Source organism: Leucopleurus acutus (genome assembly GCF_964270905.1).
Source record: "Leucopleurus acutus genome assembly, chromosome: 2".
NCBI classification, from domain to species: domain Eukaryota; kingdom Metazoa; phylum Chordata; class Mammalia; order Artiodactyla; family Delphinidae; genus Leucopleurus; species Leucopleurus acutus.
Genome location: NC_139143.1, coordinates 78,707,094 through 78,849,628, shown reverse-complemented (window position 1 = coordinate 78,849,628; position 142,535 = coordinate 78,707,094). Strand labels below are relative to the sequence as shown.

The following is a 142,535-nucleotide window of genomic DNA, read 5'->3' as shown; positions in this document are numbered from 1 at the left end:
TAAACAGAAAAACGACTGCCCTGGCAGCTGGAGTGGCTGGTGGCTCCGGCCAGCAGATGGCAGCACTGCACCACAGAATCTGATGTGACCCTGCTAAAGGGACACCAAAGTGTCCCGAACAAGAAGACTGGGAGGAACAACAGGAAACGTGGGATGGGTTTGGAGTAGGGAGCAGAGAGAAGAGGCAGAAGCTGTGACCAGAACCCACAGCGGGAGGGTAGTAGGGAGACTGCTAGATGCTGAGCCTCTGCTCCGGAGTTTCACTCCCAGGATGGAGTCAGCAGGATCTGGTACATCCAGTGGGACCCCGTCCTAATTTTAAGACCTCACTCTGTCATCGACCCTTTGGGTGACTTTAGGCAAAGTCATTTCACTTCTCTCAACCTGTAAAAGGAAGCTGTCATAGTCCACTCAGGCAGCCATAACAATATACCACAAACTGGGCGGCTGAAACAGCAGACATTTATTCTCTCACAGTCCCGAAGGCTGGATAATCCACGACGGAGGTGCCCTCAGAGTTAGTTTCTGATGAGACCTCTTTTCCTGGCGTTTTGCTTTGTCCTCACGTGTCCTCTGGGATGGGGGGTGGGGGGACTCGCTGGAGAAGGAGAGGAAATCCCTCTCATGTCTCTTGCACTTACAAGGACACCAGTCTTATCAGATTAGGACCTCATCCTTGCGAATTCATTTAACCTTACTTACTTCGTTATAGGCCCTATCTCCAAATACAGTCACGTTGGGCAGTTAGAGTTCCAACATACAGATCTGGGAAGAACACAGTTCGGTCCGCAACAGAAGCTAACAAGAATACCTATTTGACATGGATGTTATGGGAATCCATCAAAATAAATACATAACAAACCGTATGATTCTGTCCACTCTAGGCAGTGACTAGAGACCTGTTTAAAATTCCCTAAGGAAGGAAGGAGAATGATGGTGTCCTTTCTTTTCTCCTACCTCATCTCAGGCAAGTCCAGGCTTTCCCTCCCTGAAAGATGAGCTGTTTAATATCCTACACTTTCTTCTTGAACGTCATAGCAAGACTGCCTAAGACTAAACTTTAGAAAGGACTTGCTGGTGGGCAAGAGGCATTAGGCAGAAGGTGAGAGAGGGTAAATTATCTCCTTTCTCTTCCCATTGGAGATCTATAAATAGGGAAAACTGAAGTCTTTGTCGTCTATCCAGGCAAGATGGTATTGATACAGAGGGAAGAGACCTCATTCAGGTGGCCTCAACCTCGGGGAAACAGCTAACCCCCTCAAGGTCAGGACACTGGGAAGCACATTTGGAATCTGTAGGGTTTTGCTGGAAGGTTATGGGTGGGATAGGTGTGGCTTGGAAAGGATCTTCGATAAAAGTGTAGAGCACTTGCACTTGGATCTGCGTCCACTTGCTTCCTTTCCAGTGACTCCACCCAAACACGCTTCTCCATCCCAACAGGGGCTCCTCTCTCCATTTATGGTGCCAGTTAGAAACTCAAAGAACCTTAAAGATTGGCCATGTGCTTCCACTGCCTTTGGGGACTGGGGAAGATATGAGAGAGAGAAGGCGAGCAGAGGTGGGAGGCTGAGGAGGTCAACATCACAATTGTTTTTATTATCATCCTCATTAGTAGCATCATCAACAACAGCCCACATTTTTTAACTCCTGGGCGGGGCAGGCTCTGGGCTAGCTAGAGCAGGGGTCATGTTCAGTTAATGCTGAGTCACCTTGTTTAAGGAGACACCTAGTATAGCCGGGGAGACAGGCCAATCAATGGCATGTTAATGTATTTAATGTATGCCTGGCACTTCGTGGGTTTTCAAGAACTTCACGGAGGCAGTAAGCCTAGTTCAGGTAGCCCGGGAAGACTTCATGCAGGAGGTGGCTTTGAGCAGTAAGCCTAGTTCAGGTAGCCTGGGAAGACTTCATGCAGGAGGTGGCTTTGAGCTGAAGACTAAACAAAAAAGTAGCAGTTAGACAAGAGAATAGAAGGGCAATGCAAGCAGGAGGGATGCTGCAAGCCAATGTGTAGAGAAAGGACAAGACACACCTTGTTTGGGGGCTCCAATGGCTAGTGCAGGGATAAGAAGAGGAGGAACGATAAGACTGGGAACAAACTGGGGACAGTTCTTGGAGGGTCTTGAATGTCAGGTGGGCATTTAGATTTCCACATGAGGCCCTGGAGAGGTCCTGAAGCTGGGGTGTGTCTCCCCTCCATCTAGAGGTAAGACCTAACATTTTTAGACCAGTCTCTACACATTTATTTCCTCCCTTCACTGTCTCCCCAAAGATTAGACTAGGGACTCACATCCTTCTCCCCGTAATGTCAATTTGACTTAGAGCAAATCACTGGGGCCTGCACGTCTTCCTCCTGGATCCAGAAGGCTCAGCATAGATCTGGGGGGAGGACCCTCAGCTCCCCTTCCCTTCCCTGGCCTTCCCGTTCCAGTTCCCCTGGCTGTGTACTTGTGTGAGATCATAAGTCACAGTACCATAAACCACTCCAGAGTGTGTAATAAGTGAATTATTTACTAGTGACCCTGGCTAAATGTTCAGAGGGATAAATGATTAAGCCACAGATCTGTCAAAAAGTTCTCATAAATAAGTAGTTCTGTGCTGCCTTAATGGGCTTTGTAAATTACTCATTCGTGCCATTGCTGAATCACTCTCTGGGGTAAATTCCTCACACCTGCTGATTTACCGCTGCAGTCTGGACAAGACGGGACAAATTCTGCTAGCCAGCTGGGTAGATTTCCAGGTGCTAGGCCACCTGGCAGAGTCCCCAGGGATGAGGACATCTTCCCGTGTCACCTCACAAGAATGTGAGGCCAGAGGTAGACTGGCCTTCTTGGCCACCTGGAGGTTCATCATATGCAGGGTAACTGCAGTGCCCAGGGTTCTTTTCCTACAGACATTCACCCAGTGAGCACGCTCTTAACACCTCCCATGTTCCAGGCTCTGTGCCAGTGAACAAAAACACAGAAGTGTGCCCTGCAAGTTCAGTCTAATGATGGAGACAAGAATGGACATACAATGTGATCAAAGCCACGCTAGAGTGCTACTCGAGCCCATTGGGGAAATAGCTAACTCAGCTGGAGAAATTGGGGAAGACACCTGCGTGTGGGATTGAAGAGTGTTCACTGTCTAGAGAGGCCTGGTTCCAACTCAATCGAGATGGGCTGCACTATGCCGCTGTATAACAAACAGCCCTACAATCTCAGTGTCGTACAACCACAAAGACTTACTGCAGCTCAGCTGAGGGCTCTACTCCACCCCACCACCATCCTCCCACCAGGACCCAGGCTGATGGTACAGCACCACCTGGGACACTGCCAGTCGTTGCAGCCGAGGAAAAAGAGAGTGTGGCAAAGCACACCCCAGATCCTAGAGCTGCTGTCCGGAAGGGTCCCTTCTACTCCCATTTCACTGGCCAGAGGAGTCATATAGCTGTGCTCCAGTTCAACGGAGACAACCTGGAGAAAGAAAGACAGAAAGGGACAGGGACGGGGACAGAGACAGATTGAGAGGGAGAAATATTTGTGAACAGCCCGAAGGCTTACCCCAAGTGCAAATTCTGACTCTATGAATGTGTTAGCTATACAGCTGTCAGCAAACTCCTGAACTTCTTTATCTTTTCATTTCTTCAGCTGTGAAATAGGGGTAATAATAATAAGTACTATTTTTTAGAGCATTAAGTGAGATCACCCATGTTATACACTTAGCACTGTGCCTGGTACACGGTAAGTGCTCAGTAGCTTGGTTGGCTATTGTTATTACAGTTCTCATTATCAGTAGGAGTAGTAGTCGTAGTAGTCGTCGCAGTAGTAGTATCCTAGCAGAAGCTGAACATTGAAGAGTGAATGGGTCACACCCACAAACACACATATGCACAAACACGTATATGCACACTGACTTTCACTGGTGAACTTATTCTTGGGTGAACCATCCTCCCAGCATCTGCTCTCCATCACCACCAGCACCATCTTCAATCAGAAGCAGATGGCAGTGACGGCAGGGCAGCAGGCCTGAGCAGCTGCGCCACCATCTTCCATCTTCTTTGCACACACGCTAAGCATTTGCCTCGTACAGGTCACTCCCCCACGCCAGGCCTCAGGTACCTACTTCACTGCAAATCCAGAGCAACAATATCACCTAAAGACCTGAGAGCTGGACCAGATGATCTCTTGAATTCCCCTTGCATTCCCAGGCCTTTGATTCTCCCTTCCAACTGTCATCACCCTCAAGCCTTGCCGCTCTCTGGCCCACCTCCCTGCACTGGTCCTGCATGACTCAGGCCTAAGTTCCCAGTGGCCTGGGAAGAAGAGGAGAAACATCAGATGTGGCATGGGCTTCCTCTGCCTTCCCAGAGGCCAGAGAGGCATCTGTTCCTGTGGCTCTCATGGCAGCCTAAACCGTGTGCCAAGGGAACAGGAGGAAAAGATCTTGTAAATCAGCTTGTTTAGCTGAGTGTTTCAAGCTGACTGGTAGAGACCCAAACCCATTGCTGGGAGGAGGGCCCTGAACTGTCGTTGACCATCAAGGCTCCGTGCCTTCTTCAACTTTCATGGGGAACCACAAGGCTTAATGAGCTGCCTGTTGCTTAGCTTATCAAAGGTACCATTCTGGGCCCACAGGTCCTAGCCCTGCCCACTCTGTCTAAGTAGGCCTGGGGCGGCTGCGAGGTTTTATTTCCACTCTAAAACTGAAGACATGCTTTCCCATCTTTCACAATCCAACCAACTCACACTTACTCACAGCCTGGCAGGCTATCGGTGCTGCAGGAGCATCAGTCAACTCTTTATTCAGTTCATTCCACACCAAGTCCCTACCCTGAGCGAGGTGCTGTGCTGGGAGAAGTGGGGCCTCAGGCATCTCTACGGTGCCGTCTGGGCCTCCTGGACATGTGCCGGCTACTGGGGAGAATGACACATGTGTGTTGGGAAATGACTTAAAGCAAAAGGTGTTACAGGTGTAAAGGGTCAGTGGAAGAACAAGAGCCCTCTGATAACAAGCAGCTGGTAAAGGAAAGGCTGTGACCTCAGAAGCTCTCCTTACCCGCTTTCCAGTCCTGTGGACATGGTCCTGACCTTGGAGAAGGCAGGCACATTAGGGCTATCAGGGTCTGACCACTGAGCGGAGGGAACCAGACAGCTACAGAGGTGAGAAAAGTGGGACAGGAGAAAGCGAGAATGATGCTGCGTAGGTCGGGGGCCCCTCTCTTGTTTCCAGAAGCAAGGGAGATCTGGGCCTGGTGGGATGGGGCATAAAGATGGGGAAACTGGGACTTCCCTGGCGGTCCGGTGCTTAAGATAAGACTCCGCGCTTCCAGTGGAGGGGACGAGGGTTCGATCCCTGGTCAGGGAATTAAGATCCCACCTGCTGCATGGTGCGGCCAAAAAGGAGGAAAAAAAGACGGGGAAACTTACAAATTTTTGCTCCTCACATGTAATGCTTCTCATAATAAAATCAAAACAAATGTTTAGGACTTCCCTGGTGGCGCAGTGGTTAAGAATCCACCTGCCATGCAGGGGACGCGGGTTCGAGCCCTAGTCCGGGAAGAGCCCACATGTCGTGGAGCAACTAAGCCCGAGCGCCACAACTACTGAGCCTGTGCACTCTAGAGCCCATGAGCCACAACTACTGAGCCCGCGTGTCACAGCTACTGAAGCCCGCGGCCTAGAGCCTGTGCTCCGCAACAAGAGAAGCCACCGCAATGAGAAGCCTGTGCACCACAACGAAGAGTAGCCTCTGCTCGCTGCAACTTAGGGAAAAGCCCACACGCAGCAGCAAAGACCCAATGCAATAAAAAATTAATTAGTTAATTAATTAATTAAAAAACAAATATTTGTTGCATATCTACTATGTTTCATAAACTGGGTTAGACACTTTCATTCTATGATTTAATTTACTCCTCACAGCAGCCCTTTGCTTGCGTTTTGTACACCCTGCTTCCCAACAAAACGAGGCTCCAGGAAAGAACCGGCTCACACATTGATGAATGTGATGAGCCAGGACAGACAATCAGGTCTTTGGAATCCTGCTTCCAGGATTTTGCGATCCCCCTTACAACCATCCTATAGGCGGCCACAGTGACCCTCTTAAAACACTCATCAAATCGTGTTGTTCCTCAGCCTAAAACCCTTCAACGGCTCCCATCCCCAGAATGAAGTCAAAACCCTTAGTATGACATACAAGTCCCTCTATGTCTGGCTAGCGATGTCTTCAATCTTACATCCTATCAATCCCTGTATCATTGTCTGCGCCCAGTAATTGGAAGAACTAGTATTTATGGAGCATCTACTATGTACCAGACACTGTTATAAGCATTTCACATGTATTGTTTGTTTCTTCCTCATGACAACCCTATGAGACAGATACTACTGTATCCCCACTTTATGGGTAAGGAAACAGATTCACAGCATGGGTTAGTAATTTGCCCAAGGTCACATTATCTTGCAGAGTCTGGGAGTCACACCCAGGAAGTCGACTTCTAGAACAGAAATGCTGATCTCTTTGGGATCCCCACACCCAACCAGCTGCTTCAGGCTTCCATGATTTGACTTATATTCTTCCTTTTATCTAAAATATCATTTCCTTCTTTCTTCCCCGGGATAAAGATCACTTATCTTTTAGGTCCTGGTGTAGGATTTCTTTTCAAAGTGTCTTTTTTCCCCTAAATTAGGTTAGAGTTTTTAGATTTTTCTAGAGTGTGTTGCTTTGGAACCAGGTGAGTATCTCTATGTGATGACTTCTGCTGATGTGTCTGTCTCTCCTTTTAGAATGAAAGGAACTTGAGGACAGACTCTACCATATTCACTTTTATTTCTCCAAACTGAAGGAAAAAGCTTGACCCTACTTCCCCCTCCAGATACCACCGTATTTTCCCTTCTCTTTACAACATAACTTCTCAAACAGTTGTCTGTACTCACTGTTTCTAACGTCTCTCCTCACATTCTTTCTGGAACCCCCTTCAGCCAGGCCTCAGCCCTCATCACTCCACCAAGAAGGTTTACGTCAAGGTCACCCAGGACTTCCTTATTTTCATTGTTATCTTGACCTACCAGCAGCCTTTGACACAGCTGACCGCTCGTTCCTGCTAGAAATTCCCTCTTCCCTTGCTTCCAGGACACCACACGCACTTCCTTGTGTTTCTTTTCACTTACCTTCCAAGTCTCCTTTGCTGGTTCCCTCTCATCTCCCTGACCTCTACACATTGGAGTGTCCCCAAGTTCCATGCTTGGACCTTTTCTCTTTTCTTATCTACACTCACATCTTAGGTGATCTCATCCTGTCTCGTAGCTTTAAATACCATCTATATGCTAACAACTCCCCAATTTATATTACCTGCTCAGAATATCCTCTTCTGAATTCTAGATTCCATTACCTAACTATTTACTGGCTAGCTCTACTTTCATGTCTGATACACACCTCAATCTTAGCATATTTAACACCAAGCTCCTGACCTTCCCTTGTGCCCTCCAGCCTCTCCCATCAAGACCTGCACCTTCTGCGTTCTTCCCTGTCTCAGGAAATGACCGTGGCTCCTCCTTGCACTCAGACCCTGAGAGTCATTCTTGACTCTGCCTCACATCTTGACTGCCTCACATCTTGACTGACACCTTGACTGACACCTCACATCTAATCTGTCAATGAATCATGTCCATTCCACCTTCAAAGCAAAACCAGACTCCATCCCCTTCTCACCCCTCTCACAGCTCTCACCCTGGTCCAAGTCACTCTTACATGATGGTTGAGCCACGCCTCCCCACCCCCTCACCCCCAACCCAGCCCGTCTGCTTCTGCCTGTTTCCCATGGCTGCCAAAACGTTCCTGTGAAAACATGTCAGGCTGTATCATTATCATTCCTCTGCTCTAAACCTTCCACTGGCAGCACAGCACATCATACCGATATTAGAAGTCAGAGTCTTTGCAATGATCTCGAAGGCCTTTCTGACCTCTCCCTTTCTGTCCCTTTATTGTTCTCCTCACCCTCTGTGCTCAAGTTACACTCTCCCCTCTTTGCTGTTTCTCAGACACATTAGATGTGCTCCCCGCTTATGGCCTTTGCATTTGCTGTGCCCTCTCTGGAATGCTCTCCCCAGATTTCTGCATGTCTAACTCCCTCACCTCCTACGGTTCTTCATTATATGTCACCTTTTCCATGAACCTTTCCCTGGCAACCCTCTCCTAACATTTTCTATTCCCTCTTTTTGCTTTATTTATCTCCTTAGTTATATCTAATTATCTATCTATCTTATTTATAATATTGTCTTACATAAACTTATAAGATTATAATTATAAACTTACTTATAATATTGTCTATTTCCCCTCCATAAAGGTAGAAGTTTTTACTTGGTTGGTTGGTTTGCTTTAATTAGTGCCGTTTCTCCAATGCCTAGTGCAATACTTAGCACATAGTAGGCACTCAATAAATATTGGATGAATGAATGAATGAACCTTTGTAACCCTAGCATCTAGACGAGCATTTGTGGAACTGAACAAGTCCTCCAAAATCCACTGTACAGTGACAGTGGTGTTTCTCCATTGGCAGCAAGCACTGCACATTTTCAAAGCATCAGATGTCACTCCATTCACATGTAAATACAAAAACATAGCCCCAAGCCAAAGAGAAATTACTTGTTTGTTCTCCTGTTTGTGCGGATTGCCTACGCCTCTATTCCCTCTATCGGACAGTCGACTGGAATGTAGTTCACTTACAAATAGAAGAAATGACTTGAAAACCAGCTACTTGGTGAGTAAAGTTCTGGAAAATGCTCTCTTCAAAAAGAAAGAGGCAGTTTCTTGCTCACCTGGGAGGAAATTTCTGGTTTATTGTGTTTCTCTACAAAGTTATGGCTTTCCAATCCTGCCAGAAGCTACCCAGGGAGCACTGCCTTTCAGAATAGGGCTTCCAGTTCTGAAAAATTAATTTTAAATAGAGACACCATACACCTCCCCACAGGGCACTTAACAGAAAAGTGCTACTTAGACTCAACTTGGCTGCCAAGGCTGCTCAGGCTGGGGGACCTTCGGTGGGTGGCTCTCTGTCCCACTAGCCAATCCCCATAGGCCCAGCCTGGCTCCCGACCCCTCCTCCCTTCCAGAATTGCTACAGACAGTCCTGACTTCTCTTTTAAATGGTTGATGTTCCTCATCAGCCATTTAAATTCCACACAAATTTACTAATGCCTGTTTTTCACCCTGCAGCTGAACTAGGTACTGGGAGAGGGTATGAAGACAGAATGAATGTGCCATCACTTCATTCATCAGAATTGGAGAAACTGTATCATTGGATCCCGCAAGAACCACCATATTCTTCATTAACTCACATTTGACTGAGGGCAGCCCCTGAGCCAGGCACTGTGTACAAGTCAGCAGACACAATGTATATACTTATTAAACAGACTGAATACTAAGAAAAGGCTTTAAATGCAAAGCAAACCAAGAGGCAGTTGGCTATAGTGGCAATAACATATCATTGGGATTCTGACAATCTGAGTTCATGGTCTATCACTGCTGCTTCTATGCTATGGGTAGGTTTCCTTGTTTTCCTCATCTGTAAAATAGAAATAATAACTCTCCTGCCTACTTCACAGGGTTATCATTTACAAGAATGAACGTGTCGTTATTTAAATTGCTATTGCTTCTAGTACAACTGCTGCTGCTACTAGACACAATCATTATTCTGGGAAGGGAGAGGCTAGTGTGAGTTCCCCAGGAAGGCTTCCTGGGGGAGGTAGAACTTGGAGCCTGGGCTGTTGCCATCTCATCCTAACCATTCCTATCTACAGCCTGATCTCTGCCCACTGCAGCCAGTGAGCTCTCTAGCCGCAAGTCCGCTGTTTAATATCCTTACTACAACACAGATCGCTCCCCTGATTCTAGCCTTTAAACTCCCCTTTGCCTTCAAGATAAAATCCAAACACCTCTAATGACTTCTGTGGTGCTGGGAAATCTTCTCCAATCTCAGGTCCTGCCAAGGCCGTCCTCACACCTTGCATTCTGCCTTTCTCAAGATTCCTCTTGCTCATAGACCTAGGTGTGAACATGCTCTTTTCTCCAGATAAAGTCCAGCCAACTCCTCTATTCACCCATCTCACATGTAGTCAATCTTCAAGACATGGCTCAAGAACCACCTCCTCCAGGAAGCCTTCCCTGACCCCCACATTGGGTTTTGTACTCCCCTCTGTTAACCCACTGTGCCCTTCGTCAACGTCTATCTCTAGCTCAGCACTTAACACAGCACTTTGTTATCGCTTGTTCATCTGTTCCTCCAGTCTGCAAAGTTCTTGAGGACCTGAAAAGTGCCTTGCACCTCTGCATCCTCAGAACACCCAGAGGTCTCTCAAAAAATAATTGCTAAATGAAGATATAAGCAATGGAAGAGAGCAGAATCAGTGGAGAGAAATGAAAAAGGCATTCCAGGCAGTGTAGTCAGGACAAATAAAGGCATGGAAGTTGGAATAAGTTGATGGTGGTGGGGTGGAAGAGTAATAAGCAGGCTAGTGGGTCCAGAGCCTCTGCTGTAAGGGATAACTAGGAAATAGGACTGGGAGGCTTGGTAGTGTCAGTCACGGAGGCTGTAAATGCTGGACCTGATCCCATAGGAAATAGTACAATGTGTGTCTGGGGACTTCCCTGGTGGCACAGTGGTTAAGAATCCACCTGCCAATGCAGGGGACACAGGTTTGATCCCTGGTCCGGGAAGATCCCACATGCCACAGAGCAGCTAAGCCCATGCACCACAACTACTGAGCCTGTGTTCTAGAGCCCATGAGCCACAACTACTTAAGCCTGCATGCCCTAGAGCCCGAGCGCACTACAACAAGAGAAGCCACTGCAGTGAGAAGCACGTGCACCTCAATGAAGAGTAGACCCTGCTTACTGCAACTAGAGAAAGCCTTCACGAAGCAATGAAGACCCAACACAACCAAAAAAAGAAAAAGAAAAAAATGTAGGTCTGACAAGGTGATGGTATTCTGAGACATTTATTCCAAGGAGGGAAGAGATGGGACCTGGGTGCCTGCCCTGTGTGCCAGAAGGGTGTCTGGAGAAGAAACTTGGCTGGTACCAGGTAGGAGTCTATTGGCAGTGATGAGGGCAGGTCAGACACAAACTTGGTGCAGGGATATTGCAGATGTAATTAAGGCCCCAAATCAGTTGGTTCTGAGTTAATTAAAAGGGAGATTATCCTGAGTGAGCCTGCTTAATCAGATGAAAACCCTTAATAGAGGAGCTGGGCCCTCACTGAAGGAAGAGACTCAAAGCAACAGAAACAGTCTTCTGCTGGCCTTAAAAAAGTAAACATTCATAGTGTGAGCACTTATAGAGAGGGTGGGCTTCTAGGAGCTGAGGGCCTCAGTCCCACAACTACAAGGAACAGAGCAGAGAACCCTTTCACAGTCTCCATACCACAGCTCTACAGACTTCCAGGATGCTCTCCCTATATCCTGGGCTTTAGACCCACTGGGCTAGTAATTCCACCCCTCACCCCATTACCCTATTCCTGCTTCATGCCTTTCTTTCTGCCCAGACTTCTGACCTACAGAACTGTGAGCAAATAAATGTGTGTTGTTTAAAACTGCTAAATTTATGGTATTTGGTTACACAGCAGTAGATAACTAATATAGGGAGGAAAAAAAATTTGACCTATAAGGTTTACTTCTAATCTTAGCCCCTTTCTCAAGGACATCACTAATCTAAGAGATCTTGAGTCAGCAAAGTATCAAAGAAATACATCCAGGGTGAGCTTCTGTAGGGTCTTTTTCATGAAGAAGACTCCACAGAGAAGAACAGCTACAGCTCCCCCACTAGTTTGAAACATCCCCAAGGCCAGAGACCACATTTCCTGCTACATGTGGATCCTTTCTGCCCACCCTCCTGCCTTCCCGCCAGGCCCTTACATTTCTCAGGTATTAGGAAACCTTAATTGGTTAAGGTTTTCAAGGCTCTCCTCTCAAGAGAACAGGCATTGGAAACGACCCAAGGGTCCCTCTTTAGGGGCTTTGTTAAATAAATCATGTTACGTCCATATAATGAAATACTATGAAACTGTTAAAGTAAAAAGACAAGCCATCTGTAGAGCTATGGGGAAAATCTCCTGGATATACTGTTAAGTGAAAAAAGCAAGGGGTAGAACAATGAACATACCACCTTTTGTCTAAGAAAGGAGGACTATAAACACATTCATTTGTATGGGCTCGTGGAGGCACTGGGAAGATAAAACAAAAGCAAATTAATCCAGTTCCCTATAAGAGGTGGAATGGGGTTGGAGCAGGGTGAATGAAGATGGTAAAAACGAGAGTCCTCAATACATTCCTTTTTTTTTTTTTAAACAGGAGAAAATCGAATTTAATTTCATACCTACAGAAACACCACATACATAAGAAGTTCAAAAACAGGAAGGTAAAATGAGGTATATATGCCATCCTGAGCTAAGGGATGGCTTAGTGGCTTCCAAGCACAAGAGGATAATTCACATGGACAGTAAGAGGGAAACCAAATATTGGGTAGTTAGTTTGCTCCACCATGCAACTGGCTCACTCAGATAAAATTTTTCTCTGGTAATAATTCTCATTCTGGGAAGGACCCCCAATTTAAATCCTTTTAGGTAGTTAAGGGAGGGGCAGAAGTTTATCTTGAGATTGCAGGATCTCAATTGCCTTTACCTCAAAATAATCAATGTCCAAGTGTGGCCCATTTGGGGGAGCTCATTCTGAACACTTTTGGTATCTTATCCATTAGTGTACAAATTCCCTTAGAGTGGAGATTAGGTTTTATTCATATTTGCATATGCCTAGACCCTAGTTCAATGACAAGACCATAAAATATAGTCAATAAATTCTATTAATTTTATAATAATAAAAATCCTTATAAAGTAAGTAAGTGATATAAATAAAGGCAAAAAAAGAAGTTGAAAGTTAAACAAGGATGAGATCACCTGGAGGAAAGTGTAGGGATTTATAAGTGAATAACTTCAAAGTAGCTAAACTGGAGGAAGAAGCCTAAAGATCAGAGGGGTCCACTGAGCAAAGACCAGTTGTAAAGAGTTACACTGCCTTTTCACTTCATGATATTAATTTATCTGGAAAAAAGTTGATCTGGATGACCTTATTAATTTGGTGTACCTCCTACTTCCTTCTCCAGTCTAGCAAGTCTCACATTTAAATAAATTCTACTGATGTTAATGAATATTATACCTGGTGGAATAATGAAGAGATTGAGTGCATTTGGGGACCAGTAACTTGGAAGCAGGCAGGGACTCTGGACGAGAGGCAGACACTAATTACAGAGAGTTAGGAAGCCCTCAACAATACAAATTTCTGAGACTCCCAAACAATGCCTTTGCCCTAAGGTTGTTTTTGTGGGTTTTTTTTTAACTTAATTTAATTTTTTTATACAGCAGGTTCTTATTAGTTATCCATTTTATACATATTAGTGTATATAGGTCAATCCCAATCTCCCAATTCATCCCACCACCACCACCCCCCACCACTTTCCCCGCTTGGTGTCCATGTGTTTGTTCTCTACATCTGTGTCTCACTTTCTGCCCTGCAAACCAGTTCATCTGTACCATTTTTCTAGGTCCCACATATATGTGTTAATATATGGTATTTGTTCTTCTCTTTCTGACTTACTTCACTCTGTATGATAGTCTCTACGTCCATCCATGTCTCTACAAATGATCCAATTTCATTCTTTTTTACAGCTGAGTAATATTCCATTGTATATATGTGCCACATCTTCTTTATCCATTCATCTGTCGTAGGGCATTTAGGTTGCTTCCATGACCTGGCTATTGTAAATAGTGCTGCAATGAACATTGTGGTGCATGTGTCTTTTTGAATTTTGGTTTTCTCTGGGTACGTGCCCAGTAGTGGGATTGCTGGGTCATATGGGAGTTCTATTTTTAGTTTTTTAAGGAACCTCCATACTGTTCTCCATAGTGGCTGTATCAATTTACATTCCCACCAACAGTGCAAGAGGGCTCCCTTTTCTCCACACCCTCTCCAGCATTTGGTTTTTTTCCCTCAAGACTGCTTTGGCTATTTGGGGTCTTTTGTGTCTCCATAAAAATTTTAAGATTTTTTGTTCTAATTCTGTGAAAAATGCCATTAGTAATTTGATAGGGATTTCATTGAATTGGTAGATTGCTTTGGGTAGTATAGTCATTTTCACAATATTGATTCTTCCAATCCAAGAACATGGTATATCTCTCCATCTGTTGGTACCATCTTTAATTTCTTTTATCAGTGTCTTATAGTTATCTGCATACAGGTCTTTTGTCTCCCTATGTAGGTTTATTCCTAGGTATTTTATTCTTTTTGTAGTAATGGTAAGTGGGAGTGCTTCCTTAATTTCTCTTTCATATTTTTCATCATTAGTGTATAGGAATGCAAGAGATTTCTGTGCATTGATTTTGTACCCTGCAACTTTACCAAATTCATTGATTAGCTCTAGTAGTTTCATGGTGGCATCTTTAGGATTCTCTATGCATAGTACATTTCATCTGCAAACAGTGACAGTTTTACTTCTTCTTTTCCAATTTGTATTCCTTTTATTTCTTTTTCTTCTCTGATTGCCAGGGCTAGGACTTTCAAAACTATGTTGAATAATACTGGTGAGAGTGGACAACTTTGTCTTGTTCCTGATCTTAGAGGAAATGCTTTCAGTTTTTCACCACTGAGAATGATGTTTGCTGTGTGTTTGTCATACATGGCCTTTATTATGTTGAGGTAGGTTTCCTCTATGCCCACTTTCTGGCGACTTTTTATCATAAATGGGTGTTGAATTTTGTGAAAAGTTTATTCTGCATCTATTGAGATGATCATATGGTTTTTATTCTTCAATTTGTTAATATGGTGTATCAGATTGATTGATTTGCGTATATTGGAGAATCCTTGCATCCCTGGGATAAATCCCAGTTGATCATGGTGTATGAGCCTTTTAATGTGTTGTGTTCTGTTTGCTAGTATTTTGTTGAGGATTTTTGCATCTATATTCGTCAGTGATATTGGTCTGTAATTTTCTTTTTTTGTAGTATCTTTGTCTTGTTTCGGTATCAGGGTGATGGTGGCCTCATAGAATGAGTTTGGGAGTGTCCCTTCCTCTGCAGTTTTTTGGAAGAGTTTGAGAAGGATGGGTGTTAGCTCTTCTCTAAATGTTTGATAGAATTCACCTGTGAAGCCATCTGGTCCTGGACTTTTGTTTGTTGGAAGATTTTTAATCACAGTTTCAATTTCATTACTTGTGATTGGTCTGTTCATATTTTCTACTTTTTCCTGGTTCAGTATTGGAAGGTTATCCCTTTCTAAGAATTTGTCCATTTCTTCCAGGTTGTCCATTTTATTGGCATAGAGTTGCTTGTAGTAGTCTCTTAGGATGCTTTGTATTTCTGCTGTGTCTGTTGTAACTTCACCTTTTTCATTTCTAATTTTACTGATTTGAGTCCTCTCCCTCTTTTTCTTCATGAGTCTGGCTAATGGTTTATCAATTTTGTTTATCTTCTCAAAGAAAAAGCTTTTAGTTTTATTGATCTTTGCTATTGTTTTCTTTGTTTCTATTTCATTTATTTCTGCTCTGATCTTTATGATTTCTTTCCTTCTGCTAACATTGGGTTTTGTTTGTTCTTCTTTCTCTAGTTACGTTAGGTGTAAGGTTAGATTGTTTGTTTGAGACGTTTCTTGTTTCTTGAGGTAAGCTTGTATAGCTATAAACTTCCCTCTTAGAACTGCTTTTGCTGCATCTCATAGGTTTTGGATCGCTGTGTATTCATTTTTATTTGTCTCTAGACATTTTTAAATTTCCACTTCGATTTCTTCAATGATCTCTTGGTTCTTTAATAACGTATTGTTTAGCCTCATGTGTTTGTGCTTTTTACGTTTTTTTCCCCTGTAATTGATTTCTAATCTCATAGTGTTGTGGTCAGAAAAGATGCTTCATAGGATTTCAGTTTTCTTAAATTTACTGAGGCTTGATTTGTGACCCAAGATGTGATCTATGCTGTAGAATGTTCCATGTGCATTTGAGAAGAAAGTGTAATCTGCTGTTTTTGGATGGAATGTCCTATAAATATCAATTAAATCTATCCGGTGTATTGTGTCAGTTAAAGCTTGTGTTTCCTTATTAATTTTCTGTTTGGATGATCTGTCCATTGGTGTAAGTGTGGTGTTAAATTTCCCCACTATTATTGTGTTACTGTCGATTTACTCTTTTATAGCTGTTAGCAGTTGCCTTATGTATTGAGGTGCTCCTATGTTGGGTGCATATATATTTATAATTGTTATATCTTCTTCTTGGATTGATGCCTTGATCATTATGTAGTGTCCTTCCTTGTCTCTTGTAACATTGTTTATTTTAAAGTCTATTTTATCTGATATGAGTATTGCTACTCCAGCTTTCTTTTGATTTCAATTTGCATGGAATATCTTTTTCCATCCCCTCACTTTCAGTCTGTGTGTGTGCCTAGATCTGAAGTGGATCTCTTGTAGACAGCATATATATGGGTCTTGTTTTCGTATCCATTCAACGAGCCTGTATCTTTTGGTTGGAGCATTTAATCCACTCATGTTTAAGGTAATTAACGATATGTATGTTCCTATTACCATTTTCTTAATTGTTATGGGTTTGTTTTTGTAGGTCCTTTTCTTCTTTTGTGTTTCCCACTTAGAGAAGTTCCTTTAGCATTTGCTGTAGAGCTGGGTTGGTGGTGATGAATTCTCTTAGCTTTTGCTTGTCTGTAAAGCTTTTGATTTCTCCATGGAACCTGAATGAAATCCTTGTCAAGAAGAGGAATCTTGGTTGTAGGTTCTTCCCTTTCATCACTTTAAATGTATCATGCCACTCCCTTCTGGCTTGTAAAGTTTCTGCTGAGAAATCAGCTGTTAACCTTTTGGGAATTCCTTTGTAAGTTATTTGTCATTTTTCCCTTGCTGCTTTCAATAATTTTTCTTTGTCATTAATTTTTGTCAATTTGATTACTATGTGTCTTGGCATGTTTCTTTTTGGGTTTCCTGCCTAGGACTCTCAGTGCTTCCTGGACTTGGGTGGCTATTTCCTTTGCCATGTTAGGGAAATTTTCGACTATAATATCTTCAAATATTTTCTCTGGTCCTTTCTCTCTCTCTTTTCCTTCTCCTCTGGGACCCCTATAATGTGAATGTCGTTGCGTTTAATGTTGTCTCAGAGGTCTCTTAGGCTGTCTTCATTTCTTTTCATTCTTTTTCCTTTATTCTGTTCCGCAGCAATGAATTCTACCATTCTGTCTTCCAGGTCACTTATCTGTTCTTCTGCCTCAGTTATTCTATTGATACCTTCTAGTGTATTTTTCATTTCAGTTATTGTATTGTTCATCTCTGTTTGTTTGTTCTTTAATCCTTCTAGGTCTTTGTTAAACATTTCTTGCATCTTCTTGCTCTTTGCCTCCATTCTTTTTCCTAGGTCCTGGATCATTTTCACTATCATTGTTCTGAATTCTTTTTCTGGAATGTTGCATATCTCCACTTCACTTAGTTGTTTTTCTGGGGTTTCTCTTGTTCCTTCATCTGGTACAAAGTCCTCTGCCTTTACATTTTGTCTATGTTTCTGTGAATGTGCTTTTCCTTCCACAGGCTGCAGAACTGTAGTACTTCTTGCTTCATCTATCTGCCCTCTGGTGGGTGAGGTTATCTAAGAGGCTTGTGTAAGTTTCCTCATGGGAGGGACTGGTGGTGGGTAGAGCTGGCTGTTGCTCTGGTGGGCAGAGCTCAGTAAAACTTTAATCTGCTTGTCTGCTGGTGGGTGGGGCTGGGTTCCCTCCCTGTTGGTTGTTTGGCATGAGGCGACCCAACACTGGAGCCTACCTGGCTCTTTGGTTTGGGCTAATGGCAGACTCTGTGAGGGCTCACGCCAAGGAGTACTTCCCCAAACTTCTGCTGCCAGAGTCCTTGTCCCCAAGGTGAGCCATAGCCACCCCCTGCCTCTGCAGTAGACCCTCCAACAGTAGCAGGTTGGTCTGTTTCAGTCTCCTATGGGGTCACTGCTCCTTCATCTGGGTCCTGATGCACACACTACTTTGTGTGTGCCCTCCAAGAGTAGAGTCTGTTTCCCCCAGTCCTGTCGAAGTCCTGCAATCAAATCCCACTAGACTTCAAAGTCTGATTCTCTAGGAATTCCTCCTCCCGTTGCCAGACCCCCAGGTTGGGAAGCCTGACGTGGGGCTCAGAACCTTCACTCCAGTGGGTGGACTTCAGTGGTATAAGTGTTCTCCAGTTTGTGAGTCACCCACCCAGCCGTATGGGATTTGGTTTTATTGTGATTGCACCCCTCCTACCATCTCATTGCAGATTCTCCTTTGTCTTTGGATGTGGGGTATCTTTTTTGGCAAGTTCCAGTGTATTCCTGTTGATGATTGTTCAGCAGTTAGGTGTGATTCCGGTGGTCACTCAAGAGGGAATGGAGCGCACGTCCTTCTACTCTGTCATCTTGAACCAATCTAATACATTCCTTTTTATATCATTTTTTAAACCTTTGAACCTACTCAAATTATTTAAAGGTACTGAGCAAGGAAAACAATTTTTTCTACTTCTTTAATGTTGCATCTATACGAGATGATGGCTGTTCACTAAACTTTTTGTGGTAATCATTTCATGATGTACATAAATCAAATCATTATGCTGTACACCTTAAACTTATACAGTGCTATATGTCAGTTACATCTCAATAAAACTGTAAAATAAATAAAGAAAGGTACTGAAACATTTTGAGGGGAAGAGATTCTTAAATGACCAAACGAACTGAAGAGCTATGATCCTGCATTAGGCAAGCCCCCAAATCTCAGAGAAAGAAGACAGAGGCCAGAGTTGATTTTACAACCAAGAAGGTGATATCCCTGTGTGCTAGGTTACATTTGCCAGGTGACTTGGGTCTGTGTGACCCGGTACTTCTGAGAGGTCCTGAATGTGTGAGGGTAAAGTGAGGGAGGTGTTAGGTTGTGTTTGGGGATGTCACGGTGTCCAGACTAGGGCAACCCTAGATGACCGTGTTAGCTGCAAGATTTGGTGGTAGACTGGTCTGGACAAGGAAGGTGTTAAGCACTGGATTGTCTTCCCTCAAATTCATTTGTTGAGGTCGTAACGCCAGGACCTCAGAATATGACTGTATATGGAAATTCTGTCTTTAAAGAGGTAATTAAGTCAAAATAAGGTCATTAGGGTTGGCCTTAATCCAACATGACTGGTGTCCTTATATGAAGAGGAGATTAGGACACACACATGCACTAAGGGAAACCACAGGAAAGCACTGGGAGAAGACGGCCATTTGCAAGCCAAGCAGAGAGGCCTCAGAAGAAACTGCTCTTGCTGACACATTGATCTGGGACTTCTAGCCTTCTGAACTATGAGAAAATATTGACACCACCCAGTCTGTGGTACTTTGTCATGGCAGCCACAGCAAACTAATACAGAAGGGGACTGGAGGGCAAGGAGAACAGCTTTGCTAAGAAACGGGTGAGCCCAGGAGAGAAGCAGGGGTGAGATGGGGGTGGCGGTGATACTGAGGGAGTCACAGCTTTGGGGGATCCTGGGAGAAAAGGAAGAGAGGGAGAGCATCGAAGAGAGGAAGGAGGACCGTGTGTGTGGCGGGGGTGGGGTGGTGGTGGAGGGCAGTGAGCAGAAGGCAGCAAGTCTCTCATTTCTCTCTCTTAAAATCCCATTTTCCCCAGAGCCAGCCCTTCCCCAGGGCTACACTCTCAATGTCCCTCTGTTCTGCTTCGGCAGCAGAAGGTTTGGCTCTTAGGAGGGGCCTCTATAGAGCCGTGCCGCCCCTCCCCACCATCTGACGGCCCATTGTGCCCTCAGAGCTTGGAGGGGTGATGCTGAGGGGCACATTCCCTCGGCTCCAGGAAAATCTCTGGCTCCCAGGGCTCCCCGGTGCAATCGGGAGCAGAGGGGGCCGGCTCCCATGCTGGGGAGGGGGCTGCAGGTGGGGGATGGGCAGCCAGGGAATGACTGCGGCCTCAGCTGGCGGGGTCTCCTCCTGCCACCTCCGCCCCTTGGCCCTGCGGCAGCTGGGCCCGCGCCCTCTCCTTCCCCCAGGCTTTTGTGGCTCCAGTTTATTTTCCAGTTAATGAAGTGCAGGGAGGCTGCGTCCTGGCTGCTGCCCCTGGAAACGCTGAAGTTCTGAAGGCATCTCCTCCCGGAGGCTGCAGCCTGCGCCCTCGGCCCCTTCCTCGCCCGCCCCTGCCCCAGGCGGCCTGCGGGTCCCACCTGCCAGAGCGTCTGCCGCCTGGGGCCTCACCCCGCCAGCCCGGGACCAAGGCCAAAGCAGGCGTCCTAGGGTGGTGTGAGGGAGGAAAGGAAAACCCTGCAGCCGAGGCCTAACTCTCCTTCTGCCGTTTGCCGGCTGTGTGTCTTCCAGCAAGTCACTCAGCCTCTCTGAGTGTAAGACGAGCGGTGGAGTCTGGGAACTTAGCTCTTCTCTTTGGAGTCAAGGGAGGTGAGGGAAACAGGGCCTAGGTCGCCAGAAACAGAGAGGAAACAAGCTTCTGTGTTTATCCAGGCTTTGCAGCCTCCCAGCTGAACAACCTGGAGCAGGTGACCTAACATCTCGGGGACTTTAGTTCCTTCATCTGTCAAATGGGGGAAACAAGTAGCTGCCAATGGGGCAAACAAGTAGTTATTGAGGGGGTAAGTGAGATAATTCACAGTTAAGCATTTATAATAACGTGGGCTCATAATAAAAAGTGTGGCCGTTATAATTATTATTATTCAGCATTACCTTAATAAAATACCAATGCTGTGGGCAGAGATCAACCCTACTTTACGGGCCCTGAAGCTTATACCATTTTGGTTTTTTGTTGGGGAGGTGGTGGGGAGGGTCCTTAATAAAGGAAAGGAACATGCAAAATAAATGACCATTTATTTTAAAAATGAAAAACGGATTCATAACAAGCTACAGGTTTTAAAAAGTTGACAAATCAAAAATCATTAAAAATCCAGAAAAGTGAAATAATCATTTTTATTAATTAACTGCCTGACGCACCCATATAATATTTTTCTCTGCATTTTCGGCTGTGTCCCCTTTGACTGATTCCTCGTAATGACTCTATAATATTTTTCATAGAGAGAGCAGAAGCGAAATTCAGCTTTCCTCTGGAATGGTTGATCAAAATTTATCTTTTTATTACTGATAATCTTTAAAAGTGTCTTTCAACTTTAAAATTGCTATTGGTAATACCATCTATAATTTTAGGATTTTTGTCATTTTTGGAAAAAGAAAAACCTCTACACTTTTTTAAATTGTTTATTTATTTATTTTTGTCTGTGTTGGATCTTCACTGCTGCGCGCGGGCTTTTCTCTAGCTGTGGCGAGCAGGGACTACTCTTCCTTGTGGTGCGCGGGCTTCTCATTGCCATGGCTTCTCTTGTTGCGGAGCACGGGCTCTAGGTGTGAGGGCTTCAGTAGTTGTGGCACACAGGCTCAGTAGTTGTGGCTCGTGAGCTCTAGAGCGCAGGCTCAGTAGTTGTGGCGCATGGGATTAGTTGCTCCGCAGCCTGTGGGGTCTTCCCAGACCAGGGCTCGAACCTGAGTCCCCTGCATTGGTAGGTGGATTCTTAACCACTGCGCCAACGGGGAAGCCCAAACCTACACACTTTTTAAAAAAATAATTGAGCTGTAAGATATCAGGACAGTTCGAGTTTTCTTATGTTGTAACTAATCTTAAATACTTGTTATAAAGGACACCAGTTATTATTAACCAGTTTGTCCTCATTGTAGTGGTCTATTATGAGTTTTATGTTATCTTTATCAAATCACTAAGAAATTTAAAACTTTTCCCACTGTAATTGTATGTGTTACCCTCTTCATTAATTGGATTATTAAAGAATCCCAGAGCCTGTTAGAAAACTGTCTCTTCCCTTTTATTTTTTTTGGCCTTGCTGCATGGCATCCGAGATCATAGTTTCCAACCAGGGATGGAACCCATGCCCTCTAAAGTGGAAGCACGGAGTCCTAACCACTGGACCGCCAGGGAATTCCCACTATCTCTTCCTCTTAATGCAGTGTCTCTTTGGCGGTAATCTGAGTTTTGTGTTACAATTCCCGTCCTAATGTCAGAATAATTTCTACCTAATCATCTCATATAAAAATACACAGGAATCATTTTTGTGTGGTATATTTATAATTTATATGCTACCTCATTAGGCATATTCCTGACAGGAAAGAACTTCCATTTTGACAAAGCAACAGTGAGAACCAAACCCAACACTTGCCATATTACACATCAGGTGATTAGAAGAATCTTCCACGGACTAGCTTCCGCTTTCCGTGCCTCCAGGTCCGGGTGCTAGAGGACACGTTCTTGGCACCACGACCCTCTGGCTCTGCATCTACATGTCCCGATGCTGCATGAGTCAGCTTGGTGACCGTAGGAGCATTCCCGGAAGCCGTCCCAACACCAGAGAGTTAGCATAACCATACATGCAAGTGATTGTGAGCTATACCACATAACCCTTTAATCCAACCTAAATGTACTCCCAACTAAATTTCCCCTTAGCCGGACTCCCAGTGTGCCCGTGGCTTCTCTACCACCTGACAAGAGGCGAGGTGGAGGTGGAGGGGAAGTTATAATGAAAAGAAACTACAGACGCAATCAGTTGTGATTACAATATCTTACTCTTGCAATTTTTTTTTTTTTTTTTTTTTTTTTTGCGGTACGCGGGCCTCTCACTGTTGCGCCCTCTCCTGTTGCGGAGCACAGGCTCCGGATGCACAGGCTCAGCGACCATGGCTCATGGGCCCAGCCGCTCCGCAGCATGTGGGATCTTCCCGGACCGAGGCACGAACCCGTGTCCCCTACATCGGCAGGTGGACTCTCAACCACTGTGCCACCAGGGAAACTCATTCCTGCAATTTTTATGCAGAACCACATGAACGCACTGGCAGGGTACAACCCAGGACCTTAGAAGGAGCAAGTGAGCTTCATTAACTTCACGATAAGTTTGCCTCTGCTTGTAGACTCTTGGGCCAGGTATAATTTCATGGGCTCTAGAAGGTTTCTCTATAGTACCCCCAAAATGCCTCCTTATCAAGTATAAAGATGTCTATAACTACACTGTCAGACATATATTTCTTTGGTTAAAATATTGCCCCAGTGCTACTCTCTTTTAAAATGTATCTGGGAATTCCCTGGTGCTCCAGTGGTTAGGACTTTCACTGCCAGAGGCCCAGGTTCAGTCCCTGGTCAGGGAACTAAGATCCCACAAGCCATGCAGCACAGTCAAATATATATATATATATTATATATAAAAAATATATATTATATATCTGGTGGGGGAGGATATGGAGTCTTTCACATTTTAGTATAAACTCATTTGACAGTGAAAGTTTAGAGCAGTAAGAGAGCTCTCAAGATTGCGGAATAACACTTTAAGAAAGAGACTGTATCACCAAAGGCAAACTTCTTTCAATTCACACTTTGCACGGGGAATGAACGTGCTGGATTCTGCAGCCTAATTGGGGGTTGCAAGCGGCCTATGTGAGAAGGTGGAGTTGTGGGGAACACCTCTAGGAACTCAGCATCATTTTTAGTCACTTTTCAACTCTGAGCAATAATAGAAGAGATAAGCATCCCTTATAATATTAATAGCAATTTTTTAACGACATCACTTGGCTTGTTAAATATTTTGGATTTTATTCAGTGCCTTAAGCCACATGCTGGTGGCCCAGCTGAGGGTGAGTTGGGAAGACACATAATTGTTCTGATTTGCTCTGGCTTGCTTCCTGCATGGTCACTCTGCCCCCACTTCCCAATCTCTGCTTCCCAAACTCTGCTTGCCCGAGACCATGACTCAGGTCCCGGCCTAACTGAATTACACCACCAACACCCTACTCCCCACCCACCTTGGGTAATTTCTAGTTCCCACTTTCCCAGAGGTAAGCATCTGATGGTTTGTTGGTGAGAAAGAGAATCTCAGTTCATCGTTGCTTCTCTTTGCATTTAAGACTCTAAATAGAGGTGGCGGTAAAGTCACCCAAGGAGATCCAGAAGCAGAGGAGGAGAGATGGAGAGGAAAGCCAGTGTCCTGAGCAGTGGGTGACTGCCAGGCGACTGTTTATCTCAGTCTCTCTCACTGGCTCTGAGCTTTCTTTCCCCCATGTAAATGAGGTAGGAGAGGGGGAGGTCCCCAGAACACAGAAAGGGCCTGGGGCTTCTTCTTTCAAAGCAGTGATTCTCTCACAAGCCTCCTCAGAAAACTCCACTTTGATAACCCCAGCACCCGAGCAAGCCACCCTGGAACCAGTTGTGAAGAGGCAGGCTGTCAGCTGGCTGTGTGCAGCGTCTTTGAGAAGAGAATGCAAATCCTGGGATATTAGATAGAAACCAGCCTATACAGCACTTAGCGCAAGGTCTCCAGGAATAGAAGAAACATGGTAGACTTTGACATACTTGTTGAGAGTCCTATGGTCACATTTACTGATACCTGCTCTGTACCTTTGGGCAAGCCACTTCACCTCTCTCTGCCTCAATCCCGCTACACAGAAGTGGAGATGTTGACCCCCTTCTAGTCATTGTGAGGACTGAAAATCATGCCGGTACCGCTTGTAACACCATGCTGGACATGTTGTAGATGCTCAGGGGGGACTAGGGTCACAGAAGGAAGAGATATTTGATTGAACAAACATTCTCTGAGCTTCTGCCATGTGGCAGGTCCTGAGAAGACCCTGAGGGAAGAACTAAGATGTATGGGGAAGGGACTCACAGTTCGAGGTGGAAACAAGACATATCTGTGTGCAAGTTTATCATAGTAAACAAGTGACCTCAAGTTGCAGGGAGTGCAGAGTCAGTGGCGTTGTGAGGAGAGAACCAAAAGGTACATCATCCCACCAGGCAGCTCAGTGAAAATGCTGCATCTGAGTTGGGCCTTGAAGGAGCAGTTTTGACTGGAGATTTATGGTAGAAAAATACACCACATGGAGGGGAAAGCATGAGCAAAGGATGAAGGGGTGAACCCCTAGGGACTCTTTGGGGAAACTCACCAGATTCTAGGAACCACGTAGTGTACGTGAATAAAGCTGGAAGCTGATAAAGCTGTCCATGGAGCCCAAAGGTACGTGAAGGCCACGGGGGCTTTGCATGCCTTAAATGTCCACAACTCACTAGGAAACGGGGAACAGGGGCAGGTTTTTGAATGCAGAGTTTTGGAGAGACAGCCCCACTCCTCAGAGCATCCTGGTACTCCCAAAGCAGGGGCCCGGCCCAGCCATCCTGTTTTCGTGAGAAGAGCAGGACTGTGGCCACCATCAAACAGGAGAAGGAGGGAGGGCAAGCAGGCAGGGAGAAGTACTAGTGAGTTACACCGTTATAAATACACTTTAGGGCCGTGTGACCTGGCCATAAATCGCTGCACTGTGCTCAGGTGATGTCACCCGATGCTTGGCTGTATTTATAGCTTTGTTCACTGTTCCTTGGGATTTTTTTTTTTTTTTTTTTGCACTTACATGCCATTTCTACTCTTATTCTGGTGCCTGAAGGATGATTTCCTGGAACTTCCCCACTACTGAGTGGAGAAGTTCCTCCTGAGTCTGACTGGATCTGTACTTTGTTGCAAGGAACCAGATCCCCCTCTGGATCTGTACTTTGTTACAAGGAACCTAGCCCCCCCTTCTCTACTCCAAGAAATTCTTTGTAGAATTCAGAATGGGGAACATCTCTCTCTTTTTCTCAGTCCTAAGAGCCTCCTGTGTGTCAGGCAGTATGGTGACAGCAGTGAAAAGTAGTGGCAGTCTCTACCTATACAGGACTTACCATCCAGCAGGGAAAACAGACACTGAATACCTAATTACAAGCGTGATTAATGCTGCCGGTGAAAATAGAGGGTGCTTGAGGGCAATAACGAGGTGATCTAACCTGTTTGGAGGAATTAGAGAGGCTTCCATGGAGAAGTGACATTCAGTGTGAGGTCTAAGGGATGAGCAGGGGATGAGGGGGGCGGTTCGGGGCCAGGGTGGAAAAGAACATTGCAGGCAAGGGAACAGGGCATGTGGAGGCCCCAGTGAAGACAGATATGTGGCCAGTTCCGAAAACTTGGAGAAGCCTGTCAGAGCTGGAGTATACAGGGCAAGAGGGAGTGTGGGAAGCAGGAGGCTGGAAGGCAAGACAGAGCCATCCCAGGCAGGCTCTTGTAGCTAATGGGAAGATTCTGAGTATGATCCATAGGGCAACGGAGTCACCAGTGAGTTTTTTTTTTTTGCGGTACGCGGGCCTCTCACTGTTGTGGCCTCTCCTGTTGCGGAGCACAGGCTCCGGACGCGCAGGCTCAGCGGCCATGGCTCACGGGCCCAGCCGCTCTGCGGCACGTGGGATCTTCCCGGACCGGGGCACGAACCCGTGTCCCCTGCATCGGCAGGCAGACTCCCAACCACTGCGCCACCAGGGAAGCCACCAGTGAGTTTTAAGTAGGGGAATTAGGTGGTTACATTTGAGCTTGAGAAAGACCACTGGGGCTGCAGACACACAGAACTGCAGAGAACAGAGCTGAACGGACACCGACAGGCTGTTGCTGGTGGTCCAGGCAGGAGAGGCCATAGCATACGGACCAAGGTGTTGGCAGTGGAGACGGAAGGAAATGGGCATAACTAATAACCACCAACAGGAAATGGAGACTGGTTAGCGCTGAATGCGGAGGAAGAAAGAGCAGTCAAGTACAGCAGGTGTTTGGTTTAAACAACAGGATGGAGGCTGGTGCCAGTCTTTTATTTTTTTTTTTTAAATCGCATGACTGAGGGATGATTGATGTACAAAATGCTGCACCTATTTCATGTATAGAACCTGATGAGTTTGGAGGTAAGTATTCATCCATGAAACCATTGCCAATATCTGCGCCATAAACATATGCATCACCTCCAAAAGTTTCCTTCTGCCTCTTTTTATATATTATTATTTTATGTCGACATAAGATTTACTCTCATAGCAAATATTTGAGTACAGTAGAGCATTGTTGGCTACAGGCACTAATCTGCACAGTAGCTCTCTTGGATTGACTCCTCTTGTATAACTGAAACTTTGTACCGTTTGACTAATACCTCCCCTTTCCCCCTCCCCGTCCCCTGGCAAACACCATCCTGCTCTCAGGTAGAGCCTCTTGAAGGACCCCCAGAGGAGGAGCCATGTTTCTGCTGTTGTGTTCTTTTTCATCGGGGGCAAATTTTTCCTCGGGATTCACTTTCCCCTAGACCTAGTCCCAGAGCCTAGACTCGGGCTCTACGTGGGGAGGACTTGGGGATGGGGCTGGAGGAAGCTGGAGGCTCAGGCATGAAGGCTGGTGGAGGAGGGGAGCTGCCATGCCTGCCAGAAGAGGAGTAGGTGCCAGTGCCTTACTGCTGGCTGTGTCTCAGAGGCTGGAATAGAGGCACTGGAGGGACATTAAATCAACATTCTCCATCTGTCCAGTTAGGAAATGCCACCGAAACCAGCAGCCAGACCCTGCCTGTCAGCCACTGCTAGGCCTGTTCCCTGGCCCAGAAGCCGGGAAACCAGTGGGTGCAGGGAGGAATACTGTGGCCTGGAGCATGGCTGTCTCATGTAGGAAGACCCACCATGTCATGTGCAGGGAGTAAGGAAATTGGTCCCTGACCCTGGCTCTCCGGAGGAATAGAAGTAGTTCTTAAACAGGGAGCATTTATAGAACACCCCTATATATGTCCTGATGGAACCCCTCCGCAGGCATCTCTAGGGAATGGCCTCTGCCTCCTTAGCAGAAACAAACATATGATGACAATCCCATAGGGCTGTTAGAGCTAGAGGAAACTGAGGCCCAGAGAGGGGAGCTGTCTTATTTAAGGCCGTATTTCAGACTTTGAAGATCCTAATTCTCAATACCCAATTCTAGGAAACTTTCCTTGATGTCTCCAAGCTAAGTTCAGTAACTAGTGTTCTGCACTCTTAAAGAAATGGGTATGTTTCTATCTCTGTACTTCCCAACTCAGTTGTAGCTATCTGTCAATCTTTCCCACTAGACTGCGGCTCCAGGAGAACAAGGGGTGTGTTTTATTCATCTTTGTGTCCTAAGTGCTTAGCCTAGTGCCTGGGCATAGAGTAAGCTTTCAATACATGTTTGTGAGATGATGAAATGGATGAATGGGTGAACAACCTAATTAATTAATCTTAACCCAAACCCTTAGCAAGCCTCTGTTGGGGTTATTAGGACAGGAGTGACTTTTTTTTTTTTTTGAGTGTTTAAAAAATTTTATTAGTTTTTAAGTTTAAATCATTTAACACTATTAATTTTCCCTTTAAGCACAGCTTTGGCTATATCCTGTAAGTTTGTTTTTAATTGAAATATAGTTGATTTACAATGTTGTGTTAGTTTCTTAGTTTCTGGTGTACAGCAAAGTGATAAAGTTATACATATATATATATAGATAGATAGATATATAGATAGATAGATAGATATACTCTTTTTCATATTCTTTTCCATTATGGTTTATTACAGGTTATTGAATATAGTTTCCTGTGCTATACAGTAGGAATGGGCCTGGGGTACAGGGGTGGGAAAGTTGCTTATCCATTCTATATATAATAGTTTGTTTCTGCTAATCCCAAACTCCCAATCCTTCCCTTCTGGAGTGACATTGTTAAGGGTTGTGCTTTAAGGTAATGGCCCCCCTTATAATAAGGGTTAAGTAAGCCTAGCTCTATATTTCCATTCATGTGAACCTTATTCAACTTCACCCTTAAACCTACTATGATGTTCAATAACCTTAATACAACTTCAGCCCATAATCTTAGCTGCCAGCTTGAACGCAAACATAAACCACAATTCTCACAGCCAGACCTGATAATAAATAGATCTAACGATGGGTGGTTTTAGGTCTTCGAAGAAGCGCTAGGGAATGCTAAAGATCAGGAGACTGTGGACTTGGGAGTAGGATCCAAGGGAACCAAAACCAAGGGCCAAAGGAAGATGAGAGACTCTCTCTTTCTCCGTCGCATCCCCACCTTCTGCTCACTATAGTCTCTGATTCTCAGATACCTACAGGAGACCAGAGCTACATAATGATCGGAGCTGTTTGGACATAAGGGGTGCCTTTGCTGATAAAAGCACTTGGAATGGGCCTGGGGTGCAGGGGTGGGAAAGTAGGGGTTAGCAAGGATCCTGGCCTAAGACACAAGAGGCCTCCCTGGGTTCTGCTGCCAGTCTTACTCTGACTATGACTTACTTTGTGACAGATCATTTCACCATCTCAAGGGGGAATGGACCTCATGTTGTCTGAGGCTCCATCTAGTTCTGGAGCTTGATGTTTGAGTCATTAGTTGACATTACTTTCCAATTTTTCCTGATTAAGTCTATTCCCCACTCTCTCCTCCTCCATACCCACTCCCCACCTCCCTGCCCCTGTCCAGGGCCCCTGAGTGCTGACTCTCTCCTCTCTTTCTCTGAGCTGATCTCCTCAACTGGGCTGCTCATTTGAAGCAGGAATCTTCCAATCCCTGTGAGCAGAGGCAATGAAATCCTCATCAAACCTAATAAGAGGTAACTGGTCCATTTAGCACACATTGTCTCCCCATGTCGGGATGTGAAGCACTGAGAAAGAGGGGGATGAAATGGGTGGGAAAGAATGGACCACAGCTGCTCGAAGGCAAGGCTGGTGCGTGGTAAACACACCCTGGGAGTCTGCCTTTGCCAAGGTCATTCTTTCTACTCCCCTGCCTCGGAGCAGCTTCAGTCTATCCCAACCTCTCCCCAGATATTTTGGACACTCATCCTCAGTAGATAGTCCCTTCTGGGGTCTGGCCTTTAGTCCTTTGCTTCAATAGCAGCACTGCTCCCTCAGACATCCTCTGACACCCAAGCCCCATCCAAGGAGCTGATTCCTTGGTCCACCATCCCCCAAGGGACCTGATGCTCTTCTTTCTGCCCCCACTCCCACCCCTCGCAGTACAGATTTGAATCTCTCCCCATCGCCATTGAGAGACTCTGTCTCTACTCTGATCCTCATACAAAAGGTGGCATCTTAAGGAAGAGGAGAACAAGAGAAAACAGACTGGTGTAGCAGCGGGAAAGCCCAAGGCCTGATATGTGGAAGGACTTACACAGCCACCTGGGCTGGAAGACACAAACGTGGAGGAGGAATGAGGACAAGCCCCTTTGCTGGGAGGACTTTAGAAGAAAGGGTGCCTCTCTCACTGCTCTGGGCTACAGTCTCTGCAGCAGGGGGAGGGACAGGGTGACCTCTGGCAGCCCCTCGCTCTCGGGGACTCAGGGTTTCCTTTATGGTCAGGATTATTTTCCAGGCTGAAAATCAGGATTTGGCCTTTCCCTTTTGTGTCTCTGGTAAGCAGCAGGAACACAATCCTCCGCCCCCTCTAGGGGGAAAAAGGACAATTTATCGAATTGTTCTGCTGTTCTCAGCCCTCATTGAGACAAAGAATTCATTTCCGTCTCTCAGGGTGGCTTCTCCTGCTGGTGGTCATAAATTGCCTCACTGCTGATCCCCTGACCTCCTGATCTCTTTGCTTTTGTGCTCAAAAAATTATTCATATTTCTCTTAACTCCATATACAACCTTTGGCTTCTTCTCTCCTTCCCTCAGGGTGACGTAGCATCCTTAGAGATTACTCCCTCTACCTCCACGCCCTGCACACTTCTCCCTGGGCAGGGCCCTGCGCATGGGGATGGAGACTGATCCGGCAGCCAGACCCGGCGAGCTTATTGGATGCTCAGCACTGTTCTAAGAGCTGTATGGATACTGACCCATTTAATCCTCACAACCACCCCATAAAGCAAGTACTATTATTATCTCCATTTTCAGATGAAGAAATCAAGGATGAGAGAGGGGAGGTAAATAGGCTGCCCAAGGTCACACAGAAAGTAAGGGGCAGAACCTGGATTAGGACCCCCTCGGGCTGGTTTCCATGCTCATGTACCTTGCTTTCCACTAGTCTGCTGCTTCTCTGATGGGGAGAGGGTGCCCAGCTTCTTCCTTGCCCTCGGGGAGCTCCAGACTGAGAGAACATGCATAGTTCTTGCCCCGAAGGAGCCCCAAGTTAGATGGGGAGGCAGATATCCTGTCCTGGGGAGATATGTCCAGTCTGACAGACTTTGTTTCTGGGAGCAACCATCAGATACTGGGGACTCAGCCCCAGGATGCCCCCAGTTTGATGAGAGCTATGTGATTAAACTCGAGTAGACTCAGTTAATCCAATTAGAATTGTGAACATTCGTTTGAGAGAGATGAGAATGGAGGAAAGTTAAGAGAGCTTAATTGGGGTTCTCCCCAGAAGGAGGGGAGGGCAAAGCAGGATTGGCAATAAACGGAACTGCTGGTAGAGGGAAAAGGGCACGGCAGGCACCTCATGGTGTGCGCCTTTGCTGAGGGTGATGCCTGGAAAGCAGGCATTTGCTTAGCTCGGTGATTCTCAACCCTGGCTGCCCATCAGAATTACCTGGGGAGGTGTTTTAAAATCCTGATGCTTGGGGCTTCACCCAAGAACAATTAATCTTTGGGAGTGAGGCCAAGGCACTGGTGATTTTTAAAAGCCCCTCAGGAGATCCTAATACTTAGCTGGTGTTGGGGACCCCTAGCTGGAGTTAGGGTCTTAAGCTCTGGCATCTGGGATATTGGCTTTTGTGGAGGGGATTCTGGAGAATTGTGTTTGCTATGAACAGAGCTGGTAGGAACTGGAGATTAAAGGCAGGGAGGGGGAAAGGGAAGTTAAGGGACCACGAGAGGGAAGTGAGGTGACTGCTCTGGATGTTAAGGATCTGGAGAAATTTGGCTTCTCTGTTGCTAGGGTTTCTTGGTGAGATAAGAGGCCAAGGGGAAGGAAAACCTTCGATAAGCCAGTCCCTACTCACACTGAGAATCACCATCAAACCTGAATAGCAGAAGCTGGAAGGTGGGCAAGAAGCACTCACTAAGCTAAGAATATTCTCTTCCCTCTCTCTGGGCTTTTTCTTCTAAACATTTTCCTACATCATATGACCATGGGCCTCCTGTCCATGCAGAATGAAAAGGGGAAAAGGCTGTCTCACTGATAGTGCAAGAACATCCCTACCTCAGGACCCTTGTACTTGCTGTTTCCACCTACCTGATATATTCTCCTCTCAGATGCCCGAACATCTGCATCTCTCAGTTCCTTCAGGTTTCTGCTTAAATGTTACTTTAGCAGAGCAGCTTTCCCAGTAAGAGTAGCAATTTCTCCTTCCCTCCCACTCCCTATTCATTGTATCCTGCTTTATTTGTCTCTCGCAGCATTTACCACAACCTGGTGTATTCTATGATTTTTCTACTGCCTCTTCCTGCTCTGCAGAATGGAACACTCTGAAGGACGGGCTTTGTTTAAAAAATTTTTTTTTTCATTGTTATATCTCTAAGGCCTAGAATTTTGACTGGAACATAAGCAGACACTGAATAAATATCTGTGGAATGCAAGATTAGTGGATGAGTAAATGAAAAGCCCTTGTGTGTCTGCACGTTGGTGTGTTTGTATGGATTTGTGATTATATTCCTATTTCTCTGGGTTAGGTATGCTCCTTATTTTTAAACTGTGCGTTTGCCCGTGCACATGGGTTTTTGAACATATGGAGGACTCTCTGGGTCTATGCATGGTGTGCTTCTGAATGTGAGTTTGTGTGTGTTTCTGCCTGTGTTTCTGTGTCTTCTGTAGGTGGATGGGTCTGGACCCTTCAGCCTGGTGTCAGGATCTGTGGAAGGAAGAGGCGTTGTAACTGCCTCTCACCAGCAGAGGGCACCAAATAGCCACGTGCCTTTGCTCAGGGCCCGAAATCCAGAAATCTTGGCGGGTAGTTAGGGACCCAGGAGACTTAGGATCCGGGAGGAAAGAAGTGGAGACCTCTCTGGACCAATACAGTGCTGTAAAGTTGTGCAATTTCTGTGCAGTTTCTGATATTTCTCCTCAACTCATTCCCTAGAACCCAGAGGTCGAGGCTCCCCCAATCCTGTGAGCAGAAGCATCCGGTTAGGGGCTGGGAGAGAGGCTGGTTGTCAAGCTGGGCTCTTTAAGAAAGAGAAAAACCTCGTCAATCTCCAGGAATTCCTTCCCCTTCCAGTACCCAGATCCCTCAACCTCAAAGGATCTGAAACTCTGTGCTTGGAGATCCTCCTGTGGCTGCCCTCTCCTGGGCCTTTGGAAGTCCTCTAGTTGACTACTTTCTGGATGGGTAGATAGATGCCCAAGATGAACAAAGGAAGGAGTCAACTGCGCCTCTCCCCCACCAGCTGAGGACTCCAACACAGCCTGGTGTCATTGTGTGCTGGGTGAGGCCCCCCTGGCAGGGGCCTCAGTCCGGTCCAGGAAGCAGCTGGAATTCTTCAGCTTTGGGTTTTGTAGGTGGGAAGAGAAGTGTATCCGTCCTCACCTCCAGCATTCATCAGTCAATTGAGAATTCCCAATTTGGGGGATGTAGGGGTTGGATTCTGCGTGTGGAATTTACAAGAAAAAAAAAAAAGGATTTTATCCTTTTTGATTCCATGAACAGCCACCTGCCCACCCCCTCCTCTCCCACACACGCTTACACACACCCTTCCCCACCAGTCATCCCCTGGGCTAGAGGCTTGTCCTCAGCCCATGCCCCGCCTCCCCAATCTACTGCCTAGTTCCGTAGCCCGGGACCAGGGCTGTATATATAAATGAGAGGGAGGTGCGGGGGCAGGGGTCCAGCCGTCCCAGTTCCAGCTCCCGCTTCTGTCACGTTAGTCACCCCCTTTGCCCTCCACCGCTTTCTCTCTTGGCGCTCCGTCCATCTCAGTTCCAGCGAGGGGTGTGAGTGCGTGTGTGTGTGTGTGTGTGTGTGTGTGTGTGCGTGCGTGCGTGTGCGCGCGCAGTGGGGGGGCAGGAGGAGGGCTGTGGAGGGAGGCGCCGTCGGAGGGAGAGTAGACGTCAGGAGGAGGGACTGAGGAGGGAGAGAGAGGGAAGGAAGAGAAGGGGGGAGAAAGGGAGAGCAGAGATCGAAAGAGACCCAGAGAGATAAAGCTTGAGGCGAGAAATAGTAAAAGGCGGGGGGAGGGGGGGAGGGGGGAGGAAGGAGGGGTGGAGAAGAGGGAAAGGGAGAGTGAGAGAGAGAGCGAGCGAGCGAGCGAGCGACGGGACCGGGAGGAAAGAGAAATAAAGAGGAGCGGAGGGAAGGGAAGTGAGTTTGCGCGCGTGAGTGAGTGTGCGTGTGCGTGTGAGTGTGCAGGGGCGGGCGCGGGCGGGCGGGGGGCGGGCTCCCGGGCTCCCCTCCTCCCCAGCCCGCTCGTCTCGCTCGCTCGCCAACTCCGGGCCCCAGCCGCGGGCGGGCGGACGGCGGGCGGACAGCATGCTGAGCCTCCTCGTTTGGATCCTCACTCTCTCCGATACTTTCTCCCAAGGTAAGGGCCCCCCCACCCGCCCCGACCCCCGGCAGCCCGGGGAACACTGGGGGGCTCGGCGGCCCGCGGCCGGTCCCCCGGGGTCTGGACGCCACGAGGCGGGGGCTGGGTCCCGGCGCGGAGCCCTGGGGGAGGGGGCGCGGAGTAACGGGGGCTGGCGAGGAGGAGTTTGCCGTTGATTTGCCCAAGTTGTTTCCTCCGGCTGCGCGGGAGACCGGTGAATCGGGGCCGCGAGGGCCGGGGGTCGGAGTGAAAAAGGGATCCGAACGCTCAAAGTCTTTTCCGGAGCCTCTGGCAGCCCTACCTACCTCCACCCTCCGAGGCCGGGAGTCAGGACGCCCGGGTCCTGGCCGGGGGAAGGCTGGGAAGAGAGTGGGATTTCAGATTCGGGGGTGGGAGGTGCGCGGAGAGCTGGGGGCCCAGGCTCCGGAAGATGCAGCTAAGGGAATCCTCGTCCTCCTTCCAGCCCAGCCCCTGGGAGGGCTGAGTCTGAGCTGCGGCTCCAGACTGCCTGGGGCTGTCCCCTTCAAAGGCAGGGAGCGGTGCCTCGGGTCCTCTGGTGGGGATTCGAACCCCTGCCCGCGGAGGCTCCGGGTCGGGAGTGGAGTTCCAAAGGCAGCTCCGGGCCCGCTAGATATGGAAGGGGCCACTTGCGGGCGGGGCTCACACCCACGGCGGGTCAGGAAAGTGTTGATGTCGGGGCCTATTTGGGACTGGCAGGGGAGAGGCTGGGAGATGAGGGAGAGGCTGAGAGAGAGATGAGGATGTTAGTGTATCCTGAGGCTGGGCTGGGGGGCGGCGGGGGAACTGAAGAAACCAAGGGCCTGGACTTCAGCCCCGACTGGGGTCTGTGGGCGTGGATTCTTGTCTCCTGGGTCGGACTCTAAGGAAGATTTAATCCTGCTGAGCAAGCTCCCCCCACCCCCCCAAAATGGAGCTGACACACAGATGTTGACATACAAACACCAAAAACCAGCCGTAGACACGGAGACAGACTATTCACCTCCTGAGACAGACATACCCGCGAGCATCCCCCACACGGAGACAGACACATATACACAAAGACACTGACACATCTGAGGAAGACAGATTCCTCCCCCGTATCGGCACATGCATGCACGTTCATGCACCCAAACATAACAAAACTCACAGACACAGTACATGTATGAGGCGGGCATTTACAAGGACACAACACACGCGCGCACACACACACACACACACACACACACACACACACACACACACACTGAAACCCTTCCAGGGATACCAACCCTCCAGCAAACAAAGAAACTTGAACAGATATTCATATAGGCAGACACTTACGGAGATGTACAGACAACAAAATGGAGGAGGTGGTCTCCTTTTTTTGGTGGGGGGTGGGATCTGGGAAGGGGGAAGTTAGCTTGGACTGAGCACCCTCAGGCATTGCCCTGCTCTCAGTTCCCTTCCAGGCCCGGTGGGTGTGTGTTTAGGGGTGGGGTGTTATGCTGGACCCCTCCCCTCCAATCCTGGCCAGGCGCCTCCCTGGCTCCGAAGCCAAAGCCTGGCTGAGTTGCTGGGGGCGGGTCTGTCGATCCATCATTCCCCATAGGGCATCCATGCCCCCCCTCGCACACACACATTTAGGATTTGGGAAGGGCGCACATCCGTGGTGTGAGAAGTGGTGCTGGGGGAAAGGAGGCCTGGCCCTGGGGTTGGCAGGCCAAGCCAGCCACTTGGCAGAAAGTTGGGAAGATGACTTAAGTTCTGACTTTGTTCAGCCGGGCTGCTAGAGAAGGGGGAGATGGGGGAGGGCCCACGGTGGTGGGGGAGGGGTCAGCTGGGTCTGTACTGATATGCGTTTGGCGCAAGCTTCTGTCTGCCCCTTTCCCCACAGCCCTCATGTGTCAGCAACGTGGATACAAACGAGCTTCAAGGAACAAAAGCTGCAGTTAGCAAACAGGAGAGGCATGTGGATTGAATTGGGACAGAAACGGTCCGAGAGAAGTGTGTTGTGTGCCTTTCTCCCTTTGGAAAGGGGGGGAGGGGTTAGGGGTTAGCTGAGCTCCCATCGCCCATCCTCCAGCGTGGGTGAAAGCAAGACCTGATGAACGTGTGCAAAAGTATTTGGGATGGGGGGAGGGGTTACCAAAGGGAAATAAAAGGGAGAGGATAGAACGGAGGGGAGAGGAAGTCACTCCTGAGTGTTCCTGGGAAGCTGAGCAAGGACTGGGGAGGAGGCAGGGCGGGAAGGAGTGGGGATCTGGGGCTCTTCAGGGTGGGGGAAAGCGGCAGGACCTCTCTCCTCAGCCCCCATCCTTAGAAAGAAAGAGTTGTAGGCAGGGACTGGGCCAGTGGTAGGGGAAGCCAAGGGGGGGATTGCCAGGGGCTTGAGGGAGGGTGGAGAGAAGGTGGGAGGAGAAGGCAGTTGAATTGAGGGGAGTGGAGAGGAGAGGGGAAGGGGACGTTCAGCCTAGGCAGAGAAATAAAAATCACGTTTTAAAGAATTTCAATGGGCTTCATCAATCTTCATTTTTCACTAAATAATTTTCTGTATCTTATCTAAATGAAAACCATTATCCTTCCCCCTGTTTCCAGCATGCGCTGGCTCCTCAGACTGATTGCACCGAAAATTGAAATATTTATTCATTTTCTGGGAGATTTTCTCACTCCCCAGTCTCAGGGAGGAGAAATTGAAAAAGAAAGATTATAGCTAATCAGAGCAATGTGGGATGACAGGCTGGCCCAGGGTGGGAGCTGCCCAAGGGAGGGTGGAGGTGAAGGTAGGGGGAAAATCTGTCCCCCCAGCCCCCAGAGTCCCCTGGGCATCCCTGCCACCGCTTGGCAGGGCGGTGAGGAGTGAAGGGAAGAGGGCCTCCTAAATTCCCAGTATTCAGCTGCCGAGTACAGCTACATCCTGCCAGAGAACAAGAGTCTGGAAAAAAAGAGTAGCTGGGAATGGACTCTCTCCTCCCTGTGCCATCCCCACCCCCCACAGATGTCCCACCCTTCTAGCCCAAAGCAGGATCTTGAGGTTGGGGAAGAGGCAGGGAGCGACATGGCAGAAATCAGGATACCAGGTCCCTCTCCTTGACCTTCTTTTTATATATATATAAATTTATTTATTTTATTTATTTATCTTTGGCTGCGTTGGGTCTTCGTTGTCGTGCGCGGGCTTTCTCCAGTTGCGGCGAGCGGGGGCTCCTCTTCATTGCGGTGCGCGGGCTTCTCATTGCGGTGGCTTCTCTTGTTGCGGAGCACGGGCTCTAGGTGCGCGGGCTTCAGCAGTTGCGGCTCGCGGGCTCCAGAGCACAGGCTCAGTAGTTGTTGCGCACGGGCTTAGTTGCTCCGCGGCATGTGGGATCTTGTACCAGGGCTCGAAACCGTGTCTCCTGGGTTGGCAGGCAGGTTCTTAACCACTGCGCCACCAGGGAAGCCCTTCTTGACTTTCCTGATGGGACTTCGGCTCAGGCCCAAAGGGAGGGTGTGAACCCAGTATTTAGTGCCTGGAATTACCTCTGGCTAAGCTCTGGACCCCAGAAGACCCTGGATCAGGAGGCAGAGGCATCTAGGTCCTCCCACCTTCTGCTGGCTGCATGGTTGGTTGTCTTGCTCTGCCTTTGGTTCTCTGATGGGGTGAGGATGAGGAAGCCCAGCCATGTCCCCGGCTCTTACCCCCTTGACTTGAGAACCAAGTGCTGATGGAAGCTCTTGTAGACCCTCTTCATATCCTCGGGACCAAATCTTAATTTCTCTTTTATCCTTGCAGTTTCTGACACAGTGCTACACACTCGCTTGGTAAGTGCCCTTAAATATCGGATCAATTGATTGATTTGATGAGAGTGCTACGATGTTGGAAGAAGGCAGTATTAAAGGGTGCTTAAATCACAGACTCCTGTCCAGCTCCCTGGCTAACCCCCCTCCCCCTTGGCCACTGGGTAGTTGTGTTGGCTTTTGAACAAGGTATGTGCCTTCTCTGTGCCTCAGTTTGCTCATCTGGAAAGTAAGGTTAGGAATAACATTTCATAGGGTGTCGATGGCAGTCAAATATGTTAATCCGTGTAAGGTGCATGGAACAGTGTCTGGCACAGAGAGATGTGCTCAGTAAGTGCTTCTGTTATGACTTTGTGGCTGGACATAGGAAGCCGAGTTGTTTGCTTCCTTTCCAGCTCTCCTTATGATTCTCTTTTTGTTTTCTTGCTCCAGCTGCCCAGATGTTTTGTCCTGGGCTTCAGTACCTCTGCTTTGTATCTCTCACGGAGAGAACTGGGTTGTAGAGGATCCAGAAGGGGAAGCTGACCAGCCTTCCCCTGGTTGGAGACCTCAAGAAAGCTCTGGAGAAGGAGAGGACCAAGTGGAAGAGGTCGGCATTCTAGTGAGAAGGAGCTAGAGCTCTTGGGAGAGATGAGGAACACTAGCCCCGAGGTGGCAGCATTTCAGAGTCTGGAAATAATACAGATCATTTATTGAGCCCTTGTGCTAACTACTTGATATGCATTATCTAATTTAATCTGTACCACAGCCCCCTGAGATTGGCTCTGTAATTATCCCCATTTCATGGATGAGAAATCGAGGTTTAGACAGGTTAGGTATCTCGATGGTAGCTGGGGGAACCAACCCACCTCAAATCCTGCGCCCCTCCCCTTTGCCTGGGCTCCCATGCCAGCAGGGACAGATGCTGGGCTAGGACAGGGTCTTTCCTGATCCAGAGCCAAAGGAGAACTAAGAGGAAAAGAGAATGAGTGCTCATAAATGGAAACTCACTCAAATTTTAAAAATCCTCCTTTATTCTGAGATTCTGTCCTTCTACATTTTTGGGTGTTGAATGGTTTTTCTTTGATGATATGACAGTGCCCATAAATGACTTTTTTTAAAAGCCCTTTACTTGGCAAGTCTAAAGGTTTGCAACCTGTGTTTGTTTCTAAGATTAGACACAGCGTTACAGGTCCATGAGCTACAAACTTGGGCACTACCCCTGTACCATGCAAGGCTGACTCCTGGAGAATCGTGGCGAGGCAAGAGGTGGAGTGCTGAGTGGGGGCCTGGGGAGAAAACCAGGACAGTCAGCTTCCAATTCAGCGCAGTCCCTGGCAGACACAGAGGCTGGGATCTGGTGTTTGCATCTGCTTTGGGAAGCCCTGCCTGCCCTAGAGTGGGGCAGAGTGACTGCAGGAGGTGGGCTCCCTACCAAAGCGTCAAAATTACTTCCTCTTGAATCCCTACTGTGTGCTCTTCACATTCATCATTCTTTATTCCTTTTAACAACGACCTTGTGAAGATAACATTACCCCTATTTTATAGATGAGGAGACAAAAGCTGAGTTTAATTAACTTGCTTAAGGCCATCCCTGGGGTATTAGATCCCCAATTTCAACTCTTTGTCTTACTACAAAGCCAGGCTGCCTCCACGTCTGAGCCACCTATGCAAGTGCCTCCTTTCAGCTGAGGCGGCTGTGGAGGGGAGAAGGGGCCTTCTTCCTTCTCCTCTTCCCCACCGTGACGGCCAGGCTTCTCCTGGTACCTTGCTCAGCCTTCTCCCCCAGGGCTCAGCCCATCACACCTAGCGCATATCCATCTTGCTGCTTTGCCCTGAGGGTCATCTGTTTTATTCCATGGGGATGGGAACTCCTTGTCTATCAGGAGAAGGAGGTTAGTAAAGCCCCCTTTCTTCCCACCTGTAGAGTCTTTTTAACTTTGTACTTGTATAGTACTTTCCAATTTTAGCAACTTTTTCACACGTACAATCTCATTTAATAGAGATACTGTGATTGTCCTGTGATACAGACAGGGCAGTTATTACTGCTCCATTTAACAGATGAGAAAACAGAGTCCGAGAGAGTTGAAATGACTTGCTAAGGGGGAGGTTGGGCTGGAGGGAAGGGATAGGGGGCAAATTCCTCCGTTACCCCAATTTTGGGGGACTGTTTCCAGCTAAGGATAGGGAAATTCCTCTCATGTGCCCAGGGCTGAGAAAGCTGTGCCCCTTCCCGACCTACCACCTCCTGCCTGGTTTCTTTTCAAGGCCTCCAGACCACTTTACTTGGCCATGTCCTGGAGGATGCTTTGACCTGGAAAGGGCTGGTGTAGGGGTTGGAGGAGGCAGTGGTCAGCAGTGGGGGAGAAAGAGGCTGCCACGTCCTTGGTCCTCGATGCTGAAATGCAGCATCAAGGGGAGGCTGTCTCAGGAGTCAGGAAACAGAATGAGTTCATTCCAAGTGAGAGAGAAGGCTGTTCACTTTTGTGGAGGACGTGCTTTGTGTTTTATGTGCATTAGTAACTCATTTAATACTAACAATAATCTGTTAAATGCAGGAGTCATTATCCCCATTTTGTGGTGGACAAAGAGAGACTCAAAGATGTTAAGCAGATCGGCCAACGTGATACATCTTACAAGTGACAGAGCCAGGACTAGATCCCAAGCAGGGAAGTTGGAGTGGGGGGGGCCGGCATGATTCCCAGAAGGAAGCCCCTGAAGATGGTCATATCCACCTCTTCCACATTGCTGCTGCATGCAAGTCTCACTGCACAGTGTGTGTGCCCACATGCACGCGCATAGGTTCCCACGTGGCCTCCTGTGCACTCGCACAGGCAGCCATTTCTCATCCCCATATACCTATGGACAGATATCTCTGGCTTTCCCCTGGTCCTTCCATTCACCAGAACAACACTGCCATGTTTCTGTGTACCGTTCCCCTTCCAGCTATGGCAGCCATCCTTTGAAGAGTCTTTGAAGGCACTAATTTTTGTCTTGTCTCACGTGCTCTGAAGATATACACACTACAAGGTTAAGAAAGTTAGAACGCTTGGGTTCCTCATTCTGTGACTCTGGTCTCTCTCCATCCTGCAACCCCAGCTCTTACACTTTCCCACTACTGATTCACAGACAATGCAACCTGATAGAGTTCTTTGAGCTCCCAGGATGAAAGCTGTTCTAGCTCCCAGACATTGCCAAAGATCACATTTTTCTTTCTTTTTCCATCCCACTCTCCCACACCCCCCATCAGCTCTCTCCAAACTCCCAGTTTCTCCCCCTCCACATTTAATTTCTCCGTCAACTTTTATTAACCTCCGTAGCCTCTGGGAGCTGAAGCCTCATTCCTCTCTGCCCTCCTTGAGTCCATTTAACAAAATTGGGATCATATTGAAATAAATGTGCCTTGTAGCCAGCCAGCCTCCTCAGGATTAAGGGTCTTAAATCCAGGGTGGAACTCTCTAGTACTCCCTAGCAAATTCCATTAGTTTCCCAGGAGATGCTGCTGCTGCTTCATTCCTCTGGAGGTCTGGCTCTGGGAAGGTGATGGGAGAATCTCCCAGAAGGCCACGGGGACTGGGTTTTGAGGTAGGGAAGGGACAGCAGGGACCTGAGTGCTCTGTGCCTGGAAGGTAGTCCCTGGAGGCTGCCCCACTCCAGGCCAGATTAGGAATCATACATTCCTCTTCCAGACTGGCCCTTTGATGCTTTTCTTCTCTGCCTCTTATTTCCTTCTGAAGCAATATGAGGAGTCCATCCTCACTGGAAGATGTGTGGGAAGAGAGTAAGGACTCAGTCCCTTCATCCCACAGAAATGTGTTGTGTACCTATACTATGTGCCAGGCAACAGTGCTGCAAAAAGAATAAAATACTGTCCTTGCCTTTAAGGGTCTCACTTTGTGATTTAGGTGCAAACATTAGCTTCGGTAGGTCTCAGTTTACTCTTCCATAAAATGGGGAGAATTAATTTTTTTTTTTTTTCAAATCAGCAAATGGATATTTCTATATATAAAACATACTGGTAGGCATTATGAGGAATTAAAAAAAACCCCACAAAATTGTATGGTCCCTTCCCTCCAAGAAGCTAAGATGCGCATACGTATGCAGAGATTCCAGGTAGTGCCAGGCTGGGTGTAGTTGGTGTCAGGATAGCAGCGTGCGCAATCAGAGCTGGGGAGTTTGCTGTGGGCTGAAGAGGCCAGGAAAGGCTCCATGGAGGAAGTGGGTCTAAGGATGGACAGGATGTGGCTGTGGCAGGAAGAGGGAGAGCATTACCAGACCGACTGAACTTCCTGAGTCAAGGTGTGGCTACCGGAATGTGCAGGGTCCATTGAGGCTGGTGGCAGCTCAGGATTTGGGTCAGGGCAAAATAATGGAGGTGATCCAGAACAGTAGACTGTGGCCTGACCCAAGAAGGCCTTGAAAAGCCAGGCCAGAGACTGTCCTGTAAGAAGTGGGGAGCCAGGGATTTCTGTTTCTGAAGCACAGGAAGTGTTAAAAACCCGTGTGATCCCTACCTCATTCCTCACCAAACCCTCCTCTCCTCTTAAACTCCCCTTCTGCTGCTATAGATATCCGCAGCCCATTCAATTGGAAAAAAAAAAGGTGAAATGGGCAGATGATCAGAGTTTGACCAGGCAGAAGTGAGCAGAAAACCTTAGAGAAAATCAGTTCTGCCTTGGGAAGTTTCAGATCTGTGACCTGAGTTGGGGAGGCTTTGGAATGTTGAGAAGGTCTCTTTTTCTCTGTGAATCCTCAGGTATATGATAAAGATGCCCGGAGACAGAGTTCAGTGGAGAGCCCTGCAGCTTGGTGGATACCTAGGCTCTTTGTCACATGTTCCCTGGGAGCTTAGGCTGGGTCTGCACTGCCCAGAGTCTAGGAGATCCACCTGGTTCCATCAGAGGGCCAATCTGGATTTAGTCCCTGCAGGGTCAGTCCTGGGCCATTTCCTCTGGTCAGTGGCCAGAGATGTGTGTGCACTTGGGGGTTGAGCCTAGAGATTCTTAAAACCTCTGCAAGGAAGCCAGGTCTGGTTTTTCAAATGGAAACCTTTGAAGAAGATTCCTGCTAGGGTGGTGAGTGCCTGTGTCCAGCTAAGCCAGTGTGCTTTTAATGGCTGGGCTGGGCCAGGCACTCAACTAGGCACTGGAGGTACAAAGGTAAGTGAGATTTGGTCCCTGTCCTTAAGACACTCTGGGGCGGGTGTGGGAGAAGGATGTATAAACACATATTGACAATACTATAAGATAAACGTTGGGAGAGAGGTATGTGAAAAATGCTGAAGTCTAGCTGTCGGAGAGGGGGGAGTGGAGGAGGCAGCCTGGCAGGGGGAGGGCACAGCCACAGATGTGAGGCTCTGGGGCTGCGCTGGAGCCTCTGGAATGCAGCGCCACTCAAGATATCCCGGCTCTGGACAATCCCTGATTGTGCCCCCTGCTCCGGATGGAAGGAGCTGAGGAATCCGAAGGAGTGAGCAAGGTCCCTCCCAAGGATTATGATTTCCAGGAACAAAGGCAGTTTATATAAAGCGCCCTTTCCCCAAATCTCCAACCTCATGTGTCCAGTTCCCTCTTCCCCACCCCAGCTCCCACCCAATTGAGCTGATTTCTAAATTAACTTTGTCCTTGTAATCTGCTTAGCTGAGTTTCTTTTCTTTTCTTTTCTTTTCTTTTCTTTTTTCCCTCCTTCCTGAATTCTCCCAGGAACAGCCTGGGGCCCTGCTCGCTCCATTACCCAGCATTGTCAAGCCATGAGGTGCTTTTAACTGCTCTTACCATTCGACTCTCTTAACTGGGAGGTTATTAAAAGGAAGGAAGCTGAGATGGGCAGATGGGGGCAGAGAGAGAGACACACACAAGGGAGAGGGAGAAGGCAGGCTGACAGGGGGAAGCCCCAGAGAGGAGTTGGGGTTTTCTTCATCTTGATTCCCTGGCCATCCAGTGGACTTCTGGATTTTAGTCCCAAACCCTGAGCAATTGACATGCTGCTTGCTCTATGCCTCAGTCCCTACCTCCCTGGAAATCTACTAGCTTGACCTCACTGTGAGATGGGATGCGGGGACTCCCAGAGGCCCCTGCAGCCTGCTCCCTCTTTGCCCACCTCTCCCACACACATACTCCTGCTACCAGTGCTATCAACTCTCCAGCCTCCACCCCCAAGTCAGCTACTGCCTGGATGATGTTTGATCCTAGACTAATGTGCCTATCACCCTGCACACATCTGGGAATTCTTCCCTTACTAGGCCGTGGGTGAAGTGAGAATACAAAATCATTTTAATGTCTGTTGGAGCCAAATATAATTAGAAAGGAAAATCTGACTTGGCAAAAAAAAAAAAAAAAAAATCGAATGCATTGCAAAGCTAAGTTAAAACGACTTCTGTATTATCGGCACTGCTGCTGCTCTCCATTTGTGCAGCAAATTGAGAGGGGAGCCTGTAAAGCCTGTATGTAAGGGGTTTGGTGTGTGCACGTTGCCTTTGGTTTCATACCAGGGTCATGTCATAAGACTAGTCTCTCTTAACACACCTTTGGAGTGGGATAACCCCTCAAGTGCCCTGGGACTTCCTTACCAGAGGGCCTATGGGAAAGCCAGACTTGCCCAGAGGGGCCACTGCCTGTGTGATCAAGACCAAGTCATTTCACTAGAGCCTCAGTTTTCTCATCTGTAAAATGGAGACAGTAATACCTACCTCCGAGGGTTGCTATGAGGACTGAATGAAGGAATCTATGTTAAGAAATGGGATTTGGAACACAGCTGGTATTCAGTAAATCATCTTGCACAGTGCCGGCTTTTTATAACTCATAGTCCAAGGCAGATCTGAGGAGAGCAGACGGTAGGATGAGTGAAGAACAAATAATGGTGCAAAGACAGGTGAGCCTCTGTGAACTGTGCCAGTGATGGTGGTAATCCCTGAACTTATGGTTTCTGGAATGCAGTGCGGTGGGACTTTTGAGATGGCAGCAAAACCTAATGGAAAGCTCCTTGCTTTAGAGTTAGGTCTGAGTCCTGGCTCTGAAGGTTCAGTGGTCTCTTCATCTTCGTGAGCCTTAGTCTCCTCAGGGTTAAATGGAGTGATAGCAGCCACAGCCACTTACCTCTTACTTGAAGCCCCGGGAAAGCATCTGGCAATGCACGGTAAGCATGACCAGAAAGTTTGTCGTGCCACAAGGTTTCAACTCAGTGTGTTAGAACAATGATTCTCAAACTTTAACAAGCTTATGAAGCACCTGGGGATCTAGTTAAAAAGTGCAGATTCTGATGTGGAAGATCTGGGGTCAAATGGAGTTTTTTTTAATTTGTTTGCAATTTTATTTATTTTTTTAAATGTATTTGCTTTTGTATCTTATTTTTGGCTGCGTTGGGTCTCTGTTGCTGCGCACTGGCTTTCTCTAGATTCGGGGAGCGGAGTCTGCTCTTTGTTGCAGTGCGCCGGCTTCTCATTGCGGTGGCTTCTCTTGTTGCAGAGCACGGGCTCTAGGCGTGCGCGGGCTTCAGTAGTTGTGGTATGCGGGCTCAGTAGTTGTGGTGCACGGGCTTAGTTGCTCCGTGGTATGTGGGATCTTACCCGACCAGGGCTCGAACCCATGTCCCCTGCATTGGCAGGCAGCTTATTAATCACTGTACCACCAGGGAAGTCCTCAGGTGGAGTTTATGCCTTGGCACCAAGCTCCCAGGGGACGCCAATGCTGCTGCTTCCTGGACCGCACTCTGAAGCGTTAGAGGATGTGTTCTTCTAGGGAAATAGATCTTCAACATTCTAATGGGAAGCAAGAGAAAATAGAATTTGTTTACCTGAATTCGCTTTTCAGCCAGCTTAGTTGTGTAACAGAGCCCGGATGGATCGTTGATTCAGGAGTGTCGATATGTTTGTTTTAGGGAAGCAGGTTGTGGGACGGAAGACAGGGCAGTGGGTGCCAGCGTGTCCATCTTCGGGCCCAAGCCTGACCTGACCAGCCTCCTTCTTGCCACCTCCCAAGCTCCCAGTCGCCCCTACTCCACCCCACCAAGTCTTCACTCAGGCCAACAACTGCCGGCTACAAAGTTGAAAAGCAACTAGCTAGTATGTTGGTGGAAACACCTCCATGCATGACCCAGTCAGTCACTTCCACTCAATTTTTTTTTTATTTAATGAAAAGAGTCCTCACAGTCCAGCCGTCATTTGGTGGAGTTTTGGGGGAAAATATTTTGGCAGAGCTGCTAGCCGGGGCCTAGACCTTGTTGGCTTTGGCTTGAAAATTTGGTCAGGAGCAAATTGAGGTTTGGGAAGGAAGGTGGGTCATAGGCCTAACCGAGGGCATGGTTTGGGGGGAGCAATGGAGGACCATCCCTGGGCAGGTCATTTTCTCACACTCACATAGACCTACTGGTTGTTCAGGCAACATGATGAGCTAACTCATTCTCTCCCTGCCTTCTCTGTCTGTGTGCAGAGCCTCAGGCTGTAGCGGAAGATCCCCAGGCCTGGGAAGAGAGAGCTTCTGCCTTCAGAGTTCTGATTCAATGGGGGAAGCTTGGTTCTTAAATCTAGGGAATCCTGTCCACTGGGGGAAACAGGAACTCTCATTACTTCCCCTTATCCCCCCCTCCCCCAGAAAACTGACTGCACATTCAGCCATCTCCAAGTGCAAGTGGGGACATATGCAAACTGCACGCATCCATCCTGAGGGGTTTCAGAGTAAATAAAGAAGGAGGTGGGATCAATCAGATAGGGCTTCCTAGAACATAGAGCCTGGGGTCAGGAATGAAGATGGAGAGATGATTCTGGAAGAATCCTAACATCTTTGGACTCTCAAGATCTCTCTCTTTAGTCAGGTAAGACTAACTTGAATCAACCTGGACACGTCAGTGTTTGCCCTTCTTCTGAAGAGAAAAGAATTTCATTCGCTCTCTCTGCCTACTCACTTTCATATCTAATAATCCCTGGCAAGCAGGAAGTTCTTCTTTGTGTCTAACCTGAACCCTTCTTGCTCCTGCATGAAAAAAAAAAAAAAAACTGTCTTGAGACTGTAACTGAATAAGTGTCTGGTATTCTTTTTGTCTGGAAGAATAACATTTTCCCCAATAGGTTCATTTTTCTCCCACTGCAAGGCAAAGCTCCCTGTGATAGAGAAGCAAGCCCAGAGAGGTCATAAGTGAGACTGTCTCTGAGGCCCCAGTTGAGGCAGAGCCGGTTGTCTCTTTAGGGGTCAGATCTGCTTTCCAACAAACTGCCAAGGCTATCTTCCCAGTGTTCCCAGTCAGGGCTAGAAAGATAGTGTTCCCAGGAACCTGGCTGAGTCACCATGCCCTTACTTGTTCAGTTTCCCCTTCTCAGCGGCTCGGAGCAGCTGGAGGCTGGAGGGCTCTGCGCCGCTGTCTCTGGCTGATGGCCTGAGGGCCTCTCCTCCTCCCTCCATAGGGGCCAGGCTGAGAGAGGCCCTGGCATCTGCTGCTACACCTGGTACCTGTAGGAAAGTGGGGCCTGCAGGGGAGATGGCAGAGGTAGGCCTATGCCACAGTCAGGCCCCGTTCTAGCTTCAGAGCAGGAATATTTTCCTTTTGGACTCACACAGGGATGTCCTCAACCATGCCTGGGTGGACAGGGTGGATCCCAAGTGCCATCAGTGTGGGCAGAGAAAGGAGAGGATAGGGTGTCTGCCTTTGGAGATCTACTGATCTGTCGGAGTACGGTTGAGGATCCTAGACTGTATTAGATCAGTGCAGACTTTTAGCTCTAAGCTTGAACTTGAGGGTGGAGACTTGATTTCCGCTATCGGATAGCTAATTATAATAGAGGAGATAGGTTCCCCATCTTCCTCAGGGTCTACACACACAGAAAGATCATCTAAATAAGGGGAGGGGCTTCCCTGGTGGTGCAGTGGTTGAGAGTCCGCCTGCCGATGCAGGGGACACAGGTTCGTGCCCCGGTCCGGGAAGATCCCACATGCTGCGGAGCGGCTGGACCCCGTGAGCCATGGCCGCTGAGCCTGCGCGTCCGGAGCCTGTGCTCTGCAACGGAAGAGGCCACAACAGTGAGAGGTCCGCGTACCACAAAAAGAAAATAAATAAAAATAAAAAATAAATAAGGGGAGGATTTTGAACCCTGTTGTACATCAGCACAGGAGAAGATGGAAAAGGAGGTACTGGAGCTGCGGGATCAGTTATGGAAGGTTTCCAGGAAGGGGCAAGAGGGGAACATGGAACCCAGTGGGAAGGACTGGTAGGGCAGGACCCGGTGTAAAAGAAGGTAGAAGAGACGGCTCTTACTGGAGGGCTGGGTGGGAGAATAGTGGGGGCCGGGGGTAGGGCTACCCAGCTAGAGCAGTGTGGGCTGCAGCCTCCGGGAGCTGAGAGCTGTGGTGTCGCCTTGTCAAGTCGTGGCCCCTGCAACGTTCACGCTGGCCGTGTGACACACTCCCACACGCACAGGCCAGGAGAGGAGTGGTGGTAAAGCAGCTCCTGCTTCCTGGAGGATGGGGCGGAATGTAAGTCCTCGAACAGGAGGAGCTGATGTGCGTGGTGGGGAGACAGGAGCTTGGCCCTCTGGTCCGCCTAGAGGAGACAGCGCGGGTGTTCCAAGTTGGCTGTAGCGTGGAGCCTGCCTGTGGGGCAGAGTGTCTTTGTCAGGGGGAGGTTGCTACCCTTTTTCAAGGGTAGCCATGGCCCGGGGTCCTGGAAGTGCTGCCCGGTGGCCTGGCACGGGACAATCTGTCCACCAGCACAGACACACGCTCCGCTGCGCTGGGCTTCTCCCTGCCCCCCAGCCGATGATCCCCAGGCCTCTTCCTCCTGCTGTCCTCCCCTGTCTGTCGGTCTGTCACTCGGCAGGAGTGAAATGTGCCCTGCTCTTGGAGCATTTGGTGCTTGATAATTTGTGGATTATAGCTAACTCTCGATAAAGATTCCCCTAATTGCTTGGCTCACCTCAGGTTCTATCATCAAAGCAAAGCCGTGAGGCCCCCCTCTCGCCCTCCTTTTCTTTTTATTATCTCTTAATTAATCACTCTGGCTTTCACACTTAGCAGATAATTACAGTCTCCTGGGCACGAAGCTCATTTTCATAACCTCCTGCTCCAAGCCAGCAGCAGAGCGGGGGAGGGGAGGAGGAAGCGGGAGAGAAGGGGAGAGTGGGAAGAGAGATGCTGGAGGGAGGTGCGGGCAGCAGGTAGCGGGTACCTGAGAACAAGGGAGGAGAAGAAAAGGACTTTGGGCAGCAGCACGGGGCGGGGGTGGGGGGGGGCAGTGCGGGAACAAGGAGTGCTGAGCGTGGGCACGGGGACCAGAACCCCTGGTCAACACAGCAGGCCCAAGGAGGCTCTGCCAGTGGGCAGGGAGTATGGCCCTGCTCCCTGGGGAAGGCCCCACCTGGTCCACCAGTGCTGGCGCAGCCTGAGCTGTACTCGCTGGCTCCCTTGGCCTCCCAGGGGTTGGGGTGGGGTACATCAGGAGATGTGCATAGGTTGGTGGCCAGAAAGCTGAATGAGGAGCAAGAGATGGTCCCAAGTGAAGTTCATTCAACCATGTGCTGGGAAGTGAGGCAAGCTGGGGTGAGAATGGTGACAGGGAAAGGAAGGACAGGACCACCATCCAGTTAGGACCCAGGTCTTGGTCTGGGAACTTTTCTTCTTTGAGGAGAGCAGGGCACACGCCCTGGGGCTGAATCCCATGGCCATGACTAGGGAATGGCCACTCAATAATGTGATTGGATGAAGAGGGGAAAGCCTAGCACTTCCTCACACTTGCGCCTTGTAGGTGCTGTGCCAGGGGTCTGACGATATGCTCATCATACCCATTTCAGAGATGAGGAAAACTGTGGCTGAGGAAGAAGAGGTGAGGCAGAGAGAAAGCACCGTTCCCACTGGGCCGTCAGCCCTGCCATCACCACAGACCTCGGGGCTTTCCTTGGGCTTCCAACTCCAAAATAAACAGAGAGGAAGATGTCCAGATGATGGATTTGAGAGGCTCGAGAAACAGGAGAGTTTACCCAGAGAGTTAGACACAGAGCTGGACTCGGACCCAAAGCTCTAGAATGTACTCACGTCCCCACCACTGTTCTTCATCATGTCTCTGTGGCCTGGGCTTCTGGTCCACAGGAAGTGGTGGAGAATGAGGGAACATCCATTTTTTCCCCTCTCTATATTGAATTTTCTTTCATGACCTAGAACAATGTGCTTGATCTCGAGAAAAATAAATTGGATCCTACTAACTTTTGCTGTTAACTAGCTGTGAGACCTTGGAATCGTCCTATAACCTGAGTCTGTTTCTTCACTGGTAAATGGGAATCTTGAAAAGACCGCAGATGGTATGCGTAAACCTGGCGTATGACAGGTGCTTAACAAATGGTAGCTGTTACTACTCCTATTGTCATTACCACTACGCATGAAAGCACCTAGCCCATGCCCTTAGAAACCACATAAAACATGTTAATTGTTTTAAAAGGTGGTGACGAAAAGAGGGTCCTTTTGTTCGACTTCCTCAGTAAGGGAGGGCACAAAATTTCTACCCTGTGTTCTTTCTGGGATGTGCTGTTGAGCCTTGACAACCCAGGTCACTCTGTCCCAGTGCAGTTTTTCTCTCCACAAATAAGTTGTCTGTTCTGGCTGGGGCTGCTTCCAGCTCAGAGCTTATTGGCTTCCAGCTCCAGGCAGGGTTGGTCGTCCCTTTGCTGACCTCCAGGCCTCAGACTGCACACTGCTCCTGCCGCCTGCAGCAGAGCCCCTGTGCCAAAGGGTTAAATGTGTCCAGTCTCGCGTGGCTTGAAACGTGCAACTTCTGGTTTCCCAGGCGCTACAATAGGAAAGTCTATATGCAGGAGGTAATATGGAAGGAGCGCTGTGGATTTTAGCCCCGTTTGTGCCTGTCAGGGGGTGGCCTCATGCACTGACCTGGGCCTGTTTTCTTATCATAAAACGAGAAGGTTAATCTCCAAGATTCTTTCTGGCTGTGCCATTTTCCGACTCTTTGCCATCCGGTGGGAGTTCAAAAAAAGGACTTGTTCTTCCTGAATGAGGCCCTGGATCTCTCTGATTTGGTTTTTCAGCCAAGGCCGGAGGTACTGATTTCAGAGGGCCAGAGCTGGGGTGCTCCAGGAGAAGCATTATTTGCTCAGGAACCAGGGTGGAAGCAAACGTTTTCTACATTTTTCAGATCTGGTCTGGACTCTAGGTGAGGACAACTGGAGTGCCCTTCTCCCCACAAACACACACACACACACACACACACACAGAGTCTGCTGTCCGCTCTGGGAAGGTGGGAGACCCTGGATCAAGCATGTGGGTTCTTGTGTCTCCATGTTGATAAGAGTTTGTTCCTTAAGCAACGTGCTCTGGCTTCACCCTGAACTTTAGCTTTGGTCTGTGAAAAGGTTTCGCAGAGTCTTGTGGGAACATAAACATTTGGTAGATTTCTTTCCCTGAAAGCTATTTCTTCTCCTTTCTTTTTCTGGGAACTTTAGCCAGCAAGACCAAGGCCCCTCCACCCTCCCATCCTCCCTCCCCTTTGCCTGAGACACCCAACCCCCTCTCTCCTCCTCCCCACGATGAAAACAAAGTGAATTGGTGGGTACTGGGAATCATCCAGAGCAAACCGGGCCAGAAGAAAGGAGTGAGGCAAACAGATAGCTCTCCCAAGAGGAGAAATTATAAGAAGGGAGGAGAGAGAGAGAGGGAAAATAAGCAAATGGCATCAGTGGTGAAAAGTGAATTCCAGGCATTTAAAATTCTTTTGGTTTTAATCATCTCAGAGGCCGACCAGAGCTGAGCCGTGGGGGAAGGGAAAAAATGAAAACCAGGGCCCTCTCCTAGGAGCCAGAGCCCAGGAATTTCGGTCTGCACCCTCCACCTCCTGCCTCTGATGCTCAGAAGGGTTACCTCCTCCAAGGGCCTTTCCTGACTAACCCTCCCTTTATCTCATTTCACAGGCTCAGTTTATACTCAGTTTTAAAGCACTGACCTTTCAGTTTTCGACCAGATTGCAAGTTCCCCAAGGCCCTGGATTATGCTTTGTTAAAAACAAAACAAAAATAACAAACAACAAACCTCGGCCTCTTTCATAAGTCATGCCTGGGCCTCCTCGGTGAGGGTCAGGGCCCCCAGAGAAACTTCTGGGCCTGTTTTCCTCCTTTGTAACATGGATTTGAAGAGATGAGCTGAGCCTGGGAGAAACTCCTGAAGGAACTGGGAAGCTGGGAGGGAGCCTGGCGGGTCCCGGGTGCCTCCTCTGTGCAGTGTTCTGTGCTGGCTGCTTTAGGATTCTCTCAAGGGCTGTCCTGTCTTCTTGCCCCCTCCCTCAGGGTCGGGGCTCATTGTCCAGAAAAGCAGCAGGCGAAGCCCCTGGACACTGGTGGGTGGGGGGATTCCAGGCTCTTTCCCTGGCCAGGGGGGCAAGAGTGGGTTTTAGGTGAGGGAGTGAATCAGGAAATCTCATCAGCCTGGCCAGGGGATGGGTGGTGAGGCACAGAGTGAAGCAGAGCCTGAGGTTAGCCTGGAAAGAAGCAGGAGGAGGGCAGGGAAGACCCTGTCACCTGCCATGCTCAGAAGCCTCCTCCTTTTCTAGTCTGGCCCCTCCCTGTGTGCTCCGCATCTTTTTTCTTTCTTTTTTTTTTTTTTTAAGGATTTATTTATTTATTTTTGGCTGTGTTGGGTCTTCGTTTCTGTGCGAGGGCTTTCTCTAGTTTCGGCAAGCGGGAGCCACTCTTCATCGCGGTGCACGGGCTTCTCACTATCGCGCCTCTCGTTGCGGAGCACAGGCTCCAGACGCGCAGGCTCAGTAGTTGTGGCTCAGGGGCCCAGCTGCTCTGCAGCATGTGGGATCTTCCCAGACCAGGGCTCAAACCCGTGTCCCCTGCATTGGCAGGCGGACTCTCAACCACTGCGCCACCAGGGAAACCCCTCTTTCTTCTTTCTGAGCTTCCTCCCTCAGCCTCCCGCTCCCCGACTCTTTCTCCTTCTCCAGCTGGAGGCAGCTTTTTCCATTCTACTGACCACTAGCTGTTTCTCCCAGTTTCCCAAACCCTCTTGCCCTCAAACTTCGATGCTGGGATGTTCAGACTTTGTTTCTTATAATGCATTTCCCACTTCCTTCCCCCAGTAAGATTACAAACATTGAGAGCTCGAGGCTATATTAGATCTGATATTAGACTGGGAGTCCGGTGACCTGGATTTTCGCCTTGACTCTTCCTGGGCTGTTTCTTCTTGGGCAAGTCACGTGCTCTTTCGGGGCCTCGGTTTATTCAGCCAAAAAACAAGGAGCTCACTAGGTGATGCCTGAGGTCCCGGAAGTACTCTTTGCCTTCTGGGTAAAAGAGCAGGATCTGGAGTTCAGACTGCTTGGGTTCATGACCCTGTTGTGCAAGTCCCTTCACCTTGGTATAGAAGAACAGTGGCATCTGCTTCGTAGGGTGGTGATAAAGATTGCATTAAATAATCTGTGTAGAATGCTTGGCAAACGTATCTGAGATGCTTTAAGTATGCGGTACATGTTAGCTCTTATTGCTAAGCTGAACCCTAACATTTTATGGTATGAAGTAATGAGAAGAGCCCTGGATTTGTGGTCCAGGGATTCAGGTTCCAGCTTCCTTCCTGACTTTCTGTGTGACCTTGTACAATTTCGTTTCAAGTTGTGAATATGTTAATGAAAAGTCTTTGGGGACAAGGGGATCTTCTCTCTTGGTCTTGCATCTACCCCACCGTTCATGCCTAGAACGGTGCCTGGCCTAGGCACTCAGGAAGTGTGTGTTACATGAATGATTGAGTATAAGGTACTAATCTATGAACAAGGAACTTGAGGCTCTGAATGGGAAAATGAATTGCTCAGGATGGACACAGCTAACCTTTGTTGCGTGCGGGGCTGGGGCGCGGGGGGCTGCTGTGGACTGTAGGATGTTTAACAGCTTCCCTGGCCTCTGCTCACTAGAAACCAGTAGCACACCCCACCCACTGGTGTGACAATAAAAAATGTCTCCGGACATTTCCAAGTGTCCCCTGGGATAAAATCACACTGATTGAGAACCACAGAACCAACGAGAGGAAGAGCTAGACCTAGAAATCAAGCCTTCTGACTCCCAATCCATAGCTTTCTCTAAAATGTCAGATTGTTGTTTACTTCTCCCTTTACCCAAATATTTAACCTTGACCCATATCATAAAATTAAGAGAGAGACGTTTATGTCATGGAGGAGTGAGTAGAGTATTTCAATCTCTAGCCCATTTTAGAAATGATTAGGCTTCCACCTAAACCATAACTTACTGACAGGGGGACCAGGGAAGGAGCAGACAGGTGGCAAAGACAGCCACCTGGACAATCCACCAGTGGGGAGTGAATGGAGGCCCTGAGTTCCTTTAGAAACGAAGTTTGGGATGAGGATTGCTGGGAGATCTACCCACTCTCTGCCTTAAGCAGATAAAAGCCGTCCCCTGTGGTGCCAGACACCGGGACTAACTGTTTTGGGTCTCAGGCACCTGCTACACCTCCCTCCCCTCCCCTCCCCCCCCTTCCCCCCCTTCCCCCCAGCTATAGCTGCTGAGACGGCTCTGACGGCCTAGGGCACCTCAGAGTACAGAAAAATCAGAGATTTAATCCAACCCCTGAAAAGATAGATACCAATGAAAACCAAGACTCAAGAGTGTAAGTGGCTCACTGCCCCAGAGCAGACGCTAGAAGTTCCACCTTCAGCAGTTTGGAAAACCACTGCTTCACCTCCACAAACCTCCCTGCCTCTCCTCCCCATTCCTGACTGCACAGATCGAAAAGTCCTTCCTTGGTTGGGGGTGGAGGGGAAATGGTGAGATAAGGAATCTATTTTCCATTAATTGCTAGAGGAATTGAGGCCCAGAGAGGAAGGTGGTGGTCCCCAGAGAAGCTTGAGTAACACTGCTCCTGGGACTGCAGGCAGATCCCCCCACCTTCCCCAGACATGCCCTTATCCTTCACCCTCTGCCCCCATCCCTCCTAAAGGGCCTACTCTTGCTGTCATGGCAACCAGGGGATTAGGGCCAGCTAGGAAGCCTAACGGTAGGGGAGAGGGCTTAGAGCGGAGGCAGGTGGAAGGAGGAAATGAGAGAATGAGGTGATGATAAGGAAACAGAGCTGGGTTGGGGGAAGAGCAGGGCAGAGAGGAAGGTGAAAGGAAGGGAGAGGATGAGAGAAACCTCATCCATCCTAGGAGAGAAAAGGAGGGAGGAGCTGGGAGGGAAGAGAGAGAGAGAAACCTCAACTTTTATTTAAAATCGGAGAGCAGTTGTATGCCTGGAGTCGTTGCCATGGCAACGGCAAAGAAAAGGAGATAGAGAGCTTGTGAAGCCGTGAAAACCCAATAGGGGTAAATGTTTAAAGCCAGGAACAAAAACCATTCAGAGATAATTAAGTAACAGGCTGCAGGTTCCAGACTCCTGCCCATTGTCAGGGGACTTGGCCTGAGATGCCAGCCTGCTCTACCTCTCCTTCTCCCCCGCCTTTATCCTTGTCCTCACTCACCAAGAGGATTTCAAAGAAGCAGCCAGGGAGCCCCAACCCTCCCTCCAATCTTCTTCCCTTTAACTGGGGACTGGCCCCCTCACTCCAGTGCCAGCTCCGCAGACCAAGGCCGGACAAGTTTTCTCTCCTGCACTATTAGGAAAAATACAGTCTTGGTAGGGAAAAACAACAAAAAAGGCTTTGGTCAGATAGACAGAAGAACTTGTGGATGCTAAATTACTAGATGGACAATTAAGTTGTGGACTTTCTTCCTTTGGACCATCTCAAGGGTAAGAGCTGCAGATGTCACAGGCAGGCTGACCTCTGTGTTGACTGTCGCCCTCTGGGTCTCTGAAGTGCTGGGGCACCTGGGCTCTTCCTTCACTGGGGAGGTACAGTCTAGTCTGGGAGCTTTGCTGGGGCTGCCTCACCGTGTTTAATTCTACCTCTGATTCCTCTTTGAATTCTCCTTAGGATTTTTTTCCAGCAGGCTTAATCTTCCCAAGCTTCACGATGGCCAGAAGCTAAGCTGATCGTTTGGGGGTTAGGTATACTCTGCAGAAATAAAAAAGAAAGAAAACGCCAAAGTTCTTTTTCATATTTTAAATGAGTCACCTCTCTCCCACCCCAGACATCACAACAGCTGGCTGGCCCCTTGCCCGGTGTCCTCAGGGAAATAATCTTTTGAGTTCCGCCTTCCCCTGCCTTCAGATGCCTCCCAAGAAATCCTGGATATCAAAGAAGGCTGTGATGTTCTTTCTTCCTCTCATCTCAGGATGCAGTTCTGAACCGAAGGCCAGAATAGCTAAGTCGCAAGAGTCCTGTTTTACATCTGCAGCTTCCCAACCCCTCTCTCTCCACTCTTATCACCCACCTCCAGTCCATTCCTCCAGATACTCTAAATTTTATCCTTAGACTAAGCCAGACCATCAGAGAGTGGCAAACTGAGACTGAACGGTTTTGGCCCCTCGAAGAATTGCTTTTACTGAGCTGAGCCTTTGGCACTGTGCCATCAGCCTGCATCGAGGAATGTTCTAAGGGGCAGCACTGTGAATCTCCTTATTGTATTTATGGTTAGGGGTGTTGCCCAGGACAGAGCTCAACACATCACAGTGACTGTATGAGGAGCCACAGAAGAAAGTTCTGTAGGGGTACTTTTCCTAAGGCGCCGGTTAGGTTTTATTTTATGGGTACTGTAAATTGCATCACTAATTCTGAATTTTTCCTCTTTCCACGTGCTGCTTGGGAGCTCAAGGCTAACCTTGCCATTCGTCTCTGATGAGGCACCCAGGATCGTGTGGCATATACTTAGTATTAGGACTTTACCCCACCCTCAGTTTATTTCTCCTGGGCTTATTCTCTTTCCCTGCTGGCCTAATCACCACCATCCCCACACAATGTCTCGGGTTATCTCTTAATTTATTGTTTATATCATTGACTCTGTGTATGCCGCCTCAAGTCTTTTTTGTAATAAATTAAACGAGTTGAAATATATAAAACATAGAGCATAGTGCCTGGCACATAGTAGGCCAGCAGCTACTAAAATGTCGGCTCTTATTTTAAGTAACAGATAATATAAATTGTCTGTAATCTTCCTTTTAGGGGTACTGTAAAGATGGCCCAGAGGCTGTGGAGAGCTGAGTCCCCCAGATTAAAGGCCGTCTGTAAATACAGTTAACTCCCAACTGACCCAGTAGAGGGGGAAAGCCACTGATTTTTTTTTTAATCTTTTGTTTTTTTAACTTCGGAATGCATCATGGTGGCAATAATGATGATAATAATCAGATTTGCCTTGCTTATTAGAGTTGACTTGGACTGCTATTTAAATGAGTTTCTAATTCCCTGCTCACACCAAGACTGACAACCGAGACGTTCTGGGTGGCAAAGGGAATCAACCTGCCTGGGATTAAGATTTTTCCATGGATAATCTCCAAAGTGAGAAACCTACGTGCGAGTAATTGAGTGCGGATAGCGTTTTGTTGGATGAGTGATGCCCAGCCAGACGAGGGTGAGAACTAAGCCCAGGGAAATTGGTAGGGTGAGACAGGAAGAGGTTGACAAAGTGTGACCTCTGTGAGCCTGGCACAACCTGATCTCCATCAGGTGAGTTCTTTGTTTCTGCCTTGTCTATTTTCCAACCAACCTTTCACTGGGTCCTGGAGGAAGAAGAAAAAACAGAAACAAAAAACGCAATCACCCATAACCGCCTTGTTTTGTTCCACCCTGCATTTATTGAGCATTTACTCTATACTAGGCACTGTTAAGTGCCGTGGGTGTGCAAGGAGAAGAGAGCTCTCTTTACCACCTCAGGGAGGACTTCTAGTTCTTTCTGTTACCTCTAAGTTGGAGAAACTGTCCAGTGGATACACAGCCTGGGGAACGGGCATCTCCATCATATCCCTTCTTTCCCCTTCTGCTCATGTATTTCTCAAGGTCCATCTTCCTCAAGCTCTTCTCTCTCGTTTCCTCAAGGTCTTTCTCTCCACGCTCCCTCATTTTCTCTGTTACCTCTCCAAGGTCCTCTCCTCTTCAAAGTCCTTCTTTTCTTTTCATATTTTCAAGACCTTTCTCTTTTTTTCTATTAAAATAACTTTTTAAGAGAGCAAATAGTTTTATATTGGGTTTTCTTCTATCTTCTCTCCTTCAGGGTTTTTTTTTTTAAAACTCTTTCCCAATTACTTACAAGGGAAAGAAAAAAAAAACCCCAGCAGCTCTCCCAATCTCTCAATTCTTTTGCTCAGAAGACAAAAGATCCTTCAGAATTACAGAGGAAGGGGGAAAAGGAAAAAAAAAAAAAAAGGATTCCAGTTAAAAAATCTTCATCAGGGTCAAAAACCTGACAGAAAAGCTTTGTTTGAAGGGCATGTGAAGGGGGAGGAGGGGGGAATTGGCAACTAGCAACTCTCAACCTCAAAAGGCAAAAAATATCTTGAGATTCGAAGGGAATCTAGAGATAGTGAGCATTCCCATTGAAGTATTGGAATAGCTTTGATTTCCTTTTTATCCAGAGAGTCTTCTCCTTTTGAGGCTCGTAGGATATGCAGAGAAGGATTGGGGCGTGGGAAGGAAAGGGAAGCAGGAAACTACTGTTTTAATTTCACCCTGGGTCAGAATTGTCAAGAGTCAGAGTCAGGATGATTGAAAAGAAAGCCTAGGCCTCGAAACCTCAGGCCCCAGTGGGCTGCCCAGCCTTAGTACTTTCTGAGAGCGGGAACAAGAAGAGAGTAAGCAGAGTGGAGGCATGGTGAGAGGCCCAGGGGGACTGATACACTGCGAAACCTTAGGAGCGACCTGTGGGCAGGTGGGCAGCCACAGGGCAGTGTTGTCATGGAAGCAGGATGGTGTCATGGAAGCAGGATGGAGAGAGATAGCTGCCCACCTAGGAACGGAATCTAAGAGGGTGTGTGTGATGTGGACAGAGAAGGAAGGCGGGGAAACAAAGTTCCACCTGGTCATAACTTCTCTAGGACCTTGGGCAGAAAAGATTCAGAAATGTCCTTTGAATCGAGGAGCAGTGCAAGCAGGGTAACATGGGGCATTACTGAAGGAGTGTCAAGAATGAAAAGACTAGAATGAGGAAGGAAACACAAAGCTGGACACCTGGACCAGAGGGAAGTGCAAAGAGAAGACAGGAACCAATCATTCATTGAGCGCATCTAAATGCCGACCTTCCCTGGAGGCCATGCTGGGGGCGGTACATGGGCCAGCTTGAGTGAGAACTGTTTGTGGCAAGTGTCTAAATCCCAGGCTGCTTTTGCCCTAGCACCTGGTATCCAGCCATCAGTTGATGTGTGACGAGGGACTATGAACCAGTTTTTAATATTAGCCTGAACAAAACATAATTAGGAGGAGAAATTTGCTTCTGCAGCTCTGGCTGCTGCAGCAAAGAAGTTACATAAGGTTCATTCAAATGACTTGGGACCATCTTCCCCATTCCCGTCCCCAGGTCTCTGACTTGAACAAAGTAGTAGAGGCCCAGAGCCTCCACACCTGCCTTCCGGAAGTCCCAGAGACAGACACACTGCCTGGGAGCAGATCTAAGACCTTCAGCCTGTAGAAGGACACTGAACAAGGGCACAAGTCAAATAGATCAGTGCATAATGCAATACAAGCAAAGGGAGAAGAGGCAGAAGACAGCAAGAGAGGGAGGGGCAGACTGGAGGGGGCGGGAATAAAGAGCTGAGGCAAAGTGTGGCTCCTCTGATGGTGGAAAGCAAAAAAAGGAAAGAAAAAAAAGTACGGCATTATCCTGGGACAGTTGCAGACGAACGAGATGGATTCAGGAATGAATTAACTCTGTGAATGTCCTGTATTATCACGGCTACGATCTAAGGTGGGCAAAGGAGAGGCTGTGGAGCTTTTTGGCAGAGACTTTTTGGGTGGTGGGGGAGGAGTGAGGGAGTGGGTGGCAGCGGGGGTGACATTCGTGTAGAATGTTAAGGCCACAGGCGTCCCAGGCTGAGCTCCAAGCGGCCCCCTTAGAGCAAGCTGTTCACTCGGGGCACTTCATCTGGGTGGAGGGAGGCAGGAGTGGAAACTCCAGGCCTAATTGCTAGGTCTCTCTCAGCTCTTCCAGGGAGCACAGGGCAGGAAATTCCTCAAATTCCAGGCTTGTAGGATCACTGCTGAGCGTAACCGCAGAGCAAGGGAAAGAGGCCGAGAGGCGGAGAGGGTTGCCTCCTCTCCATCTTTTTTCCTTCACAGTTTTAAAGCAGCAGCAAATTAGAAGGGTTTAGCGGGGCTGATGGCTAAGAGAGAGGCCCCAAACATAACAGTCTCATGTAAGAAAAGTTCCAGGTCTGGGAATCCCAGAGAAACTGGCCCTGGATTAAGTAAGTTTGAGGTTGAAAATAGACTGCTGTGGACCGGGACAGGAATTTTTCCCAGGGTGATTTTTTTTTTTTTTTTTTTTAAGCTCTGTGGAATAACTGGTGGAAGGGAACTTGCTTCAGTAGGACCTAAGCAAGAACTATCTTGTTGAAATAAAGGATGGTGGAGCAGCGAGTCCATTAAAAGGCGTCTTGGGGGTTTACAGAATTTCCTTTTGCTCAAAGGGGGAGGCCAATCAGGTCTCCTCCTGCAGCATTGGGTGTGGAAGGGAGAGCCGATGCTGTTCCTCACACTGTTCCTTGAACGGCCCAAACATCTTCTCAACCTCCGTGCTCATTCAGACTGGTGACCCCTCTTCCCATCCCATGCCCTCTGAAATCAGGATTTGCCTCCAAGTTGCACTTTTAGTGCCTCTCAAGGTAGTCTCCTCTACTCCCTCCAAAAAACTATTCTTTCCTTTGAGCTTCCAAAGCAAATGGCTTGAATTTCGATATGGCACTTATATTCTGTCTTAATCATAGCGAGTTGTTTACCTCTGCCTCTCTCACCAGACTGTAACACTCCTGGAGGATAAGAGTGTGTCTTGTTCCTATTTGTAATTTCCCTCTCTTTCCTCTTCTCCCCAGCACACAGCAGAGTGCCTGCCACACAGTAAGTCCACACACACACACATGCTCGTTGACTGAATATTCTGGTCATTGGCAGGTCCCCATAATGAAATTTTAATTCAAAGTCTGGTTCCTCTTCCAGCTAACCACTTTTGTTCCTCCCTATCACTTAATATGTGCTCAGAGAATACAAACACCTTTTTAATATTATCTTCAGTAGAACATAACTAGGTGCCACTAAAAATCCATTATCATGCTTTCCAAAGCCAAGAAGACATGACTTTTGCATTATCTACACCACCAGTCTTCCTCAGCGGTATGAAGAACTGAGATGGGAATGTTTGCATCATCGTTGATGAGGGGACCACGGTAGAGGGCAGCTGGTTTCACTGGGTTGGAGGAGGAAGGGGCAGTGGCCCTCGGCCTCTGTAATTCTTTCTTCTCAGTGGTTGTGCATCCTGGGATCTGTCCAGAGCACTTAGCGCTGGTGGTCCCGCCCTCAGCAGCAGCCTAAAAATGGCCACTGTGGGCTGGCGTCAAGGAAGTCGCTCCACCAAAACCTCAAAAATTCACAGTCAAAAATGCCATATCCTGGATTTCATTCTAGGGCTGTGAAATTCTTTCTTGGGATAGGATTATAAAACCTTTTTGGTTCTCCTTCAGACCTTTGTGTCCCCTTTTGTTGTCAGATATTGTTACTGGGTGGCAAGTGCAGGTTTTTCACTGCACTTGAATGTGGATTCCCCACCAAAAAAACAATTCAGCTGGCTGTATGATGTCAAAATGACTCCTTGGTTTGGCTAATTCAGTCAGCTGGTGAAAGGATCATGGGGCATGAGGCATTACCCCATCTTGGTTTCCTTCCTGACTACTAAATGAGCTGTGTGACTTTGAACAAGTTGCTTAACCTCTCTGGGTCTCAGTTTCCCCTAACATGAGGAAGTTGGGATAGGTAAAAGCAGAGGCTCGGACTTCCCTGGTGGCACAGTGGTTGAGAGTCCGCCTGCCGATGCAGGGGACACAGGTTCGTGCCCCGGTCCGGGAAGATCCCACATGCCGCGGAGCGGCTGGGCCCGTGAGCCGTGGCCGCTGAGCCTGCGCGTCCGGAGCCTGTGCTCCACAACGGGAGAGGCCACAGCAGTGAGAGGCTCGCGTACCACAAAAAAAAAAAAAGAGGCTCTTTTTAGCAGTAGCTTTTGTGTTTATATATGAAGTTATGTTCTTAACCTTCTTCCCTTACCTGGAGGAAGACTGAGAGAGAGGGCCGCGGATGTCGAGCATGCAGGCTGTGGTGGGTTTTATGAAAGGAGTTTTCCTTAGTGCCTTCTGTTCACTTGTCAGGTTTCAGGGGTAAATTATACCTTTACTTACCAGGATATATATAAAAGAAACTACGGATAAATATAACGCAACCCGAGGCGTTAAATACTGAAGGCACAGGAAATAATACCGGGTGTGGTTATAGATGGTACTAGTTTTGCCAGACTTCCTTAAAGAGGTAAGTCTGGAACAGGGCTCAGAAGGAGGTGACATGGCATGGATTGCAAGGGAAGAAAGAAATCCAGTCCAGGTGTGTGGGCCGGTGCGGTTGTGGGTGGGGCTTTGGTGGACAGCTATTAAGGCCTTGTGCACCTGGACTCTCAGTAGACAGCTGTTGTGGCTTCTTGAGAAGTGGGTCAACATAATGCAGTTTGAGCGGCTGCATTCAGATTTCTGGGCAATTGGAAGTGGGGAAAGCAAGAAGCAGGGAGGATGCTGAAGGGGCCATTATCATCCAAATGAGATCAGTGGGATGTGAGTGGTATGGAAAACATTGTAAATATCTGGAGGAAGGGAGTCTCAGAATTATATCTATTCAGTCATTTAACTTATGCTAAACACCTCCTGTGTTCTGGGCTGTCGGTTCTGGAGGTGACCTATTCCATGAATTAGGAAACTAAAGATCAGATAAGGGATGGGACCAGTCCAGTTCCACACAGCTGATTCTGGTGGAACCAGGGCTGTAAACCTCGATTCCTGATTCTCATTCCAGTGGTCTTTTCTACGACAGCTAAGTACCACCCATATTCCTTGACCTCAGTTTCCCTATTAAATTTGCAAGTAGTGCCTGAGGAGCTCCCCTGGATATAGAGTGACCTTAACAAATCCCAGGAGCTCTGCAAGCGATGGGCTGTGCCCAACAGTCAAAAGTCAGGACTTGCCCCAGATCTTTTGCCAGCTGCCAGAATCCCAGGCCCCTGAGATGTAAACTCCCCACACAGCTTCCAGCACAGATTGCCCAATAGCTTAATCGGAAGGGAGGGAGGGAGGGGATCCAAGTGTTCAGGCAAGTACTGCTCTGCTGGGCTCCTCTCTCGCCCCTCCACATCTGTATTCCTTTGAACAGCGTGAGAACATCTGCAGGCCTTCTGCTAAAGCTCCACAGGCCCTGTTTCCAGCCTGCTTCTTCCTCCCGTGGACTCTTACCTGCGTATACCCAGTGCGGGTGCAAGTGAGGAGAGACCTAGGATTGGGTCCAGGAGGAGTGAGGAGGAGCCAGGAGTGACCGCCCTAGAAGATGTTAGGATCCACAGGTGTTTTCTGGAGTTCTTTTTGGAGCCCTGTGTAGCCCCTACAATCTCCTCTCTACACGTTTGGCCTGCAGCCATGAAGTGGGCCAATGAATTGCAAAGTTCCTGGCCTAGAAGCCTGTGCCTTTCCCTTTTGGCTTTGGAAAGGCCAAAAGGTGCAAGTTGTGCCCCTAAGTGATGGTTGTACATCCTCGTTGTCCTTTGTAAGTGGTACAGAGTGAGAGGAGAGAGCTGGCCCCAGATGGACAGGGCTATGCGTTACCATCCTTGTCAACAAAAACCTCCATTATCTTATTGAGGGTGAGGGCTCTGCAGTTTCAGAGGGTCCACAGTATGTTTTCATTTCAGTTAGTTTCAATTTGTCAAGCAATTATTGAGTACCAGGCACTGTTCGGTGTTGAGGAAACAGAGATGAATACAATATGGTCGCTTGCCTTCCAGGAGCACACAGTTGAGTAAACTTTTATTTAAGACCGACAACACCTATCTCAGACATAGCAAAGAGACTGACTACAGGGAAAGGTATTTTGGGATAGAGAACAAGGAACAGTTATGGAAATCCCCAACCAGCAGACCAGGCCAACTATTCTCCCTTCTCTGAGGAGATGGCAGCTTCAGGACAATGGAAAGAGCACAAGAGGAGGAGTTAGGAAACTTGGGTGTCTTCTCCCAGCATTGCCATTAATACTCTATATGCACCAGGCAAATCACTTAATTGCTCAGGCACTCAGTATCCTACTTCTAAATTGAGGGGCAATTAAATAATTTCTTAGATCACTTCCATCTTTAAGATGGAATCAATCCAGGAAGGCTTCCTGGAAGAAGTACAGCTTCAGTGTTTGAAAAATGGGGGGTGGGGTGGGGGGAGGGAATTAAGTTACTGTGCTGGGAAAGGCATCCTTGCTGTGTAGTATCATCTGGGAAAAGTAGAGGTGGGAAAGGGTGGAGAGAGGCACAGAGCGGAGACAAAGGGTTTTGAAGATACTGTGAACAAGTAGTATAGGAATTGGCAGGTCTGGAGGGTGAGTGTGGAACGGCCTTTGGATCCAGTGCTTAGAAGATCATAACGGTTTATAGAGAGGAACTTGAAACAGACCTGGCAGAGGGAATCCGATATTTTCCCTAAGGTGAGCGTCCCCTCATGGCTCTTCAGGATCCACCCTGACCCCAGAATTAAAGGCAGCTCACCACCAGCTGCATTTTTAGAAGGAGAGAGGCGGTGTGGCAAAACCAAGTCAGTAATTCCTCAAAGGTTGGAACTGCTTACCCTCAGCTGAGGAAATCAGACCAAAAAGAGGTCCTCCCGGCATCTGTGGGCCGCCCAGGTGTGGCTGGCAGGTACCCTGTCACCAAGGTGGCCCATGGTAACTCCTCCAGAAAGTGTGTCCCTTTTGTAACTGACTCCTCTGTGTAGAGAAGCCGTTGTCTAATTTCTTCTCCTTGGCCCTGCTCCTCCACAAGCTATTCTCTGTCACTGGGTTTCATGTTGGGAATTAACTAGTGGATTGTGAATGCAGCGAGGCACTTAGGATGAGACAAGTCACAAGTGTCCTCCCCCAAGTTTCCCCGCATTCTCTCCTCCCACCAGGAAAGGAACAGAACGTATACAAATTCCTCAAACTACACATTTCTTTCAGTGTGGTGGAGGTACCGAGTGGGAGAGGGGGAGAGAGTAAGAGCCAGAAAGAAGGGAACACAGTAAGAAAAGGGGAAAGAGAGAAACAGGAGAAATGGACCAAGGAAGGGGAGCGAGAAAATAAAGAAAGCAGAAGAGAGAAAGGGAGCAAAAGAACAAGAGAGGCAAGGAAATAAGGATTCTGAGGATGCAGCAGGGAGAGCAAGTGGCCCAGAGAAAGCGGCTAAGACCTGAAACTGGAGGGCCGGGAAATCTGGGTGGGGTAGGGGGGCAGGAATCAAGAAAAGATGATCTTGGGAAATGGGAGGAAGGAAAGGCCAGGGGGCAAAATAGCCAGAGAAAGAAGGGGAGAAACAGTGAGATGAGGAGGGAGATATACAGCCAAGAGTAGTACAGAAGAGAAAAAGGAGCGAACAAGGTAATAAGGAGGGGAGGCCAGAAGGATGAGGGGATGGGAGAAAAGGAGATAGGAGAGGGCAGGCGAAAACAGGCAGAAAGGGAGGGAGCCGCAGAAGAGGCATGCATGGCCGGTTTAATGAGCCACTCTGCCTCTCCCACTCCCCAGAAGCGTGCTAATTATGCCTCCATCCTCCCAGTCAGGAGGACTGAAGAAATGCCCTCGCCCAGCTGAATGGCAGGGGGAGTAAGGGGTGGGAGAAGGCAGGGCTGGGGCTAGGGGCAGGAAGGAGTGCTGAGCCAGCAGGATGACAGATGGGGCCCCTGCCCCTGATTAATCGGGCCTCCCGTGGACTGGTGGTGGGCACGCTGCCAGCCCAGGATGGGTGGTGGGAGGAGGCACACCTATCTCCATTGGCCCTGTGGCACCGTTGTCCTCTTGGGGACATCCTAAGAAAGCCAAAGACCTCATGAGAAGGGGGAAGGAAAGGAAGGAGCTGCAGCTAGGGCTTTCTTCTCCCCAACCTCCATGGGGCGTTTTCCCCTGCCCAGTATTACTGCCTGGTACTGATGCTTCACCTCTAATCTCAAAGGCACCGAAAGTAAACCAGGGGCAGGTGAAATTCTAGCCTCAGGCCACTCCAGCTTCCCCCCTGCTCCTGTCCTGCTGGGTATCATAGGAGCTGAGTTTCATATACTAACACCTGGACTCACTTATCTGCTTCTCACAGGGATCATACACCCTCTAGGTGCCGTGGAGGACAGAGGGGCGAGTGGGAGACCACCAGTGTCCTATGAGTGGTTTACAATGTAACGGGGACTTGTGAGAGATGGGGGACAGTATACTTAGAGAAATCCAAGGGAGGGAGACTGTAGGGAAAAGTGGAAAGAGCATGGATTTTGAAGTCAAACACACTTGGTTATAATCCCAGCTGTATAGCTTATAAGGTCTTGGACAAATTTCCAAGCATCAGTTTCCTTGTGTATTTACCATGTGCCAGGCACCTTTCTGAGTGATATTAGTGGATTTATGCATTATGCATTAATGGTTTTCTGTGGTCCTGTGAGATATGTATTTTGTCATCCCTATGGGACGGAAGAGGAATCTGAGGCACAGAGAAGTTAAGTGACTTGTCCAAAGTCTCACAGCTAAGACATGACAGAGTAGCTGAGATTTCAGTTGGTCTGGCCTGGAGATCCTGCTGCTAACTACCATGCTCTAAGGCCTGTCTCTGAAATGGGGATAATGTAACTGAGTGCAGGGCTGTGGGGAGGAGTAGCTCAGTTGAAAGCATTAAGCACCCACTAGGTCCTCAATACCTTTGTGTCCTCTCGGACCAAGGCAGTAGATGCTAAATTGCCCTGTGAGTGGCATAGCCAGGAAGCTCAGAGCAAGGACAACTCGCGTCTTTTTTTTAAATTTTTATTGGAGTATAGTTGATTTACAATGTTGTGTTAGTTTCAGGTGTACAGCAAAGTCAATCAGTTATACATACACATCTATCCACTCTTTTTTTAGGTTCTTTTCCCATGCAGGCCATTACAGAGTATTGTGTAGAGTTCCCTGTGCTATAGAGTAGGTCCTAACTGGTTATCTATTTTATATATAGTAGTGTGTCTATGTCAATCCCATTCTCCCAATTTATCCCTCCCCACCTTACCCACTGGTAACCATAAGTGTGTTTTCTACATCTGTGACTCTACTTTTGTTTTGTAAATAATTTCACTTGTACCCTTTTTTTTGATTCCACATATAAGCAATATAATATGATGGACAACTCACTTCTTTATTAGGGTGTCCTGGGAAGGCTTGACCGTCAAGGAGAATTAATAGGAGCTCAGTCTTAGGGATAGGGCAAGGGCGCCCCCAGGGAGGGAATGATAATCCAGAGACCACTTAAGAAAGGACCAACACTCCTGCCTCCCCACTCCACCCACACGCTGGTTTTTCTAATTCCGTTTCTCCTTCTCCCCTACACGGCCCCTCCCACACCAGCCCACCCCCGCAACTACTGCCAAGTCCCTAACAGAAGGCCAGCTCACTCTTGCCTCCAGGCTTGGAACAAGCCACTGTTGTTACTACCTGGAACGCCCTCTCTCGCTCCGCTGCCTACCCTTGACCTTCACCTCCTGCAAAACCAGCCTCAGCACTCCAGTGGGGACTGTGACTCGATCTGCCTTTTCTGCTGCTCAGGGTCTCCTCCCCGACCCCGGGCCATCAGAGTGAACTGCGTGGTCATCTGCACTAGTTGCTTTATTGCTTGAACAGTCCCTCCCTAACTTTGAGGAATGTGTAGCTGTGTGTGTATCCCATCCAGAATAGCTAGAGACGGGTTAATACAACTTAAATGAAATTTAGGGAGAATTGGCTACTGCTTCTCTCGTTAGCTGTTTCCAAAGGTGGATGAAAATCCAAGTTTTCATTGTAGCAACCAGCAATTGCAAAGATCTCTGGAATATTCATTCCATGTGCCAGTGGTGTGCCAGGCCTTAAGCCAGGCAGAGGGGAGCTGTGAACAAGACAGTTTCCGTCGCTGGGGGGTGGAAAGCACAGGAGGCATTTTCCCCTCATAAACCTTGGGATTTGCTCAGAGGTCCCTTTTTTTAAAAATTTATTTAATTTCTTTTTGGCTACGTTGGGTCTTCATTGCAGTGCGCGGGCTTTCTCTAGTTGCAGCGAGCGGGGCTACTCTTCGTTGTGGTGCGCGGGCTTCTCATTGCGGTGGCTTCTCTTTGTTGCAGAGCACGGGCTCTAGGCACACGGGCTTCAGTAGTTGTGGCGTACGGGCTCAGTAGTTGTGGCACACGGGCTTAGTTGCTCTGCGGCATGTGGGATCTTCCTGGACCAGGGATCGAACCCGTTTCCCTGCATTGGCAGGCGGATACTTAACCACTGCACCACCAGGGAAGTCCCTCAGATGTCATTTTTTTTCGTTACTTTTTTCTCTCTTTCTTCCTAAGTAGCAGATATATAGCACTTTTCAGTTTACTAAGCATTTCACAATCCCTTCTTTTAATTTTCATTACAGACCCATGAAGTACCTATTATCTCCATTTTATAGGTGGACAAACTATTACCAAGAGAGGATAATTCCCTTGTTCTGGAGCCGGGTAGAACCAGGTAGAGCCAGGAGGCAGGTTGTGCTCTTTCTCCAGGTACTAGTGCATGTTCCACTGCACAGCACTGTCTAATGAAAATTACCCTACCTGGAGGCTTCATTTCTCTTTAAGTTGGAATAAACAACCTTTATCTGTGTGGTCATCTGCTCAAACCTTTATTAACCGCATAATTGTGTCTGGCTCAGAGTAGATGCAGTATAAAGAGAGCCGTATGGCCCAAGCCCTGCCCTCTGGGGGCTGTAGTCTAAGCCAAGGCACTGACATGGATAAACCTGTACAGGGCATGTAGGTAGCAGAATGAAAACAGTAACCTAACGTGAATCGGCAGCAAAGTATTTAAAGACTGTCTGTGCAAGGCAAGGATGAGTACGTTTTAGGGGTGGGACAGGATGAACAACTCATGCCAAGCTTCCTGGGCAGTTCTCCACAGTGCCAGACCACAGGGGTGCCTTTTCAATATCCATCCTAATTCTTTCTCCTCTTGCTATAACAAAAGCGTGTGTGTGTGTGTGTGTGTGTGTGTGTGTGTGAGTGCGTGCATGCACATGTATAATTCTTCAGACTGCCGGTGAACAATTGGGTTGATTGTAAGGCAAGTAGTTATGGGAGTCCTATATTTAGATGATGATGGGGAAACTTTTAGCCCTCTTGTAGCAATATAGTACAATTTTACTCTCCTCCCATATACATCAAATTTATCTCTTAACACTGAGCTTTTATGAGATGGACTGAGCACCTGTAATATGGGGCCGGGGGGAGAGAGAGAGAGAGGGAGAGCATCTCTGAAATCAGAAAAATAGGAATTTTAATCCTAGACCTGCGAACATTTAGTCACATTCATGGCATCGGGCAAGTTATCTGATCTGGCTGAGCCTCAGTTGCCTCGTGTGCAACTGGGAAAATTATCTCTGCCTTGCAGGGCTGTGGAGAGAATTAAGTGAGATTGTGTGTATAAAGCACTCTATAACCTGATGATCAAATGTATTTTTGTTAAATTTTTTAACATATTTTCTGTAGGTAATGCACATGGTACAAAATTTTTTTAACGCAAAAGGGTAAACTGAAAATCTCTTTCCCATTGTTGTCTTCTAGCCACCATTTCTCTTCTCCTTGTGTATTTTGATCCTCAAAATCTCTGTGTAGCAGGCAGGGCAGAGTTTATTATCCCTGTTTTTTAGGAATGAAAACTGAAGCCCAGAGAGGTTAAACAGTTTGAAAATGGTGGGATTAAAACCCAGGTCCTCCTATTAGTAACCCAGCTTGTTGTACTCCACATTTCACACTAGAAGGCGTGGTCAGAGATGGGCCCCAAGGTGCTGAACCTTGTGATTTTGAGGTCATAGACTCTTTCAAGAATCTTATGAAAGCCGTTGATCCCTCCCCCCACCCCAATGCTATTCACGTTCTGACATATAATTTTATATGGTTTGTGTAGAAGCCCTACCCATCCCAGCACCTTCTTTATATCCTCAACAGGGTTTTAGCTTTATGGGACTTCTCTGGAGAGCAATGGCACATTGCCCAGTGACCTGCAAACAGAGACTGCTCCCCAAGAAGTCCAGGGCTCTGGAGTCGGAAGATCTAGGTTCTACTCCTACCATTCACGTCTTACCTTTGTGACCTTAGACGAGTCCCTTAATTTCTCTGAGCTTCACTTTCCTCATCTGTTAAATGGGATTGATATTCTCTGCTCCCAAAGAGTTGGCTACTAACACGTATAGTCATCTTGCAAACTGTGAAATTATAAACAAATCTAAGGTATTATTTCTCCCTGCAAAGCCCGGAGGGAGTGCAGCAAACAGAAAGTAAACTCGTACTTGGAAGTTTATCCACTGGCAGGGAGAGTACCCGTCCTGCTCGGTGGAGGCTGTCCAGCCATGCTGCCCTCTCTAGAGTTGACACTAGAATCGAGGTCCTCAGTACTAGGTATGAGTGCTTACTCATGTAGCCTTGAGCATCCCGTCATCAATCTCAGCGCCATCTGATTGTCCTGGTCCACAGTGAGTGATAACCCCGTTATTAAGACATGTCTCATTAAGACATCCTGAAGAATGGAGCCAGCAAACAGCAGGTAGACTCGAGCCTCCTGCCTGGGAAAGCTTCCCCTCCACCCCCCACCCCCCCCACTCCCGTTCATTAATGATTATGGGAGGTTTTATTCCCCCCCAACAAAAGTGTTAATTAGACATTGTTCTGAACAGGGATATTACACAAATGAATTAAACTCAAACCAATCAACAAGCCAGCTCTGTGCTTCAGGTCCCCTGAACGAGAAGGGAATTGAAGGCAGTAATGGGAAACAAACGGTAGGATGTCTTCCCTAATATACAATAATAAGTAGGAAGGTTCCCTTTGGTTCCAGCACCACGTTTTTGAAGGAAGATACCTTTGTCTTCCTGCCTCCTTTGTCTTCATTTTCCTTTCTCTTTATTCCTTTCTTTCTCCTCTGCTGCATGTGCATACACACACACACACACACACACACACACACACACACACACACACACACACACACACACACACACACACAGTCCTGGACTGCCTAGTGGACGTTGGTACTTCCCATGTAGCCTGGTCCTTAAGCTTGGGGCCAGGGTGGGGATAGAAAGAGACTCTACCTGACCCCAATTCCAATCCTTTCTTTCACTCATCATGTTTCAATGTGGATGAGTCAGTGAATCTTTTAGAGACATTAGTTTTCTCATCAGAAGATATAGTATATAATACTTGAGTCCCATCGGTATGCAGTAGGTACTCAATAGATAATCTATTGAGTCTAAAGGACCCAACATCTGGAAACACTTTGTGGCCTGGCAGTGAATTCCTGGTTACTGGTCGCCCCCTGTGGGCAGAGAGGAAAGAACCAGAGGGAAAAGAGTCCCATTTTGAGGGCCTCCCATTTGATTGGAGGAGAGATTAGAGAAGGCTGAAAGGTCTTAAAAACATGCAAATGTGAACAAGATGGGGTAAAACTAGGTATTAAATACTTGGCCTGTGATGGGAGCCGGGGGACGGGGGTCCTCTGTGGAGACTAGAGCAGGAAGGAGAAGTTGCGGGGAGGGGGGACGTTTTTCTTGCCATGGGAAGGAAGTCCCTTAACAGAGGCCTGAAAGAGGATGGGGTGGAGGCTGGGTCCGTGTGGCTGGAGCAGGAAGTGTGGACCCGGAGCAGGGAGATGAGGTTGGTGTAGCTAGGGGGCAGATTGTGTGTTGGGGGGGGCTCCCTGAGGGCACCACTGACTTTATCTTAGCACCTCAGTGCCTGGAGCATCCTAGGTGCTGGAATGAATGTATAAAGTTGGATGTGATGTGGTGAGCTGTCAGGGAATTGGGACCTCATTCACTGTCTCTGGGGTCAGTAGGAGTCAAAAGGGTATTGAAGACAGATTTGTAAAATTATTTTCCTTAGGAATGGGATGCAGAGGGTAGAGTGTGGAAAAGGAAGTCCATTCAGAGTCTTCCCAGCATGTCTGGGGAGGGGTGAGCTCTGGATATCCCTTTCTTTAACTCCAGATCCGCCTGCTCTGCTAAGCACAAGGGCCCCTCGCCCCGCACCAAGCACCCTTTCACTAGTCGTCCCCAATCTCTTTACAGATCATCCCAGCCAAGGATGGGGGGTGGGGGGGTCCCTGCTCCCTTCTGAGAGGACCCCATCACTATCCCTATCACTGCCCTTAATAGGAAACTTCATGGCTTTCCCTGAGTGGCCACCTTCCCTCTCACAGACCTCCTCCCGGTTCCAGGCCAGATGGTGAGCTTTTTGGTCTCATTACTCCATGGTACCTTCTCTCCCTTGCTTTGCAGCTCGTTTTATTGCTGGTCCCCACCATAACCCCAATCAGGAAGTTTGTTTGATCGTTGTCTCAAAGCCTACTGTCACAGAATGAGTCCGTTTTCTCTTGTTTGGCCCTGAACAAATGGTCACTAGGGCTGTAGAGCTAACACTGCAGAGACAGAATATGAAGTTTTTCTTCATCCTTCTCTCTGCTTCTAGGAGCCTCAGATTCCCATAGATTGGCCTCTCCCAATTTCCATTCTATTTCGTAGCCAAGTGCTTGGCATTCTTCGTGTCCATGAACCCCAAGCTCTAATAGGATCCTGAGCAATGCCTAAAATAGAAGGGGGTCGTTGTCAAATCTTTGTTTTCTAGTTACCTGGATGTTTTACTTTGTGGAGTGCGTGCACATGCGTGTAAGCCACAGGTACGTGATGTTATGTTTCTCCCTAGGGACCTGAGTGCATGTGTTAGGAGTCAGGAGATGTGGGTTCCAGTTCATAGTCTCCTTTTACTAGCTGTAAGAACTTGGGGCGGTAAGTGGGCTGGCTGTAAGGTCACTTCTCTGAGCTTCAGCTTCCCAAGGGCTGAGTTTTTGTGATTCAAAAGTAAAATGAAAATGATTTGTGAATTATAAAGCTGTTCATCAAAAGGAAGGCGTTTTTATTTCTTGCTAATTTTATGTTAGTCCTGTTGTCCCTTATCCAGTCCATAGGGGTCAAGGGACTGGAGGCTTTTATGGATAATCCACAAGTTGGAGAGTTAGAGTAGACATATTTTAGATAATGTGGGGCTGCATAGTTTTTACTGCAGATCACCCATTTGTTTTTCATCCCACCAGATATAGATGAGTATAGTTTTGCATTGAAGAAATGTATGAAATTTCTAGGGAAAGCCAGCGTTAGATTCTCTCTGTATTTTCTACCTAACAAACATTGAAGTTGAGCCGTGTGTATGTTTGTATTTATTTTTGCCCTTGTTTTGCTTTTCTTACATCCTTTTCTTCCACCTCTTTTGGTATGCATCGCATCTTGGAATCTGCAAATTGAAGCAGGAACTGGTAGGAGCCATACCCCCTGCCTCCTGGCTAGGTAGCTATTCAGGCACCCTCCCTACCTCTTGTAAGGGATCAATTACTTACCATCCGTCAGTTTCTTTTTTTCTTTTGGAAGGAAACCTGTTTAGAACAGCCCCCTTGGGACTGGAGCCCCGGGCAGTGAGTGTCACAGAGAAGGGAAGTCTGTGTTGCTGATGTACCATTGTGATGGCATGCACACATGCCGACAGCAAGGACTGCAGAGAGTTCTGCCCCCGTCTCTGGCATCCCCCATCCACCAGTGGAGGGGGCAAGTGTATCAGGAGGGAGACGAGAAGACCCTGACCTTCACACTAGGAGGGTAGATACAGAGGAAGGAGGGAAATCAGGAGGAGAGAATTAATGCACAATGAGTACCTACTCTGCACTAGACACTCTGCTAAATATTCTACTTATTGTTGACCCATTACATTTAATTCTCACGGAACCCTATTAAGTAACCTTATTTTCTGGGTGAGGTGTTAAGGCTCAGTTAGGTGACAGTGGAGCTGGGATTTAAGCCAAGACCTATCTGACCCCAGATTCCTAGCTCTTTTGGCCAGTCCACCATCTTTCAGGGCCTCAGAAAACCACTCTGATAAAGGAGACAGGCCCTGTCCCTGCTAGATGGAGACTAAGTGGCTGATAACCGTAACTGGACGTTTGGGTGACAGAACCATAACCTATATCCTGTAGCAGTAGTGCCAATAACTTGGGGAGAACATTCCTTTACCCCTTAAAAAGGCATTTTACTACCCCAGAGTCCCAGAAATCTACAGAGTCCTACAGAACCATACAAAGCCAAGGGGATCTGGTGTTTCCGGGGGCAGGTTTATGCTTTGACAGTGTGTACTGTCAGCCTGCAATCCTCAAAAATTTCGAAGACCCAAAGTGTCAGGAGATACTTCCATGAAAACCAAGGGATGCTGGGATAATCCCAAAGTGTTGTGGATTGTTTGTTTTTATTAAAGTATAGTCGATTTACAATGTATTGGTTTCGGGTATGCATCAAAGTGATTCAGATATATATTCATTTTCAGATCGTTTTCCAAGTTGTTTTTTGATAGAGAAGGAACCTTGGGGGCCTTGACACTGCAAGACAAGGGGCATCAATAACACAGACTGCAATGCACAGGGCGCCCCCTGGAGCACAGAATCAGAGTGTGGAATTTCAAAATGTGTATTTATTAATTCATTTATGAGTCATTGTTCCGGACTTATTTTCTGGTTTGATTCATTGAGATGGATACTGCGCTGAACTTGTAGTGCTGAGTGTACATATCAGCTGGAGGTGTTCGGGGGCCGTGGCAGATACTTTAGGTGGTTTAGGAAGCTGTGTTAGGGTGAAAAATGCACAGCTCCCTCGCGGACCTGGGCACAATGAAACTTCATGCTCAGGTAACAAGACCATCTGTTGGGTTACCTGTACTTACAAATGGTGAAGGGGTATAATAGTGTGCTAGGGTTGCTGTAACAAAATACCACAGACCGGGTGGCTTAAACATCAGAAATTCATTTTCTCACAGCTGTGGAGACTGGGAGTCCAAGATCAAGGTGTCAGCAGGGTGGGTTTTCTCTGCTTCGCTTGCTGAAGGCTGCCTCCTCGCTGTGTCCTCACGTGGTCCTTCCTCTGTGGGCGCATCCCTGGCATATCTTTTGCGTGTCCAAATTTCCTCTTCTCATAGGGACGCTGGTCAGATTGGATTAGGACCCACCTTCATGGCCTCATTTTAACTTAATTACCTCTTTAAAGGCCCTATCTTCAACAACAGTCATATTCTGAGGTCCTGGGGGTTAGGGCTTCAACAGAAGAAATTTGGAGGGGGATACAATTCAGCCCATAACAGGGACACGGAGAATGGGAACCTATAAGAAGGAGAGTAAGAGGGTGCCTGGAGCAGAAGATGGTAAGTTCTCCCACATGAAGCACAGCCCGTGTGAAGGAGGCAGCCTGATGGAGGGGACAGACATCCCACTGACCGTGGAGCCTGGCGCGACCTTAGTCAGCCCGCTGGGGCAGATGTCCTCCACTGTAAAGTGAGGGCTTTGGGCTGTATGTTGCCGAGGCCTCCTGATGGCTTTCATATGCCTTGGTCTAAGGCTGACAGGGGAGGAGAGAAGGCGATTTGAGGTGGAAAGCAGGCTGGCTGGACAGGAAAGACCAGGAGAGCAGACCCTCAAGGGCAGTCAAACACAAGCAAGGAGGCTGGGGATGAGGGTGGTGAAGGTTAGCGGGCTAGACCGTGTGGCTTTGATCCGCCACAGGTCTGAGGAGCCTTGGCAGGTCTGCAGTGAACCTCTGTGACCTTTGTACTTCGATGGGGTCTAGGTTAGGTACAGTCTCAGTTTTGCCCTTGAGTGTTGGCTTTCCTATGATAGAGAAATCCCAGAGGATGCCATGGGACCCACTTATGCCATGATGTGCACTGATGACATGAGGCCCTCTGATGACATGCAGCAATAAGTCACGTTTGAAGTCCTTGACACATGGGTTCAAATTTCAGTTGGCCCTTAGCCAAGTTACCTCATTTTTCTAAGCTCTGATTCTCCACTTGTGAAAGCAGTAAATATCTTCTTCTCTGGAGGCTGTGAGCATTAAATGAATCGGTGTCTATAAAGTGGTTAGCAGAGTGCCCGGCATACTTAAGTGTTAAAATGAACACTGTTTTATTTTTTGGGGCCGCACCACACAGCATGTGGGACCTTAGTTCCCCAACCAGGGATCGAACTCACACTCCCTGCAGTGGAAGCGCAGAGTCTTAACTGCTGGACCGCCAGGGAATTCCCAGAAACGAACATTATTTTAAATTGCTAGCTGTCAAGCCACTTCTCTCCTTCCAAACCTTATTTTCAATTCTCCTCCTCCAGGAAGCACTCTCTGGCTAAGCTTACAGGACTCCGCTCTTGCATGCTGAACCTGGGCTCCTGTGGCCTCACTTTGGGTTCCCGGGTAGCTGTTGACTTCTTGTCCTGAGTGTCCTAGAAACATGGTCTCCTGAGCAATGGCCCAGCTCCTCTTCTCCCCACGTCTCTCCTCGGGGCCCAGAGCAGATCCCTGCCTGTGGCACATAGGGCTGAGCCCGGGGGTGCCTGACTGATTGACCCCCTGTGACTCACTCCCATTTCCTTATCAGGAAACAGTCTCCCAGGCTCTGTGTTAGCCAGACACCAGGCCGGACCAGCAAGTCAGCTGCTCAGCAGCTCTGCTTGAGCTGGGGGCTGGCTCTGTGCCTGCAGGCCTTCCTGGGAGGCTCTCCTGGGGCGGCCACCCCTCTGCCTGGCTGGCGGGGTGGGAGGCCAGCTGTTTCTTACTCAGGAAGGTGATGCTGCCTGAGGGATAGAGGTTTGTGCATGAGTCTCTGCTGTGCGCCAGGCACTGTCCTAGGCCCTGGTGATCAGCAGTGATGAGGCAAACGAGACTCTGCCCTGGTGTAGCGGGAACGAGCTGGTTCATGGCGGTCCAATAAGTAAATCAACAAGAATATATCAACGGGACTTCCCTGGTGGCACAGTGGTTGAGAGTCCGCCTGCCGATGCAGGGGACACGGGTTTGTGCCCTGGTCCGGGAAGATCCCACATGCCGCGGAGCGGCTGGGCCCATGAGCCATGGCCGCTGAGCCTGCGCTCCGCAACGGGAGAGGCCACAACAGTGAGAGGCCCGCGTACCGCAAAAAAAAAAAAAAGAATATATCAACGAAGAATAAATGTTATTATGGTGAAAATAAACAGGGTGACATGAAAAAGGCTGACATCTTCCAATCCTTTTCAAACTTTCCTCTTTCAAGTGGTGCTTCTTGGTGTATAATAGGAGAAAATGTTCTCTTTTTTGTTTGGTTTTTTTTTTGGCTGTGCCGTGTGGCTTGCAGGATCTTCCCTGACCAGGGATGGAACCTGCGCCCCCTGCAGTGGAAGCGCGGAGTCCTAACCACTGGACCACCAGAGAATTCCAAGGAGAAACTTCACTTAGCCCTCAGAGACCTCACAAACTGAAAACTGAACACGAATAGGACTCCAAAGAGTCTGGGGAGAAAGGGAAAATCCTGTGTCATGTGGAGGAAACAGTGGACTGGCCCAGTAGATTTAAACACTCCAAGGGACTTTGTTTCGTTCATCACCTTAACTTCGGAATCTAGAATAGTGGGGCATAGTAGGTCCTCAGTGAAGATTGGCTGGCTCCAGTGGGCTGAGCTGAGATGAATGGAAGTGGACGTTACACAGAGAAAGGGCTTCATAGACTATTCAAAAAAAAAAAAATGCTTCTTAATAGCCAGAGCTGTCCAGCAAACAAAAGGGCTGCTTCAGGAGGCAGTGAACCCCACAGCCCAGGAGGGTTCAAAAGGAGCCAGGATGATCACATGCTGGGCACACCAGACTGCGGACTTCTGATTGGGAGGCGAGGTTGGGCAAGGTGACCTCCATCGTCCCTTCCTACAGTGAGGCTCTGCCATTCTGTCACCGCCTCTTCCCAGGCCCAGCCTGCCCGGTGTCGCATCATGAATGTTCGGACTTTGCTGACAATGCCTGTGTCTTGCTTGCAACAGTATTGCCCGTGAAGAGGAGCCCTGACTGCTCTGCATTACAAGGGAAAAATCACTTGGAAATAGACTTCCCTTCCCTGACCCTGCAACTCTGTCCCTGTTTTATTTTTCTGCATCAAATTGCCAAGAGTAAAATTGCTGGACACACGGCATGTGCTGTTTGCTTCCTTTATGGCCCCTCATTCCCACCAGTTGGCCAGTGGAGAAAACAATTAACAGCATTGGCCTGAGACGTGGTCTGGAGGACAGGAGAGCAGGCAGTGCTGAGCGAGCGGGCTGCGGAAGCCGGGCAGGCTGGGGTGGTGAGGGCCAGGACAAGCGGGCGCTCACATCGCCATATGCCTACAACCTCCCATCCCATGCCCACACCGAGTCATCAAGCTGCTTCTCCTCCAACCACTCCGATTGTTCCCGAGCCCCCTACCTTGCACGGTTGTGCCTGAGCGCAGTGTTCCCCTGGCCTCCCCACTCCTTCACGTCTCTGAATGGGCCAGTGATGTAAATACAGTCTGGCCACGTATTGATTTTCTACTTCTAGGCCTTCTTTCCAAATGGCCTAGATGTTGCTACCTGTGTTGGTGTGTCGGTCTCAGAGGGAGGCCCCAAAAGGCCAGGGATGTGTCTGTCTTGTTCTTTATAGGAAGTTGCGCTTGTCACCTTTGGGTGTTGTTGTTATGTTTTCTCATTTGTTTTGACGTGTTTGGTGTTTTGTTTTTCGGGAACCATGCTATCTCCTTGAGGGCTGATGATTTGCTCGTAGAGCAGAGTTCCGAAGAGAGGAGGTAGTTGATGCTCAAGGGGTTCTTCTGCTCAGAGCGTGAGACTGGGTGTCCCTTGTATTTATTTTCCTCAGGGCCATTCCTCCATTGCTGCTCACGCCTGGGGGAGTGACGCAATCCTCAGTTCATTCATTCATGTATTTATTTGTTCCATTAACCACATTTATTGAGGGTCTTCTATGAAACTACTCCTGGGCTTGGCTTCTGGGAATGTAAATATAAGAACCGACCTCTAGCCATACGTCTAAAAGGGGAAACGGAAATGTAGACCGATATATGCCATAAAGCATAGGAAGGAGGCCCCATAACAGAAGTAAGAGGTGGTGAGGTGGAGAAGACCAGAGACTGGGGCTCAAATCTTGACTCCAGCTTTTACTGGTTTTGTGACCTTCTTGAGCCCACGTTCAGTGCAGTGACAGTGTCTATCTTCTAAGGTTGTTGTAAAGGAGGATTAAGCTGGATAGTACATTGTCAGGGCCCTGTAAATACGGATCCCTCTTTTCCACGCCTGGGAGAATATAAAAGGAGTAACTCACTTTGCCTGGGGAAGTTAGGAGTGCTTCCCAGTGGAGGTGGTTGTTGAGCTTGATCTTACAGCACAGACAGCAGTTGTCCAGGTGGAGATGGAGGGGAAAAGAACATTCCAGGAAGTGGGAAGAGCCATTTCCTTAACTCAACACTAGTAAGGAAAAGCCCTGGCCTCTTCAGAGAAGGAGGGCTAGAGTGTGTGCTGTGGGGTCGTGGCAGGAGATAAGATGGGGAAGAGGGGGCTTCCCTGGTGGTGCAGTGGTTGGGATGTAGGGGACGCGGGTTCGTGCCCCAGTCCGGGAAGATCCCACATGCCGTGGAGCGGCTGGGCCTGTGAGCCATGGCCGCTGAGCCTGCGCGTCCGGAGCCTGTGCTCCGCAACGGGAGAGGCCTCAACAGTGAGAGGCCCGTGTACCACAAAAAAAAAAAAAAAAAAAAAGATGGGGAGGAGGACAGGCATCTGGTGATGGAGGGCCCTGGGTATCCAGCTAAAGATTTTGAATTTTATTGCAAACAGCAGGGGTGTAATGGAGGTATTTAAGCAGTAAGTAGTATGAATCGACTTTGTGTTCTAGGGTAATAATTTCAGGGGGCAGCATGGAAGTAGGAGCAGAGTAGGGGAGAGATAGCAGGGTGAGTGTGGGCCTGGGAGAGAATATAGACAGTCATTCAACAAACGTTTGTTGAGCAGCTGTTGTGTGCCAAGCACTCTGCTGAGCGTTGGGATACAAACATAAAGAGGTTCCTGAGGGTGACAGATAAATGAGGAACACACTAAGTTGTGGTAAGGGTTTTGCTAGAGAGCAGCACAGGTCCTGTGGAGGCCTGAGTGGAGAGACAGCTAATCCAAAAGGCTGCGGACAAGGCCCCTCATTCATCCGCATGGATGTGCACACGTGACACAGCGCCCAGAGGCGTCATGCACACAGACAGCTACACCCGGTTGTCCTGGTATTGAACTTATCCACGAGAACGAGAATACGAGTTAGAACCAAGGGAGCAACAACTCAGGAGAGGAGGCATTTCACTCCCAAAAGTAATCTGGAGTTGGAATCGACAACTGCTTTGAGGTAAGGATTGAGGAAGGGGAGGAGGTCGTGCCCCTCTACGGAACAGTCCCCTCAGGAAGGTACTGAGGCTCTGATATAAGGGACAGGAATGGTGGTAGAGCCCCTGGTGGGAGTGGCTAGAAGGCTCAGCATCTCTGCTGGGGGAGACTCGCCTTGAGCAGGGACTGTGGTTTGGGCTCTTCCGTCTGCTGGCTGACATGTCTCTTCTCATCGTTTTAGACCCTAACCCCAAGGAGGGGATGATTTCTCCTCACTTCCCTCTCCTGCCTCTTCAGATTCCTTGAGTTAATCCTCTCCCAGAAGAGCCAGATTCCAGCTTCAGCCCCATTACCTAATGCGTGCAGGACAGTGAACAAATCCACCTCCTATCTGTGCTGTGGGATAATAGGGGAAAGTGCTTCTGTACGTTGTGAAACCCTCGGCTGGTATGGGATTTGGGCCGTCATCATTGTGGGCGGCAGGTTGGTTGGATGGGCAGAGGAAATGAGTTTGGAGAGCTGGAGACGGGACTGTTAAGACAGTTGGTCAGTCTCAGAGCTTCCTTCTGGGGAAGGAGGTGAGAACAAAGTTCAAGGGCCTCCACAGAAGCTCAGAGGATTTGCTGCGCTGCCCAGCATTCCCAGAGCTGTCAGCTGTGTGATGGTATGGCCCTTCCCCAGGGGACGTGTGTGTGTGTGTGTGTGTGTGCGCGTGTGTGAAATTGAGAGAATTGGTAACTGAGCAAAGCTTCCAGTGGGCATGCAAGTAAGAGGGGCCCCAGCCTGGATGTTCAGGGCAGGGGGTGGGGTGGGTGACCCTTGTGTCCTCCAACCACTTCCTGGTTCATTGAGAGGCAGCTAGCCTATTCCAAAGGATTCTTTAACATGGGCCCAGAAGCATTTGCATCCTTGGTTATGCTGTTGCCTGTTACCTGAGCCTCAGTTTCCACATGTGTAATGTGGGATGCTCATCCCTCCCTCACAGGGCTGTTGAGATGAGGTGAGACTCTGGAAATGAAAGCACTTGATAATCTGCAAGGCTCTGTATTGCTTTAACCACAGCTAGTGTTTGCGGAGTGCTTACTTAAGTGCCAGGCGCTGTTCTGTGCCCGCTGCCACATGAACCTGAGGTGGGAGCAGGTATCCTCCCCAGTTGTGTAGGTGAGAACACAGATGCAGACAGGTTGTGCAGCGGGCCGGGCAGTCTGGCTCTGGCCTGTGCTCTTAACCATCAGCTGCCCTGTCTCTGTGTGGAATATTATTGTATGTCATGTAAAGGATTGTTACTTATGGTGGGGCCCTCCAACACCTACTGTAAGGAGGTTGATGGTGGGGAGATGGGGAGAAGCTGTATGCGGAGTGAGCCTTGAGGTCCACATTGGGAAAAGAGTGGATGGAAAAGTCCTCAAAAATAAAAATGGCAACACAAGTGCAAGGCATCCCGGTGACCAGCTGGCATCTCATCTCCCCTCTTATGGTGGGAGGAATAAGACTCCTATCTCCAGGACTTCTCTGGTGGCGCAGTGGTTAGGAATCCGCCTGCCAATGCAGGGGACACGGCTTCGAGCCCTGGTCCGGGAAGATCCCACATGCCGTGGAGCAACTAAGCCCGTGTGCCACAACTACTGAGCCTGCACTCTAGAGCCCGCGAGCCACAACTACTGAGCCCGCGACCCACAACTACTGAAGCCCGCGTGCCTAGAGCCTGTGCTCTGCAGCAAGAGAAGCCACCGCAATGAGAAGCCCACGCAGCTCAACAAAGAGTAGCTCCTGCTCTCCACAACTAGAGAAAGCCCGTGTGCAGCGATGAAGACCCAACACGGCCAAAAATAAATAGATTAATTAATTAAAAAAAAAAAAAGAAAGAATCCTGTGTCCGGCCACCCATCCCCACTCCCTGCTCCTGTTTTCCTCCACCTTTTGCTTGGCCCCTTCTGCACTCCTCCCTTCCCCCCCCCCCCCCCCCCCCCCCGACCTGTGGCCTCCACCCCAGCCGGGATCAGATATGGCCTTTGTCTTTCTGCCTGGCTGCTCCCTTTCAGGGCCTCTGTGTCTGGGAACACTGATAGTTCAGAGGAGCCCAAGGGGCAGCTTTGGGAAGTCAGACGGGGTTCCCCAAATAAACGCTGTCTCTCTCCACCCACTGCCACTTCTCCTCATCCCCTTCCCCTGGCCTGGGTACCCCATGACAGTCCATGACAGTTAGGTTCCAGGGGCTGTGGAGGAAGCTTCCCGGGGTCCCTGCTTAGGGGGAGAGGAGGAAACAGAGCAGAAAATGTGCCTTCTGTAGAGCACTGAGGAGGCGGGGCCTGGGAGCTGGGAGGTTTGGAGATGAGGCCTCTTCCCTCACACCCCTCCCCTGGCCCCTCCCAGACCAGCGCTGCAGGTGCCTAGAGGCTGGGGTTTCTGGCAGCCCAGGCTTGTTGGCCAGGGGCTTCCTGTGAGGGCCCCCTCCTGTGAGTACAAGTACTTCCTCCCAGGGAAGGGAAGGCGCCCATGACTAGCCTAAGGTGCCTGGAGAGCCATGGTGTGGGTGACGGTAGGGCTAAGGCAACTTGTCACTTTACAGTCTTAATTGTTACTAATAGCTACCACTTACATAGGATTTGTATGGCTAAGCACTTTACATACTTTAGTTCCTCTAATCTTTGCAGTCGTATTTTGCAGATGAAAGAAACTGAGGCTCAGAGGGGTAACTTCACTTGTCCACCAGTACATTACCAATTAGGCAGTGCAGCACGGAGGTTAGGCTCTTTCTCTTTGATGCCAAAAAGAGCCAGTGTTTAATCCTATTTTTTCACCCTAGAACTGCAAATTCCTAGCTTTGTGACATTAGGCAAATTACTTAATTTCTCTTAGACTCCACATTTCTGTCAGTAAAATGGGGTTAATAATATGTATCGCAAAGGTAGCTGTTGAGGATTCAGTGACATAATCCATGCAAAATGACAAACTTGATGTTTTGAATATTCATTCATTCATTTAGCAGATGTGAACTGGGTGCCAGTTTGATACCAAGCATGGTGCTACATGCTCGATTTACAAAAGTGAGCAAAGTGGCCATGGACCCTGCCTTTTTGAGAATGAGAAATGTCTGCAAGTCGTGATCAGTGCCATGTATAGGAAGCATGATGTAAAAGGCAGCTCTAAAAAAAAAGTGGCAGAGCAGGAGGTGAACCCACTTCTATCTGCCTCCAAAGGCAGGGAGGTAACACCCAAAACTACTGCTTCAGAGCTTACTGTAACTTTCTCCCTGGAGGAGGGGACGGTCCTCTGAACTGCACTGGAAGGTCCATGCCAGGAGAGCTTCCATCCTTTCTGGACACCAACTTTAATGGGAAGTGGACAAACTGGGCTTCCCTAAGGGACAGTGGTAAAGCTTCTAGAAGTCACACAGATTCATTTATCCATTCAGTACTTTTAAAGTACCAGGCACTTTTTTCTAAATGGTGAGGATACAGCCATGAGCAAAGCAGTGGGAAAAATTCCTACCCTCACAGATTTTATAAGGCTCATGTCAGGGAGAGAGACAATAAATAAGTTAGTACGTAAAATATATGGTAAGTTAGATATTGATGTGTGCTATGGGGATAATGAAGTAACAGAAAGGGAATCCAGAATGTGCTGGGGCAGTGGTGCATCTTAAGTAGTGTGTTTAGGGAAAAACTTACTCAGAAGGTGATGATTGAGAAAAGATCTAAAGGAGGCAAGGGAGCAGACATATTAAGGGGAGAAGGCATTCCAGGCCACCCATACTTTTGACCAACTGGCTACAAATTCCAGGGTTCCCACAGCCGCTTCAATTTCAATAATTTGATGGAACTCACAGAATTCAGGACAGTGCCATACTTAGTTACAGTTTTACTTTTAAAGGATACAAATCAGGACCAACCAAATGAACAGGCACATAGGGCAGGGTCTGAGAGGGTCCCAGGTGCAGAACTTCTGTGTCCTCTCCCTGTGGAACAAAGCCATCATCCAGATATCCCCCAACCAGGAAGCTCCCCAGTGCCCAGAGTTTTTTGGTTTTTTTACTATTGAGTCACTGGGCGTGTGATTGAACTCAGTCTCCAGCCCTACGCTCTCCCTGGAAGTGAGCAGGTCATGTCTGGCTGATATCAGTGTCCCAAAGCCCCAACCCTCTAATAGGTTGGTCTTTCCAGCAAGACTAGCCCCATCCAGAGTCACTTTATCAGCTTAAAGCCAGGTGGGGTCCAAATGCCCACCATGAATAACAAAGACTCTTATCGTTTGGGAAATTCCAAGGGTTTAGAATCCTATCCTAGGAACCCAAGACAACCACCTGAGAGATTATTACAGGACAAGGACCTTGAAGGAATCCCAAGGACTTGAGTTTTTACTTTGAATGAGATGGAAAGTCAGTGACAGGCTTTGGGCAGAAGTGACAAGATATCATGTCTTTTTTTTTTTTTTTTTTTGCGGTACGCGGGCCTCTCACTGTTGTGGCCTCTCCCGTTGCAGAGCACAGGCTCCGGACGCGCAGGCTCAGCGGCCATGGCTCACGGGCCCAGCCGCTCCGCGGCATGTGGGATCTTCCCGGACCGGGGTGCGAAACCGTGTCCCCTGCATCGGCAGGCGGACTCTCAACCACCAGCGAAGCCCATAATGTCTTTTTTAACAGAGTCACTCTGGCTGCTATGGTAAGAATAGACTGTGAGGAAAAGGTGGAGGCAGGGAGACTAAACAGTCTCACAGGCTCCTTCGGTAATCCAGACACAAGATGATCCCTTGGGCAACAATGGTACCAAGGGAGGCCATGTGGAGTGGTCCATCTCTGGAATTAGCAGGACTCACTGCTGGACTGGATGCAGGGTCAGAGAGAAAGAGCGGAGTGGAGGGTGACTTTGAAGTTTGTCTTGAGGACCTGGAGGAATGAAGTTGTCATTTACCGAGAGGACCAGGTTTGGGAGTGGAAGATCTCAGGAGCTCAGTCTTGGATATGTTAAGTCTGAGATGCCAATGAGACATCCAGTTGGAGATGTTAAATAAGCAGTTTGACAGGTGTGGCTGGAGTGTGAGGGAGAGATCAGAGCTGGGCAGAACTGCTGGAACATTAGAGGTAAAACGTTTGACGCGAGCAAACATTTTAAACTATATAACTGGATGAATTCACTGAGGGAGTGAATGGGGAGAGAGAAGAGAGCCCCTGGGACCTTGGATCACTCCCATTGGAAGATGAGGAGGAACCAGCAGAGGAGACTGTGGATGGGGCAGGGGAGCTGGAAGGGAACCAGGAGAGCACAGGGTCCTACAAGCCCAGGGAGGCATTGGTCAACTGTAACAATTGCTTCCGGTCCATCAAGGAACATAAGGACTAAGGAAGATTAATGTTGGACTTTGCAACTTGGAGGCTGCTGGTGACCTTGACCAGAGAAGTTTGTATGCGGTTGCCCGTGGAGAGGAAACAGCAGTTTAAGAAACTATGTTTGGTCATAAGAAGAGGAGACTCTGGGGGCATGTCATAACTCCTCACGTGCTTAAAGGACTGTCATATGGAAGAGAATGAGATTCATTTAATGTGACTCCAGAGAGAAGAGCTGGGAGGATTAGAAGCTGCAAAGAAGAGGATTGTGGCGTAGCCTAAATAAGGATTCTGTGCCCCATTTATTTACTCATTCAAGAAATCAATGTGGAACGCCTGCTTTGTGACAGGCACTGGCCTGGGCACCAGGGAGAGAGTCATGGGGAGACTCAGTGTCTTCTGGCTAGCGGATGAGAATGACACGGGCAGACAGTTGTAATACACGTGGAAAGTGCTGACAAGGGCCGCTGTGTCTGACTGGGGATGGGCACAGGGTGGGGAATGGGGGTTCAGGGAAAGGTCAGGCCGGGCGGGAGAGTCATAAGTGTTCGCAGAGGATCTTCCACCTTCTGATAACTGAGAACCTATTGGCCTAAATAAATGAGGCTTAAAAAGGTACTTGAGCCTCCGTCATCAGGTCCATTTTCTGGATGACTAGGCCATACAGATACAGCCCTAATAAAAATGATGGCTGGTAGGTGGGTGTGCTTTATCATTTAAAGAGCACATTTAACCCTCACAACGGCTCTGCCAACATCGTTCTGTCATCCATCCCTGTTTTATCGTTGGGCGAACTGAGGCTCAGAGCAGGGAGCCTTGCCTCAGGTCACATAATTATCACAAAGATGGAGCTGGGGCCAGAACCAAGTTCATGAGTCCAATGTGCACACCCTTCCCAGGGCTGCCAAATGCTCAGCCACGCTGATTACAACCTGCTTTGACCCATGCACAGAAGTACTTTGGGGCCAGGGTTTGGGTCTCTTGTGAAATGTTTCATAACATGAGCCCCCTCCCCTGATTCCTTGGAGCTTTCCCCAGTCTGCTTCCCACAAAAATAATGTGCTCTGATTATACCAGACAGTTTCCTGTCCTCGGCCCAGGACTTTCTCTCCTGCTTCTCCCCTCTGGCCCTGACCCTTCCCCTTTTCTTGATCTTACTTTATCATTCTCTCACTTCCAGGAGATCTCTGGAAACCAAGAGTGGCTTAAAATGGGATTCTTTCGACTTCCTAGACCAGCAGTCCTTGGGTTCCTCTGATGTTGATGAGACCTATTGAGTCCAAACAAAGAGGCTGAGATACCCAAAAACTGTAAATAAGAAGGATGGAAGGAAAGATAGGGCAATAGTAATAATAACAACTTACCTCGGGCTTACTACCTGTGAGGAAATACTAATATCATCTCCTTTTTACAAGTAGGGAACCTTTTGTAGAGAAGTAAAGCCCACTGCCCCCGGTTGAGTAGCAGAGCTGGTTACTCGGTCGACCTGTTAAGCTGCTGTGCTCTACTGCCTCGCTTAAGAGGAAAAAGGAGGAGAGAAACAAAGACTCGGCAAGGCTTTCATTCAGCATGATTTTTTTGAGGCTTCGTGGTGCTGAAGCTACGGGAGAAGAAATAGATCTAGTTCCTGCCTTCCGTGAACTCACAGTTCCAGCACCACAGAACATCAAAGCGGGAAGGATCTCAGAGATGTCCAAACTGGGATATGGGGTGGGGGGCGGGTGAAGCAAAACACCTACGATGGAAAGGGGAACACACACCTTTGCCCACATACAAAAATAACATTAAGCATACAAGTCGGCAGTTCAACGCAGGCCCTTAACCATCGCAGCCAAGCACCTGTGGTAGGGAATCTGGGTGCTGGGTGCTGCCACAGGCGGCAGGCAAAGTCCTTGCCACCCTCAGCTGGAGGGGAATTGCAAGGATAGGAAATAGTATGACATTGACCGAGAGAGTGTAAAGCGCTTATGAAAGCTTTGAGAAAGAACGAGCAGTCCAGTTTGGCAGGAGTAGAGCTTACTTTTAAAAGAGAAGTGAAAGGTAAGGTAGCGATGCTAAGTGATGCGGCCCAAACTGAGCTCGGTGATATCAAGAGAAGCAGACAGGTAGGACTCCTCAGGAAAGGCTTCCTGGAAGAGGGGACCTTTGTGTTGCACTTGAGAAGAAGAAACACTTGGATTAACAAGTGAGGAGGTAGAATAAATAAAATATATTTATTTTTTATAATTAATTTATTTTTGGCTGCGTTGGGTCTTTGTTGCTGCGCACAGGCTTCCTCCAGCTGCCGCGAGCGGGGGCTACTCTTCGTTGCGGTGCGCGGGCCTCTCATTGCGGTGGCTTCTCTTATTGCGGAGCACAGGCTCTAGGCGCACAGGCTCAGTAGTTGTGGTGCACGGACTTAGTTGCTCCCCGGCATGTGGGACCAGGGCTGGAACCAGGGCTCGAACCTGTGTCCCCTGCATTGGCAGGCGGATTCTTAACCACTGTGCCACCAGGGAAGTCCCAATAAAATATTTGTAGGACAAGGTGGTGTGGGAGGTGGAAATGGAGGAGAAAGTTACCTTTCTGAGTTCAGTTCAATTCAACAGCTGTTAGTTGAGCAAGCCAGGCCTCCTTGATAAGAATAAGGATGAATTAAAAACGTAGCATCTATCCTCAAGGAGCTTATATAGTTCAGTGCTTCAGAGTCGTAGGGTGCACAAGCACCATGGGAGCTCGGGGTGGGGTCTTGGCCCAGGCTGTGGGTTTAGGGGAGACTCTTGGGGCACCAAGCCTGAACTGTGTCTTGAAGGCTGGAGAAGAGTGAGGCAAATGGCGGGGGAGGGGAGCGCGCAAAGGTGGAGGGCTGAGGCGGGATGCAGCTCGGAAACCTCTGACATCTGGGATTTCTAGAAAGTAAAGGGCACATTGGAGAGAGCAGATGAGGCTACAGAGGTAAATAGCCAGGTCGGACAGGACCTAACCTAATTTTAGAACTTCGTCTGAAGTCACTGGGGAGCCACTGAAGGGTTTTACACAGGGCGATGATATCAGATTTGCCTTTCGGAAAGCTCATTCTAGCAACTGTGTGTAGAATGGATTTAAGGGGAGCGAGCTGGGGGAGGGGAACCCATTCGGAGGTTATTGCAATAGTCCAGGGGATCAAAGGCGAAGACTTCAACCAAGGGAGTCGGCGTGGGAGAGGGAGGGAGAGGATTGAGACCTGTGTAGGAGGGGTGTTGAGTGGCACCTGGTACGAGGTAAGAGAGAAGAAAACATCTGGGATGCGTGCCTGGTTCAGATGAGGGTGGGAAGATCGCAGGGTCGGGGAGCAGAAGGCCTAAAGAGCTGAGGCTGAAGATGCCGAGACCACAGCAGCCACCGCCCGCTCGTCAACCAGAGTCGGAGTCCACAGCTTTTGTGAACTGAGCTGGTCTCCAGTGCTGGTGAACAATTCCTAGAAATCCTTGGATGAAGACCAAGGGCTTGGCAGTATTTCAGGTTTAAAGCCAAAAATCAGCGTCTGGAGGTGGGTGTTGGTGGGCGGGGAGAAGATTGTGTGTGTGCGCCTGGTTGGAGAGAGTATCTAGAACATTTGGCCAGGAATTCCTGAGTTTCAAGGACCCCTGCACCTCTGATGTTTTTTACACCTCAGGCAGCAGCACTGCCCCGCACACACTCATGGCACCGGCAGCCTCCTGGTGAGAACAGAATCAATCCCAATTCCCTCCATCCCAGGGTTCTGCGAGAGGTCAGGGATATCAGATAGAGCGCTTGGAGGCTCACAGTAATATAGGAGAATATTGCTTATTAAAGCAAGGAATCACTTAAATTTGAGAGGCTACTCAGCACTGCAGTACAGAGGGTTCAGTTCTCAAGAAATCTTTATGGTGACAGGGAGCTGGGATGGGGAGGGGGATGGAGAAGGCACCTGATTCTTAGGAGTCCAGAGAGACCAGAGTTATGCTCCTGGCTTTGCTGTTGACTTTGGAGAATTCACTTCGCCTCTTTGGGTCTCAGGTTTTTCATCTGTGAAATAAGAGGATTGGATTAGATCATCTCATATGGGTTTCTTCCAGCTCTAAAATTCCGTGATCCTAAAGAATGCAGTCAGATAACTGCCGCCCATTTGATCCTTTCCTGGTCGCACTATCTACACTTTTTCAAAATCTTATGTCTTCTTGATTCTTGAAAACTTGAGAGCAGGAAGTCCTTCTTCATGTCTACCCTCTATTTCTCCTGCTTCAGCATAACACTTGTTGGGGAGAATGAACATCTGCTCACCCTTGCTCAGAACAAAGGCTCCGTCCTCTCAGCCTTCATTGTTGGCTAAAGAGTGTCCTTATCTATTCTGAGGGTGGACATGGGGAGGGCCCTGGCGTGCAGAGAGCAAGGAGAACACGGCAGCTGTAAAGTTCGCTCACACTCACACTCAGGACCTTCACGGTCCTTCCGCCTCTGTGCCTGTGTTCATGCTCTTCCCGCTCCTTCCCATGGCCTTTCCTGAAGCAAGGGGAGACATGAGAACCCTGACTCCCAGCTCCGGTCATCTACAGTCACAGGTGACAAGCTTCTATTATTATTGGTCATGGCCACACAACAAATACCTATAGATGACACAGTTGATGTTGATGAAATAATAACAATGGCTAATATTTTTAAAGTATTTACTCTGTGTATACCTCCTTTAATCCTCACAACTGTTGACACTACCAATAACCAACTCATAGCCACAGTAATGCCAACACTAGGGTAACTGTCACTACACTTGACCTCCGGTTATCTCTTCTTTGGAGGGGCACACTCAGTGGAGGCCCACTGTCTTCTCCCTCCCTCCTCCTAACTCATTCCCCTCTCCTGCTTACTCTTTCCCTGGGATGGGTGCAAGAGTCATTTTTTTCTAAACGCCACCCTTCAGTGTCTCCCCATCATCAACAGGATAAAGTCCATTCTTCTTAGAATGACCTTGCATGGCTGCCCGGCCATCCACACCTCCCCACCCTCCTTCTCCAGGATTCCCATAATTGCCTTCACCCACTCTCTGGTTCCCCAAACTCAACATGGTTTCCCTTCCCCTCAGCTTCCGCATTCTCCCAACCATTAAATCCTGCTGTTTCTACCTATTTCATATCTATTCCATTTCAGTTTATCCACTGTCTTCGTTTTACATCCTTATAATTTCTCTCCGGGAGCAGTGATGCAGTTCTCTGCTGGGTCCACCCTCCCCAACAACTGGCAGAGAATTTTTTGTAATTCTTCATTTACTCCTCTCAGCCACTGTGTTAAAATCCAAACTCTCGATCCCGTGTGTAGAACTCTATATGATCTGGCCCCAGCCTACCTCCCTTGCCCCATTTCTGTTTCTCTCTCTCTCCCTCCCTCCCTCATCAGAACCAGTTGCAGAGGGAATTCCCTGGCGGTCCAGTGGTTAGGACTCCACGCTTCCATTGCAGGGGGGGCACAGGTTCGATCCCCGGTCACGGCCAAAAAAAAAACACGAACCTCTTGCAGATACCACAGTCCACCAAAAATCCTTGCCTCTGAGCCCTTGCTCACATTTGCATTCTGCCTGGAAGAATTCCTCGACCCTCACTAGGGCCCATTTTTCAAATCTTAGTCTAAGTCATATCACCTCTGTAAAGCCTGCCTGATCGCCACTCCCCAACCCCCTTGCCCAGGCCAGATTGACTCTTTCTCTGTGCATCCGTTATATCCCTTCCATTCTTTCATCATTGCACCTATAACCCCATGCTGCATTCATATGTTGAAGTCTGACTCCCCTGCAAATTCCTTGAGAGCTGGAGGCACGTGGGGTTCTACTTGCTGTCTCCAGCCCCCTGCATCATGCCTGACACCTAATAGGATAAATGAGCATTAAATGGTGAGTGGATCAGTGAACAAATGACATTCAAGACCTGCCACAATCTGATGCCAGTCTACCTATTCTTTCTTATGTTCCATAAACAGTAAAAATATGGCCCCTTATAACTGCCATGCACGTGTAGCTTGCAAGTGCATTTAAGGGGATTATCACTTTTAATCCTCACAGCTCTGCCCTTCCACAAGTACCCAGAGCTCCAGCCACGCCAGAATATTCCCCAGACACACCAGACTCTTCCCTGCCATTGTCCTCAGTGTGCTTTGTGCCCAGAATCTCTTTCCTTCCATACCTGCTGGTTCGGGACTTCATTTTACCCTTTGCACTCCCTCCTCTCTTCCTGCCATTGGAATGAATCACTTCTCTCCTAAACACCAAAGCTGCCGATTGGCCTGCGCCTTAGATTTAACTAAAAGCCGTTTATTATAAGTGCCTCAAGAGCAAGGCGATGCCTTGTTAGTCCTCTTATCTCTATGGTAAAACTCCGGCACATCATAGGTCCCCAATACTTGTTGCTGATTAGAATAGAATAGAATTGAACTGGATCCACTGCTTAGGTTTCAGGATGCTTCCAGTTTTGGCTGGAATCACAGGCAGAAGGGGATCAAAGTGGCAGGAATGGGCTGGAGCTGAGGGTGAGTGAGGGTGGGACCAGGGGCAGACTGCTTCAACTTGACAGAAACTCTTCCCCAGAAGTTAGCAATAGGATTTCTCGCCAACGAGTCGCCTGTGGCTGCTTATGGAAGCATGATTATTGCTATTATGTCATTTTTGACGCTCCCAAACCACACGCTGAGTGCTGAGCAACGTGCCCATGGCCAACCTAAGCCCGTGCCAGGAGCTCCTCATGACATTTTCTCACGGTGGTTCCTGGAACCCATTCCCCATCCTCCTACCATCTCGGGGGTTGGAAGGCTTCTTACAGATCTTCTGTCCAGCCCGTGCTCTTTATATGAGGGTCAGGGGCCTGGAGAGGAGTGCTGGCCCCACCACCCTCTCCCTGGTTGTAAATGGCAGAGCTGGAGTTCAAGCCAATTCTTCTGATTTCCAGCTGATGCACTTTTTGCTACTCCCTCTACTAAAACCTGCCCCCACCAAATTGCTGTGAGAGTCCCTCGTCGTCTTATCTTCCTCCGTTCTGTTCAATTCAATAAATATTTATTTTATGGAGTATCCACTCCTGCAGAGCAGCCTGTGCTGGGGAATATTGAAACGAGAGAGAGAGAGATGGGGAAGATGAAGTTCCTCATCCTGACAAGTTTACTGCCTAAACTGTGGGTGGGGGTGGGGTGCGATGGGGGGCACACAAGGGGACCTTCCTTTCCTAGAGGACTTCATGTTGCATCGTCAGACTCATTTCTTTGGGCTGTCTTGCTGCCCCCTTTCCCGGCCCATCCAGTATCCCTGTTTGACCACTGATGAAACGGGCTCCGGGAGGCAGAGCTGCCACTCGATGGAACTGAAGCCCCAGGAACTTGCCATGGCGCCATCTGCCTTCCCCTCTAGATGAAAAAGAAGGAGGGAGCTTGGGGCTGCCTAGCCTATTGCTGGCCCACCTGAAAAAGGTGGGAGCTAGGGAAGGGACCACACTCAGGGAGGGGAGGGAGCCTTTCCTGAGGTCCAAGAGCCTGACATTTGCTGTCGTCCCCAGCAGCTGTTCACAGCTCTGCAGCTCCGTGTGCCTTGCTACCCTTAGGCCCTCGTCCACTTCCTTCTGGAAGAAACACAACTTTAAGTTGTGTTTCTTTTCCTTTACGTCTGCGACCCTAACAGAGTTGGGGATTCCAAGAGAGAGAAACTGGCTGGTCTGGGGGACCTGAAGAGTAAACAGCTTTGAGGAAGAACCGAGGAGGAGTCTGCATCAGCAACCTGGGCTCCTCCAACCTCTTGGCCAGAGCGGCAGCCCCTCCCGGTGCCCTGGCCATCCAAGCACCACCTAGGGAATGCCAACACGCCATTAATTTGTGTGCCTTGCAAATACGTTATTGGCATCTCGTGGTGTTGAAAGTCATGTAATTATGAGCAGAATTTACATGTCGCCAGGGCTGCCTGGGCGCCTTCCTTTCGTCTCCTTCCAGTTACTGCAAATATTGAAGGCTGGCTTAGGAAAGAATCAAACCCACCCGCCTTTATATCTTTGCACCCTGTAGATAAGGTTTTAATTGAAAATCGGTTCGTCTGTTCCCCATGCCCAATTACAAGCCACCTGCACTGCTAACGGAGCACATGGACACAAGCCCAGCACCCTCCAGGAAGACCAGGCTGGGTCCTGGGATGGGGATGGCAGTGACTTTGGCAACTTCTCCTCTTCCGCATCTGCCACATGAGGCCCTCTGATTTCTTACTGATGAGTAGACACTGGTCTTTGCAGGCAGGACTCTCCCTCACCTCCCTCTTCCCTCCCTGTTTCATGGCTGGTGATTCCCAGTGAGGACAGGATGCAGCTCACCGCCTGCTTCCTCCCTTCTGCCGAGGACGTACTCCTCCCACTGCCCCCATCCTGCCCGCTCCTTTCCTTCCAGCCCAGTCGGGCAAAACACCTCCCTGTTTGTCAACATGGTTCTCTTTTCCATATCTGGACCTGCCTAGAGGCCTCTCATCCGACCCAGAACACTCGTCCCAGGTCCTCATTGCTCTCCTTCCTCAACGGGCTCCATTGCCATCCTCTTCCGTGTAGCTCCTGCAGTAGTGACTTAGGGCCCGTCGTCCTTCTAGATCTGCCCCTGTGTGTCCATCCTGAGAACTTGCCTCTCTCATCAGACTGCAGTATCCTCCACCCTCTGTAACTCCTCCTGCACCTGAGGAGGTGCTCAGCGGTGTCCCAGGCTGAGGGGCTGGGTCACAGCCTCTGTCTGCCTTCTGCCAGGGACTCATGAAGGTTGATCAGGTTGGAAAGGCAGGGGTCAGCTTGGCTGCCTTGCCTGGGCGGAGCCAGAGTGTTTGATTCAAGGCCCCAGGCACAAGAGGAGCACCTGGGACCTCCACCCTCAATGCCCTCTTTTGGCCCCCAGTCACATGTCACTGCTGTCACATTTGGTTCCAACAATCATTCCCCTGCTGGAGAGCAGGAGGAAGAATTCATTTCCCAGCTTCAGCCAGGAGACTGTGAAATATGATTTCTGAAGTGTTAATAATGCATCACGTGTAGACGGCACTTTACATCTTGCAGAATGGCTGGCTGAGTAGGGGGGCGGCTGGCAGCCCGGGAGTGGGGCTGGGTGCCGAGTTTCATTTCGGTACTTCTCCTCTGGAGCACATGCCTACTCCCTGGTGCCTTCGTTTCTCTTTCTGAGACAGTCTTGGCCTTCTGCCAGGTATGGAGGTGCCTCCCCTTGTCACACCCCACCCCCTGCTTCCAGACCTGCATTTCTCCTTCATTTATCACCTCCTAGAAAGCCCCCAACATTTCTTATTTCATTCATCAAATGCTGGTTAAAGGACTGTTTTGTGCCAGGGCTGGGGATGCAGAGATGTTACTGTCTATGGGGGCTCTTGGGATTGGATGGGATAGAGGTGTAAGTCCCCACCCCCCCAGCACTGCAGCCTAAAGTGAAAGCAACTGAGGGATTGACACCCACCCTCCCCTCTGCTCTATTTTGGGGATATGGGGGGGGGGGTGTGGGATGCTCTCTGCAGGCTGCCAGGCCTCCAGTAGCTAACTCACTGCTATGGACTTGGAGGGGAGACCCTGCTTTGTCTTTGGTGGTCTGCTCAGAGCCACTAAGCTTTTAGGGTCCTTGACCTCCCAAGAACTGGAACGTTTCTGAGCCCACACACATCAGCCCCCGTGCCTTTCACATATGTGTTTGATAAATAGCCTTATCTTTTCATTCCTTTCCAAGGCATTTCATAGACCTAGAATATTCCCCTCTATCCATGTCACTGAACCCTTTTGCACTTATCACTCCAAGGGTTTGGGAAATCTCTCCATTTCCCAGGCCACATCCATAGCCACTGCTTCCAGGAAGCTTTCCTAGAGTGATCTGAGGAAAAGAGAAGGCATATAATGGTTATGATTGTTACCCCAAGTTCCCTCATGGCTCTCACCTAAAAGATAGCTGCCCTTGACACACTGGAGTCCCAGGGTACTGCCCTCTCTGTAGCAGCTGGCCCTTGAAAAGTATATGGAACTTGTTTTTATAAAATCATATTTATTTTTTGGAGACCTGGATTTCTCGTTTCTAGGAGTCCTGCTCTGCCATCAGCTGTCTTTGTAACATCTTTGGACCTCAGTGTCCTCATCAGGAAAATGAGGCCATTGGGAAGGGCTTTCTCTAACAGTGTCTTTGATGACACCCCTACTTCAAATAATTCCTTGGTGAATTATTAGGTCAAGAGAAGGAGCCCTTCGGGAAGTGTGTAATTGCCTTGCAGCTAATTGCCTTCAGAGAGCAAGTTGGGGGGCTGTGTTTTCCTGGAGGGTGGCTTGCCTGTGCTCTGTCTGCAGTGACTTCATAGATTGCTCCTGTTCTCAGTCCTGTCTGTGACCCGTGGGTCTGATCCGGAGTGGAATCTCCCAGAGAGCCAGGCCTGGGGCTTTGTGACCTTGTTTGCACTTCATCCTGCACCACTGGCTGGATGCTAACTCAAAGCTTTGAGCGGCCGGGGATGAGGAGGACGCTTCCCCTTGCCCTCAGCCCTTCTGACTTCTCTCACTTACCAGGAAGACAATTCCTCACAAAGTTTTCCCAACACCTTGCGCTGCCGCTGCTGTTGAGCTGACACCGTAGCTGATGAGTTATTAAAAATCCTTCATTATTATTCTGTACTGTCGCTCTCCCTCCTCCCTCCCTGCCCTGCCCCAGGCTTCCAAGGCCCACGGCTGTCACTGAGAAATGCCTGGAGGCCCCAGCCAGGCAGAGGCAGGCTTTTCCACTCCCTCCCTCAAAGTGGCCCCCACAGGTGCAGCAGCTGGCCAGAGGCACTAGGTCTCACCCAGGGCTGGGGATTCTCACACCGGGGTTCCGATCCTGCTTTCGGCAGAACCTGGGGAACCTGTGCAGGCGCTTCAGTGCTCGGAAGTCTTTATATCAAGAAATGGTTGGAGAGGAATCTCCCGAGGATCTTGGTTAGAGAGACATCTCAGAGGTGTGCACGTTCCAGATGACATCGGGGATCCGATGCTTCATCCTCTGGGGAAAGAGGGACAGGCTAACTCCGTCATCTCACTCCCTGAGCTGTGGGTTCGAACCCAGCTCACCCATCACACTGTCCCCATAATCAGACTTGGCTGCAGCAAGAACAGAGCAGAATACTCAGCTCCTCTCCCAGGCACCACAGCGACAGGTCCTGAGAGATGGGGAGAGTCTTGCCCGGTGGAGGGAGGAGAGCCCAGAGAGAGCTGTCCCTGTTCCAGAGTCAGGTGGCAAATAGGCAGAGTCTCTGAAGCAGCTCTGCACCTTCACAGCACCCTCCCTGCTGCAGGGCTTCCCACAGGCACCCTATGAAGGGTTCCTGCACCCTGTGTCTGGACAAGGGATTCCCAAGGTCGGAGCTGTGAGCGGGAACATAGATGTTGGGTCTCTGGCTCCTGAGCTGGAGTCCATTCACTTATTCTCTGTCGCATTTCTCTCTGCTCACTCTTGCCTCTTCAGATCTGAATCAATCACTCTTCTTGGGGTCTCAAGCATTAGGTTCCTTTTGCCCCGAACCTTATAGGCATGCTCCGCCCCACTTTCTCGGACCCTGGGGCAGAAAACTCTGGGCAGCTGGGCCAGAGCCGAAAGCATCCAGAATTAGCCTGAGAATTCAGGGGCGATGTTCCCACCTTGTTTTGGCCTCCAGGTTGAGTTGATGTCTTTTGTCTGTCTCTACCTTTGTTTGCCCAGATGAATTTGAACCATCTATCCAGAGGTGTGGAGGCAGAAAAAACGGAGATTAGAGTTAATGAAGTGAAATTGTAGTTAAGAATGGTGGCCTTTAGGATTGGGATAGGGATATAGTGAGAGCTGGGACTTGGGATTGACCAGTGCTCAGTAGGGGTCAGGCTGGAAACAGGGGTGACTGTTAAGGGCAAGGGTTAAGGTTTGGTTTCTGTGTTCACGTATTCAATAAACATCTGTGGATCATTTCTGCTGACCAAGCCCTGAGGAAATTGGAGATGTGTTGCCTTCAAAAAGCTCATGCTCTAGTTGAGATTTGGGGTTAGAATGACTGTTAGGACAGGTCTGGATTGGAATTAGTATTGGGTTGTGGCTGGGTTCGGGGTTCCTTCTTGGCGTTAGTGTTGAAGGAGAACTGAGGGTTACATGCTGTGTGATCATACAGATTGATGTGTGGCTCCTGTGTCAGTTCCTTCCTCCAAGGCTCTGCTCCTAAATTCCCCCCTCCCACTGCTTACCCAAGCCTGTCCCTGCTGTCTAAGACATCCCGGACTTACTGGAATCCGTTTAATGACAGCAACCATCTGCTACCCCTCCTGGTGATCAGCCCCTTCCCCTTTCCTCTTTTTTTTTTTTGCGGTACGCGGACCTCTCACTGTTGTGGCCTCTCCCGTTGCGGAGCACAGGCTCCGGACGCGCAGGCTCAGCGGCCATGGCTCACGGGCCCAGCCACCCCGCGGCATGTGGGATCTTCCCGGACCGGGGCACGAATCTGTGTCCCCTGCATCGGCAGGCGGACTCCCAACCACTGCGCCACCAGGGAAGCTCCCCCCCCCCTTTCCTCTTCTGTTCTCCTTCTGCCTTTCTTGGCGGGGGTCCTGCATCCTGCCTTCCTGGGGGGTGGGGGGGCCTGATATTCCTGTCCTCTCTCATGGCTCATGTCCTGGGAGTCTCTGTCCCTCGCCCCTCCACCATCTCCCTGACATAGGCACCCACCCCACCCTCCTTCCCCCGTACACTGCCCACCTGGCCCAGGCTCTCCCACTTCTGTGCTCACACATGTGGGACCCTCTGTCTCCAGTGGAGTTCTCATGATTCTCTGGCCTCCTCTCGTTTCCTCTCTTGCCCTTAAGCAACATTTCCTCGTGACTCCCTCCCTCCTTCTCCTTTGATCCGTTTTCCAGGGTCCTGTCAGCAGTCCCCTGTGGCTCTGATTTCACTCTGCCCTTCCTTCTCTGTTGATTCCCTTCAGAGAACCTCCCGCCCCATCCCTCCAACTCACTGCCTCTTGGGCTGGAGAAATTTCTTTTCATCTCCCCTCATCAGTCATGTGGGGCCGTTCCCTCACAGGACACCTGCTCCTTCTGGCAGCCCAGCCAGGAGCAAGTGATTTTTGTTAGGAAAAGTCATTTCCGTGGGATGCAAGGGGCTGAGGAATGCTGGAGTCGGGGCATGGGGTAGGCAAATGGCTCTTCCTCCCTTGTTTCATTCCAGGGTGAAATAGCTGGACTCCAGGGCCATCACTCTCCTCTCTCCGTTAGCCCCATGCCAAGATTTAGGGGGTGGCTGGATGAAATGCCAGGATCTCAGGAGTGGCTTGAGAAGGAAGTTCCAGAATTATCTGAGCAAAGGTCACACCGCTCCCATCACCAGCTTCCATTTCAGAGAATCTGCACATAAACCTGACGAGGGCCGGGTTTCCAGAGGCTTCTATCTCTTCCCCACTGTCCTCCCTGTCTTTTTCTTGCTCTTGGAGCCCTCCTGTGCTCCCATGAGAACCTTCTCCCACCCCACACTTCCATCCTTCCTTCCCAGGGCTGTGAGCTTGATTGACTCTGATACCCGGGGAAGGCATAAGCCGCTTGTTGGAATGCACGGCGCCCTGTCCCCCTCACAGGGAGATAATCGAGGAGGAATATTGGCTCGTCCAGGAAACGAGGTGATAAATTTGTTGTGAGATTGGTGTCACAAGCAATCAGAGGGAGCTTCTCCCCATCCACGGCTGGGCAGCTAAATGAGAAATCATTAGGTTATTGCAGAGACCAGGGACAACAGAAGTGGGGGAAGGAGAGGGCTCCCCTTTTCACCTCCCCATTTCCCTGGGGGGCAACACAGGGAGATCAGAAAGGGAAGGGAAGAATCAGAGATACAGAGAGGCAGGCTGCTTTCTCCAAGGTTTCTCCTATACCTGAATGTCCGTACCTCCATCAGTGATGTGCTCCTGGCATCTCCTCTGGTGTCTGGGCCGTCCTGAGGCTGACACAGAACACAGGACAAAGAGACAAGTGAGCAGGGTTGGGTGTCCCCAGGTCAGTGAAATTTTTATAGAAATTTTGTAGTAGAAAAGTTGAAAAGGGCACGTGGGAGAAGCTGAGGCGGGCACAGGCCAGAGTGTCTGGTTTGGAAGAGATGGGAGAAGAAAATCAATACCTTCTTTACAACCCCTCTGGGAAGACTGCCTGGAGGAGAGGGATTTGAAGGCTGCGTAGCAGACACTGGATGGATGTAGGTGTGTAGCAGACACTGGATGGCTGTAGGTGTAGACCTGCTAGGAGATGATTGGGTGGTTGGCATGTATACATGTAGGGTGCTCTCCCCTTTCTGCTAAATTCCTGCCTCATTCATGGAAATAAGACCATAGAGCTGCCCTGGCTTTCACATGCTTTGGGGTCCTAGGAACAGACATCAGTTTGCATGGCCTTGAAGAGAAGGTCTCTCGATGGACCCTTGCCCTGGACTCCCAACTGGTCATCAGCACCATGTCCGCCATCAATATCCTGTAAACTTCCAACAGTGGTTAGATGAATGGTTTTGGTGTCCCTGTGCTTCCCCTGTTCTTGGGGCATTTGTGTTTCAGCTGACAAGCAAACTGAGTCAGGTGGAACAGGAAAGATGAGGAGCAAACCGTGAAACCAGCGTTCATTAGCCCTGAAGACCTACCTCTGGGTGCTTCCTGCCCTATGCCGGCCGCTGCCGATTGAATGCTGCCATACTGAGACCTCGCCCCTCCGGCTGTTAATTACAGAGCCTCCACTGCCAGGCTCCCTCAGCCCCGTGCAGCAAATTAACACTCCGTGCCCCTTGCACGTGCAGAATGAACCGAGTTAGACGGATCGATGGAGCTACCGGTTGGAGCTGCTTCTACTTTCTGCAGGATTGATCCAGGTGACCCCAACTTGGGGCCTCTAGAAGCGCCTTTGCGGGAAATCTTTTTAACGGAGATTAATTGGAAAAGCCTCGAATGTCCTAGTTACAGGCAGAAAGTGCCCCCTTCTCGCTTTTGGTGGCTACGTACCAACACTTGTATGTAGAGGTGCAGTCACACGCACAAGTTCACTAGACACAGGAACGCACACAGGGACACACACACCCTCACACCACCGAACAGCCGCCTTAGTCCTTCTGATTCTTCTAAGCCCATCCCCGAACCTTACCAGGTGGAAACGTGGTGGCTCTGTGGAGCTTGGATCAGCCCCAACTTCCACTTTTGTCTTTCTGAATCTGGACCTCTTTCTATGTCTGTATCCAGTCTTTGTCAGTAGCCTAGAAGTTTCTGGAGGGCAGAGACTGAGGAATGCCCAGAAGGAGAAAGTGTTTAATTTTTAAAGAGGTATGACCTTGGTTCTAACTTCTTTATGTGCCTGAATTCCAGCCACTTCCAACTGCTTGCTGGTCTTTTATGTCTCCATGTCTTGGTTCATGCAGTTCCCTTTGTCTCCAGTGCCCTGTCCCCCAGCTCTCTGGCTGTTGAAATCCTTTTGTCTTCAAGGCTCAAGGCAGTTCTAATCAGTAAATGTGTGTTTATCGGATACCTACTGTGTGCCAAGCAAGGTGTCCAATGTTTAACTTGTATGATGTAGAAAGGACCGAGAGCTAACAAAGTCCAACAAGATAGGGGTCTCGGCCCAAGGGAAGACCAGGGTGGAAGTCAGACATGTGAAAAAAATGCAGTCTATCCATTGATGTAATGCCCTTTCCTCCACATCACTCCATCAGGACTCTCATCATGCCATACTGCCCGGATATGCGAGTGTGTCCACCAGACTGTAAGCTGGGTGGTGGCAGGACCAGGTCTGTCTTGTTCACTTCACATCCCAGAGCCCAGGACAGTGCCTGGTTTGTAGTAGACACTCAAAAAATATTTGTTACATGAATGAATGAATGTTGAATTGACTTGACTTTCTCTGGGTGCAGGTGCCTTATCCATTAATTCAGAGAATCAAATGACAAACATTTATTGAGCACCTGTTGTGTGCAAAGCACTTCTGTACTAGTCACTTTGGGAGACACACAGCTAAGATCACATCTGTTGCCTCAAGGAGTTTACAAGCCAGAACAAAATACAGTATAGTCACAGATGAAACTACAGGTCTCAAACTACACGAAACGTTGAAGTTTCCTGATTAATTGCCACGGGACCAAAGTCTTATTTTTATCCTTGACTGCCAGCCTAGACAGTTTTTTGAACTGTTCTTTTCCCTGTAGATGGCTCTGTTCAGAATTCCTTCCTTTAAACTTTAGTTCTGCAAACCATTTCAGTCCACCTTGATCAAACTGTTATAAATTGATTATTTGTTAGGTGTGTGTCCAAAGTAAGAAGAAAATATATGAGGTGTGTGAATAGAATCATAAAGCACCAGAAGTGAAAGGGATCTTCAGTATTACCCAGGGCCTTCTGGAACATTGCCGTCTGGTGGTCATCCACCCTTATCTTGAACACTTTTAGTGACAGGAGCTCACTGCCAGGTGCTATTAGATAGTTCTTATATGAATTAAAAAATCTGCTCCCCCAGGGGTCACAGCCATTAATGTCTGTTCTGGGGGTTTGTAAGGAGGGCTCGGTGATGGGGCCTGGGGTCGTGGAGCATGTCTGCCAAGGCAGACTTTCTCAGAGGCACTAGTGCAGAGCCAGGGCCAACGTTGAGAGCACTCATCAGAGCCCCATGCCTTCCCAAATCAGTTGCTCACCTGGCTCATAGAGTCAGATGGTCCATCTGGAAGTCCTAGAGAAATCTGCAAAGTCATCTGTGATGCAGGGTTCCTGACTCTGGAAGGATATTAAGATCTAACACCTGGATCTGATCTGCTGCTATTTCTTTCTTTCTTTCTTTCTTCCTTTCTTTCTTCCTTTCTTTCTTCCTTCCTTCCTTTCTTTCTTTCTTTCTTTCTTTCTTTCTTTCTTTCTTTCTTCCTTCCTTCCTTCCTTCCTTCCTTCCTTCCTTTCTTTCTTTTCTTTTCTTTTCTTTCCTTTCTCTTTCTTTCTTTCCTTCCTCCCTCCCTCCCTCACTTCCTTCCTTCCTTTCTTTCCCCTTTAATTTTGAGGTGAACAGGGGTCTGAGGTGATGCAGACATATAACAAAGCTGATTAAACTTTGAAACGGAGGAGTGTTCCTAAGAGCTCCTGTCAGGCCTCAGAAGACCCGGATTTCCTGCCGGCTCTTTTGGTTTCAGCGGAAAGGAGAGAATGCCCTCCTTTCTGCTGCCCCAGCCCGCACCTTTCTGGATTTCTCAGAGTTAAGGCTCTTTATTCTGGAGACTGTTCCTAAAAGTGCCAGGAGACCTCTATGGACAGGGTCTGGAGACCAGCCTGCATTTCTTCCTGGGCTTTGAGCCTGCTGGGGGCTCTCAGGGGTACAGTTCTCTCTACTCTCAGATTGTACTCTGAAGCCATATCCATAGCATGGTAACTAAGAATGTTAAAGCCAGCTGAGGGAGCTTTCAGAGCAGAACTTGCAGGGTGCCTGCGCCCATCTGCCTGAGGAGGAGCCAGAGGGGAGGGGTGCACTGTAGGAAGGGGGAATGTGGTCAGACCTCAGGATGAACTTTTTGTTTGCCTGGGGAAAGGCAGGGTGGCGGGGGGCTGAGGAGTGGCACATTGGTCACCTTCCTGGTGGGCACACTGCTGCCTGGGCCGAGGATGCACTAGCCGCCCCGGGGCGCCTGTGGGAAGGAGACGAGGGGCAGCAGCTACCTGGGCCCCACTTCATTTGTGGGGAGACACCAGGGCCTTGCCCTCGGCTGCCTTAGGAATTACCTCAGATACAGCCCACCTCATCCTCTCCTCCTCCCCAGCCTTGGCTAATCCTTTCAAAAATCCCTTCCATTTCTCAAGGATTTCACTCCTTTCCTTTGACCTAAATGCTCAAGACCTTCCCATGAGGCCCTAGGGAGATGATCCACCCCAGATCTCCCCGCCCACCCTCCTGCACAGCCCCCAAAGCTGTGCTGCCCCCTGCCCTTCTCCGATTTCTTTCCTCCTCCTCCTGTGTCCTTATCTTCATCCTCGCTTTCCGCTCCCAGATGGTCCCAGTACTTCTTTTCCTGACTCTCACTCCCCATTTGTATCCATCGTCCCTGCCTTCTCCATAGCTTCTTTCTTGCTGTTCCTTCCTCCCCACCCCCATCCCCCCTCTGTCCCTTTTATGCCAGTGTCGCTTCAGCCCTTCCTTCCTTCCCTCCTTCCCTTAAAGCAATCTTTTACAGCGGGCTTCCCTGCTGGCGCAGTGGTTGAGAGTCCGCCTGCCGATGCAGGGGACACGGGTTCGTGCCCCAGTCTGGGAAGATCCCACATGCCGCGGAGCGGCTAGGCCCGTGAGCCATGACCGCTGAGCCTGCGCGTCCGGAGCCTGTGCTCTGCAACGGGAGAGGCCACAACAGTGAGAGGCCCGCGCGTATTGCAAAAAAAAAAAAACCCACTCTTTGACAGCCTCTTTGTCACTCTTCCTGCCACCAGCTTTCTCATCGTCTGCTTCGCTCTCTTTTTTTCTGTCTGACTCCCTCTCCCCACCCTTTTCTCTATTCTCATTTTGTCTTTGCACGTTGGGCCATCTCTTTCAGCGTCCTGCCTTTTAGGACTTGAGGACTGCTGGAGAGCCAGGCATTTGGGCCCCTCCTCCATTTGGTCTCCTTCCTTTCCTGCCTCCTGACCCTAGCCCTCTGGGGCCTTGCTCTGTCTCCTTCAGCCTCCTCTGACTTTGTGACTGTCCTGCTCTCTCTTCTCCTTCCCTCTCTCTCTTCATCTTTTGCTGTCTTTCCTCTTATCCTCTGTCTCTTATCTGAACTAAGTCCTTGCCGGCCACCTGCCTCCTCTCCCCGCACTGCCCTTCCCTTGCCCACTGAAGCCAGATGGAAATTCAGTTTTTCAGCAGAACTGTCCACCATCCCTGCCACCCCCCTTTCTCCTCCTGCCTGTCATACCTGCTCCAGCCAACCCCACTTGGTCTCACAATGCCATCGTCCTTCCCATAAAACACTCTCAGGGTCCCCTGCCAGGGCACATTTGCATAAAGTTGTCAGATCAGGTCTGGCCCCGGTGCCTCCGGCTGGCAGCGCAGAGGGGGCTGGAGGCCCAAATGGGGCAGGGTGGAGGGAGCGTTTCCAGCTGCACCTGCCTGTCTTTTTTAGTCCAGGAGCTCAGCGTCCTTGTGAGTGGGTCTGGGCTGGCAGGTCACTTTGGAGACTCAGGATTGCCTGCCCTCTATCCTCTTTTTTTCCACCATGAACCTAGTGGAAGGGGACGCAAGGAACTCTGATGGGGAGTTCCTTACAGAGGAAATCAAAGAATGGCCTTTCTTTCCGCTGCTGGATGCATCCTGTGGGTTCTCTCAGCTGCTGTCTTAGTGTCATAAACCTGCAGCCCTCCCTCTACACTCCTGCTGGAAGGAAATGCCAGGATGGCCCCAGGTACACCAGCTCTCGCACTGTCTGCGGTATGGGGCTGAGTTCTTGGGAGTGTCAGCAAGGTCTGGCTGAGGCCCCAGGAAAGCAGGAGATGCAGTAGAATGTGAGAACATCAGAGCCAGAAAGGTCCTTCCGTGCCTAGTACTTCAGCCCCTCTCATTACGGTTTAAGGAAGCTGAGACCCAGAGAAGTGAAGTGATGCCCCCCACGGTCACGCAGCTGGGTGGGGCAGAGCCGGGACCAGATAAGCCCACGCCTCCTGACTTCCGGCCCGGAGTGCTCTTGTCTCTGCTGCCAGGTGGTGCTGGGCCAGTTCCCCTGGCCTCTTTCAGGGTTCTGTTCTTGCCTCTTTCGGTGAGTAACACACTGGCGCAGACCAATGGACTCCTGTGCCCTGTCACTATGAATACCAGAGCCCCACGGCCGGCCTCTGCAGCCAGCCTCTCTGGTCTGTTCAATGCGAGGAAACCAGGCCAGATTATGGCCACTTGTAAAAGCCCATCTGGTCCCTGGAAAGATTCCCCTTCAGCTGTCCCTACCATACCCCAGCCTTGGAGAGGGACACCTGGGTGGCTTGGCCAAGCAGTTTGTGGGGAGGGGGGAGAGACTGCGTCTCCTGCCTACGGCTCTGGCCTCCTGGGATGAGAAAGGACCAAAAGTGGGAAGGGGGTGAAGGTAGGTGGGCCAGTGGAGCCGAGGTGTCCGCTTCTGAGGCCCCTGCTGCCCACTGTGTCTTTTCCACTTCACACTGTGAGATGCTTTGCTGTGGTAAATGCTGGTGGGCAGCAGAGTGGGGGCCGTAATAGTCCTTGAATGTTGAGGAACTTGTCTCTGGGGTGTTCGTCTGATGTCCATATCACAGACCTCTACTCACAGCCAAGCCTGAGCTTATCTGCTGGGAGCAAGTCGGTGCAGCTTTCTGACCCCTGACCCCTGACCTCTCAGAGGAGGGGCTTACAATCTCTAGGTCACATCGCATTTGGACACTTTTGGATTCTGGGCTGGGCTCTGTATAAGGCAGAGTCAGCAGACCCACACCCCTCATGACCAGTCGGCTGGGCAGGCGTGGTACTTCCCTTCTGGCAGCTTCTGGTCTAAGGGTTCTGAACCTGCTTCTCTCTCTGCCTCTATGTCTCTGCTGTGGGCAGCCGGGGTCTCTGCCTTTCTCTCCTGTCCTCGTCCTCATTCTGCCCGCCCCAGCCAGTTCGTTCCTCCCACCCCCCCGCCCCCCCGCCCCGCCCCAATCTCCCTTCCTCCCTTCTCCCCTGCCTCCTCTATCAAAAGTGCAAATCTCCCTTCCTCCTCTCCTTTCCCCTTTGCTGGCCCAGCCCAGAGAATTGCAATCCTCTTTTCTCCGTGAGAGAATCCAATGGACAGGAGGGGCCCTCTCTGGCTGTTGTATTTTTCATAGAGCAGGAAGGGGATGGCTGGGGTAGTGGGGGAGAAGCTCTTGGGGGAGGGTGGGAGAGCGAAGATGTGAGGGCAGAGAGAGGGAGGGAGAGTGGAAGAAGGAACAGTAGAGTGTGGAGAGATTTAGTTCCATCTGAAAGCTGTCGGTGCGAATCAAAGTCTTCCCTTTGAACCAGCAGCGATCTGGAGTGGAGAGCATGGGGACTGCTCCGGCCCAGGGGGTTCATTACTTCTCATTTGATAAATCCGGGGAGACAGGGCTCGGCCTCCACCACCCCTGTCTCCTGCAGCCTGGCTTCCTTGGCATCTCCTGTGTTTGCCTCCACTCCCTCTCTTGTTCCCAGCTGGCATAGCAGGCAAGGCTCCGGGAACACAACCATCAAGGTACATGTGCCAAGACATGGGTGCAGAAACTTGTACTTGAATGCAAAGATGCAAAAGACTGTGTGTGTGTGTGTGTGTGTGTGTGTGTGTGTGTGTGTGCGTGTGTAGAGGTCAATTCCTAGTTCTCAGTCAAAAATGGGATTCAACCTCTCTGTCCTCACCAGGACTTTGTGGGAACCTAGTCCCCAACCCCGGGGATAGGCCCAGCAGGAACAGGAGATGTGTTCACACACAGAGATGGGGATAGGTGGCCTCTCCTGTGCTGTGCTGAGGACGGAGCAGGGAGTTGGAGAGCAAGCAGAGCTGGAAGGCAGTGTCACCCCAGGAAGATCAGCGTTGGGAAGGAGAGGGGGGTGATGCTGAGAGACGAGGAGAGGGTGTCCTAGTGAGGGGACAGCGTCGAGGGGAGACAGAGAGGCCCCAGTTTGCACAATGGCCAGAGTCTGAGCTAAGAGGCCCAGCGGGTGGTGAGAGGTGGAAGGCAGCAGTAGCCACGCTGGCGAGATGGCATTCCAGGGGAGCCGGGTGTTCCGGCCCGTCGCCTTGCTTACAGGCCCCGACACTTACCAGCTGTGTGCCTGGGAGGAAGCTGCTTATCTCTCTGAACCTTAGGTCCTTATTAGGGATACTAATGGTACCTACCTCATCATGTTGTTGTGTACATTAAGTGAACTAGTCTTCGTGAGGTACTTGGCACAATGTCCGGTGCTTCACAAGCAGAGGCTATATTATTGCTACCACTTCTACTGGTGGGCGTTGGCGGCTTAAAGGGTGGCATTTGCGATTGACTGAAAACCTCTTTAGGTGCCACTGATGGTCCTGCCAGCCTTTGGAACCACTCTCCCTTCATGTAGGAATATTTACATCAAGCCTTCTCCGCTGGTTGGTTGCAGCGTGTGGGGCAAGTCCTGCGTGGCTATAGGGTACAGGCCGGCCCCAGATCTCAGGAGGGAGCAGCGCCCTCCCAGGAGGTAAACACAGTGAAGATGCAAGTCTGAGTATAGAGTGGAGATCAGAAGTAGCAGATGGGCGCAGAGCTTGGGGGCACCAGAAGTTCTCGGGGGTGGAGGCCATGAGTCCAGTGTATTCAGGAAAGACTTCTTGGATATTCCTACAGCACAGCACAGTGCCTAGAGCAGTATCTCTGCCACTTCCTGTCTGAGTCTTATTTCCCTTTACTGTAACATGGAGACCATAACCGCCACTGTGCCCTGGATTATAATGATGGAAACGGTGTCTCTAAGACATCTGCACTGGTGCCCAGTACCTAGTCAGCATCTTCTAATTGGGAGTTAGCATTATTAAGGAACATTGCTGGGACTGAAGGGACAAGAAAGGTAAATTCAAGCAACTCTGTTCTCCAGGGGCTCCCAGGAGACCGGGAAAGACAGAAACGCACACACACGAGTAACTTTTAATCCAAGGCAGGCTGTGATCAGTGCTATAACCAGAAGCCCAAACAATGCGGAATAAGAAGAGGGGAGGGAACCATTCCAAGGTGGAGGCCAGAGGAGCTTTGTGTTTTGGGGTGGGATGGTGAGGGCCAGGGTTAACCTAGAAGAAAGGAGGGCTGGGGGGAAGCTGGTGGGAAATAGGGGAGGAGCCCAGAGGCCCCACCCCATGGCACCCATCTGGAGTCTGAGACCCCCCAGCCTTCTGGCAACACGTCTGAAGGACGGAACCGAGCTGGAGATGAGGTCCTGGCCCCCTGTGGCCACATTCACCATCACCTTCCTGCCTTGGCCTGGGTCTCTGTGGCGCCTGGGCGTCTTTGTATCACCGGGCCTTTCCCAGTGCTTTTCTCTCTGTTTCTCTGCCCTGGGCCTGTGTCTTTTTCTTTCCTGGCCTCTTTCTGAGATCTCCTCTTCCCTTCCTGCTTCTCCTCCAGTCTCCTTTCTCTCTTTCACTCTCCCTCTGCGTGGTCTGTCTTTGTCTCCGCTTCCCGGTGTCATTGGCGCCTCTGCCAGCCTCCCCATCAGTCTGTAAGTGTGTGAGTCTCCGTGCGGCTGTGTACAGCACACTTCTTCTCTGTCTGCCTTCACAATGGCTGCTTGAGAGCTCACTAACATCTGTGATGGTGTCTGAAGACAGGGAGGCAGCAGGATGAAAGCAGGCGGGAATTCACTTAAAAACACACACGCGGATTTGCACTCGCCCCAGACTGGAGCTGCCAGGGAGGCAAGGCTGCTGATTCAGTGCTGCCGCTGCTGCTTTGGAGGCTGGTCTTTTGTCACCATTCTGTTTGTGTTCAGGCTCTTCCTGAGTCCCGTCCCACATCCAGCCAGTCCCCTGCATTTTGGTTTGCCCTGGTTTTGTTTCCTGGAAGTGGGGTGTGGGCACAGGGATGGGGCTGACATTTCACCACCACCCCTACCCCCCAGTTCCAATGCAGACTCTGCTCCGTGTCACAGGTGTCGCAGACGTCATGGCCGGTGGAAGGCCCAGGCCGCCGGGACCTCTGAGGCATGTGTGTGTTCTCTGATTTGTGTGTGTTCTTGTGAGATCACTGATGATGGTTCCTGGTGCCTTCTTGACATGTACCCAGTACCTCCTTTGCTTTGGTAACGCCACCTCTGCCCTTCCTGTTGTGCCTGTCTGATGCCTGCACTCATGGCTCACTTTCTAGGCTCTTTTTCTCAGCAATCCCCGTATCCCCTCTTCACCCATACCCATCATTGCACCAGAAACTTCCAGAGTTCTGTTTCCCCCCTACCTGTCCCAGCTCTGCTCCACACTCCCTCCTTCAGGGAGCCTCCCAGGACTGCCCCCAGCACCGTTCCTCCCCCGCCAGCAGGGAGAGCCCTTTCCCGCCCCTCCACTCTCCTGCCCTGTCTGCCTTTACCGCGGTCTGTGAGCCTGACCCGGGGAACGGGGTGTTTTGCCACCTTCCCTCGATGGGGTTGCGCAGGCAGGACTGTTCACTCAAGCATTTGCTCACTCTCACTCCATCAATCCACAGACATATTCGCAACACCTGCTGTGGGCCTGGCAGCCAGGCCCTGTGCTGGGTGATGGGACTGGTGCTCTGAGTGACACAGTCCAGACGCAAGGAGTTTCCCCTGGGCTGGGCAGGGGTGGGCAATGCAGCGTGGACCTACTATAGCAGAGGTGGGAAGTGAGTACAGAGAGCTCTGAGGGCATGCAGGCAAGCCAGGAGGACTTCACAGAGGAGGTGACTATTTGGATCCCAAGGGAAAGGGAGGGAGCAGTGTTCTGTCCAGGAAAGGCCTGTGTAGGGACCTGGAGACAAGGAGAAAGGCCTGGAGTGGGCAAAATAGGGAGAGTGGGACTTGGCCATGGCAGGCTTGGGGCTTTCTCTTAATCTTGATCCAGGTCAGGACAACCCGTGGGCATCTGGCCTCTCTCTCGGATACTGTCTTGGCTGCAGGGGCTGTTTTGGGGCCAACCAACATTGCTTGCCACTTTTGCAGGCTCAGGGTCTACCCGGCCTTTCCATCAAGTTAAATTCCTGAGACCCCTTGTTTCCCCTCCTCTCTGGACTCTCTTCTGGGTTATTGCTTCCATTCCCCCGTCTCCAAATTGCTTCAACCAGGCCTATGCCAAGAGGCACCTATTTCAAAATCCGCAGGACGACAGATACCTTCTTTGTCATGTCATTGCTCATGTTTCCACCGGTCCCTCTGATTATCTAACTGCCCAGGATAAATAGGGTCGTAGCTACCATTCCGTGGGCACAGGCAAGGGAATGTACCAGGCATGTCATCCAGTTCATCCCATTTAACTCTTCAGCAGTCCAGGTAAGCGTCATCATCCCCCAGTTTACCAGTAAGGAGAAAGAGGCTTAGAGAGTAACTCGGCCATGGTCATACTGGTAGGAAGTGGCAGAGGCACTATGCAAACCTAAGTCTGTTTCCTAAACCTCTGCTCTCAAAAGGGAGTTTGCAATACTTAGTCTAGACTTGTCATAGGTACAGGCGAGCACACGGAGGAGGCTGGGATGGGACAGTGACAGCCCAAGGTCACACCACTCCTCCCTCCGGCAAGATGCCCATCGCTGACTCTGACTCCATCCTGCTGCGGGATGAGTTGCCTCCTCGCTCCCAGTGGATGGAACCAGCTTCTCACTGTCCTCGGGAGACTTCAACAGGACACCAGGGTGTCTAGGCCCCACGCAGAAAAGCTGTGAATATAAATTCTATCTCTGAGCCAGGGCTCACAGGCCACTCTACTCGCAAGCCCTTGACTTGGGCTCCGGGGGCTGTGGGAAGGAGAAACGTGAGTGTGGAGAGTTCGCAGCCTGTAGCTGCACTAGAGAAATGTGCAATGGTATGAATAAATTTGAATAATAATGAGGGCAATGCCTGAATTAGTAATGCCGGCTTACTCACCTGACCCACCCCTCCCCCAGGATCTCAGCTCCTGCCATCCTAATCCCAGGAAATAAGGGTGAGCCTTTTCCTTTCCTTTAGAAGACATGGATGGGCCGTCAGGTCAGCAGAGTTGGGGAGCTGCTGTTTCTAACTTCTTGACCCCCTGCAAACCCAAAGAGCTGGATTTGCACACTTAACCAAGAGAGGCTGCCCCTTTGTATTAAACCATATGCTGGCATCAGTCCACTCCTATCTGCGCCCCCTCTCTCAGTCCTCTTTATGTGCGACTACCAATCCCGTTGTCGAATGTCCAGGGAGGTTCAGAGTGAAAAGACAGCATGGCCCTTGGCCTTGAGGAGAGGTTCCCATTCTAGTGAAACAGATAGGGCAAACACCGTCACCCACCAGCTGCCCTCTACCCCATGGCAAACAAAAGCGTGGGCATAGACTGATAGCGTGAGACAGGAAATGTCGTGGATAGAACTGTGACAGCAGGGCTGAAAGATGGGACAAGCTGGAGGTAAAGATCAACCTAGGAGGACTTCCTGGGTGAAGGGAATGTGAGGCAGGTTTGGAAAGAAGGGGAGAGATGGAGCTGGAGGAGGAAAAAGAAGAAGGGAGGCGATGAGAAGACGAGGGTCCTGATTTTGGTGTCTTAGAGGGAGGTCTTGGCATGGCGGGGGGACAGTTCTGTTTGCTTACACACGGGAGTGATGGAGGATCAGAGATTTTGCAAAGCTGGGTTTGGGAAGAGTTGGATCTGGGGACTGTGGTCTCTGCAAAGACTTGGGAGCTGGGGAGGGAAAGAAGGGGGAGGAGTCCCCAGAGTTCCGGGCAAAACTGATTTGGGTTACAGTGTGTGACAGATTGGGGACGTGCATGGGAAGCCCCAGACCTGTCCCTGTGCTGTCCCGCGGCCCCTCCATTTCCTGGGGCCCAGCGCGGGAAGCTGATGGTCACAGCATGGTGCCAGGACTGCCCCACCACCGGGCTGACCAGCGTTGGCTGGAGTGGGTGGGTGGGAGCAGTGGGGGGAGAAGAAACCCGCGATCCAATTCCCTGCTCCATTTAGGCTCCACAATTAAAGGCAATTACTCTGCAGTTCTCTAATCAAATGCTCCCGGCCGAGCTGCCAGTGGGCAGCCATGTGTAGCTCCCGCAGCCAGAGGGAGAGCGGAACAAAGTCACGTGGCCTGTCAGCTCCCACGGGGCGGGAGGCTGGGCGTGTGCAGGTGTATCCGTGTGTATGCACTCATGCCCTCGGAGCTTGGGAGCAAGGGGTGAACACGGAATGGGGAAAGTGTGCAAGAAATGGGTTCAGAGCTACTTTGTTTAGGATTCACCGTCATCCAGGAAGCTTGTATGCGTACATGTGGACGTGCCTGTCCCGTAGAACCTGCCTTTATGTACCTGATGTGTTCAAGGGGGAATTGTACCTGGCATAGTTGTACACACATGCGCGACCTTACGTTGGCCACGTACACAAGTCCAAATAGGGGTACGGTGGTATATTCATGTCTCAGGAATCGTGGGGGACCGTGGCATCACCACAGCATGTGTTATGAAGGTGCCACCCATTGACAGGGGGCTGGGGGCAGGGGAGCAAGGCTCAGGATTTATCCCTGCTCTGTCCTTAACTCACTGGGCGTCCTTGGGAAAGTGAGCGTCCTCTCTGGGCCTCAGTGTCCTCGTCTGTAAAATGAGAGGGTTGGACTAGCCTGGTCTCTAAGGCCTTTCCGTAACACTGCACCACTTTCTCTGCTTGCTGAGTACTTCAGCTCCTGAAACCCATTCCCATGGGCCACGGAGGGAGGAAGCAATCCAGGGCGAGCACACGGCATCTTGGAGGGAAGGGGTTGAGGGTGAAGTGGGACGGGGGCTGGAGGGTCCACCTTCCCAGCCTTCAGCTGTCTCTCTCGGGCCCAGTGCAGGGTGGGAGTGGAAGCCTGGGAGGCTCGGCCTCTTAGTGGAGCCCTCTGTCCTCACTCATCTCCTTACCCAGTACCGCTTTGGCCTTGCCAGGGACCCAGACCCGCTTCAGCCAGGAGCCAGCCGACCAGACTGTGGTGGCTGGACAGCGGGCCGTGCTCCCCTGCGTGCTGCTCAACTACTCGGGGATCGTGCAATGGACCAAGGATGGGCTGGCACTGGGCATGGGCCAGGGCCTCAAAGGTGAGTGGGCCATGCAGCCAGCCAAGCGTCCAGACTACCCCATCTTTTCATCCCTCCCCCACCAACAGAGACTCCTAGACCCAACATCCCTTCGTTCCTCACCACGTTTCTTCTCTGTGCTCTAGCCTCCCCTCTCCCATTTCTGTGTGAGTCAGTCTCCCTCCCTCTCTTCTCGAGCTCTGTCTCCACTGCTTTCCAAAACCCACAGCTCTGCCTTTCCTCCTGGCTGTGGACTGGCTCGTGAAAGGCCAACGGGAAGCCTGAGAGATCAAGAGAAACCAAGAGACCTTTACGTAAGAGAGCTTCAGACAGACAGACACCACAAGGGGAGCTGCAGGCAGCCAGGTGAGGCAGGAGGTGCTGGGAGACTCCAGAGCCCCCCTGCTCTTGCAGGGGGAGGACACAGTAACTTCTGTGTCCTATGTTCCATGCCAGGCTGGCTTTGCTCCAGCCTCTCTCCTGCCCCACGCCCAGGCAGTGTCCTCTCAGTGGTCACAAATTCATTTTACTATCAGCCTGAGCACTGTATTTATTCATTCATCAAGCCTTTATTAAGCACTATGGAGCCCCTGCGGAAACAAACATAATGTGCTGGGGTGGGGAAACCCTCCTATATTCCAAAACAAGTAAAGATACTTTTGGAAAGGCCGCCTGGCGGAGTGGATAGGGAGTCAAGACCTGCCTCTGCCTCCTCCCAGCTGGGTGACCTTAGGAAAGCCACGTCACCTCTCTGGGCCTTAGTTTACTACTGGGTCAAACAGGCATAATAGTCGTGGGTCTGCCTGCCTTATAAATGCGTTGGCGAGTTTTGAACCCAATGAGAGAATATGCTTTGTGAAAACACATTGCCCACTGTAAAGCGGTGTAATGGTGAAAGTAGGGAGGGATGGTGTATTTTCATTCTTATTGTTGTGCAGGGCTTGAGACTATTTGCTGTGGGTTCCGTGTATTAGACCAGGTAGGGGAAATTTGTCTGTATAGAGCCATCTGTACGAAGGAAGGAGATGGTGCTGGCGGATCTATTGATGATAGAAAGAGAAAGAAACAGGGAGAGAGAGAGAGATCAATAGATACGGAGTGAAAAGAATCGATAGCCTCTGGACAGAGGGAGATGGTGGGAGGGAGCTGATGGTGGGGACCACGAGAGAGGAGGACAGAGTGTGAGGGGGTGGGCAAGAGCCTGGAGGACGGAGGGCGAGGGAGACTGGATTGCAGAGGCCAGAGGCGTGGCTTCTGCAGGGGACGGGACTCTTGGTTTCGGGGCTCCTTCAGGGAGCTGGCAGGACCCTGCCTCGTGCATCCCTCCCTAGGCGAGTGATGGTGAGACCTTAGCCTGCCTTGGGCTTCCCTCTGGCCCTGGTGAGCTCATGTCTGAGCTGCGATGGCCTATATTTCTTAACGCCCACACACCCTCCCCTCTTTCTCTCCTTTTCTCCCTGCTGTCTGCCTTTTTTTTTTTTTTTCTCTTTCTTTCCTATTATTATGAGAGACATTTGTCTGCAAACAGCTTCGGAGATTTCATCTGCTTCTGCTCATCTCCCCCTTCTGCTCTCCCCCATCACTCCTCCTGCTTTGTGGCTCCCATCCTCACTGTAGGAGGTTGTGACGTCACAGTGTCTGCATGGGGACCTCTTCCTCGTCAAGGGCCCCTGGGGGGGTCCCAGGAGAGGGTGGAGGGAGGAGTGCTGGCCCTGGAATGGGATGCGGACCCTGACGTGGGGAGAGGATGCACCCTTGTGGGGCAGGGTGGCCCAGGTCGATCCCCAGGTTAGGGCTGGGCTCACCTGGGCTCGCCCTTTCTGTTCCTGCAGCCTGGCCACGGTACCGGGTCGTGGGCTCTGCAGACGCCGGGCAGTACAACCTGGAGATCACAGATGCCGAGCTCTCTGACGACGCCTCTTACGAGTGCCAGGCCACGGAGGCCGCCCTGCGCTCCCGGCGAGCGAAACTCACCGTGCTCAGTAATAACCCCTGACATCCTGCAGGGCCCCCAGCCTCCTGTCTCTGTCTCTTGGCATCCTGGCTGTCCCCCCTTCTCCAATTTCCTCTTTTATTTCCCAGCTTCTCCCTCTCTATTCCTGGCCTCATGTCTGCCCCCACTGTCTCCCTAGCTTTCCCTCCCCAAATCCTTTAAACTTCTTCCAAAGCCAAGTTCAGATAGAAGAGGAAAAAATGGGCATGTGGGCACCCACTGCTGGACACGTGGACTGTGTGAGCTCTGGCATCCTCCCTGCCCCTGCCTGTGCCCAGGCCACGCAGGGACGGGGCTCAGCCTTCTGGATACAAAGCTCTCCCCACCAGAGTGGGGGCATGTTGACCATGGGGACCGGGCCTCTCCTGGCAGATGGGCTTGTTGGAAGCTTCTCCCTTCCTCTCCCTCTCAGCTGCCTCGGAGCCCCAGAAACTACCCCCTTGGCTCCTTTTCCTTGAACTCAACCCCTCTTCCCTTCGCTCCCTCCTTTCCCCGCTCAGCACACACCCCTTCTTCTCTGCTTCACCTAGAGCCCTCCTCAGGGAGCAGGGAAGCAGGACGGGGCTTTGAGGGCTGAGGGCGGGGTGCGGGGACGGGGCGGGCAGGGGTCCTGGCTGAGTCTGCAGGAGCTGCTGGAGGAGGGCTTGTCTCGGAAGCCGAGCCCCCCCCCCCCCCCGCCCCCGGCTGCTGCCCACGGGATACAGAACAGATGTCCCTCTATGGCAACACCCAGGGCCATTTGCATAATGAGGGGATTCTCTCCTGCGTGCAGTACGGAACGAGGCCAGCTCTGACACGCCTTCGCCTCCTCTGTTCCATCCGTGCCTTCCCCTCCCTGGCGGTACCTCCAGCTCCATCAGTCTTTCTGTCTCCCTCAAGCTCTGGTGCTCGGGCTGAGCCTCTGCCTCTGCTCTGCTTGTCTCCGGCCTGGCTCTGTCTGCCTGTGACCCTCTTTCTTCCTCTTTGTCATCCACTCTGTCCCTTTCTTTTTTCCTGCCTCCACTTGATCTGTCCTGCTCCCTCTATTTTCTCTCCCCAACCCTGAAATCATTGAAGTGGGGGACGCCCCCAGGAGGGATGGAAGGAAAGGAGGGGGGAGCTGAGATGAGTGAGTGTGGACACAAGGAATGTTCTTACTTGGGGGGAGAAAGGTGAGAACATGACAAGTCATCTGAGTGTGGTGGGAAGAGGCCTGGAATGGGAGTCAGGAGACCTGGTCCATTTTGGCACCATGACCCGGAAGAGGTCATAACCTCTGGACAACAAGTTTCTCATCGGTAACATGGGCTGCCAGCTTTTTCTTAGCAACTGCCGCTTTGCTTCTCCCTGAGCAGGGAGTTGTAAACTCCGAAGGTCTGGGCAGATGTGAGGTGTCAGAAGAAGTGAGGACTGGAGGGACCTGACAGCCAGTTTCTCTGGATGCAAAGACCCTGAAGGACTAGGACTCAGGGCTGGTGGATGACTCGCTTTTCCTCTCCGGTGAGGACAAATGGGAAGAATTAACAAGAAGCAGGATGGAGGTTAGGAAGCAAGAGTTAGCTAACCACCAGGGCTATAGGCATGGGATGCCAAGACATCCACTTCCATGCCTCGTTGGAGAGTGTATGAGCCCCGACACCGGACCAGGCATTCCAAGGGAACGTGAGATTCTTAGGAGACCTTCTGTCTTTTTCCCTCCCTAACTGCTTTGGCTTGGATCCTGGAAGGTGCTACTTCTAGACTGGAGAACTCCCATTCTAATGAGGGGCCCTTCATACTCTCCCTTCCCTCTCCTACCCCAGCACAGAGGCGGAGAAATAGAGAGAGATGAGTAGAGGCCAACCAAGCCCCCAGATTTCCCAGGAACTTCATAATGGCATCCAGTGTCTTGGTTCAATCAGGGAAGGCTTCCTGGCAGAGGAGAATATCGATGGGAACCCTAGATGGAGGAGTACCTTGTTTACAAAAGCTTGTGAGTCAGCGAGGGAGGAGCTGACTGGCTTGTCCGCAGGGCATGGTCAGTGTTGAGGGTGTGGACCTTCGTAGCGTGTCTGAGTGATTTAGGTGGATGAGGGGAACAGGAGGAAGCCCCAAGAGTAAAAGAGATGAAAGATGAACCCGGCTACTCCTTTCCCCTCCCTCCCCCTCCTTGTCTGTCTGGAATTCTCACACTCCCTGCCTCCTGCAGCCACGTGGAGGCACTGAGAAGGCAAGACGTCTGTGCATCCTCCCTGCTTACCTGCTTACACACAGCCTTCGTTCATGGCAGCCTGGGGCTCAGAGACGGGGCAGGGCCGAGAGTGGGCTGTGTTCACTGCTCGGAATCAGCCTCCCTGCACACGGCCAGCCTCGTCACCTCGCCTCCCCTGTAGCCATGCCCCTCAGTGGCCCACCCCAGCCCAGCCCAGGTCACAGAATGGCCTTTCATTCTTCCTGCCTCAGGGCTCGGAGAAGCTGCCTCCCACTCCCTCGCAGATGCGGACGCAGGCATAATATTTATCTGCAGACCCATGGCTCCCTCATTACTCACAGCAAGAACCGCTCGAGTGCAGTGGTGATGGGCATGGCTTCGGCGGGCCTGGTCCACACCCAGCCCTGACATTCAGCTCACTCTCCTGTCCCTGAGCCTCAGTACCTTGTCTGTAAATGGAGGTTAATGGTATTTACCATGAAAGGATTAATGAAAAACACTTTGTGGTGAGGATGAAATGAAATCGTATATACGTGAGGCGCTTGAGCTGACATGGGGTGGGCGTCCAGTGAATGGTGGAGATGCCGTCGATCACGTTACAGTTTACAGTCGGCTTCATATCCTTGGTCTCCTTTCACCTTCACAGTAACGACTCTGGGGGACAGATGTCAGTGTGCTTTTTGAATTTTACAAACAAGGAAGCTGAGGCCTCAGACACATGTACATATTGATACACAGATTTAAGTCACAAGTCCTAAAAATGTGTTCATAAACATACAGAGGGACACACGCCTAACTGAGCATGGTAGTGATGGATAAGCAGACACCTCAACAGCCTTAATTTCCTTCTTGCCCCAGATACGAAGAGAAAGGTGGGCTAGTGGCAGAGGTGACAGGTGGGCGGCCTTCCCTGAATAAAGGGCGAGGGTCAACCTTACAAGGGAAGGGAGAGCCGATGGAAGGAGAAGCCTTCCCCTCCTCTGCCCATCCAGAAATGTCCTCCTGGGGTGTGGCAGCAAGGTGTGACCTTGGAGGGGCCCACGCAGACCAGGAGACCCCGAGTGGCGGCTCTTTATCCATTTCTCTCCTTTCCACCCTGTTTGCAAATCTGCGCCCATCTGGCATTGGAGCCAGGTACAGCTGGTGAGCAAAGAGGAAGAGCCCGGGATTCAGCAATCATTCACCAGTCAGGAGTTGGAGGCACTGCTGCCTCTTGTCCGAGCAGTAAAGTGAACACACTGCACACATCACGCGCGCGTGCCCTGCACACGATAGTGCATGTACAGCCCTCATCTGGCCTTCATGCGGGCCCCGGGAATGAGCACCGTATGTCTCTGTTGAAGAAACTGTGACTTGAGGGCTTCACCCAAGCTCACATGACACATGCCAGGATTTGAAACTGGGGCAGCCTGGTTCTACAACCCATGCTTTTCACACCCTCCCACTCTACATGCATGAGTTGAGCAGAGCACTGGGATGGGCTACAAGTGCTTCCTTTCTCTTAGAAATCCCAGCATGGAGACTGTCATTTCATAAACTACAGGACCGCCCTGCCCACAACTGGACTCATGGGCCGCCCAGGGTCTCCTCTCAAGGGTTCCCTCGGAAAGGCCCCTCTGAGTCTTTCTGGTTTTTCCCAGCAAAAAGCAAACAAAACCCTTTCACATTGCTGGCCAATGAACATGAGGTGGACCGGGAATCAAAATTATAATCCAAACCCTTCTGCCTTTATTTCGTCAATCACTTAGCCACTAATTCAGCTAATATCCCCCAGGATGTGCTATCAACCAGCCTCTGCACTAGATCTTGGGGCTTTAAGAGAAAATAAGAGGCAGCCCCTGCTCCCAGGGAACTTGCAGTCAGGTTCACCTGAGCATTTAGAAGCCTATGGGAATAGGACAGGGAGAGACCCCCCCTATTTCCTAGTATCAGACATCTGATGGATTCAGTTCCTTAAGCATTTAGCCAGAGCCTGCTTTGGTCATGTTCTAGGCACTGGAGACTGTATAAACATTAGTGAGATGGAGTTCCTGCTTTTTCAGGGATGACAGTTTGGGTTGGGGAGGGGGCATGGATGATCATGTTAAGTAACGCAAACACAAGGTAGATAGTGCTTGGAGCTCCAAGTGACTGGCTGGGAACCACCAAGGTGGTGATTGTGAGGGATGTGGCATGGAGGGCCCTGTGTAGCAGCTGGGATGTGAACAGGATGGACAGCAGTTCAAGAGAAGCCCTGAGGGAAAGAACAGCAAAAACGAGACGAGGAGATGCGAAAGTGCAGGACTTGGCCTGAGGAACCCTGGACGGCAGGCAGAGATGCTTGCAACTCACGCCCATGGCAGCTGGTAGACATGGAAGGTGTTTGAGCAGGGAAGTGGCACAGTCTTACCTGCTCTCTAGAGAAAATAACCTGCCAGCATGACGGATGGCTTAAGGCCACCAGGGACTGGAGGCGGGGAGTCCATTTCGGAGGTTGCCGTGATAGACCCCCTCACCTGGCTGCCCCAGGGCAGAGGCGCACACAGGAGGGAATGGACATAAGAAACTCCATGGAGGTAGCCACCTTTCTGTGCCAGGCCCCCCAGGCCACAGAAGCAACAGATACAGTGATTATAAGTTAGGGGGTAAGGATGGCCCTGCCCTGCCAAGGGGTGGACATGCAGAGGGAGAGATGCCTCCAGGGGCAGGGGTTTTGGTCATACGGGCAGTGTTGGCTGCATCCTGGACTGACTCTGCTTTGCTCTTCTCCACAGTCCCCCCGGAGGACACCAGGATCGATGGCGGTCCTGTGATTCTGCTGCAGGCAGGCGCCCCCCACAACCTCACGTGCCGAGCCTTCAACGCCAAGCCTGCTGCCACCATCATCTGGTTCCGGGATGGGACGCAGCAGGAGGGCGCCGTAGCCAGCACGGTGAGACACTGCCTGTTCCCCCAGATCCTCCCGGGCCACATCCCAGTTCACCTTTCCTTTCCCACATGGATCTGACCACAGACTCGGGGAGACAGATGTGAACAGGGGCCTCAGAAACCATCTGGTCCAATCCTCCCATTAAACAGTTGGGAAAGTTGAGGTCCGGAGAAGAGAAGTGAATTCCCAGGTTCACAGGGCCAGTCAACAGTTAGCAGAGACTAAGAATAATGCTGACAATAGCTACATTGATTAAGCCCCTACTGTGTACCAGGCACTGTGCATGCTAAGATCTTTATGGACAGTCTCTCTTAAACCTCACAGGAGTTTCATAAATTAGGTGATATTTCCAACTCACAAAGAGTGAACTGATGGTCAGAGAGGCTGAGTGACTTGCCAGGGTCACAAAGCTGACATGCTGCAGAGCTGGGGTTTGTGCCTGCGTCAGAACGTGACCTCTCGCTGCTGAGCCCCTCGACTTTCTTCCCCCAGCCTCTAGTTGGTATGTGTTCCCAGTCGGCGCAACTAAGAGCTTGGGGAGGCAGGGATTACGTGTACATGTTATAGATGAGGAACCTGTGGCAGAGAAAGACATCAAGTTACTTGCCCAGGATCACACAGCAAAGTTGACGGTGGAGCTGGAATTAGAATCCAGATCTCCTGTTCGGAGCTCCTCCTGTCAGCTGGGGACAAGCACATATGTACCCAGCCCTTTGCTAGATGCTTCAGGAGACAATTCTCATTGAGTGGAGAGAGAATGCTCACCTGTGTGCCTCGGAATGTGTGGCCCCAGGGAGTGAGTACCCGGATTAGCTCTGCCCTTGACGCTCTGTATGACCTTGGACAAGTCACTTGTCTCTGGCCTTCGATTCACCCTTTGACAAGTGGCAATTTGGCTTCAGTGGTGCTTAACTTTTTCACTACCAAGAACTCTGTTAGGGCTTCCCTGGTGGCGCAGTGGTTGAGAGTCCACTTGCTGATGCAGGGGACACGCGTTCATGCCCCGGTCCGGGAAGATCCCACACGCCGCGGAGCGGCTGGGCCCATGAGCCATGGCCGCTGAGCCTGCGTGGCCCGCGTACCACAAAAAAAAAAAAAAAAAAAGAACTCCGTTATTTTTTTCCTCTAGGGCTTCATGTTTTGAATATTTTGGCAACCAAACAAACTGATTGGTTAACGGCCATTTGTCATCCACCCCCCTTTTTTATACTCGTTAAAGACACGATGGAGCTTTGAAGCAGCAGGAGGGGGCTGGTGTTACTGCACTGGGCTGGTGCTGTTCCGGTACCACATCGGGCCCGGCAAGGATGCCTATATATTGCTGTCAAACTGTGGGCCCCTACTTTGCTTAACAGTATGGTTTCCCTTAGGCAGTGTACAATATGGAAAACAGCCCAAGTGTTCCTATGATCATGTCCAGGGACCTCAGGTTGGATATCACTGAGCTGGTATGAGATTTTGAGCCTGTGAGTCCTTTCCCTGCCCTCAAGGAGTTTACGGTCTAGCAGGAGAGACCCAGCACTGAAACACACATGCACGGTGCCTAAGAGGCAAGGCCGGATGTGACCAGAGCGGTGTGGACAGACTGCCTGCAAGGGGCACAAGTTCAGGCTGGGGAGAGAGTCCTGAGGGCTGGGATAGCAAAGGAAGACTTTCCAGAAGAGGAAGGACTTGGGCTGGACTCAGGGGATTCCAGGAATGGGACTCAAAACCGTGGGGAAAACTGTACAACACAGAGAGTGAACTCTAATGTAAACTATGGGCTTTCATTAGTATTGGTACCAATGTTGGTTCATCAGTTGTAACACATGTATCACACTAGTGCATCATGTTAATTAGTAATAGGGGAAACTGGGGGCCTAGAGAGGAGGGTATACAGGAACTCTCTGTATTTTCTATTCAACTTTTCTGTAAACGTAAAACTTCTCTTAAAAAAATCATAAAGTCTATTAATTAAAAACTAAACCAACCCAAACCTGGGGAGGAGGTAGGGGCTGGGGGAGGGTTGAGCTTCAGGTTAAATACCCCTCCAGCAAGCCAGCTCTGAGCCGGTCACCCTGAGAGCAGAGGAGGGGGCTTTTAGCTTAAGCGTGTCTCCCACCCTTGTTTCCGCCACCCCAGGAACTGCTGAAGGATGGGAAGAGGGAGACCACCATCAGCCAGCTGCTCATCAACCCCACAGACCTGGATATTGGGCGTGTCTTCACCTGCCGCAGCGTGAACGAGGCCATCCCGAGCGGCAAGGAGACGTCCATCGAGCTCGACGTGCACCGTGAGCAGGGTCCTGGGGTGGAGGCAGGGATCGTGGGGTGGGGGGAATGTGCACCTTGAGTGGCGTCCTGGGAAGGAGCCCGGGAAGGGCGGGGTGGGGGGGCAGCACCCTTTGAGAAGCACAGAAGAATCCCCAGGCGCCCTGGGACAGATGCTCCATTTCTTCGTCGTCTTGGATTCCCTGGTTTGAACCCTGAGGGCTGGTAGAAGAGGCATCAGCTGTGAGCCAGGCAGTTCCCGGGTTTAAACCGTGTGACTTTGGGCAATGACATAATCTCTCTGAGCCTCAGTTTCTAATTCGGTATACGTGCAGAAAATAAAATGCAGGCCTACAATCCCTTATCGGAAATTCTAAACCAAAAGCGCTTGGGTGGCAAAACCTGAACCGAGGCTCTTCGTAGTCTTTTATTTAACCCACTTAATTGGAATAGCTATACATTTCACTGCAGATGTATTAATGCGTGTGTCTGTGGGATATTGCCCAGACTGTGCTGGGGGTCTTACACAGTAAACGGTCTGTGCCCACCGTTACCTTTCTAACGCTTGAAATATCCCAAATTCTGAAACACATCTAGTTCCAGGGGGTTCAGATAAGGGGTTGTGGACCTGTGCCTGCTTCTCAGGGTTGTGAGCATTAAGTGAGATATAGTGTAAGGGCATCTAGCATGGAGTATGCTACTTCGTAAGTGCTCAATAAACTCCCACTCCCCAGGGAAGGGTGGGAGGGTGGCAGCGATTGGAGAGATGCCCCACCCCCATCCCGGTAGTGAGCCTAACGAGCCCACACTGACGCCTAGTGGTCACATCCATCAATACACCTTCTGACTCATTTGTCCCTCTGGTATCATCCTTGGTCGTCACCCTAGCCGGCCCCTAGAGGCTCCTGGAATAAAGGGGAAGAAGCCTTGTTTATTGGAGCTGGTACACTGCAAAGTCAAATTCCCGGGTCACCACGCGGGTGAGGTCTGAGTGTGTGTGCTAGAGAGAGAAAAAGAAATTTGAGGGACAGAAAAGACCCTGACTTCCAGTCCTCTGCTTTGCAGACCCTCCTACGGTGACCCTGTCCATTGAGCCACAGACGGTGCAGGAGGGCGAGCGCGTCGTCTTTACGTGCCAGGCCACAGCCAACCCTGAGATCCTGGGCTACAGGTGGGAGGGGCAGGGGCTGGGCACACTCTGGGGAAGGATACTGGGCGGCCCTTGAGGCCAGGAGTGGGGGGCTGAGGAGGACAGGCCACTGGACGTGAGTGAGGGGGCCCCAAGGCCTGACCCCGCTCTGTTGCCTGTTCCCCCAGGTGGGCCAAGGGGGGCTTTCTGATCGAAGACGCCCACGAGAGTCGCTATGAGACGAATGTTGATTATTCCTTCTTCACGGAGCCTGTGTCCTGTGAGGTTTACAACAAAGTGGGAAGCACCAATGTCAGCACTTTAGTCAATGTCCACTGTGAGTAGCTGCAGGGGCGGGGGTGGGGACAGAGGGCCGGGGCTTTAAAGGGCCTGGGGTGGGGTTGGGGGGGCTCCATGAGGCTGAGGGGGCGTGGAGAGGAGGCCGGACAGGAGAAGGAAGAGGACAGAGATTGGAGCTGACCCCCAGGGAGACTCAGACCCTCACGGGCTGTTCCTTTCTACCTCAGTTGCTCCCCGGATTGTAGTGGACCCCAAACCCACGACCACAGACATTGGCTCTGATGTGACCCTCACCTGTGTCTGGGTTGGGAATCCCCCCCTCACCCTCACCTGGACCAAAAAGGACTCAAACATGGTAAGAAGTTTGCTGCCTCTCCGGGATGCTGGAAGGAAGGAGCCTGGCCACAGGCTGGGGAGAGAGGGGGCAAAGGAGGTGCAGCATTATTTTTCAAGTTGAACCTGGGCTATTTCCAAGTTCTCAGGATTTGGAAGAGAAGGACGGTGCTTGCAGTCAACCCCACCCTCCTCGGCAGACAGCTGGCCGCTGCAGTGGCAGTGGGAGGGACGTGATGACCTGTGGGGTGGGAGGGGGGCAGGGGCCCTGAGTGGAACTGCTGCGGTGGCAAGAGACCTAGTAAAAGAATGCTGCATAGGAGGGTGGGGAAGCTGGGATGACTCACTAGAGGAAAGAAGGCTGAATTGTGCCGCTCTACAGCGACCTGCCTTGGATAATTTGGGCCACAGTTGCAAAAAGAGGGATTTCAGAGTGAAACTTCCTACCTCATTTGGCACTAGAGAAGCATTAGAACAGATGACCAGAAGCGGCTGCATCCTCTGTACAGATCGATGGCAGCCTCGCCTGCCCCCCTGAGCCTCCACCCACTTCTGCCTGCTCTTATATAGAGATGATGTGTCTAAATGCCAACCTGTTTAGAGTCAGGGGATGGACCAGATAGACTCGGGACCCTGTTTCCCTTCTGGGAATTCACTTGTGGCCCTTCCTGCTTTCTTTCCAATGCCTCCAATGCGGGGGCCCGCACGGATCTAGGGGCCCAGGCCTCCTGGCTCCCCACCCGAGGCTGCTCTCTCTGCCCAGGTCCTGAGTAACAGCAACCAGCTGCTGCTGAAGTCGGTGACCCAGGCCGATGCCGGCACCTACACCTGCCGGGCCATCGTGCCTCGGATCGGAGTGGCCGAGCGGGAGGTGCCACTTTATGTGAATGGTGAGTGGCCTGAGGGGGGCGGGGGGCCTGTGAGGGGGAGGCAGGCACTGGAGGTCCCAGCTGGCCCTGACCACGTCTTCTTACTTGCAGGGCCCCCCATTATCTCCAGCGAGGCCGTGCAGTACGCCGTCAGGGGTGATGGTGGCAAGGTGGAGTGTTTCATCGGGAGCACGCCACCCCCAGACCGCATTGTGAGTGCTGGGCCCGGCCCCGGGCCGGCAGCCGGTTGCTTCCCTGCTTGTCTCAGCCTCCTCCCACTTTCCCCAGGCCTTTCCTGGGCCCTGTGCTTCTCGTCCTCTGACTCTGTCCCTCTGTCCCTCTTCCTGTTCAAATGCCATCTCCTCTCTTACTTGTTGTGTGACCCTGAGCCAGTTACTTGTTATTGGGAACCTCAGTTTCCTCATCCGTAAAATAGGGGCAGTGATCCCTACCAAACAGGGTTGCCATGAGAAGCGATGTGACAACACGTGTGAAAGGCCTGATGGAGCCTCCCTGGATATGCTGCTGGTTCCTCTGGCTTTCACGCCTGCTCTTTCCTCTCCCTCGTCTCCTCCCCTTTCCTCAGCCTCCCGATCTCTTCCTTGGCCTCTCCTCTGCCTTCTGCCCCTCCGCCCTGCCCCCTCAGTTCTGTCCCACCCTGTCATCCCCTCCTCTCCCTTCTCCTGCCTTTCTCCTCCTACCAGCCCCCATGCCGCTCTCCACCCCCCTCCCTCTCCCCCACACCATGAACCGTTAATTCCTCCTGTGACCATTAACCGTCAAACCCCTCATCACATTTAATGACCATTTGGCTAACTCCACGGCTGCCCAGAGACACTTCATTACCATGGCCACCTGGGCAGCGGGCGGCTTGGCTCCCGGGGGGGCTTTCCTTGCAGAGCTAGGAGGACTGATGCCTGGAAACGAGCCAGTTCTCAGTGGCTCTCCCTCCCTCGGGTTCCACTCTGAGGGAGGGGAACACAAAGGGGGGGATGCCCCGGCTAGGGGGTCGGGGATGGAAGAGCCTGGGAGAGACAGCTCTCCGGTGCCAAGTCCCACTCGTTATAAGGGTCTGTGCATGAGTCTCCAGAGCCAGTGGGCTGTGTAGGGCCAGCTGTGGAGTGGTTAAAGGTGAGGTTGAAGGTTAAGTTATGTTTAGTTAGAAGCTCAGACTATCGGAGCTGGAGGAGAGCTGGAGCACTGTCTGCCTCTAGCCTGGTCCTCTCCTTTTCTAGGAAACTGAGACCCAGAGAGGGAAGGGGAGGCTCCACAGGGCTCGAGGGGAGAGTCAGGCCTAGAGCCCAGGGTTCCTGGCTCTCCACCCAGGATTTGTTTTACCACATCAGGGGTCCCACATGTTGCTTCATTGGATCCGCTGGGGTTGATACAAAAATAGAGATTCCCAATGAAAGAAGCCCGAATTCTAACTTGGAGAAGGTGGGTCTCTGGGACAGTAGTCGACCATCTTCTTGGCCTGCTGGCTTTCCGAACAAAATTGCTCTCCCTTGCCTCAACAAAGACAGCAGCAACAAAATAGAGATTCCTGGGCCTCTCCCCCGGAGAGTCAAATGAAGGAGATAAGCCCCAGGAATCTGCATGTTAACGAGTGTCTCTGAGCATATTCGAATGGTCCCAGCACATGTCGCAGGCATGTTTGGGAGCCGCTGCTTCTCCTAGACTAGAGGTTTGATGCCAGGGTTTGAGGCAGCAGGTGCGACGTGGGCTTGTTTTAGGGCAAGCGTGGGGCTGGGCTTAAGAGCACATGGGGTGAGGATGTGAGGATGCCTGGAGGGTGGGTCAGGTGTTTCTGCCACCTGCCTCCCTCTTCCTCATCCCGTGCTGCCCTCCTCACCCCAGGCATGGGCATGGAAGGAGAACTTCCTGGAGGTGGGGACCCTGGAACGCTACACGGTGGAGAGGACCAACTCAGGCAGCGGGGTCCTGTCCACGCTCACCATCAACAACGTCATGGAGGCCGACTTTCAGACCCACTACAACTGCACAGCCTGGAACAGCTTCGGCCCAGGCACAGCCATCATCCAGCTGGAAGAGCGAGGTGACAGCAGTGCTGGCTGTGTAGCCAGGGCGCAGGGCAGCCTGGGGACTCTGCTCCCTCTTCTCTCTGGGGGCACGGCTCAGAGAGACAGCTCCCTCCCGGGCCTGCCCGCCAGAGCCTGGCCTTGGTGCTCAGTTGGAAAACCCACTCGCAGTTTTAAACATTTATTGAGCATCTGCTATGTGCCAGCCACCCCCTCTAGGAACTGCAGGGACAGATGTGAACGAACACAGTCCTTGCCCTCCGGGAACTTTCATTGCAGTGGAGAACTTACAGAGTGGTAGCAAATGGCTTCAGATGGAGAAAAATGAAATGATCTGTGAAAGGGAGTCACACTCCCTACCTCCCTGGGTTGGTGTGAGGATTAAATGAGAAGATATTCATGAAGTACCTGGCATAGAATACGTGCCCAGGAAGCTTCGGTTCCCCTACCCCTTCACGAATCCTTAGTCTGGTAGGAGACACATATTCCCTCCCTTAAGGCACTTCTAGTGTGATGAAAGAGGCATCACGCCTTTGACGTTTTTGGAAGCTCCCAACTCTGATGAGGAAAGAGCCCCCCCAGCTCCTCTTTGTTTTTTAATGAGAACTAGCCATTTGACATGGGAGATGGGGGAAAATAACTGGGGGTCCCCTCGAGTCTTTCGTAGCTGAGGACACCAGCAAGAGCAAGGGGTTGGTGGAGAAGAACAGAGTAATAGAGTGAGGCGGGACTCTGCAGGGAAGGCTTTCTGGAGGAGAAGAGACTTACATGGATCTGATCCATCCAGGACAGCCAGGAAGGGAGAAGAAGCTGGAGGCAGGATTCCTGGGTCCTTCTTATCTCTGGGGAGCAGGGGGAACCAACCAGAACCGTTTGAGCCCTGGGAGGGTAGGTACAGGTGGAGCGGTCACAATGGTGTGTGTGGGGAAGGCAGTGAAAGAGGTCAGAACACATGGCAGATGGGAGAATGTGGGGACAGCTGATCTCAGACAAGAGCCCAACCCAGGAAGGAGAGACCAGCCTCGCAGACAGGTGGGCTGCAAGAGAGGGCCAGATGGACCACCAAGGCCAGGGTCAAGCTGATCCCAGTTCTGATGAAGCTGTAGCACGGGTCTAAACCCAAACAGTGCCGACTTCCTCTCATATCCCACCTTGACTTTAATTGAACACAGCTCAGCTGAAACATAAAACCTGTGCACGATCCAGGGGCGCACGGAGCTCGGCTGTCCTCACCTTCGCCAGCACTGAGCTCAGCTCCTCCATGTGCCCCCATCCTCACCCTCCCCCTTTTCCTTCCCTCCTCTGAAGAGGTGTTACCTGTGGGCATCATCGCCGGGGCCACCATCGGCGCAGGCACCCTGCTCACCTTCTTCTTCATCGCCTTGGTGTTCTTCCTCTACCGGCGCCGCAAAGGCAGTGAGTATGGGCCCTGCTCAGGCCGCGGCCCTCCTGGGGGTCCCCAACAGGCAGGGCCTGGGAGAGGTGAGGGGGTTGACAGCGGCGCTCCCCAGGCCAGGTGGGTCCGGAAGCAGCCTCTGCAGAGGCTGGCAGAAAGCGTCCAGGCTGCTCCTCCTGTCCCAGGTCGCAAAGACGTGACCCTGAGAAAGCTGGACATCAAGGTGGAGACAGTGAACCGGGAGCCACTCACGATGCATTCGGACCGGGAGGACGATGCTGCCAGCGTCTCCACGGCAACCCGTGTCATGAAGGCCATCTACTCCGTAAGGGTCCCTCCTCCCTGGCCCAGCTCTCCCCACACTCTTGGGACCGGCTCCTGCCCAGCTCACCAATACTGTCGCTCTCTCCTCCCTCAGTCATCCTACCTTGACCCTGCTCCCTCCCCCATATGCTCACACGCTCACACACATACATATATGTGCACATGCACATTCATGACCACATTCACGTGCCCACGCTCCCCAGGCTGATTTCCCTCCATTACAGGACAGGCAGGTGGGGCCTGCACAGGCTTCCTTCACCCCAGTCTCCGCCTACAGAGTGTCAGAACTGGAAACCCCTAGAAGTTTTCTGGTCCAACTGCCTCATTGCTCAGATGAGGAAAGAGCCCCAGAAAGGGGCAGGAACATACCCAAGCATTGCATGAAAATTGGTGCTGGAACCAGGTCTCTGGCCTCTTCCCACCACATCCCAGAGCCTCTGCTGGGAGAGGACACAGAGACAGAGTTCAAGGCTGCCCATGACCCCAGACCCTTCTCCTTAATAGGTGACCTCTGGGTGTGGGGATAGGGTAGGCAAGGGAGGACAAGAGCAGGGTGTCCGTCTCCTGATGCCCCACTCTTGCTGCTCTGCAGTCCTTCAAGGATGACGTGGACCTGAAGCAGGACCTGCGCTGTGACACCATCGACACCCGGGAGGAGTATGAGATGAAGGTGGGAAAGCGGGGAGGGGCCAGCGCACGGGGGCTGCTGGGAATGGGGGCTCTGAGGGCCTGCAGGGTGGAGGTGAGGGCAGGTTTGGGGAGGAGCGGTCAGGAGGTTATTGAGGAAACAGGAGGTGGGGAGCTATTGGCTGAGAACCCAGGGCAGAGCCAGAGAAGGAGTCCCAGAGGGCCATGACGAGACGACACCCTTCCCGCAAGAGAGACTCCCCTTCTCCATCCTCTTCTCTCATTGCCCCCCAGGATCCCACCAATGGCTACTACAATGTGCGTGCCCACGAAGACCGCCCGTCTTCCAGGGCAGTGCTCTATGCTGACTACCGTGCCCCCGGCCCTGCCCGCTTCGACGGCCGCCCCTCTTCCCGCCTCTCCCACTCCAGCGGCTATGCCCAGCTCAACACCTACAGCCGGGCCCCAGCCTCTGACTACGGCCCTGAGCCCACACCCCCAGGTCCTGCTGCCCCAGCTGGCACCGACACCACCAGCCAGCTGTCCTACGAGAACTATGAGAAGTTCAATTCCCATCCCTTCCCCGGGGCAGCAGGGTACCCCACCTACCGACTGGGCTACCCCCAGGGCCCTCCGTCCGGCCTGGAGCGGACCCCGTATGAGGCATATGACCCCATTGGCAAGTACGCCACTGCCACGCGATTCTCCTACACCTCCCAGCACTCGGACTACGGCCAGAGATTCCAGCAGCGCATGCAGACGCACGTGTAGGGCTAGAGCCTGGCCGGGGCATCTCTGCGGGGCAGAGGAGAAGGCTCTCACAGCTGTTCCCTGATATTCAGGGGCATTGCTCGTTGTTGCTCCCGTCCTGGACCAGCCTTTCTCCTCCCACCATGGCAGGCGGGGAGCAGGTCTCCCGGAAACACCCCGTCCCAAGGATGGTGCTCTGTGCATGCCCCAGCCTCCTGGGCCTGCCCTTCCCTCTTCTTCGGGAGGATGTGTCTCTTCTGACCTGCACTCTCGCCTGGCCCCAGCCTGGGGACGGGGAAAGTGAAGGTTGCGGAGAGCAGAGGGGGCACTTTTTAGCATTCCTTTTCTATCCCACCCCTCTGATCTCCCGTGAGTAGACAGGGGGTCATGTGGAGATGAACAGGCTTTGGCCCAGGGGGCATGAAGTGTAGGGGTGGGTGGCTGTGGTACAGATAGGCAGAAGCGGGATAGCCTGGCCAGTCCGTCTGTCGTCTGCGTTCATACCTTGAATGCATCTCTCCCACCTTGGGACTGCAGAAAGGACCTTGGATTTATTTTAGTCCTGGCACCGAGTTCAGATCCAGCCCTCCTTCAGCTGGCAGTAAAGTGCCAGTCGTCCTGGCCGCCCATGGGCCGCCCTGTCTGTCTGCCTGCAGAGGGATCCAGGTATGTCCCGTAGTGCTGCCCCCTTTTGCTTCTCTTCTGTGCTGGGCCGGCCAGATAAGCCAGGGGGTCGTGATGGAGAAGGAAAGGTCAGGAACCATGTCCTGAGTCACTAACCAGACAGCAGGGTGCTATATAGCAGTTTCCAGAACCCACGCTAGAGTGAGCCCCCCCAAGCCCCCTCCCCTCCCCAGTCTGCCCCACTTCCTGGCTTTAACTCTCTAGCATGCCTGGGGAGTGGTGGGGTGAGGGTAGGAGTGCTATAGGCTATTTTTCAAAGACAACAAAAAACAATAAACACCTCATTTGGAGAAAAAAAGCAAAAAAGCTGTAGGGAGTCCCCCGCCCAAATACAAGTCCCAGTGGAAAGGAAAGGGGGCATCTGTTCTTCACCAGATTCCCAACACCTTCCATTACTCTTTCAATCTCGAAGCACTTTGAATCCATTTTTAAACATTCAGGCGGTGAGACCTGTCATCCGATGGGCCCTGATAGGACAGGGAGGGGGCCTGGCTGTCATGCTCTGCTGTCCTACCCTAGGGCCAACCAGCTGGTTAGAGAGGCCACCTTCCCGGGGCCATGGGAGATGTTCTCTTTAGACGGGTTTTGGTTTGTTAAGCATCTGTTTTTTTCTTGGACCAATCAGATTCCTTCTTCCAGTTTCAGTGCCTTGAGTGTCCAGCTTTGGTTGACCGGCCCTGGGTGGGTGGCTGCGCAGGGAGCCGGTATTGTGAGCGCAAACTCACTGGCAAGTGTTGCAGAGTTTAGGGGACAGACGGGTGAGGGGCCCTGGTAAGAGGAAGGGCGGACCTGGTAAGGTCACGCGGAAGGGCGCTGCAGGCAGCCACGGCCCAGGTGGCCCCCCACGCCCACCCTCACCTCCATCTACACACATGCACGCACGCCTGCACATGCATTCCACATTCTCAGCCGCCACCTCCTGACCAAAGAGAACCGGCGCTCCAAAGAGAACTCACACCCCTGCCCCGGCCTCCCCTTCCCAAGAAGCAGGGTCTGCTCTTCCCCTTGCTGGGCCCTGAGCGGGCGGGTCCTCTGTTGCAATCCCCAGAATGCGCTTTGCCCTTTCTCTTGGTCGCCGTTCATTAGTCATGTTCGCTTTAATGAGTTACATGCCCATCAGTCACGGGCCATCGCCACCTTTGCCGATGGCTCTGTGGGGTGACATTCCTCGCCATCCCTTGGCTGGTAAGGACCCGCTCATACCCAGGAAGAAAGTAGTTCCAGTTCCAGACTCTCAAACTGCCTCTGCATCCTCCTCCACTTCACCGGGGGCAAGTCCCCAGGACCGGCCCTTCCAGAGGCATCACACAGGCTCCCAGCGCTATTCCACCCTCACCCCTGGAAGCTGACTCCTTCCTGTGGATTCCTTTTCTGTGAGCTCAGTGACAAGGTCTGTTAAGGGTGCAGGTTCCTGTGCAAATTCATGCATGTTTTGATGATTTTCACAGAAGCCATGGGTAATCTAAACAGTTAAAATCTAAAGATGGTGGCTTTTTAAACAGGAATATTCCAAAAGACATTTACTTTTGTTAGGGGTTTGGCCACATTCGCTTGTTTACTCCTTCTTGGTTTTAGCGCTGGGTCCATTCTGTTGATGGAGAGGAGGAGGCCCTGAGGTCACTCGGTAACTCAGCTGACACTGCAGGAACCATGGGTTTTGGAAGCCAGATACAGAGCCACTTCCCTGTTCTCTGTTCCTTAACACGTTACAGTACCTGGGTATCAAGCAAGCAGCACGCAAGGCCCAGGGAGATGTCAGCGACCAAGGCCCTCTGCAAGTTGCGCTCTGGTCTGACCAGAATCTGAATTGGGACCGACCTGTTAAGCCAGTAGAATTGCTTTTCTGGGGAGTGGCAGGTGCCCTTGAGCATGGAGGGTTGCCATCTGAGGCTGGAGTCCCCCAGCATGGTGCCTCAGTACTGGATGTGGTCACTTTGGTGATCCTGACTGCCTTTGCCATTTTAGTTTCGGTGGGAAGAGCAAGGGGCCAGGAGACGTGGGACCCAGTTCTGAAGCTGCCATTTACTGAGTGACCTTGGCCTAACCTCTTTAGGTTCATTGTCCCCTATTTTCTGGTCTTTAAGATGAGGCGGGAAGAGTTGCATGAGAGTTGCACGAATCTCAAATTATCCTGCTCTTGCTGCATTCATTTGGTGAGGTGGAAGGGCCTGCCATCCCTAGCAAGGATTTGGGAACAGTGACTGAGCAGTGGAGGGACGGGAGAATTGAAAGTCTCTCCTATCTTGAAAGAAGCTTTCACTATGGGCTTCGTCACCTTGTCAGAAGTGTTGTGAATGAATTCCACTAGAAACCCCTTGATCCCAAACAGCAACAAAAAACATATCCTAAACCTCAGTGAAACTGATGTGGGGTTATCCTTTGGCCATTGTGCTGCTCCCCACTCAGAATCCTGACAGTTTTGCAAAGGTGTCTCTGGCTAGGTCAGGGCATGGTGAGTATCCTTCGCTGTGCACCCAGGTTTCAGGCAGCCTTCTCCGCAGGGAGAAATGAAAGCAGCCACCCTCCACCCCGGTCCTCGGGAACACTCCCGTGGCCTGGGGACAGCCAGCCTCACTTAACTGAGCAAGGGGAAGCCTGCAGGCTAAGGTGCCTTGAGCCAGAGGGCAAGGCGTGAGAACAGCTGGCCTCTCTGCAGGAGCAGTTCAGAAGGGCAGCTGGTAGAGTGAAGAGGGAGTCCGGCAGTTTTTGACTTAAGTTCTGGATCTTGAAGAGGTTCTTGTGATTCTGGATGACCCACAGTCTCCTTGTGGAGGGCCCGGCTTGCATCCTAAATCCCAGATCCCTCCAAGTCTAGCCTGAAAGTATGCATGAAGCAAAATCCACCATAAGTCAGAAAGGAAAGCAGCCAGGGATGGGAGCGGCGCTATACTCTCACAGATGTCCCGCACGGGATGAAAGAGGTTAGTTTGATTTCCACCCCATCCCCACCCCGTCTCCAGGCACTGCACCTTCTCCTTGTCTCAGCAGGTGCTGCTTCCCTTATCATTTTGAGGGCAGCCTTTTCTGATTTACAGGATGGAGCCCTGGAGTCTCTTTCGCCCTGGTGCCCTCCCGTTAAACGGGTGGTGTTCTGTCGGGAGCCGCAAGTCCTGGGCTCCTTCAGATGGAATCAGATGGTCTCTCAGTGTACCTGACCCATGTACATAGCAGTGTTGGGCCATTCGGGTTTGGAGAAAACCACGTTAAATCCAAGAGCCCAGTTGCACTGAACTGGCTCCGTCACTGCCTCACTCTGCCGTGAGGGTGGTTCTCTCCCCACTGCTGCACGCCCAAGCACCCCAGCCTCGGAAACCTGGCTTCTCTGCCGACTCAGTGCTGTGTGTCCTGAGTCAGGTCACCACTCTGTGCCCCTACGGGCCCTTCTGCATGTCGAGGGAATCGCCTGGAAGGCGTTAGTGAAGCTTCTGACCCCGGGGGGACCAGTAAGGAGGTGCTAATAGAACATTGACGTGCACAGACCAAGGGATGTAATTGGAAAGGCATTTATTTCTGTGAAGAGGCTATAAAATTAGCATTTAAATAACCCATCCCCTTCTCCCTGCCTCCCCTTATCCCCCCATGATACCTCTCCTTTCCTGGAGGCCAGCCTCTTTCTGTAAGTCACTGGCCTCACTCATCAACTGGGTCCTGACCTTCCACTTCCGTGCTGCTGGAAGAGGATGGAAAGATGTGTGGCTCGGGAGACTCCGCAATTTGGGAGATGGGGGGGGCGGGGCAGAATCCCATTTTCTTGCATCACTGTGAGGGAGCTCCAGGCCCTGTCCCTGGAGGAATAATTGCTGCGCAGAAGTCACAGGCCATACTGGGTGGTTCTGGTACAAGCCTGCCCTTAAAAATAATAACAAGAATGATAATAATAACTGTTTGCATAGAGCTATCACTCATTCCTACCAATCTCCTGTCCCCTGATCCTGGCTTTTTGCTGTCCCCAACCACTGGCCTTTGCAAGTGTTGGTGGGCCATGGGTTCTTCTGTTCACTTCTGGGGATCATCAGATGCTTCCCCCTGGGAGTACCCCTAATTCTAGGGAGAGAGCAGCCAAGTTGCCAATACAATCAAATTCTCGACACAATCTTGCTAGCAATAGTGACCCAGGAGATCCAGCTGCTGCCTCCAATTACGCCAGAATGAGGCCCAGGGCTCCCTGTGGTCCCCTTTTCTACCCCACTGTTCTTGGGATTACAACCACCGCTTCTGGCTCCAGTACAATTTTCTCCACCCAAACCCTGATAATAAATGGATCCATGATGATAATTAAGAGAAGAGGAAAAAAAAATATTATTTTTGTTAGGACAAACCATCGTAGATTTTTAGCAATGTGTATCTGTGTGTCCCTCACACTTTTTCCTATTCTGCCTTTTTTCATTTTCCTTTTTTTTTAAATATTATGTACTATATTTTTAGTCTCAAGCACACTATATATTATATATATTTAATTTTTTTATATATATAAATATAAATGTTTTAAAAAGTACCATGTTTTGTGTTGTTTAATGCACGAGCAACTCTACTTACTTAAAAGCTTGCCTGATTCGGGGTGAAATGATCTAAGTTGGAGGAAAAGATAGATTTTTGGATTGAGATGGCAGAGACGATATATTTGTGTCACCTCCAGGCTGTGGGGCAAACACATTTTATTCACCAGTTTGTGTCTGTTGCAGAAGCCTGAGGCCAATTATGGCAGTTCAGGGATAAACAGCCAGAGGCTCTGCTTTGGGAACACAACATCCAAATGCTCTGTGCCAAATCTGATTACGGGGATAGGAAATGGGGGGGGAGAATGAATCGGGGATCCAAATCCCGAAGGATTTGGGAGTGTGGGGATGAACGGGACTGAGTTCACTTATTTAAAATGCAGTGCTTTGGGTAAAAAGCAAAGTTACCAGGTCACCTACCCTTTGAACTTGAAGTGAAACAGAATGAAAAAACAGATGGTGCAGCGGTACACACACACAGAGGCCATCCTGCTGAGAAATTCTAAATTCTCAGAGTTTAGTAGAATTTGCAAAGATTTTACTTTACTCTTTTCACAGGAGTGTTTGAGGATAACCGGGGGAAAAAAAATTGTTTTCAGATAATGTTTTAGAAAGCTATAAATCACTAAAGAAATACAAGGGTTTATTGTTTCCCTCATCCAGTTAACAACCCAGCAAACTAAAGATGGTCCACAGTAGCCTTTTTGTACACAAGGGACACAGAACACAGTCAGAGCTGGGGATGTAAGAGAGCTGAAAAAAAATACTTTAGAGATAATGCAACCCATTTCCAAGAATGTGGTAGGGCACAACCCAGAGCTACTACAGAGGGGGGGGCAGGACACAGTGGGGGCTGCAGTTTGTGGAGTGTGTCCTGGACCAGAGCCTGTAGGTAGCTCAAGGGGCGTCCAACCTGGATGGGAATAAGAGGCCTCCGTGCAAGGTGAATCTCGAGGCTACAGTCAGGTAAGTTGAACTGGCATAGGTAAAATATGGCATGATAGCTGGACTCCAGAAGCAAACAGAGTTAAAGAGAGAGAGAGAGAGAGAGAGAGAGAGAGAGAGGAGAAGCAGCAAGTTAGTGCAACCATGGAGGCCAAGTGAATTCTGTTAGGCCAAGTAGTGTTAGATGGGGTGTTTCCTGTGCTTTGCATCTGCTAGGGATGAATTGTATTCCTCTCTGCATCCACAGAGCCCAGCCCAAGGCCAGCAGGTACTTTGGGACAAGTCTGTGAGCTGTACAGGGCACCACACGATACTTGTTGTCAAACCCAAGTTCATGTGCCCTACATACAGTGAGCCCAAACAAACTGAAACATTGGAGTTTGGGGCAGAGACAGGTTTATTGATTAAGAGGACACTGACCAAGAAGATGGGAGACGTTTCTCGGATTCATCTTACTGACTGGCCAAGGTGTAAGGTTTTGAAAGGCAGCATTTTCGGATGACTGTTGCAGGGAACGTGACTTTTTTTCTTTTTGGTTGGTGGTGAGATAACAGAGTCGTGTTTTGGGAATCTTAATCATCAGCCTTCCGGTTCCAACCAGTCTGGGGTCTATGGACTTGTGGTCAGCATGTAGTCACCATCCTCCACCTGGGTGGGCATCTTCGTTCCCACAGAACAACTCAAAGATGTGTGTCAAATTGTTAGGTGTGCCCCTCGAGGAGGAACTAGGACTCTGTCTATCACTGAACTATTGTTTCTTAACTGCTTTTCCTTTGTTTCTGCATCCTCTCACTTCCCTAATTAGTAACTGCTTGAGTCTGCTCTTTGGAACTCAGGGAAGACCTAGGAGACTAAAGCTTTTTTCCACACATAAGAAATGAGGGACACAGAAATGCTTCTGCACCCAGGAGCGTCCTGCAGGGTCTTGCTCAGTTTCAATTCCCACTTTTCTTTGATATTCCCCAATCCTGAGGGGAACAGGGGTGGGACAAGAAACGGAATAAAGTTTTAGATGGAGAGGTTAGTCATAAGCTCGACGGGGACTTGGTTTTAGGGGGAACCCCCTCTCATGTCTAGGCACTAGATAGGCTGCAGGAGCCTGTCTCATGTATTAGGCCTCTTCCTGTGACAGGGTCTCAAGCCCTTCCCTTAAATCACCCCCATCCTGAAGACAAGTTAGTAATGTTGCGGGAAGGGGGATCCCTTCCAGGTCCCTAGAGTGGGCTCTTGTAATGAATTATCGGAGGAGACACACGTGCTGACAAAGCAGGGGACTTTATTGGGAAGGGGCACTTGGGTGGAGAGCAGGAGGGTAAGGGGACCCAGGAGAACTGCTCTGCCACGTGGCTTACAGTCTCGGGTTTTATGGTGATGGGCTTAGTTTCTGGGCTGTCTCTGGCCAATCGTTGTGGCTCAGGGTCCTTCCTGGTGGCGTGCACATCACTCAGCCAAGATGGATTCCAGCGAGGAGGATTCTGGGAGGTTGGTAGGGCTGGTGTCTCCTCTCTCCTTTTGATCTTTCCTGAATTCTTCTGGCTGGTGGTAGCTTGTTAGTTCCGAATTCCTTCCCAGGACCTCCTGTTTAAGATAATTCACGCAAGTGGTTACTGCGGTGCCTGGCCAGGGCGGGCGGTTTCAGTCAGTTGTTCCCCTAACAGTAATGACACCAACAGCCCCTTTATCACCACTCTTTGCAGAGTTTAACAAGCTACTCCCTCCTTGGGAGGTCTCCTGCCTCGCAGCAGGAGCTCTTGCCCTTGGCCCAAATGTGCTCGTCTGTACCTTCACACAAAAGGGGTGAACTTCAAAGTCCTCCGAGACCTACCCCAAGATCACCTTTCCAAAGGATCAGACTGTTCAGCCTTCCCTTTCGCTTACCCAACATTTCAAGGCAGTCTGGCAGAACCATGCCTTATTTGGCATACTCCTGCACTTTGCTGCCTCTGTGATTTTTGTCTAAGCTCTTTTCTCTGCCTGGAATGCCCATGTCCCTTTACCTTCCTATTTCCAAATTTTGCATATCTTTAGGGCCCAGCTCAAAGGCCATCTCTTCCAGGAAGCCTTGCCTGGTTCATTAGGTACTTACCTTCTCTCCCTCTTAGCAAGTCTCAGGACAGGTGAGCTGCCTCTCACTGATCTCATTTGTAACTGTTTGCTTTGATCACAGGATTTTGTGTAGAACACATTAGTACTTTCCTCTTAAAATAAGGGCACTGGAAGGCTCATCATCTAACGGAGTCCCTGGCATATAGTTGCTCAATATGTGCTAAAGGAATGCAGGGATGGAGGGAAGGGAACCAAACCCACAAACATAACGCATAAAGGGAATTTACCCTGGAGGAGTCCATCCTTGATGAAGTGGGATGGCGTGGTGATTAAAACATGGGCTCTCGAGTCAGTCTGCCAAGCTGATAGACATTACCAGTACTCACTAATATTGAGTCCTCTATCCGAGTCCCCTGGCTATTGGACAAGGCCAGCCTGCCTAGTTTTGGCCAGTGTTCTATAAACAAAAATGACATGTCACTTCCAGACCAAAGCATTTAATTGCTAGTGTGAGACCCTCCAGCTCTTTCTTCACCTGCCGTAGCTACAGGAGCTCATTTATTCCAGATGGTGCGGCTTCATAAAAGTGGAGTCGCTCTCGGCCTGGGCCCCTGAGTGATGATGTGAAGCAGAGCTCCTCTGACAACCCATGATAAACATGTGGCTTGAGGGAGAACTGAATCTTTGTTAAGATGTTGAAAGTGTGGGGCCTGTTCGTTACTGCAACATAGTGTGTCCTGTCCTGATTAATACACAGCTTCACCTCTTGCTCCTGCTTGACCTTGGATAATGTTGGGGATGAAGACATTTTCTTCTACCCTTCTAGGTTCTTCTGGCTGGTCTAAGAATTAAATTGACATGATTAACAGGAGATTAACAACAGATTAACAGGAGAAAATCAAACAAAAGTTTAGTAACGTACACAGGAGAGAGACCCAGGAAAACTGAGTAACTCACCAAAATGACCAAAGCCCTTCCCTTAAATACCATCCTCAGCTAAAGACAAAAACCGAGGTTGAAGGTGGGGAGAGTCAGTTATGGGAGGTTATAATCACCCAGCAAACAAGGGTGATTATGGTGCAGATTTAAGTCTTTGCCTTCTTCTTTGGTAAGAACTTCTAGAGATTTGGTCATCCTCCTCTTCCTGGTACAGGGAGGGAGACATCCTGACAAATGGAGATTTCCCTTACAGATGTATTTCTTACAATAGGGCAACGCCTACTCGGCTTTCAGAGCCCTTCCTAAGTCTACTGTTTCACAGAAAATAACAATAGGCTAAAAACATATCTTAGGGTGGCAAATTCTGTTCCCCTACAGTAAGTTCCTTTATCTCTCTGTGTCGCACCTGTCTCCCTGTGAAAGAGACTAAGACTTCCTATCCCATATAACGTGCTTAGCGAAGTTCCCAGCACCTGGGTACTCAGTAAATGTTAGCTTGTGTTAGCCTGGAGAAAGAACAGTGGGCATCTGCCTCCCTCCCCTTTGCCCCTCTCCTTAGAGACATCGCTAAAGATGTCAACAATTGCCCAGGGGTTATGAAAAGAGCATGGAATCTGGAATGAGAAGATTTAGGTTAAAATCCCAGCAGTGCTTGGGGCTCCCCCGGTGGCGCAGTGGTTAGGAATCCACCTGCCAATGCAGGGGACACGGGTTTGAGCCCTGGTCCAGGATGATCCCACATGCTGTGGAGCAACTGGGCCCGTGCGCCACAACTACTGAGCCCGTGCGCCACAACTACTGAGCCCGTGCTCCTAGAGCCCGAGCTCCTCAACAAGAGAAGCCACCGCAATGAGAAGCCTGCGGACTGCAACGAGGAGTGGCCCCCGCTCGCTGTAGACAGGGCCCGGGCGCAGCGACGAAGACCCAAGGCAGCCATAAATAAATAAATTGTAAAAAAAATTCCCAGCAGTGCCTCCTGGAACTCGGATTCAGGGCAGGTAGGCACATCTTTCTGAGCTGCCTTTTCTTTATCTGTAAAATGTTGTGAACACACAATGAGATGAGGTACACAAAAGCCCTTTGTAAATTGCTAAATGCTATTCAAATGTGAGTTGATTACTTGGATCTATTAACACGCTAGCATCCCACCCCCACCCCACACCATCGCCACTCTGCAGCATTCCGTGCCACACACATTGCTCCTACAACTGTACCCCCCACCCCTACACGTGCACACAAGATACTGGCAGCTTTAACAGTGACCTGCTATTGGAAGAATGTGCCCATCCAGCTGGGACAATAGAGAAAATCTTTATGGTCCCCAGGGTTCTAAAACCAAAAGACCAGCTCTTTGCAAAGCAGGAACCTGGGGGAGGAGAAAGATCACTTCATCCGCACTTACTCTCCCACTTCCTTTACTCATTGTAATTAGCTACACAGAGACAACCTCCTGGGGAGAGCAGAGCCTGTCAGTTTCCAGAACTGAACCGGGGGGCTTTGTCTTTCTGTTCCTCTCCACGTAATACTGCTCTCTTGGCGGTCGCTATGCAAACACATCCTGCATTCATTTGCAAACTGGGGAATATTTCATATTTTGAGGCTCAGATAAATGTTCCAACTCCCCAAAAGAGACACAGGTTAGGATTTCTTTGCAAACAGTATCGTGTCAACCCTCCTAGTCTGGATCCTCAGTGATGCTACAGCCTGAGGGGTGACCAAAATCTTGCTCTTCTCAGAGCCCTCACTAAAATAGATGCTTACCTGTGGTGAAGAGAATCTCAGAAATTGAAGGCATCTCTGGGACCATCTGCTGCAACTATGGACCCAAAGGAGGAGCCACTATTCGGCCTCAAAGACAAGTGGGTTCTGCATCAAGGCCATCAGGGGACTGAAAAGCAGGGTGGCTTTTTATGGAGTCTGGGCTTTGGAATCTGAATGTTTGGGCTTCCCTCTATGCCTTTGGGAAGGCTCTATGCCTTTGGGAAAATCATTTGACCTCTTCGGGACTCAGTTTCCTCGTTGATAAAAATCATTCCTTCATTCATGCAAAAAATATTTATTGAACATTCACCATATGTCTGGCACTGTTCCAAACCCTGGGGGTACAGCAGGGAACAATGCAAGGTCCCTGCTCTTGTAGCATTTATATTATAATGATGGGAGATAGACAATAAACAAATAGGTGTATGTCAGATAACGGTAAGTACTCTGAAGAGACTCAGAGCGGAATACAGGGGACAGTGGGGGACTGACTTTATGTTGGGTGGTCAGAGAAAGCCTCTAAGATAAAAGGAAAGGTAAACTTGGAAAAAGAATATTCCAGGCAAAGGGAACAGCAGCTGCAAAGTCCTGAGGCAAGAAATGAGTTTAGAGGGTTCAAGGCCCGGCAAGGGGTCTGTCCAGGGGGAGTAGAGAGAGGTGGTAGGAAATCCTATTAGAAAGAAAGGTGGGGTCGAACAGATCCTGTGAGGGCTTGTAGGTCATTAAAAGGACTTTCGTAATTATTCTGAGATGGGAAAATGTAGTAAGTCAAGCCATATGAAATTGCTGTTTTTGTAGATCAGAAATGGTCGAACATTAGCAATGTTATATGGTTCAACCTAATAGATGTAAACATGCAGTATTGTTAATTTATTATTACTACTTAAAAAAAAACAGGCTTTTCTATTATTTTGGCAGGATTAATTGGAAGACATTTCTTCCTTCTACTGAGCATGTATCTGCCTCCTTGCAATTTTCTCCCAATGGCTATAATTCTGCCTCAGGGCAATGCTGTCTGTAGTCGCCACCCCCTTTGCCCAAACGACCCTTTTGATATTGAAATGTAGTTATCATGATGTCATGTCTCTTCTGAGATGCCTCTTTTCTGAGTTAAATACTTCTGATTCTTCAGACCATTTCTCTTATGATATGGTTTCCTGTCTCTTCCACATCTTGCCTTCTGAGTGAGTTCTGAACAACTGGTAGGAAACAACCTTCCCCATTGCAC

The 142,535-nt window shown here is 50.1% G+C and overlaps 1 protein-coding gene across 3 annotated transcripts; it reads left to right on the top strand.

Moving 5' to 3' along the window:
- Positions 1–34,271: 34,271 nt before the first annotated feature.
- KIRREL1 (kirre like nephrin family adhesion molecule 1) lies at positions 34,272–130,457 on the top strand (the record flags this gene model as incomplete). 3 transcript variants are annotated; one of them, XM_082856259.1, is made up of 15 exons in its annotated part: positions 34,272–34,331; positions 113,221–113,370; positions 115,182–115,331; positions 120,266–120,423; positions 122,542–122,692; positions 123,735–123,840; positions 123,987–124,135; positions 124,326–124,453; positions 125,195–125,321; positions 125,412–125,512; positions 127,158–127,356; positions 128,648–128,755; positions 128,921–129,060; positions 129,652–129,729; positions 129,981–130,457. In XM_082856259.1, the coding sequence occupies 15 exons, from the start codon at positions 34,280–34,282 to the stop codon at positions 130,455–130,457; spliced, it is 2,274 nt and encodes a 757-aa protein (XP_082712385.1). The 3 variants fall into 3 exon arrangements, with proteins under 3 accessions (XP_082712385.1, XP_082712386.1, XP_082712387.1); XM_082856260.1 differs by having other exon boundaries at positions 34,280–34,331; positions 113,206–113,370; XM_082856261.1 differs by lacking the exons at positions 113,221–113,370; positions 115,182–115,331 and having other exon boundaries at positions 34,280–34,331.
- Between the last annotated feature and the right edge of the window lie 12,078 nt (positions 130,458–142,535).